This window comes from Xiphophorus couchianus, chromosome 10, assembly GCF_001444195.1.
Source record: "Xiphophorus couchianus chromosome 10, X_couchianus-1.0, whole genome shotgun sequence".
Taxonomy (NCBI): domain Eukaryota; kingdom Metazoa; phylum Chordata; class Actinopteri; order Cyprinodontiformes; family Poeciliidae; genus Xiphophorus; species Xiphophorus couchianus.
The window spans coordinates 7,339,796-7,478,201 of NC_040237.1; the positions used below are offsets into that span (position 1 = coordinate 7,339,796).

The 138,406-nt window shown below is 38.2% G+C and overlaps 11 protein-coding genes across 19 annotated transcripts in view; 4 read left to right on the forward strand and 7 right to left on the reverse strand.

Moving 5' to 3' along the window:
- The first annotated feature begins 39,919 nt into the window (after positions 1-39,919).
- LOC114151718 (galanin receptor type 2) lies at positions 39,920-43,710 on the forward strand. The gene is made up of 2 exons (XM_028029077.1): positions 39,920-41,196; positions 42,952-43,710. The coding sequence occupies exons 1-2, from the start codon at positions 40,856-40,858 to the stop codon at positions 43,619-43,621; spliced, it is 1,011 nt and encodes a 336-aa protein (XP_027884878.1). The 5' UTR covers positions 39,920-40,855; the 3' UTR covers positions 43,622-43,710.
- Positions 43,711-49,456: 5,746 nt separating this feature from the next.
- Positions 49,457-65,726, reverse strand: exoc7 (exocyst complex component 7). Of its 7 annotated transcripts, none has more exons than XM_028029453.1 (21): positions 65,506-65,726; positions 65,288-65,353; positions 64,326-64,510; positions 64,147-64,252; positions 63,699-63,921; positions 61,550-61,717; positions 59,100-59,192; positions 57,294-57,362; positions 55,988-56,133; positions 55,097-55,249; positions 54,909-55,007; positions 54,735-54,797; positions 53,884-53,950; positions 52,608-52,646; positions 52,422-52,484; positions 52,224-52,344; positions 52,019-52,114; positions 51,874-51,937; positions 50,515-50,556; positions 50,293-50,426; positions 49,457-49,709 (listed from the first exon to the last, which is right to left on the reverse strand). In XM_028029453.1, the coding sequence occupies exons 1-21, from the start codon at positions 65,581-65,583 to the stop codon at positions 49,607-49,609; spliced, it is 2,178 nt and encodes a 725-aa protein (XP_027885254.1). In that variant the 5' UTR covers positions 65,584-65,726; the 3' UTR covers positions 49,457-49,606. The 7 variants fall into 7 exon arrangements, with proteins under 7 accessions (XP_027885254.1, XP_027885250.1, XP_027885248.1 ...); XM_028029449.1 differs by lacking the exon at positions 59,100-59,192 and adding an exon at positions 61,262-61,273 and having other exon boundaries at positions 65,506-65,725; XM_028029447.1 differs by lacking the exon at positions 57,294-57,362 and adding an exon at positions 61,262-61,273 and having other exon boundaries at positions 65,506-65,725.
- Positions 65,727-66,957: 1,231 nt separating this feature from the next.
- On the reverse strand, positions 66,958-72,635 carry tvp23b (trans-golgi network vesicle protein 23 homolog B (S. cerevisiae)). Its single transcript, XM_028029454.1, has 7 exons — positions 72,537-72,635; positions 71,467-71,540; positions 70,371-70,515; positions 69,385-69,474; positions 69,086-69,211; positions 67,515-67,643; positions 66,958-67,431 (listed from the first exon to the last, which is right to left on the reverse strand). Exons 1-7 carry the CDS (start codon positions 72,546-72,548, stop codon positions 67,405-67,407), a joined length of 603 nt encoding a protein of 200 aa, XP_027885255.1. The 5' UTR covers positions 72,549-72,635; the 3' UTR covers positions 66,958-67,404.
- Positions 72,636-74,805: 2,170 nt separating this feature from the next.
- On the reverse strand, positions 74,806-81,196 carry trim16 (tripartite motif containing 16). The gene is made up of 6 exons (XM_028030063.1): positions 80,366-81,196; positions 78,416-78,511; positions 77,910-78,143; positions 76,744-76,915; positions 76,407-76,502; positions 74,806-75,792 (listed from the first exon to the last, which is right to left on the reverse strand). Exons 1-6 carry the CDS (start codon positions 81,110-81,112, stop codon positions 75,194-75,196), a joined length of 1,944 nt encoding a protein of 647 aa, XP_027885864.1. The 5' UTR covers positions 81,113-81,196; the 3' UTR covers positions 74,806-75,193.
- Positions 81,197-82,788: 1,592 nt separating this feature from the next.
- On the reverse strand, positions 82,789-102,156 carry fads6 (fatty acid desaturase 6). 2 transcript variants are annotated; one of them, XM_028030083.1, is made up of 7 exons: positions 102,033-102,156; positions 93,080-93,891; positions 89,622-89,788; positions 87,877-88,057; positions 87,528-87,715; positions 84,678-84,857; positions 84,322-84,471 (listed from the first exon to the last, which is right to left on the reverse strand). In XM_028030083.1, exons 2-7 carry the CDS (start codon positions 93,333-93,335, stop codon positions 84,322-84,324), a joined length of 1,122 nt encoding a protein of 373 aa, XP_027885884.1. In that variant the 5' UTR covers positions 93,336-93,891; positions 102,033-102,156. The 2 variants fall into 2 exon arrangements, with proteins under 2 accessions (XP_027885885.1, XP_027885884.1); XM_028030084.1 differs by lacking the exon at positions 102,033-102,156 and having other exon boundaries at positions 82,789-84,471; positions 93,080-93,335.
- On the reverse strand, positions 94,295-102,033 carry ush1gb (Usher syndrome 1Gb (autosomal recessive)). The gene is made up of 3 exons (XM_028030082.1): positions 101,142-102,033; positions 97,239-97,686; positions 94,295-96,056 (listed from the first exon to the last, which is right to left on the reverse strand). Exons 1-3 carry the CDS (start codon positions 101,303-101,305, stop codon positions 95,235-95,237), a joined length of 1,434 nt encoding a protein of 477 aa, XP_027885883.1. The 5' UTR covers positions 101,306-102,033; the 3' UTR covers positions 94,295-95,234.
- A 1,078-nt stretch (positions 102,157-103,234) lies between the features above and the next one.
- On the reverse strand, positions 103,235-114,968 carry hid1b (HID1 domain containing b). The gene is made up of 19 exons (XM_028030081.1): positions 114,830-114,968; positions 113,757-113,906; positions 112,238-112,408; positions 110,746-110,868; positions 108,122-108,228; positions 107,622-107,738; positions 106,923-107,151; positions 106,568-106,624; positions 106,340-106,480; positions 106,120-106,210; positions 105,868-106,019; positions 105,517-105,595; positions 105,282-105,446; positions 104,981-105,205; positions 104,142-104,290; positions 103,990-104,070; positions 103,811-103,902; positions 103,474-103,632; positions 103,235-103,388 (listed from the first exon to the last, which is right to left on the reverse strand). The coding sequence occupies exons 1-19, from the start codon at positions 114,956-114,958 to the stop codon at positions 103,325-103,327; spliced, it is 2,481 nt and encodes an 826-aa protein (XP_027885882.1). The 5' UTR covers positions 114,959-114,968; the 3' UTR covers positions 103,235-103,324.
- A 10,527-nt stretch (positions 114,969-125,495) lies between these two features.
- Positions 125,496-130,142, forward strand: plaub (plasminogen activator, urokinase b). Its single transcript, XM_028030246.1, has 11 exons — positions 125,496-125,637; positions 125,714-125,777; positions 125,849-125,953; positions 126,023-126,182; positions 127,630-127,727; positions 127,928-127,969; positions 128,065-128,263; positions 128,336-128,487; positions 128,618-128,758; positions 129,168-129,316; positions 129,404-130,142. Exons 1-11 carry the CDS (start codon positions 125,530-125,532, stop codon positions 129,596-129,598), a joined length of 1,413 nt encoding a protein of 470 aa, XP_027886047.1. The 5' UTR covers positions 125,496-125,529; the 3' UTR covers positions 129,599-130,142.
- A 2,391-nt stretch (positions 130,143-132,533) lies between these two features.
- On the forward strand, positions 132,534-133,942 carry LOC114152305 (bryoporin-like). Its single transcript, XM_028030146.1, has 3 exons — positions 132,534-132,667; positions 132,851-132,976; positions 133,385-133,942. The coding sequence occupies exons 2-3, from the start codon at positions 132,873-132,875 to the stop codon at positions 133,812-133,814; spliced, it is 534 nt and encodes a 177-aa protein (XP_027885947.1). The 5' UTR covers positions 132,534-132,667; positions 132,851-132,872; the 3' UTR covers positions 133,815-133,942.
- A 342-nt stretch (positions 133,943-134,284) lies between these two features.
- Positions 134,285-135,287, forward strand: LOC114152304 (DELTA-actitoxin-Ate1a-like). The gene is made up of 3 exons (XM_028030145.1): positions 134,285-134,434; positions 134,527-134,652; positions 134,739-135,287. The coding sequence occupies exons 2-3, from the start codon at positions 134,549-134,551 to the stop codon at positions 135,187-135,189; spliced, it is 555 nt and encodes a 184-aa protein (XP_027885946.1). The 5' UTR covers positions 134,285-134,434; positions 134,527-134,548; the 3' UTR covers positions 135,190-135,287.
- Positions 135,288-135,864: 577 nt separating this feature from the next.
- Positions 135,865-138,406, reverse strand: part of LOC114152303 (endonuclease domain-containing 1 protein-like) — a 3,412-nt gene continuing 870 nt past the window's right edge. For both annotated transcript variants that reach the window (XM_028030143.1, XM_028030142.1), the window contains exon 3: positions 135,865-137,049. In XM_028030143.1, the coding sequence (XP_027885944.1) occupies positions 136,441-137,049 (609 nt within the window). In that variant the 3' untranslated portion in view covers positions 135,865-136,440. The remainder of the gene's footprint in view (positions 137,050-138,406) is intronic.

Below are 138,406 nucleotides of genomic sequence, written 5' to 3' on the forward strand. Positions count from 1 at the left end.
TGTTATGTACTTTAATATGTACTTTTGACATCTGACTTATTCTGAGATGCTCAGTTGTAGAGAGCATAATCGCTTTAATGGTGGATAAAACTGCTATATAGCTGAACAGAAATGAGAATGCTATAAGCTCAACTTTTATAAGTACAAGTCAAAGATATTGCAGGTGAAACACATCCTGGAAAATGCGGTGCGTACACTTAGCTATAGGAAGTCCGTTTAAATGCATGGGAGATAAAAAACATTTTTGGTTGTTTTGTTCCCCAGGATGATCCAAGAGAGAGCATTAAATGGTGTCACAGGACAGGAGGTGGTAATCAAGCTGTTTATTGTCACAGGTGTGGCAGAGAGTGTAATGCTGCTGAGGATGTAGGCCCAGCTGGAGAAACTAGCAGTGTTCAGTGTTCCTGAACTTTAAGGCCACTTGCATGATCAATTGGACATTTGACCACTTCACCATGACAGCTTGATGGAAAAAGTCATGAAACTAATCCCCTGGTCTGCTGCTGCAGAAATATTTACATCAATTTCCTAAAGGTCCTTAAGCAACGCTAACGTAGACAAACCAATTAAGTACAAATCAATACTTTAATATTTCAAGTAAGAAAACGGTAGCTCTGTTATTATTATTTTTTATTATAAATCTAGGTTAAATTAATAAATGGAACAAAAATGAAAGAAATACAACATGTGCTTGATGCATCTCACATACTGCCCATGTGTAATGATGGGCTGTTCCTTTGATCTGAAGTATATTCTACTTTTTGTTTTATAATGCTGTCTCTGCAAGTCTTCACCCATAAAAACATGTTTAGCGGCGTTAGACTGTATTATGTGGTTGGGATTTCATGTTCATTCAGCATTTCCCTTAATTCCGAAGCAACTAAAAAACAGATCTGTCGGATTAGGAGTATTAAATGGCCACAAACAAGGGTTTCTTAAATTGTCACTTTTATATTTAATTTCAGATGTGGTTACAGATTTACAACCCCGCTTCACCATTCATCTAACTTTGTGCTACAGTTAAGGTAATTTGCTGTATAGTTCATGTCCTCTCTATGTCTTTCTTTTTACGTCTTCCAAACTATCTGACAAACTTTTTCATGGCAACTTATAATACAAGAACACAGCAGACTTACAACAGTCTGAATATTAGCACTTTGTCATACTGCTACCTTAAGCGCGTCAAAGGGATTCATGATAAATTCAGGAGCTACATGTTACACACATAAATCATCAAATCTTTCTAGTTTACCAAGCACTTAATCTAGATTCTACACTTAATTATGATTTCTCATAAGGTCCCAGGACTCAGTAGTTCTGGTTTTAGTTTGGCTTTTTGTGATGTATCAATGAGGAGGACCTAAGGGTGCAATCAGCAACCCTGGCATCAGTACACGATTCTCCTCTCTGAGGCCTTAAAAGAGAGATCAATCTGTAATAACAATCAAACCAAACATTTCATGGCGTTCTTTTAAATATTACATGTTGTAAACAGACAAAACCAAAATTACCTGGAAACAACATGAGCGTAATACAATGTTTGTCTTGTGTGCCATTTTTACTTTTGTTTTTGGATCTAGCTGTTTTAAACTGCCTCTAAGAAGTTTGGTGCGACACTTTCTACCCCAACGGCTTTTAGTGTGATTGCAGTTTATATAGCCGGTTATAGCTCAGCTTTATGTGACGGATGTGAATATTTCCTACAAACTGCTTGTGGTCAGGTCATGGCACCAGTGTCAGCTCTGCCTTGTTAGAAGGCAGCTCCAGGCAGAGAAATCAGTCAGTACAGGACCTTGGCAACGCGTGGCGTTAGGTGCACTCAGTACACTCTCCCAGACTGCACTGACGTCCCACCATGCGCTCATGCCCATAACTCAACCGCGGCCAAACCAGCTCATTAGTGAAACAATCCTCACCCTGGTTTGTGTGTGTATGTCTGGACAAGCAAATGAGAGTGTAAAGGGTGAGATTTCACGTTGTTCTGGAAGAATTGTCATCACAAGCTCAGAATGCATTATATTGTTATAATATCTCTCTTATTCCAACTACCTGTAACATTTTCCGATTTGCTAATATTTTCCATGATATTTTCCCACATTCACTCAATCACTCCCAACACATTATCCACGCATTATCCAGTCTTTGCTTGCACAATATTTATTCATGGCACAAAGTATTCCAAATGAGTGCCCTCATAATGTGGTTGTTAATGTAAGAGCAGGTTTAAAGACAGGTTTATGAATGTGTCTTTATGCAAGCAACACCTGACCTGTGAAGACTATAATGAGGATTGTTACCAGTTGAGAGAGATCTCTGGCAGTGTACTATTCTTCACTTGCTATCTGAAGTTGTGCTTAACATAGTGTTTATATACATAGACGTTGCAGCTCCAACATTGTGTGACAAAGTGCTCTCTATTGATCAAATGACTGAGGATGAGAAATGTGGAAGGTACATCAAAATATATAGATAAGGTGTTCAGCGCCTTGCATTCATACACATTGAACTTTCTCCCGTACTGCCATGCTGCACCTCCAAATTTCTGAATGTATAGTGAAAAATAAAATAAAATACAAAAGAGTGCATAACTATAAAGTGAAAGGAAAATTATACATGTTTTTTTTTTTAAATACTTTGCAAATAAAAATCGTTGTGGTGTGCATTTGTATCCATCCCCCCAAAAAGCTACCAATCTTTCAGCTTATGTCTCTACCATAAGCTGGCTCCCATTGCTGGAGCCAGAATTTTTTTTCCCCATTCTTCTTTGCAAAGAAAGTCAAAATCCCTTAACTTAGTGAGCATCTATGAATGTTTTTACTGTCAGTTTTCTCTGCTGAAGAAGAGCATCAGCGTATAATGCTCCCACCACGGAGAGGATGTGTCTACATTGCTTGGCATTATTGGTTTTAAATCACATGTAGTGCTTTGCCAAAAAGTAAACATTTTGATCTATTTTGAACAGAATACAGATGCACATCATGCCTTTCTGGTTTTTATTTGTAAATAAAAGTTTGAAAAACCATTTATCTAGAATGTCACAATTGTGTACAGCTTTGTGTTTGCAATAGAAAAAAAAAAGTAAGTTATGGTAAATAAGTTTGTGATTGGAACATAAAGAATTGGTGGAAATGATAACCTGTTCAAAGCACTGTGCATATTAGTACAACAGCATGTTTTCAGAATTGATTCCTAGATCTTTAGAGCAATGATTCAGCTTCTTGATGTGTCTTAATTATTTCCTTATTCTTCTTTGGATGTGGGAGGTAAAACAGTCAAGCTTTTCCAGGTCCTCGGTTATTAATCTTCTGCAATAAATACCAAAGTAAAGGAAAATCAAGTCATAACAAGGGGAAAGTTAAATTTTCTTGTCCTTTAGGGAATTTACTGCTATGACTTTGACCAAACTGTAAATCTTGCCCCCCCCCAGAGGGAAGCAAAGGAGGGTTGCAGGGAAGAAAGTGAGCGGCGCTTGTTATGTTGCGTTTCTTGTTAGGCCACAGACACTTTATGGTGTGAAGTAATAGTTCACAAGGGTGCATTTTAATTGAATCCTTTCCTTCTGCTGCAGCTAAATAGCATTTTCAAAGATTATAAATGCTACGGTGTATAAATCAATTCAGCTTTGTCTTTCTCACACAGACTCTGCAGGGCTGGACTCAATTATTCGGCCTAGAGGGTCTGATTTTGATTGTTGAATAAGCAAATGAGACATGACATGGAAAAACATATCCTTTTTATATGAACCTGTAACTCCTTTAAGTGTGAGCTTTGTCTGCCTCGCTAATGTGATGTATTTTTAGAGAAACTGATACAACCTCTAGTTTCTTTTTTATTTTGTTTGATCACTCGCTCTCAGTCTCTCCTTCTTCATTGTTATGTATTTTTTGGCATGAGCAGAGCTGAACAGCAAATACTTCGCTCATGTAGTCACTAGACAAATAAAAGCCCTCTAACAAAACAATAAAATGAAATCTGCTCATGGTTCGGCTTCGATTTGTTTCATTGATTTGCTAGGACAACCATTTCTTAGCACATTTAAATGGATTTACAGCTGTCTGAAAACCCAGTCATTAGAGGTGTATTCAAAGGAAATGTTTTAGAGGGTAAAAAATATAAATTTTTGCTTGCCCAAATAATGGATACGTGTTGTCCCACTTGATTTCAATCGATCATCAGATTGTAGGCAGCGAGATCCAGATATCAAAAGTCCTTCTTTCAGAGATGAACTCTCAAAACCGGAAAAGATGAAGAGATGTTTGGATTTAGAATCAGATGTCAGTCATTGCAGGAGACACAGCAAGATTTTCTCTAATAATTGGAGATATGGTTTAACATTTGCCGCACTATTCTTTTAGTCTGAAAGATGTGTTACAATGGCTGATAATCACAGTGTGAACTGACTTTGAGCTGACATTGGTAGAAACTCCCTTTGTAAAAACTTGTTACCTTTCTGGTCTTATATACCCGATGAAGATCCTTAAGTAGCCATGCCAACAATTAACTAAGGCACGTGTTGGAAATGTCTGATATTTTCTGACCAGCGGATCTCGAACTTCAGATTCAGCCAGGATAACACTATGGTCACTGCTAGGTTCAGGGGCAGGGCAGTAAGCATTGCTAGGAAGTTCAGAAAGCGATGGAAGTGTGCCAGCATCCTGAGAGAGCTGACACGGAGAAAACTAAAGTCTGAAAAGAAGATTTCGGTTTCCTGGTTTCTGGCAGTATTGTGTTGTCCTCTCTTTCTCTCTGACACAGAGATGATGGATTTAAACCATGTATGTCCTGCGACACCTTTTCAGAAGTATTAATGTTGTACATCCTCTTGATTTTGTTTCCAATGAACAGAGATGCTGGTGGATGGGCTGATGCTGGGAGCTGGCCAGACAGAACAAAACTTGTGGTTTTCCGTTCGCATGAAGTGGAGCTGGTCCACATTCTGCTGGGTAAAAATAATGAAAGGCTGACCGGGACAGAGTGCAGGGAAGATGCAGAGGTGAGGGAAAGGAAGGAAGCAGGAAGAGGAAGAGACTAGAAGTATTCAAAGAAAGGTCTTTGAGGTGATTAAAAAAAAGCCAGACATACACTGTGACATGACAGTAGAGGATACTGAGTGAAATAAGAGGTGCTGAAGAGATTGTGCTTATGGCATTAAATTTAATATTCACAGTACGCTCTCTAAAGAAACGGCTTTGATTGTTTTTGTGTGTTTTATTTCAGCTATACATCAAAATCAAACAGGAGTGAACTGAAGTTCACTTATATGAAGGAGACATTAGAGCAAGAACACAAAATTAATTTTAGGTAATTAATAAAACTGTGGTAGAGACAAAAGATCCCAAAATTGGATGCCAATTAAACATAGCAAGAAAAACAAAACAACTATAAAATATAAATATAACACAAAAACAGTAGCAAAAAAAACACTCAACATCACTTTTGTCTTGTTTTCAAGCTTGTGTTGTTTTATTCATCACACAAGTCTGATCTTTCATCTTAGTAAAATCCCATACTTTAGCTGCATTGCAGTGTTCAAAGCCTGTGACAAAAGTAGCAGCCGGTATTCTGGACTATGATTACAATGATGGTATGCAAATGCAGAGGGCAATAATATATTCATAGAGGACTGCATATACGTTGGGTTATTTTGGGTCACATAACAAAGAAATCAAACTGTTCCAAACAGAAATTGTGAGCATTGCTTGATGACACCAACAAAACAACATCATGTGCAAAATTCAAAAATGCAACTTCACTCAACTGACATGTTCCTCTCTGTGACAATCTGACACTTACAGATGCAGTTCCTGAACACCACAAATGGTTTCAGCACCGAGGTGCAATCCTGGAAGAGTACAACCCACTGGGAGTGCAACTCTTGCGTTGGTAATACAAGGACAGGGTAGTCCTTGCTCTCCGTACTCTGAGGGAAAACTGTCATAAGGCTCTTTCAGAACACATGTGGACCGGTCAACCAAACTAACATGAGCCAATCACCAGTTCTGCAAGTAGATAGATCTGCTCCAAATGTCTACAGGCTGAATGAAAGTCAAACCAATCCTCATAAATCTGATACTGGACAGAGCCTCGTTTTCCAATAATCCTGAGTAACTCCAGTGCTCTGGGGCTGGTGACCTGTAACCTTTTGCTGTGTCTCTGGTCAAACACACCTGAATCAAATAGGCTAATTAGCTCTGGACCCAAGCCCTAGAGTAAGCTAACCCAGGTCACTTCTTAAAAACTTGGACTCTACCACTGCTGTGCAGGTGTTGTGCTCCCCACTCGCACACAGTAAGGAGGTGTAGTGCGTTTTATGTTGTGTTGGCATCAAGTTATTTAAATTCCATATGACAGAGTCATGTATAAATATAACTCTGACCTCCACTGATGGGTCATGTAATAATGTGCACCTGCACAGTTCAGTTCAGGTGCAACAGGTTGAAACCTCATCTGCCTTCATGGTCCTTTGTGGTCACAATCCTCCTCCTACAGAGCTGGGCCACACTCTGCATAGTTTCCATTCACTCATTCACTTACATTTACAAAAACAATTAAATTGCATGTTCTTAAGGGGTTCAAAATGGCCCTAAAGTTTTCATGCTGGAGCCTGCTGTCTAATCTCATCTGGTTAGGCCACTAATTGTTAAAAGAACAAATAGTGCAGTTCCTTTTGCCACAGAGGCCACTGTGGCAAAAGCGAGTTCCAGTGTTGTATAGTAACGAAGTAAAAATACTTCACTACTTTACTTAAGTATATTTTGGAGTACTTCATACTTTCCTGGAGTATGAAAATTTTTGATGACTTTCACTTTTACTTCACTATATTTCCGAACTTAATTGCGTACTTTTACTCCGATACATTTTCAATGTGTGGTTTAGTTACTCGTTACAAAAAAGCGAGAGAGAGAAACAAAGTGTTTTGATCCACCTACTGATTAGCAAGTAGCAAGCAGGCTACCGAGCAAAGTCCGTAGCCTGCTTGCCTGGGCTTGTTCATCACCACCAATAGGATACACCTTCTTCTTCTTCTTTTCTATTATGGCGGATCACAAGCAACTTTAAGGTGCATACCGCCACCTACTGCACATGAGTGTGTAGAAGCATTACTTCACATCTATTAAATTCTATTTTTTAATTTTGTATTCTTAAGATAAATAAACAATGCTTTCCTTAATTTGTGAATATCTGTTATGTTTCCTTCATTTCCTAATATACCTTTAAGATTCCATTCATGCCTATTTCTAACTATTCTCTTTAATTCTTCCCTTTCGAGTTCATTTGACTTACAGTTCATCAATATGTGTTCTACATTTTCTTTCTCTCCACATCTTTCACATTTATCATTATTTTTCCTCCCTATTGTATAAAGCATGTCATTTAAGTAGGTATGACCTACTCTTAATCTACTAATTATTATTTCTTCTCTTCTGTTTCGTTCATTAATGCTTCGAATTTGAACTGACTTTTGTACTTCATATAATCTTCTTCCTTTCTTATCTTCATTCCACATTTTTTGCCATTTCTTGATTTCTTTACTTTTAATTAGGATACACCTGTTTCGCTTCTCCCATTAAACACAAAGCAAATCTCGCAATCAGTAGCAGTCACATGGAAATTCTATCTTACAAAAACTCCCCGTCCAACTTGAAGAAACACATCGAGGTAACGTCTTATGAAATGGTTATAATCCTCCTGTTTCAGTAACTATAGCTTGGTCACTAGACACTACTGTATTGTGAAACGTTGACCATAAATGAACTTTGTTTGGCATTGTTTCAGTTCCATACGTGGTGTATTTAGCTTAGGCCTAATGTTGACTGTAGCAGGCTACCTAGACTTCTCTGTTCAAGGGGGGACAGAAGCCATAGCGATAGCAATTTAGACTAAATTTAACGAATATAGGAAAGGCATGCAAGTTCAAAACCAGGTTTACAGATGCCAATAAGCTGCATTTCACTCCCAATTCTTTTTTTCTTTTGCATAATGACCAGTTGTGTGCACCACCTACTGACTGTAGCATTGACTGATTCACTGATTTGTGAAGTAGAGTAATCGTAACAGCTCTTTTTCTTCATGTTGGCCGCATTTTCTGTACTATTTATTTTTCTCATTTTCAGCACTGACCTTACTTGAAGGAAAAACTTAAGGCTTACAAAAACTTTGTATTTTCTGTCCTGGAGGGTTTACTAAGAAGCTGGTTCAGTTGTAAAGCAGGTTAAGTTAACCTTGTGCTATAGGTAAAGCACCTAATTTTCTTAACTAAATGATGCCTGCAGGTATATCTATTAGCAGGTTTAATTTTGCCTGCACTTGGTTGGGTACATTATTTTAAGTGTATTTGACAAGTTTACCAAAATATAAAAAATGTCATTCAAACTGCATTTGCTTTGTTTTACTTTTTACTTGTACTTTTCATTACATTACTTGAGTACATCCATTTTTACAGTAATTTCCATACTTAAGTACAAGACGTTTCAGATACTTTAAGACTTTAACTCAAGTAACATTTCAGTCAGTGACTTCGACTTTTACCAAAGTCATATTTTGGAGAGGTACTTGTACTTTTACTTGACTCTGAGATTTCAGTACTTTATACAACACTGGCGAGTTCCAAGATGCTATGAGCAAGAAATCCTTGTCAGATATTGTTTCAGGATGATGAGAAAGTATGTTTCTCTGTTTTTACTGCAAATCTTTTCTTTTTTTTTTCGCTAGATTTAAGGAGTGATTACAAAGTCGAGTGTTTACAAACTGCTGTTATGTCCCTTCTTTATAATGTGCAGATGTCACCGCCGAGGAAAGGGTTGCCTGTAGAGCATCGTGGTGCAGTTTGAGAACTGGCTATGCTGCAAATCTGACTCTCTCACAAATACCTGCAGTCATTGGGAAGGCATTAGGAAGTGATGTGTTCATTCTTTCCAAACAGAGATGATGCACTCGTCTGGTATGGACTGTTGCATTTGGTGGGCTGCCTCAGCCAAACCTTTTTAGAGGGGAGAAAGGGACACTTCTGCTACTAGTTAGCATACATCTGTGGCTCCGGCGGACAAGGGCCGAGGCTCACAAGCTGCAGACCCGGCAGATTAATGTTGAAAAATGAAAGGCAGCAGTCACTTACAGACACTCTGCAGCAACAAAAAAAAAAGCTGCCAAGGCAATCCTCCAGGCCGTCACTGCCATGTGTTCTCCATTTATGCCACACATTAGTGAGCAGAGGTATCAGTGGTTGTGAAGTGCTTAACCCAACAAACCTGGCTCCGGCCGGCATTCCTGCGCATGTGTAAATGTGTTCTCACTGACGGTGGTTTCATTCTCCAGCTCAACACATGGGAAAAGACAGCTACTTTACCCACAAATATTTGTCTGTCTCCACTAAGTGTCTTGTTTTGAGGAGGACGGTTTTCATTTTAGATTTGTTTTACTTCTCTAGCATCATCCAGCACCAACATCGCAGTGTGCTGCTCCCTGTCATCTTCTCATCTTCTCACCTTCTCGCGTGTCTTTGTTTGTACTCAAACATACAAAACTCCTCAAAGTTGCACGCAGACGGACGGCTCGCAGATGTCACCCCGCTTTCATTAAACACACTGACACATTTGACTCCTCCGCTGTGAGTGTGTGTGGGGGTGTGTGTGTGTGTGTATGTGACCACACAACCAGTTCAGTGGGAAAAGCTGATCAAAACCAGATGTCCCTGCATGCACATAGACATACTATCTTATTCTGTCTTTCCTGCTCTCACGTATGGAAATTCGTTCTTCCTCACATCTGTAATAATGTCCATCGATGTTTATTTCCATTTCTGTTTCTCCTGAGAGCACTTTGGTGAACTCCAGTTTGGGTTTTGTATCATTCCCAGCTTTGAAACCTGCAAATGCTTCATCTGTCAGAAATTTCACTTTGATAGCGTGAGATTTCCTAGAGCACCTGCAACGAACATTTCAGGCTCTGTAAATCAGTGTGTGTGCTTTGTGCAATGGACGTTTCTTTTTCTTTTTGCAGATGCTTCTTGTCTTGTGGTGTGCAGCAATGGAAAGCGCTGCACACGAACTGCCTGCTGGGAACTAGTTAGCCATAGACATTAATTACATTGCAGACGGCATGTTAAAAGCCCCAAAAACTCTTGTTAAAACTGAATTAAAGCAACTGCTCTCTGCTTCTGAAGATAACAAGAACACTGGGGGAGGGAAAAAAACACTTGCTGCACCCGAGATGTTTCAAACTAAAGTCTGTTTCCAGACGGAACTCCATTTTGATTGGCAAGAAACTTGTTTTATCTTTTATTATGAACAGACTCCTTACAGTTGAAATAGGTTCTCATGAAACGAAGCCACAGCCTTGCTCATGTTTCTTTATATAAATCAAATTTGTTGGAAAAATTGAGAAGAAAAAGTTAAAATGGAAAAAGGCAAAGGGCAAAAGCTGTCAATGGTGCGACTGCAAAACAAGAACCCAAACAAGCTGCAACTACAACTCTAACCACATAGATTTTAGGTTTTGATTTCCGATTTTTCCTCCAGCACGGCTTGCCAGCGTTCATCCCATCCTTACTGGAACACATGGCCATTGCCTCTTTGTACGACTAAAGTACTTGCCATTTGTTCATAGTTGAAACCATTTATTTAGATTCTCTGTATAAAAAAACACATAACATTTTATTCCTCAGTGCCTAAGATTAAATCAGACAAAGGTTTCATATTCTAGATTTAATATCACATCATGGTTTCTATTTGCTAAATCCCAGAATAATGATCAGATATGTTTTTTGATCATCGTTTTTTTTTTTTAATCTTTCTTCAAATTCAGTCATTTACTTGTGTTTACTTAGTATTGGGTAGCACTGACTTTTAAACAGAATGACTCGGTATCCTTACATAATTATGCTTCTCACATCAGTTTGGTGGAATTCTGCCGGTTCTTCCTGACAGAACTGATATAACTGAATTTGGTTTGTGTGCTGCCTTGTACCCACACGCCTTCAGCTTCGCCCTAAAATTTTCTATGACACTGGAATTAGGTCTTTGTGATGGCGACTCCAAAACATTGGCTTAGTCATTAGGTCCATTTGGAATACATTTTTCTTATACGCTCTTCTTGGTTTTCTCCACACACGGTGCTGTGCATTTAGCTCAGACATTTCCACTCTGATCTTAACGTGTTCTAGTCTTATGTATCAAGCTAGTTGCGGCTTTTTGTCGTTTTTCGATATCGCTTGACACATTTACTTATTTTTAAGTTGAGTTCCATTTTTACACTGTTCGAATGAGTTCTGTTATACTTTTAAAGACAAAAGAAAATCGGTGTCATTCATTTCTCACAAAATCACAATAACATAAACATGATCCATTAACATTTGATCCATAAACATGGTCCATTAACATTTGCAGCCTGTGATTTGTTCAAAATGGTTCCCATCCTTCACTCAAATACATTCGTTCAAGTTGTATTTTTCTTGATTTTAACAGTTAGGTACTTAGCAGGGACTTCCAGTGGACTTCCTCCTGTCTTTGTCAGATGAATTCTTGTTTTACCTTTGGCTAAACTTAAGTGTTTTTGCATTTTGCATTGCATTACATTTTTAGACTCCAACTTTTTAAAATCAGGGATGGGTCGCTTTAGGGAGTGGATGATCTGGAGGAATGTTTTCAACATCCCAACACACATAAGAATTGTGGGGGAAAAGCTCCAAACCCCATTCTGGCCTATTAAATCTCATCACAATTTTCGACTGCATCATTACCAATCTGCAAGCCGACTCAGAATAATCTGCAGCAATGGATGGTCATGAACTGCTTTTTTTTTTCAAAGTGATTTCCCAAACACAAGCTTAAACTGCTGATAATGATGATGATGGCACTGCGGTTTGCTGATTCATGCAGCACTCGTCCTCTCTATAAACCCAACATGTAGGACTGAAATTAGGTAAAGAGGTCCTTGGTGTGCACTTTTTAGGAAAGCACTGAGTATATTTGATGTTGTCAACAATTGAGTTCAAACCAGAATATTCTCGGTACTACATATTCCAGGATTTATGAAGTAGCTTACGGTTGTAGGAGAGTATTTGATGGAGCAACACATAGAAATGGATAATTATTTGGAAGCAGCCAAGAGGGCCTTTGATTATGTTCACTGAATAACCTGCAGAGATCCATAAGTCAGGTAGAATGATCTGTATAAAGGACAACTTTTAGCCATGAACTTTACAAATTTGTCCTATTTTGAAGAAAAGAAAGATATTGTAAATCCTGTTCGTTTGCCATAAGCTATAGAAAACACATTAAACATGTCAAAGTTGACAGTTTTTGGTCAGATAAGACAAAAACTGACTTTCTTTGTTGACATTCACACAAAACACTGTGTGGAGAAAAAAATACATTGCACATCACCCTTAATTAATTAATCAATAGTGAAACATAGTAGTGGCAGCATCATGCTATAGGGGTGCTTTTCTACAGCAGGGACAGGGCTGTTGGTGAGATGTATGAGAAGATGGGGGGAGCTAGATATAGGGAAATACTGGAAGAAAACTTGTCAGAGGCTACAAAAGACTTGAGACTGAAGGAGAGGTTCGTCCTCTGTCAGATCTATGACCTCAAACTTATAGTTAGAGATTCAATTGAATGGCTCAAATCAAAGCGTGTGCATGTGTTTGGTCCAGACTTAAGCCCATTTAGGAGTCCGTTGAAAAACTTAAGAGGCTTCTGGGCTTCAGGTGATTTGAAATGAAGAATGGTTAAAAATCTTATTCTGTAGTGATGTTTAAAGCTGGTACAGATGAATTCCAGAAGTAGGGCCTGAATGAAAATGCATGCTACACTATTCAGAAAGCAGATCTTGTATCACAATTCTAGACTACTTTATCTTTACCTAACACAAAAATATAAGTTTTAAAATTTATGGTTGTAGCATGATAAAATGTGGAGAAATTCTGTTGCCAATAGATAATATGCCCAATTTTTGAAAATTATAAATAATTTCACTGAAATCCAGTCCAGAACTGTATTCTGAGGTAATAATCCTGAGGAAAACTGTAGCCACTCAAACTCTCACTGCCAGCTAAGCAAGGTGGGTGGCATCAACTAACTCACTTTCACATAAAACAAAACAAACAACAACAAAAAATCTAACTCACCTGCTCATTTGTTACCTAGCAACAGCCTGTTGAATAACTTGCACAGCAGCAGTTTCTGATTTTGCCACCGTGCCTCATTACTGCTTAAAAATTAAAAAAAAACAGTGGCGTGGAGTGAAGGGAGAAAATGAGAATAACAGCTTGAGAGAAAATTTTGCGTCAAAAAAAGACAGGTCACGTCACCAGTTTGGCAATATATCAGATATTTAAAACAAAAAACTAATCAATAATTATTAATATCAACCGATATGAAATCCTTGTATTGTAGTAAATTTTTCTACATGATCGTCCAGCAATAGGCTATAAACAATGTTGCAAGGAAGTTCAAAATGATAAACCTGGGCAGGGGAAAAACCTGCCTCTTGACTTTATGTGTTTTAGGAAGACACTGAGACAAAGGCACAGGCACAGCATTAAAATAAACTGTGTTTATTTTAGCCACACTGTATTGGATATAGAATAATTTGAGATTTGAATATTTATGTTTTTACTGATTTTCAGAACAATCAAACTGATATAATCCAGTTTGATTGTTCTGAATGAAACCACCTGACTCATTAAGGACAGAAAAATGTGTTTGTGGTGCAAAGTGTTGACTTGTTTGTGTGACGCTCCAGCTCAACTGTGAAGCCACATTCCAGGGAGCGGCCTGGTTTTATTTTGAACGTTTATAAGCAACCTGATTGAGAACAGAAAGTAAACGGATGAGGGACATTGTGTCCTGCCATGCATGTTGCATTTGTCACAGTGTTATTACATGCTTCTGCCTAGAATAATCTCGAGAAGGTCTTTGATGTCCCGATCCTGTATTTTCATGGACTGTTATGGCTGGTCTGCGGAAGCCACTCTGTGGGGAAAGTCTCTGGGTAAATACAGTGAATCACAACCACATTCAACAGAAAAAAGAAATTCCTTGAATCTGTTTCTAAAATTAATTGGGGAAACCTATTTTGGTTGTGACTTGAAAGAGATAAGACTCTTGGGTCTGTCAAGAAATTATTACTGTGCTTGTAAGTGTGCTTTTGGTGCATCTTTGAGTGTCTGTTGTCATGTGGGAAACTTTCTGAATCTGTATATCATTAGAAAGAGTTTTATTTTCCTTACATTTACCTGATTTTGTCACAGTTTCACAAGTCTCTTTTTAAAACCTGCAGTCTTTTTTCCCTGAAAGTTACATATGAACTGAGTGGTGAAATAGGCAAGCAGGTAAAATTGTTAAAATGGAGTTTAATCATTAAAAACTTTACCAGCAGGCAAACTTCTCACCTGCAATCCAAGTCTGGCTTCTCAGTTTTAAAAGTATTTCAGATCAGACTGACTGGTAAACCACAGACATTGCAAAACCATGTTGTGGAAAAACTCAAACTGCAAAACAGATTTTGGTTTTATCCCAGTTGAGTCATCTGGAAGTGGAATTAAAGGGGAATTTCTTTCATTGTTTTCCATAAAGTTGACATTAGAACTGCAGCTATGACGTAAACGTGTATTTTGCTTAAAATCTTCACATCTAAATCAATCACATAGTTGTGGTAACAACTACGTGATCATGATCGATACGTAACAGAATCAACCCTGGGATGCTAGCGGTAGAATCTCTGAGGAAGGGTTCAAGCACCTTGTTTAACTTGTGCTATAAAGAATTAAGGAAGTTCTGAAGGCAAACGGTGGTCCAACCCAAATCTTGCAAGTTGTTTGTCTTTTAAATTACCTTTTTGGTAACATTACTGTTGAGCTGGTTCCACATACAGTGCTGTTAAAAACGTTTTTGTCCATTGAAAGATTTCCCCTGGTTTTGTTTTTTCATCACACTTAAATGTTTTCGTTCATCAAAAAAGTTTACTATCCAAAAATATAAAATTGGTTAAATGCCAAGTGCAATTTTTAAATATTTTTTACTGAAAAAAGTTATCTTAATCAGTCTTGCTTTATGTGAAAAAGCCTAAAAATTAAGAACTCTTTGGCTCGCTTCACTGAACAACAGTTTTGTTAGACATAATAGACTAAGAGTCTTTAATGTTGGTCCATTTTTTTTTTCACAGAAGTATTTCGAAAAAGAATGACTTGTTTAAAGTTCAGGACTTTGACTTGGCTATAGCCAAAGAACTCTCTCATCGATTCTACTTTTCCCCAGTTTAATTTTTTTTTTTAATTATTGGCACTGAACTTACCTGATGCAATTGAGGTTTGCAATGCTCTAGATGTTGTTCTGGGTTATTTTGTGACTTCCTGGCTGAGACGTAGGTGCAGTGTTGAAGTAATTTTGTAACACTCCTGAAAAGGTTTTCTTACCACTTCATGTTTTCTCTATTTGTTGATTCAGACTGCATGATGTATGTAGTTTTTGATACTGGAATAAGCTTAATTATCTTTTTAATAGGACAATAAATTAAATATAATCATGTTTTCTTCTCACCAATAGAGGATGATTAAGTCCACAAGAGTTATACAAATTAAAGCGTATCAAATAATTTCCTTTTTACTTCCCAACACAATATTGACCAATTTCTAGATTTAGTTTATAGGTAACAGATGATAAAAGGAGAAACAACATAGTTTCATAATCGCAAAACTTACTTTTTTATGGACATTTTTTAGATGTGAGCATGATTCATTAGCCGCAGCCCCAGTGAAAGAAAAACTGACCTCTGCATGACCTGACGTCTGCATGCAAACAGCTCCGTTTCTCACCCCAAACATAATTCCACTCAGCTGAATGCTGTCACTGGGAAACTTGGCTAAAAATAACTCCAGAGAGATAAATCGGTGTTGTGATTAAATCAAGATGAGTCTGGATATTTGGGGACGTCTTCAGCTGTCCACTTTTAATCAATGAAATCACAACAAACCGCAGTGTGAGTGTGTGGAACGGCTCCGGAGTGAACTTTCCGACCTCCATCTAACGTTATTTTCCATAACCCAGTCTCATTTGATCAGAATAATTTCAGCCCCTTTTCCCATGTTTTCTGTTTGGAGATCTGGCCTGCCTCGTTGACCACTACAATTACTCCAAGTGTGTTGTTGAGAATGTATTGGAAAAGCTTTGGGAGGGAAAGATGAAAGCATGACAGAGAAGCATAAATGGATGATTCTCTTGTTGCCTGGGACAATACAACAAATGCCTGGAAAAATATTGTTTATCCTCAAGGACCATTTTTCCCCCCTCATTCTCAAAAGGTGTTAAACTTTGGATTTCCTGGTAGGAGAGATGTTTGGGAAGCGGGCTTGGAGAAGGGGCTGTTTTTCCGTTTAGCTATCACACCTGATTTATGTGAGATTTTCCTGGAAGATTTTGCCACTGCTGCCGTCTGAGTCTACCCACGCAGTAAGGCTGGACTCCAGGGTGGCCTGGCCCCCCCTAATCACACACCGGACAAACACTGTGGAGTGATCAGAGGCTGCGGGAATGCATTTCTAGATAATAGCATAAGTGCAACAGGAAATGGTTATGATAAAATAATAATAATACATTTACAAAACACTGTAGCTGGAATGTTGATGATGAACTTAAGAGTTGGCCGCTGCCTGTATGTACTCTGGCTATGAAGGTGGTGTCTGGGTCTTTGTAAAACCGTTGGTGCCAATGATCTCATTATGCAGATTTGAATGATTGCCTATTGTCTGCAAGAGATGTTAGGGAGATGATCATAAAAAAGGAAATTTACTGGCCTGTGTTCAGCAGCAGAAGCTTTCTGATTTCTCTTTGTGACATTTGTTCTCACTACTTCATGCCCCCTTACAATTTTTAAGTATTTCTATCATGATCATTACTTCTACTGTCATATTTAGTATTTTGAATGCTCTCTCTGCACACCAGTCTTTTTTCTTACACTTGAAGGCTGAACAACATACAAAAGTTAGGCAACATCTCTACTGCTGCATTGCCTAACATTGAGGATATTCTGTTGTGCAAAGGAGATTTTTGGTTGGGGAGATCTGTTTCTTGGGTTCCCTTCTGATCATAATTGTCTTACTGTTCAGTCCCATCAATTTACAGCAGGTTCATTTGTTTTGTCAGGCAGTCACAGAGAGCTGCCATGGGCTTTGGCTAGAAGGCCTCGATCATTTCCAAGCCTGGTCCAAGCCTTTAAACTTAAAACTCCATTTAGGATGAATGATGTGATGAATGCTGCTTCCTCTTTTTCTCCAAAATTGTTCAGCCTCAGCATTGGGTGAGTCTGCACTCATGTTTCTGACCCGCCACTGAGAGTAGATTTTAGTTGGTGCTCTGTTGGGATTTTCTCACCGTGTGACATTAAATGAGACTAGATCCTCCTTTTCTTGGTTTTATTTCAGCCTCAACATCCTTCTTTTACTGCAACTTAGTGTGAAACTCCTGGCTGCATTCAGGATGGCAGGTATGAGAGAGGGGAGACACATCCAGTGTAAATATATGGATGTTTTTCTATCTGTACAATTTACAGAAAGAAAGAATGCTAAGTGGGTTAAATCTCTTTGCTCGTATACTCTTGGGTCTGTATTCTCTGGTTTTAACTCGACCTTTGCATAGGTGGGTGGTCTGAAATACAATGCCAGATGGGATTGCCAAAAATATTTCTGATATGTGCCATTTTAACACATGAATATGCTTTGATATAATGCATTTATTTTAGGTCTGGCTGAATGTACAGTATATGGTAATTTCCATTGTAGAAGGTGAACCACTGACTAAGACACAAACACATTTTCTTTAAGGATTACTCTGTATGCACCTCTTGCTGAAGAAAAGCGCTCAAACAGCACATTGCTGGCCACCCGTTTGCAGTTTGCCTTCATATTGCTATCGCAAACTGGACTTCTTATTGCTTTCTTTTAACAAGAGCTTTTGTGAAGTTCTACTGAGATTAAACTAGTAGGTTAAACAAGTGGGCTCTATGTACTACTTAAGCTTTGAAAATTTTTTTAGAGACATCAAAGAATAAGGGACTGAATCTGTTATCCATTTATTGTCTCAACTTTCTGTTCCATGCAGGGTTGTGAAGGGCTTAGCGCCTACCCTCAGCAATCATTTGACAAGAGGCACGGCATACCCCAAATAGGACAACTGTGTCATATTTTTAGATAACTTCCTGATTCACACCAAGATTCAGAAGCAGGACTCTGAATGAAAAGGCAAAGGACCATGGATTTCAACCAGTACTACCTGCACCCCTTTCCATATTAGACTATTTTTGTTTGTTTAAAAGAAATATTTATGACTTCCCATCCCTTTCACAATTATGCTCTCAAATCCCAATGAAATGCATTGCAGCTTGGCATAATGTAAATAAGTTTGAGGGTACGAATACTTTTTATATTTTCTAAGTTTTGAATAATGTATACAAACCATGACTGAAGATAAGTGAACAACCAAACCTTTTTCTAACCTCTGATTTGATGCTCTGATGAAGAGTTTGATCCTGGCATCACAAGAAAAAAAAAACATTTTAAAGTTTTCTAGATAGGAATCAAATGTTAACTGTGATGCATGTACTTATTAACAAGTCGCCTTTGAGAACATAAATGTATAAGTAATATTAAGGTCCATTGTTGCAGTGCAGAGGCACAGCATACTTTTGGGTGTTTTCTCTCTTGGTTTCCCAACAACACTCACCAACAAAGGAAGCAGTTACAGTGACTCAAAAGGTTAGTACTAGCCTTATAACCGTTTAGGAAATTTAAAAGAAAAAAAAAGCTAACTCAGATTCCCAGCCATCTGATTGGTGCACAACAGCAGTGCATGCTGGGAAGCCCCGAGTATTCCATTGTCGCAATAGATGAGTCGATTCCTGAACACCATGACCTCATTCACTCCCTGGGAGATATGAGCTGAAAGGCAGGCTGCTGAAACTCACCTTACAGAGAACAACGTGCAATAGTTACTAATGAGATCATAAATAAAATTGAAATGAACACATTCTTTGATATGATGGGTGTTCTAGTGTTTGCCATTGTCTTCCCTAGACAGTGTGAAGACTGGCTGATTAGGCCGGCTCCCGGACAAAACGCAGATCATTTCCAAGCTTTTAAAGTTCATCAATACTGCCAACGTGGTCGCCCGCCAGTTAAAGAGTTGAAGCCAATGAGGAGCTAAACAGACTGACCTGGAGCTTCTCTGAATGGGATGCAGCACAGCTGTCTGGAAATTGAGGTGAGTGGTGTTTACTGGCTACAGAGCACAATTGCTTTTGGCTGTAGGGTTTGGGTCATTGACCTGCTGTGCCATCTCCTATAGGATGAATCTGATCAGGGGCTCTGTGACATCCTGGGACAAGCATAGCATGTGCTACTCAGGGCACGTGTTTGTAGAATAAGCACCTTTTGCACAGACATATGGCACATGGCATATGTCTTTGTGGTATGTGCGACTAAAGTCAGAACTGGTAAAGCTGCAGATTACCAAGATTACAAACACTCAGCCATGTAAAGGCTCAGGCTCTCATTTCCAACTTAAATTGAGATTGTGATTTCATTCAACAGAAAAGCATGTTTTTAAATGTCTCTATTTTGTCACATTTTCTATCAAAATTAAGACTGGAGTATGAGATCATTAATCACCCTATTTGGACTGAGCTGCATATGTGAGAGAAATGAGCTCCTCCACGTTCTCCCATTGCTGCTATTGTCATCTGCAGACAATTGTCAAAAACAAACAATCAGTCTAGAGGAAGGTCATAGCTCTGTCACTCAGTGGTGCTCAATGTGCTAATGGTGGAGAAACGGCTTACAGTCACAAAGAAAATCCTCTATCTGGCATCATCGTGACCATGATAACTAGCTTTAGCATTCGTGGGGGACTCTACTGTCATTAAGATGCTGAAGCGTAGGACAGAGTGGGGGGCAAGTTAAGGTGAAGGTGATTGATAGCACTAAGGAACTCATTGTTTCAGTATTTAAATTGTTATTTATTTATTTATTTATTGCAGTTTTCTTGAAGTTTCTCAAAGGTTGTTGGAACCTGAATGCTGTGTCTCCATGTTTTTTTTTTTATTCTGGATATGAAAAGTAAACTTGACCTAGAAGACCTGATCGATCTGGAAAATGATACAACAGATCATTAATGTGTTTTGAAGCTACGTCATTCAGTGATTTATAAATTAATAAAAATATTTCAACGTTTTTTCTTGGAATTAAATACATTTTTGATTGATATGGTCATTGTGGCGTCTTAGCAAGCCTAAATCATTACCCATCCACCACCTTGCTTAGCAGTTGGAATGGGATGAATTTCTCCTACTTCTGGAGTTGCTCTGGCCTTTTGATCATCTGGCATTAAACATAATTTCCCTCCCAATTCACAATTATGCATGACTTTGTGTTGGTCTAATGAATGCATTGATGTTTTGCCGCTGTGCCATGAAAGAGTTTAAGAGATGTGAATACTTTTGCAAGAGACTGTTCAGAAGTTCGAAATGCAGGTCAGATGGTAAGTTTCCACTGCAGACGTTGAGGCTTTATACCTTTATAAACTTTTACAAACTGGTTTATTTGTGGCATGGGGCCTTCACTGTTAAACAGTAAGTGCGAGCAGCCTGTGAGCCACAGATAAAGGTTAAAATGTAAGAGTGTTAAAAAGCATTTCTGTTTCAGATTCACTGCAACTTCAGCCTGGCCGATGCTCTCCACCCCACCTGCCGAGCTGTTTTCAATAAACGATGAAGATGTGAAAGAGTCGAGTCGTCCGAAGCAGCTCTGAGGTATCATAAACACGATTCCTGTTGACTCAGAGTAAACGACACGCAGCAGTAGTGGAAAATGCTGCCCTTGTTTTCCTGATCGAAATAGGAAATCAACCTGTGACCTTGAGCAGTGGAGGGAAAGAAAATAAAGATGAGCAGAAGACAAAGAACGCAAATAAACAAAGCCACAACTGTAGTAACAGTGACATGTGACCTCAGATGTTACAACATCGCCACACAGAGCTGTTCTCAGCCTTTAAAGGTGTTGTGGAAACCTTTTTAGCTCTTTTACAGGGTGGACTGACAAAATAAGATCGACCTTTTGGTTTTTTAAGTCAAGAATAGCTTCAGCTCATCACACTTTGGGTGGATTTGTCTTTATCTGTCATACTAATACGGTGTAATGGAGATAATTAGTGGAAAGAAAAACAAAGGCTGCAGATTTGATTTGGAAACAGTTCCAATAGCCTGACTGAGTTCTTCGTTTTGTTTGGAGAGCTCTTCTCTATCTGAGCTGAAGCTCTAAGAATGAAGGATTGTATTCTCTGAGCAGATTGTTTCAACCCAATAAGACAAACCTGTGGTTTGTGATGTTTGGCTGCTTGTAAAAGCAGAAACTGAGGTCCAACTCCTGGATTAATAATTATTTTTGTGCTAAACTTAGAAGTTTCATACATCAAACAAAGTGACCATCACTATTATCAATGTGCTGAGTTATTGCTGTTGGCAGGTTGAAGTTTTGAAAGGAAACATTGGCTCAAACATCATAAACATCGTTTGACTGAAATTTACTCCAGTTAGGTAATGATTGTCTGTAAAAGAGCGTCGCACAAGCTCATCAAGAAAGTAATTTCACATAAATTTGAATATTCTATTTTATTACTGCTGCAGATTTATCGCAACGTTGCTTTTGCTTTGCCCAGTCAGTCATCTTTCTACAAAAAAGAGGAAAACTTTCAAAATAGCTCCCAAACTTTCTAGGAATGAACATTCTAGGGAAAGTAACTCAGAGATTTTAAAATTTTTTAGATGACCAGTACGCGAGTGAAATGTCCTGCCCAAAAAAAACAGAGAGAGACAGATGAAGCAAAATGTCAACCTACTGGTTAAAGACAGACTCCTCCCACCATTGCCACTGTTGCTCCATAATAAAATAAAAAACCTTGCATCCTCATCTCAGAGTGTGTCTTCATCACCTTGTTAAATGTTGAAGTTCATGATAGAAAATTTAAAAAGTTTGACCAAGTTTGGAATTTTTGAAAGGGTTGAAAGAAAAGGTATCTGCTCACTAAAAAGAATTGAAGCCCTACAACTAAAGGACTTTGCAGTCCTGTTCATTAGAATAGAATACGCGCTTCAACGAGACTTGCTTGTCAGATAGAAAATACATTTGAAATAAACCTTTTGGCAGGTGATAAACACATTTTTCATTTTTTTTTTTTTATTAGTTTTTGATCTGATGTATGACTAATCTTCCAAGAAATTAATTGGTGGTTTTTCGTAGGTTGTAAGGGAAAATCATCATAATTGAATATAAAACAGCCTTCTTTGTGTAATTAATCCAAATAATTTGTTTTACCTAGTGAAATGAGTTACTGAAGTGAGGATGATTTTTTCCATAATATTCTAATTTACTGAATATGACTGTACATGCTCAGTGAGAACAGAGAAATTTGTTCTCTTTTTCAGAACTACAAAATTTCAGTGACACCATTCTGTCCTTGTATCTTGTTCTTGACACATTTGAGGTAGAGCTTGTTCTGTTTGCACTGTTTGAGAAATATTAGTAAAGAATTTGAAGTGAACCCTAAACTGCAGGGACTTTCAAGGAGTACAGCAATAGAGTCCTTATGGAGCAGGAAATGTTCTGGCCCGAAAGAAATGTGTAAACTTTTTTGCCACCTTGAGAAAAATAATACATTTCTCTGTTCCTGAACAATATGTTATGTCATGTATGCACAGCGGCATCAAAATTAACCAGAAGTCATGAAGAAGAGATATTTAGTGATAATACCTCAACATGTTATACTAATTGTTAATTGTTATAGAGGGGTCATGATATGGGCTGATATGTTATGATATGGGCTTCCCTTTATAAAAGTATGACAGCATGACTTATGTTTGCAAGGTTACATCTGACTGAACCACAAGACTTTGAGAACAACTTCCTTTGGGTGGTTGTGACCAGTGTGGGAATGTTTGGCCATAATGGACACCACATCAGTTCAACCGTTGTCAAGCATAGTATTGGAGGACTGGTGATTTTGGTCTATTTAAGAGTCAGGACCTTTGTATCTTACATTCTTTAACTTGACCATGAGTATTTCTGTACAACAACATATTCTAGAATCAAAACAGGGTCCAGCAGGGGTCAAAACATGGCAGCAAATCTAAAAAAAGAATGGCTGTAAAACAAGAAAAGGCCAACAAATGACTGACATGAGGTTAAATGAATGTGAATATGACAACTTCTAGGCAGGGTTTTTCTTTAGCAACATATAGCAATGTTTATAGTGGCCATGTGTTTTCCGTAAAAGGCAAAAAACATGGGCTCTTCTGTTAAACATAAACTAAATATATTTAAAAATATTATTTTAAATTGCTTTAGAATAAACTAAAGCAATTCATCTTGACAGAGCCAAGCATATAAAAGAGTCTCATGATAGTTAATATGTAATACTCGTGTATATATATTCAGGTCCTTGTTATCAGCTTTTATCTTTATGAGTCTGTAAATACGGCAAAGCTTTGAAATTGGCCGAATTTCTTTGCAGACTTGATATATGGCTTCCTCCATGAGTTAAAACATAGTTTTATGCAGATAAATCACAGTAATCAACTGTTATTCATTAACTGACCGCGCTTGTTGCGATCACCTCATCTGTTTTGGAGACATATGAACTGCAGAGCGCCAACACGGAGAAGCAGAAAGTCTGTTACAAGCAGCCAGAGCTCTTATTAGATGAGTTTAATGGGGAGAACAGACTGTAAGAAGCTGGAAGACTTTAACTCCTGGTAGCTTTGACTTCACATGTTGTTTGGATATGTGACTGACAAGTTTCAGCTGATCAGTAAGCTAAGAGTACTTTCTAACTACTGTCTCACTTTTTATAGTTAGATTATCAGTCTGTTGTCTCTTTATGACTCAATATTCTCAGTGTTTTTTTAGATATGTGCTCATGAAATTGAGCTAAATTCTCCATCATAACAGTGGGAATGGACTTGGACTTTGATGTGATTTTTTTTTTTCTTTCACAGATTTATTAGAAGTGACTCAGATTTTCCTTCTTGTGTGAGATATCTGCAGGAGGGTGGTCTATGAGTTGTGTAATTCCAGTTGATTGGTGAAAACGTTCCATGGCACCCACCCAGGTGTATCAATCCTACCATTCAAACATTTCATTAGAAGTCCTCTCAGCAAGAGCAAAACAAGATGTTCTGCACATCTCAGGTGACGTCCCTTCACTGGTCCGGTCACATGAGTGGGACGACCCCTTCAGCGACGACAGATAAAACAATCAACGACCATTTGGAGACTGCTGGCCAAGAGTGACTAGCAATACTGGGACCGGACTCAGAGCTCAGCTGTGAGGGTCGCAACCTCTCCGGTCCGGGGAGTGGTGAGAGTCAGCGCCGGGGGCCCAATCCATTTCTCTGGCCCCCTCTCTTCATGGGCTGTTATCAAGCCTCAGGGTAGGCAACTGTATCAACACAATCTGAGGCTTCATGTGGCCAAGTTCAACCGGACCCCTCTGAGTGGTCACCGAAGCCAACAGTGCGCATGGAGTAAATACGGAGAAGAACAGCAGAAGTTGAATAATTCTCGCACTCGGGGAGCAGCTTTTCAGGGTTGTGGATGGAGTTCATAAATGGTGGAAAGAATGCTTCAAATCCAGGCAGCGTAGCCCTGCACATGTGCACACATGGGGGTTTTTGGCATTAGTTCAAATACAATTTAACATGATTAAATTAACTTGATGTATTAAATATACAGATTGAAATGTGCTCATTTTGTTGTTTATTCACTTTCAACACCTGCAACTAAAAAGCAAAACAAGTCGAGCTTAAAGTGAAGACAATTTTAAGATGACTCAGATCCGATTTGAAGCCAAAACCTAATGACATCATCATACAACACCTTTGTGTTGTGACTCATTTTGCACACTCCAAATAAAAAGAGTAATGCCTAAGAAATGCAGGAGCTGAAGCAAAGTGCTTCACGTAGATGTTGTCAGAAAGTTCTTAAAAATAACATATTGTCAGTATTTTAGTTTGGGATCATTGTCCTGTTGATGACAGCAGTTGAACAAATTGTCTCACATTTTACTATAGTATACTTTGGTATACAGAGAAGTTCATGGTGGATTCATTAATTGCATACGGGGCCAAGTCATGGGACTGCAAAACAAGCTATAGGATGACCTCCTCCACCACAGTGCTTGATAGCCAGCATGTGTTTGCTCTGGCATTGTGTCTTTGGTATTCTGCAAACATGCATTTTGTCCTAGCATCTCTTCTTTGCTTCCATTTATCTAAAGACATTGTTCTAGATGTCTTGTGGTTCATTCAGATGCATTTTTGCAAATCTAACTCACACACAGCGAAATGCTAAAACTCCTTAAATTGGTGTCGCCTGGCTGCTTTCTACTCTTCTAAATCATTTAATGGAGTAAGGTTCTTCTTCATTTTTTTCACGCAGAGATCTTTGGCTTAAGCTGTGCTCATTTCATTGTTTTTAGTGCTACACACAGAGCAAAACAGTGTTGTGTTTTCAAGGAACTCCAAATATCTATATATCCATCTGATTTATCACCCCAAGAATGCTCCTTTGTTCAAGCATGTCTGTTTTTGAAACATGGTCAGCAAGTCATAGTGTTTCTGTTGTAGCACAAGTGCCATGTTGGCTTTTAGTTAATACAATCATAGTGACACAACACACTTCATGTGTACTGTGGCAACACACCGATGAACATCCACCTCTGGTCACCTTGAATTGTACATGTACTTTACTCACAGTCACTGTCTATTGGAAGACTAATTTGTGCCAAAGGTTGAATATTTCCACACAGAGTTCATTTGTGATGATACACAACAAGACGCTGCCGCCTATGTAGGCTGGTGTTTTTTCTTCAAATGTTCATTATAGCCAAACTCTTCTTGAGTTTGAGTGCAAATTGTAATCTGTCTGTTTTTAATGCATTATGGAGTAACAATTCCTTATACTTTCCATCCATATGTATCTCCGTACAATGGAATGGTAGAGCAGGATTATCGCAGGTTCTCGGCTCAAATCCCACTCCCTCCCTTCCTGAGGATGATCGAAGGGTTGCGTCAAGAACAGCATCCGGTATAAAAACTGCTGCCAAGTCTGTGCACACGCAGCTGCGGAGTGGGGGAGGCGGGCGTGCTGTAGCTACCCCATGGAGGGAAGTTCCAAAAGAACAAGATATACAGTATAATGGACCTGATAGGTGAATTACCCTTCAATGAATCTTCATCTTTATCACAGGTTTTCATCTAATACCTCATTGATGCTAATCCTGTCTTCTGTCTGAACTTACTATCTGTGGGATTTTTTAAAATAATTGAGCTAATAAAACGGGAACATAGTATATTAGTAGTAGTACATAGTATATTTCTGATATGATGCTAATAACAAGGTGCAAGAAGGTGTTCTAATATTGGTCATTTACGAAGTTGCCCCTTGAGTTGAGAAGCCTTTTTCTATGTGTGATCAGTTTACCTCTGTAGTTTAGAGTCACCGGTGCTACTTCTCCAAAACAGTTGAAACAGGAATAGTCCCTTTTAGGTTTAACTGATTTGCAATGGAGTCTAAGGCCTGTCGTGACCTCAGGATGTAAAACAAGACTTTCAGCTGAGGTTTTGGCCAATTCTGAGGTTCCCGTGCAACCGTTTGCTAATGACCTGAACAGCTGTGAGCTCTGGAGAAAATGTGTTGAATAACAGTACCTCACAGGCCAAAAGACCCCAGAAACATTCTCGTCTAAGTATTTTATTTCTTATGATCTCAGACAAAGGCTTGTTTTGCTCTTTCAAGGCTTTTCTACATGCGATGGCTCAAATCCTCTGCTTATTTTATGACTTCCCATTCTCCTGTCTTGGACATGACAGACACCTGGCCAGAGCTCAGATATTTGTTTGGCAGCAGTTCACAGACATAACATTTACACACACTTCAATATTTCCAGCATTAGCATGATTAAGACAACACCCTGAATAAGAAACTCATGAAAACTATATATTCTGTTCATACTGACCTGGCAGGAGCTATACAAGCATTTGAGAAAATCAGTTCAGGGTGGTGCAGAAATACATGTCAGTCTTGGTTACATACAGTAACCCATTTATGGAGAATTCAGGAACATTTTCATACTTTTTTCCAAATATGAATTTTTTAACCTTTTTTCCACATGCTACAATCAAACATTTTCTCATAAATTTGTTCAGCTATTGAGGTGCTTGGGTGAGTTTTTGAGTCAAAGTGCAGGTTGGAAGTGGTTTGTGGATGGAAAACCAACCTGTCAAAACTTCACAGAGGCTGCAGTACTACTAATGTTTCAGGTCAAACCTCAGCTTTGTGCAAAAATAGATGCAACAACTTACCACAGAGAGGTTTGGGGGTAAATTCTGGAACATTTTACTTAAGAGTGGAAACATGACTGGTTGTTTAGGTAACCCACACAAACAGCTTTAACAAAATAGTGTTTTACCTTCACTGTCAAAGAAGGTCCATACTTTGATGATGACAGTGTATGGGGATTTTTCTGCATTTATTTGATGCTGACAGTTTTGAGAAAACACATGAGCAGCTGGGCACTGATCTTCAGATGAAGACCTTTATCAGAAATTGTCTTTCATAAGACTAATTAAATGTGACCACAATCAGATTTCCATGTGAACCGTTTTACACAGGACTCGCATGTCTAGAAGAAGAACTTAGATGTCACACAGCAGTACACTGTTTACGGGAGTAATAATGGATGTCATCATCTGTGGATTGATTTTAAAGTTGTTCACCAATAGGAATATTGTTACAAGATCATAACAAGATGAAGGAAACTATGGCAATAAAAAGAAAGCACAACTAATAGCAATGGTCTTTTGTGGAGCATTGGCTGAAACTTTAGTAGAAAAGTTTGTTTGGATAAATAATTCAAACCAGGAGTGAAGGGATTGTGGTGTGATGTGCTTTACTGACAAATTTCTTTCATAATTTTCAGAATTATAATTTTCAGCCATTGTTTATGTTCGTTTTTGCCACATCTAGCTTTCTTTGTTGCAGAATTATGATGCATGGTTCACATTAGTGACATAAAAGCTGGATAAAGTGAAACATGACTGCAGGCGCTTTGAAAACTATTTGATAAAAAAACAATTTCGCACAAAATGTGAAAGCGGTACAAACCATATTTGTTGGGGTGGATGAAAAGATTGGAATCGGCCCGTTGAGACAGCCATGACAAATTTGGCTATGGGTTGCTTAGGGGCAAAAATGACTTGGTCTCATTTGCATGCTGTGTGAATGTAGCCCAAGACACATCCATTTTTTTGCTCCTTATCATGCCATCAGAAGATTCAGAAGGCCTTACTATGGTCCAGAACTTGTTGTGTCACCCCTCGGTGGACCTGATTGTCTTGATCTGGTGTCTATCTCCAGCAGTCATGGAACGAGAGACAGGGTACACCCTGGACAAGTCAACAGTCCATCTTTATGCAGTTTGTGCCAATATCTGATTCCTACTGAATTTGCCTCAGCTGTCAAAATCAGATATTGCGGACTGAAAAATAGTCTACATTATTTCTGTTTTCTGTTATTCAAGTTTCATTCTGTACATCTAAGCTTATTTTCAGTGGAGCCACATTTGGCATAATAAAACCCACCTCTGACCCTGACTGACCTAATTACTCCAATATAGCTGCTGCTTTTTTAGCCTGTTCTTTTGTGTGACTTGCTGACTTCCTGAGTTTTCAAAGTGAATTCTCTGAATGAAGGCTTGAAAAAACTAAATGGAAGAAAAGGTAAAAAAATAAAGTGCACGTCTCCGACTTTCTGTTTTGATGCCTTCAGACTAAAACATGTTTCTTTTAGACAGACTGTGTGAGCAAAGAGTCTTTTCTTCATCAGTCTACAACTTCATGTTTCTTGCTGCTCATGTGCATGTCTTTTGTCGCTGACATGGATCTTTGATCTTTAATGAGGGGAAAAATCTTACTTCAGTTTAGGTCCCGCATTCTGAAAAAAACAGGAAAGATAAAATGACAACACTGGGTCAGGCTGAGATTTAGGGTAAAAACAGGTGTATTACCAAGTTGTTTGGTAAACAGTGAGATCCAATCTGATGCCACTTCCTATCCTGCTGGCTGTTTGAGGGTAAATACCACCATGTGGTTCTGCAGAATGGAGCGGCACTGCTGCAGGGAGCGTAACGCAAGCACTCCGATTGATCGATGGCCCTCACTGACTCTGTCATCTCTTCTCATTGTGAAGAAATCCAAACAGTCAAACACCCAGTGTTTTGGGGTTTTTACACCGCCAGTCCTGAATTTGCAGATGTGTGAGCTGTGAGCGCCCGCTTGCATGCAAAATGACATAACATTGACGACACATGCTCTTACGTCCCGTTCCAGTGTTTAGGAGTGCTTTTCACTGAAGTAGATTACCCTAATTTTCCATGCTGCTCATCCTGTTGATGTATTACCTAATTCAACTTGTTTAATGTATTTAATCACTGACTTAAGTCTGATTCCACTTTGTATTTTTTAGGGCAACTTGTGCTTGAAATGCACTTTGAAGTTGAGCTGAGTTTTTTTTTTCTTTTTTTCCCCTCAATGTACCTTTCAGATATGGAACACAAATTGCTCAAAAAATGAATTACTTAAAGAGCGTGTTTCTTAGGTCCAATCAGTGAAAGCAAATATGGAGTGTTATTTGTATTTATTTTAGGTTAAAATGTTTTCTTTTTCTTTCAAGGCTGACCCATGTAGCCTTGAGGAGGATGAGAAAGAAGCCCAACATGATGCTCCATCCCTACATACAATACGTATGAAGAGAAACGTGTGTAAACATTGAAAAATCCTGTATGTTAACAGAAAAACATTTTCTCACTGAAGTCTCTCTTTGAATTCAAAATTTATGACTGAAACATAAAATTTAATAGAGCCACAATGGACAGCCAGGCTTCACAAATCGGTTTGGGATAATTGGTTATGTTTCCCATCAAAGCCTGTTCGACTGATTCATCTCGAGGTCACCGAGTTCAGCACAACACCTGATTCTCATCACTCCCGCCCTGTTAAAATATAAGAAAAACACTTTAGCTCAACATCAACTTCTCTCCGAATTTAAAATATTTGTGACTAGTTAGAAACGGCGTCAGAGACTGCTGTCACACCGATTAGATGAAAAAAAGTAGACACCCTTTAACATGCGTACGAAAAGATGAGTAGAATTAGATGTCGCAGAGCTCAATATGCTGAGGTTCTCTTTGGTAATGAGGAGGATGGATAGTATCAGAAACGGCTACATCAGAAGGACAGCTCATGTTAAATGTTTTAGAGATAAAGTCAGAGAGGCCAGAATGAGAATGAATACACAGGCTTGTGTGCTGTGTTGAGGCTGTGTGAGTGTTGTTTTTCTGCCTTATTCCTTCTCAGGGTGTGACTGGCAGGTGAAGCCTCCTGCTGGTGATCATTAGACATAATCAAGGAGTGGTATTTAAAGGACCAGATTTCCTGAGGCAGATGCCACATGGAAAAATGATCTAAAGCATTTAGGATACCAATAATTTTGGAGATTCTAACTGACCTGAAACAAGAAAACTTTAATGCAATTTGATGTCAGCCCAGGAAAAAAAAAATGGTTATTTGTTATGTCAGACAGTGTAGTTTCTTCTGCCTCAAACTGTAAAATAGAAAGCAATATTCATACTATGGAGTTTCTATTCCCTAATATATCTCAGTGACCATTTTTCCTGTTTTTCCTTTGAATGCATGGGGAAAATCAGGGCGAGCAGTGGTGAGCAGCACACAGATAGACTAAGCACAATTAGGGGCTTGCATTCCTTTCGTTTTTCTATAAATACCCTGCAAATTTCCGTTCTGCGATTCTCATTAAATCAGTGGAAAATCTGCCCACTTTGCGTGGAACTGAGGGCCCCTTGCTTTTTTTTTTCTCCATGGCCTCCAACAGGGCACAAACTGGGTGGCAGCACTTGAGACTGCCCTGCAGGAAAAGATAGTAACCCCTTTTAGCAACAATACAGACCACAGAGTGAAAATAAAACAAGAATAAAATGGAAATAAATCAATCAAATACAAATATCTAAATCCCGTGAAGACAATCATCTTATGGAATAAAAGTGCTTCTGCAGAACTTAGTCTCTGCGTTAATGGATAAGTCAGCAACTTACATCTCAATGAGAATTTTAAATCATTGACTGCAGTTTTCAAATCTTTTAGTCATTGAGGACTCTATTGATTTGGGATTTGACGTTAACATTCAGACATTGCAACTGGGTTCCTCAAGCATTTTTTCTTCTTCATTTTTCACCAAAAAATATTTTCAGGACACTTTGTTTCCATAAAAAGAGTCACTTAGTGTCACATATCTTTGAAAATAAATAAGCTGTTAAGATGTCGTTGGCATCATCTAAGGTGTATTTTAATTGTGAATTGTTGCTGGAGGTTTCAGTACTAGCTTGTTCAGAAACATGAGAGAACTAGGACAACTCCATCAGATATTCAGTTCTGAATTAAGATATGTTTATAGATGACTAGTCTTGTTTATTTATTATTTTATATCTAGTAAAAAGAATATGCTTTGGATGCACTTAAATGCAGAGTCTACAATTTTCAAACAATACCTACCTGAGACCAGCAGAAAACACTGCCCAGTAGGTACTTTTACAATGCACTTACCATGCATATTGACTTACAATCATGATAAATATCATATTTCACTTAAATAATAAAATCGTTTTCACTGGCTAATAGACAATAGATGCCTTTGTTCTTCTCATTTCAGTATTAAGCTTAAAATCTGGCATATAGTTGAGGGAGGAAGTTCAGATAACTGGATTGTCAGAGTTCTGGTAAAACATTATGGTTTGTGTCATTTTTCAACCAAAAGGTATTCACAGGCTGGAAGTATTTTTATGGGCCAGGCAACCGAGACGTCTGACTCGGGTCAGTCCGTCTCCTGAATCTGGAGACATATGGACACAATAACACATGCACACAACAAACAGCTGATAGCACATCATCAAACCATCAAGCTGGAGAGCAAAATGGAAGTTGTGGATATGAGACGGTAATAATGCGAAAAGGAGACGGATGGATCCGCCCCGGTGATATGAGGTTTAGCGCATTTTTCTGACGTCAACGCTCAACGGCGCTGCTCCTCAGCAGGTCTTGTGGTTTCCGAGTTTGAGAGAGACGGTGCAGAGTCCACACGAAATCCCCATCTGAGAAAATCTCTTTCCCGCTTCCTCACTTCTGGCTGTCCTCTGTGTGGCTGCACTGAACTTTCCTCAAACTTTATCCCACGAGAGGAGTTTTGTAACAGTTCCCCTCTTTTTGCATTGATGTGAACTGGTTGTTCAGGATGATGGAGAAACTAAAACAGTGACAGGATCTCTGATAAAAGAAATATAATGCCGAATATACAGTATATTAAAAGAAGCTATTATTGAACTGACAAAGCTACTGCTAATGATCGGCAGGAAGGCTCTTTCTAATTAAGTTTTGCTTTTGGTACAATATTCTGCAAAAGAATCCGTAACACTGTTAAAGCTGAAGGAATTTTTTTAGATTGTTTTTTAACAATTAAAATCTAAAAAGTTTACCACGTATTTTTATCCAACAACCATTTCTTGGATGCCTCTAGATAAATTAGGTAACTGTAGACTGGATTGTCTGGTACTGAGGTAAACTGGTTAAGATGTTATTTGACTGACTGGGACTAATTCATGTCATTGGATAATTTAAAATCATAGCAAGCAAATATCACATGTAGGTTACCTCAAGGCTTTATTCTGGAACTGCATTTATTCAAAATATATGATCCCAATAGCTTAGATTATGGAGTGCAATATGTATGCCACTGACATTTAACTACATGTTTTTCTGTCACCGTGTCATTGTTTTAAGTAGCTTCTTGTTTTAGCCAGACACTGCTCCCGAATTTATTTCTTAGTTAAACATGTCAGTATCTGTGAGATTCAATAGATGCTAAAATTTCAGTTAATGAAAAGCAATTTAAAGAAACTGAGGTAACTGCAGTTGCTCATGCTTCCTGTATGAGGACATCTTGATCATTAGGCCTCCATTTTCCCAAATCCAACCTTTGCCTGGGGATTTCTGTGTAGTAACAGTGTTTGCATCATCTTCACTTCAATCTATCAAAGTTTCTTTGTCAGATGAAGCAGCGTTCTTGAGGTATGACAGCACTGCTGGCTCATTATCCAATGTGCTGAATGCGGGGTTTTTTTCCTTTTCTCTTTTTACTTCCAAAAGGATCCCATAGATGTACGCAGGCATTCAGACTTGAATAACAGGTCTCTAGTGCTGTAAATGCTCCAAAATCGCAGCAGTGTAATTTCAGTCTTCCCAAATGTCAGCCTCAGGTGCAAAGAAAGTGACACAATGTGAGCGAGTGAGTTTTTTTTCTCTGGGTTCTGACGGGGAAACGTGTGTGAGGTAGCAGAGAAGTCTATTGATTTAAGAAGCATTCGTCACACTACAGCACAACTGGCTCGTTTTTATCAGGTTAAACCCTAAAATCAGTCAGATTTAGGTTTAAAACCCCTTCCTGTCCTGAAGACAGCGGTGTCCTCATGAACCCATTGACTTGCATATAAGTGTTTCCAGGGCTAAAGCTAAGGGAACCTCTGAAAAAAAAAACATTTCAAAACTTTTAAAGAGCAAACATAAAACTTTGCATGTTGATATTGTTGGAAAATCGTATAAAAAAAAGCCACATAGTTTTCAACATAAAGAGAAAAATTGAACTGGAAATGGCTAAACCATGCATTTGGTTTTGTATCTGCATTTTAAAACATTAGTTGGTTCTTTTTCATTTATAGCCCAAATTATTAAGAGCCGTTGTGAAGATGCCAGGAAGCCACTTGCCATTTTCACAAAATCTTTTCTTTAAATTTCATTGGAAATTTTTATTAGATTACCGGTAATTCTGTCCTAATTGGTATGCTATGAGAGTTGCAACATTATCATTTTAGTAGTTTGTTAAAACTAAGATGAACATACCCAGAAAGCTTTCATGAACTTAATCTGACTTGTCCTTGTTGTATCTGCCCCAATGACCTCTGGAGACATGCATCCTACAAGGACAAGTGGGTTCAGTTTTCACAGAAAAACCAAAGTTGGTGATCTTTCTGGTGATTAACCATTAGACTCTTTACATCCACATGTTTTCTTGCGAAGTAATAATAAAAAGTTAATTTTTTAAGGTGATTTGTGTCGGTCATTCATCCAAAATCCAAATGAAGGCCCTTGAAGATTTTGGTTTTATGTGACAAAATGTAAAAAAAAAAAAAACAGTTCTAGCAGTATGAATACTTCTGGATTGCACTGTTTATATTTAGTGTATTATCAACCTTTTTAGTCGGTTTTCAAACATTTTTCATCTTTTTGTCTCTCTGCTCCGACGCACGTAGCTGTGATGGCGATGCAGATTGTTGCAGTTGTGTTTCCAGTCCAGCTGCTGAGCGCTGACACCAGACTGCCCGTCCAGACAGAGTCGGCTGGCGGCTGAAGCTGCTACCGCCTGTTTTTATGAGACTCTGCTGCTGTTCAGCTCCAGTCTGCTAGAATCATTTTGGTGTATTGTTACCAACAGTGTGCATGTGTTGTGCATGTCTCTGCTGTTGCATTCAAGTAGCAAAAAAGGGGGGGAAAAAAGGTCTCAAAGGCCTTATAGATTACAGTTTTTAATGGGATGACATCTGGCTGACTCCGAGCGCCCGCAAGACTCGGAAGTCGAATCATTTAAATCATATCTGAATGATTTCTTCATTAAGTATGGCACTGTGATTGATTTCTTTATTTTCCAGAGAGGTTGTTTGTGATCCGTTCAGTTGATGTGATCCGTGTTTGTGATCCCGGAGACATTCAAAATGAGAGGAAAATGTGACATCATGAGGCACACCATAACTCAGTTTGTGGTTGGACATGTTTTTCAGTAGTTACAGAAGCTGGAGTCGCGTGTGCCGGCCTCCTTTATGAATCATCGGTGTTTGTTTTCTGTTGTACAATTTCTGTTTTGGTAGATGAATTTTGGTTTGTTTTGTGTTTTTTTTCCTTTCTGTTTTGTTTCCGCTTGTGCCAGATTCTGTGGTTTTCTCATGACGAAAGTCCACGCCGCGCAGCCTTCTCCGGAACGGGGGCGAATACACTTGGCCACCGTGTCCTTGAGTTTCCACCGCATAACAACAATGTTTCAATTTGTCTAATCGCGGGTATTTAGGCTAAGTAAACTATCACTCTTCAGGATTTCATCTGCAGCCACAACCCAGTCATGCAGACCTCTTATTCAAACCATTTGTGTGCGGTCGAGAGTGGGAGTAGGGAGATGACAGGGGGATTGGATAACTCAAGGAGAAAGTCTGGGATGCAGAGAGTGAGAGGTCGTGGCAAGAAGCTGGAAACCACACGCAGCTTGCGTGATTGTGGTTCACTCACAGCTTTTTCCCTGCTTTTCCTTTCTAACGTCCTCTCCCAGATCAGTGAAGCACCTGCAGGTTTTGACTTTTTGACCTCAGAGCTCTGCTGCAGACACTCTCATCTTCTGATGTGATTTCATCTTAGCGGACAGGTTTGACCTGCAAACAGCTGGATGGTTGGAGATAGCTTTGAGTTTTTTTTTCTTTTGGCTAAGCTTCAGGATCTTAATGCTACAGTTAAGGACAGTAAACTTTGAGGGTGTTGCAAGTTTCCTACTCGTGTGCATGTCAAAATTTCATAATGTTGCAGACTTATTTTGATTCCTTCGCAGTTGTTTTTATCCCATTTTTAAAGTGCAAATACAAAGTTAACTGTGAACTGTTGAAGATATTTCTATAGTGAGATTGAAGATGAAACATCCAATGCAAAAAACAGGAATGAAAGACGGTGGGTCATTCACAATAAATTGGCACAAAAAAAGTGATTTCAGTAAAATCAAACATACATTCTAATTGATAGTTATCACAAAGAGTTCAAGTTCAGTTGATTATTCAAATTGTCTTAAAAGTTTCCATCTAAGGAAACCCAGCAGATTGCAACAAGTTATTAACAGCATGCGTTGTGTCGTTGACGTCATAGAAATCCCTCATGTATGCAGCGACAGTGGAGAGGAAAAACTGATCTTTAACAGACAGAAACATCTAGCAGAACTGGGCTCAGCACGAGCAATAATCTTCCACGACCAACTGGTAGTTTGGGAAGACCCATGGATGGATGGACGGAGAGATGGACAGACGGATGTGGGGTTTTCTTCTCAGAATTTTTTTCATGTAGAAATTCAGATTGTGTAGGAACCTTGTTAACAACCTTTCCATTGTCCTGGTGAAAATAAGTCTTGCATAGCTTTAATTCTCCATTTATTTACATCCTGTTGAAATAGCCAGATAATGGTGAAGATTATTTATTCTAATTAAAAACTCAATTCTATGACAAATTAATTTAGGAAACAGGGTTTTTGTTTTGTCCTTTTTTTTTTTTACAGCTTCCTGGATTTCATCAGTTTTAGGCTTCCATATTTCTTTATTGTCCTTTACAATTTTAATTTAGCACATTTTTTCCATTATTGAAGCATAAAACATTATTGGGGTGTGGTCTCACGTTCAGTGTAAGAAAATGAGCTCCATCACCAGCAGTACCTTTTATTCCTGAGGTCATGGCACTGCTCACCGAGCCCAAATCCTCCACCTCGGCTTCCTGCATCGATTTAGGATCATAACCGGCCTCATAAAAGTTTGAGAGGGAACACAAGAGCCAAAACTCTGTCCCAGCCAGCAAGTTTTAATGGTACGAGTTCATAATGAAACACTCCTCTCCCAAAGCGCTGACGTTATCCAGTGGACACACACTCATTTTAAAAGCTATTTATAAAGTGTGGGGCCATCAGCGAAACAAGGCAGTGTGTGTGCGTGAGATCACAGGAGGTTTATCAGCATTTTTTTTTTTTTACACTCTGGTGTTTGGTCGTTTTAGCCACTCAGGCCCCAGATGTTTTGAGGTCAACACTTCTTGACCCGCCTCCTTGGAAGTGTCGACACTTGTGGTTTGGAGTCGTGCTTGATGAGGGAATCATGAAGTGCGAGCTGTAGCCTGTAGGAAAGACACATCAAACACCGTCACTGTTCATGTTCTCATGCTTTGGTGATTAGTTCTAACAGCTCCCTGCAAGTTAACCTTTCTTTTTCTTCTGCTGCACAGTGGTGACATTTCCACTTCCCTGGAGAAGCTGCAGGTAATGGTGCATTCAGTCCGTCCATGATCTTGATTCCTGGTCAGAGCCCATTGCCTCCACCTGCTGCCCCACGCACGCTAATGATTTCTTCAGATGAAGGTTCAAATACTCCCACATGTGGTCACTTCCAATCTGCAGCGTCTGCTTCACAGTCTCACCCAGCAGGCTGCTTTCAGCATTCCTAAACTGCAAGCCAATCTGCACCAATTATGTCATTTCCTTCCCTGGGGGCTAGTCACAGAAGGTAACATGACTCAGGTTAGATCTTATTCCTCTGAGTGATTTACATCCTGCTACAGAGGAATCACAAAAAGCCTTTGAATGGTGTAAAACCACACAGTGATGAACAATGCGATTCACAAAATGTTATAACAATTGCAAACTGGTCCAAGCTTTTATCAGGTTACATTTGTTTGCATTTCTTTATGGCGAAAACTCTGTAACTTTACGCTGCAGGCCCAACGCACGGACGAACCCAGTGACTCAATGAACCTCAGACGGGCTGCTGATGCTGCTGCTGCTCATGTTCAGGTTTGAGGATGCTGAGATGGGAATGAACTCTGAGTACCATCAGATGACATGCACTCAAACACCTGGCGGTTGGAACAGTTTAAAGCCCACCAGTGTGAGCTACTGCTGCCACCTGCTGATCACTAGCTGATTAACAGGGAGCCGTGGCTTAAATGAACAGTTTATGAATGAAACAGTTCCCTGCTGTGCTGTCTATATGAACAAGCCAGACGTTTGGTGTGCAGCTTTCAACTGCAATGTATAATTTATTCTTTCATTCCTCGCTGAGTGAGAGATGCAGCGATTTGATCAAATTATAACTTGCATAAAGAGTTATGTTAAAACACGAATGAATGCCACAAAGTAAAACACAACATGTAGAATGAAAGGAGATAGTGGATACTCTACTGGAAGAAACCAACTTTCCAGTTGACTGTTTCATGTTTTTCAGCAACTCTAGAATCTTCCTGTAGCTTCAAGTTACAAATCATGTAGATTCCTAAAAAGGCTGAAATTACATTTAGTGTTATTTATTATTTTTTTTTAATCTATCAAAATTCTATATAGAGAGAAATTGATGGATTAACTCATGAACCACCACGATTATTAACAGTCTTTACAGATTGTTAGTTTCGGAGGATTTACTTCAAAAATGGCATAGTGATTAGAGCTTCTTACAAGTTGTCCTAATAAATAAAATTGAGTTCTACTTTTTTTTTAACTATAAAAAAACAGGTAAATATAGTCAGCAGTTTGGCTGCTCAGCCACCAGCAGCTGCACTTCAGCAGCTGGTTGTCTGTTTCTGAAATGTTTCCATCCAAAAGACCCACTATGACCTAATTTCTTTACAGAAAACCAACACATATAGATGAGGACACAGTAACCCAAAACAGCTGCTCAAATGGAAACAACCTAAAACAACCTAAAGTTGTGCAGCTGCTTTTTTTTTAACACCAGAAGGAAGCGTCTGCCTCAACCCCTCTGTTTCCTCCTCTGAGAGTCTGAATTAGTCTGACGAAACATCATGGTAGTCCCATTAAAGAGTTTCTGTGATGTTAGTAAACTAAAACTCCACTCATGAGTATTGGCAGCTCTGCACAATGAGCTCATCACATTTCTTCACTGAAGAATGATTCACTTTTTCACTCACAACTACAAGAGGCATAGGAACAGAACCTGGTTCCTTGTAATGCTTCACTTCAGTTCAGTTTATTAAAATAAAAGGTGTATGTTAAATTAATCCTATCAGTTAACCTCCAGCACATCATTCACATTCCATCCAAAATCAAATGGCAAGACAAAATATTTTATTGTTTAATTTTATTACCCGCGTGTTGCCGTTTGTTTCACTGAAACAGTTTTAGATCACTGATTTAAATTACTAATTAGTCTGCATTCTTCACTTCAGTGTATCTGCTTTAATATCAAACATTTATTGAGCTTCATTAACTTCCCTAACATGAAAAGCCTTCAGGCAACTATAAAACTAACCTGCAAATCTCATTTTAATTAACTATGCAAACACGATTATTTACAATTCAAGAGGTGGACGAAATAAATATTTTTAAGTCTGTGATAGTGAGTTCAAAAGGGGGATAAAGTGCGTCAGTGAAATTGTTGTTTTTGTCATACTACCCATTTTTAGATGACTTTTAGTAATCAGGTAAACCTTCCAAAAAACGCTGGCCCTATATGTGAGAACGTATTTGAAGGAACACAAATACCATCAGGCATTTGCAATGAGCCTTTTAACATCGCTGTGAATTTTGGCCAACTTTTGTGTGCAGATTTATTTTACTTCCATTACATTGGAGAGTTTTCAAGCATGAATAGCCTATTTCAGGTCATGCCACAGCACCTCTGTTTAAATACAGATATTGATTTACTGACTTTTGATGATCTGAAACATTTCAGTTTCATAAAAAGACAAATTTAGAGCATTTATTTTAGGGACAAATGGGTTTTCAAAGTTCTTTACGCTGCAAGTTTTTAGACTGATAAATGTCCAAAGGGGCATCAAGGAGGCATCATGCAAACCTCCGTCAAACGCCTTTAATTTGTATGCATTTAATTTTCAAATTGCACTCCAAATAATTTGTTTCTGTGCCCTTTTATTGTTTTGTTTTGTTTTTTTGTTGTTTTTGTTCTCAACCCTAAAAAATAATGACAACTCTAAATTTTACAAGACTTCATTTCTATTTTAATTCTTTGAACTTGAATACTTGTGACATTCAGACCTGAGAGGAAAGAGAAAGTTAAAAAATACCACATTTTTAAGAGTAATGTTACAACTGTGAAACCTGTGATAACATGCCATTAAGGATATATTTCTTGATTTTTATTTTGTTTTATCACAGATCACTTTTCTGGTGATGTAGAAAGTCTTTGACTCAGAAAAATGTAAACTCTGATAAATTTTCTCTTTTTTGTAAATATGTATGGTTAGTGCGTTTCAGTTTATTTTAATAAAAATTGGTTAAATAATCGTTTTTTAAAAAACAATGTGTTCTCAGTTCTGATTTTACTCCATCTTCCTTATTTTATTTCTTTTTTTTTTTTCTAAATAATTTTGTCTTTACCTAATGTTTGTGCAGAGATGCAATTTGTCCACAAGAGGGCAGGATTACCTCATTTATTAATTCAGGCTGGAGCCGCAGATTTCTCTGTTTTCTTCATAGCAAAACCTGCTCATTGTAGACAACTTCTTTGAGTAAAGTGACTAATTAACATTAATTTTAGTTGGTATAACATCATATCTGTCTTCTCAATATTATTTTAGACATATTTGTATTTTCTACGCGCTTTTCTTTAAATAAAACCCATTTCCTGTTTGTTTGAGCAGTGTCTGACTGTACTTGATTTTTTCATTCGCCGCAACTGTTCAGACATCTTCAGTTTGGGAACATCAGAAGATGGGAGCCTCTCTCTCTGCGGCATACGGCATATCGTAGCTAAATCCACTCGGATCTGTGGTCTGGGTGCAGTGCGTAATGAGCTGTGCGCCTCCAGGAGCCGCGCGTCGACGCTGCTGTGCGCAAACCAAACCAACTGAACCAAAATAGTAGAGAAACATGAATCTGTCCTCCACGAACTCCTCTGCGTGGAAAGCGGAGTCCGTGCTGATTTCGGTGGGATTTTCTCTCATCTTTCTGCTTGGCATCGCGGGGAACTCTCTGGTCCTTGCAGTTCTTTGTCGCAACGGACAGATGAGCACCAAGACCACCAACATGTTCATCTTCAGTCTGGGGGTGGCCGACCTCTGCTTCATTGTTTTCTGCGTGCCGTTCCAAGCGACCATCTACACCCTGGATCAGTGGGTCTTTGGTCCGGTGCTTTGCAGAGTCGTGCACTTCATCATCTTCCTCACCATGTACGCCAGCATCTTCACACTGACCGCCGTTTCCCTGGACAGGTGCGCAACTCGTATCACATTTTTCACATTCTTGTAAATGTTAGGTTTTAACGAGTTAGTTAAAACTCGTTAAAACTTGGATCTGTTTTAGTTTTAGTACATGTCAGATAAAAAATAAATTAAATTAAATTAAATAAAACGTAATAACGTGCATACGTCCAGATAACTACAAAGTTAAGTAAAGTAGCATTGAAGGACATCCATCCATCCATCCATCCATCCATTTTCTGTTCACCCTTGTCCCTAATGGGGTCGGGAGGGTTGCTGGCGCCTATCTCCAGCTACGTTCCGGGCGAGAGGCGGGGTACACCCTGGACAGGTCGCCAGTCTGTCGCAGGGCAGCATTGAAGGACAATGCAATAAAAATGCGATCTTAAACTATCTACTGCCAACTCTCAATCGCCGTCACGCTCAGTTGTACTCCCGGTATTCAGCTCAGCATTCCCACAGCATCAGATAACCTTCGCTTCCTGCGTGAGAGCTGGCATCAAACAGGGAAATGTTCAAAGTCTTCAGGTCAGAGATGCCAAAGTCAGCTGGGATGGAGAAGCAGAACATCAGAGGGCCTGGAAATAATAAAACCAAATTGCAGTCTAAGAATAAAAATGTGAAAGTTTTCCGTTGTTAATCATCAGTAAAAGTTTGTGCTTTCAGTATGTCAGACATGAAAGTTCATTTCAAAAAGCTCCGAAAGAAATTTTGATATCTGGCATTCTGAGGAATCTTTTTATTTTTATTTATTTATTTACTTTGCTTGACAAATTGACAAATTATGAAAAACAAACAAAATCCAAAGACGACGATCACCTTTGTTCTTTTGTGTGTACAGCTTTAAAACAACGTTATCCTTAAGAACAAACCTTGATTTTAAAGGTCTGTCATAATTCGTTTTTTATCAGTGTGAAAGGAAGCCCATCCAAAGAGCTTTAGTTCATGCAAAAGTCTAGCCTGATAAAAACCAGCCCCTTACTGCACTTTGTTTCGAGGTGCTGTCAGCGAGATTTGAATCGAACGGAATAGCGCTGGATGCAATGGCGAGGCTAAATGTCTCTTTTAGCTTACTGTTTATGTGTTATCTCTGGTTGAAATAATATATTTTAAGGGTTTTATTGCAACTGTAGCTTGAAACTGTGTTTAAGTGTTATACGATTTTTAATGACAATATTGAATCCCCTTTTGTAATAATTTTCTAAATAAAATCTTTAAACTTTTAAACTTTTATTTTTGAAGAATATGGCTTTATTTTCTAAACAGCAACACAATTTCTTTTTTTATTTCCATCTGATGTAGACCAACCTAATCTTTTTTTATGAGATTTAGTCACTACGATTGGGATTTTATTTTATTTTTAAGACTGCCTGTAATTTTATTTATGTTTTTCATATTTGAGACATTTGTTTTCAATTGGTACTACATAAATAAAGTGAACTGAACTGAATTATAGTTTTATTTAATTCCTTACTACTTGGTGGAAATGGCTCATTGGAACTTTGAAATGATTCAACATAAGACTGACTCTGTTCCTCCCAACCAGATGGCTAATTGTGAGATCTACTTCAGTTTAATAAGAAATGCTTAATATTTGTGGTCGTGTGTTAGCCAGAGGCATTGTACGTCACATCTGATCTGGCTCCAGCAGCTCGGACTTGGTCACTTTTTATTGACCCAATGGTTTCTGAGAACAACACAAACTTTTACCTCTCAACCAACTTAGTCATTCCTCCATTTCAGAAGTTCTTTCTTCTGTTTCTACAGGTATTTAGCCATATGTTACCCACTTCGCTCCCGGCAGATGAGGACTCCAAAGAACGCCCTGATCTCCATCTGCCTGGTTTGGTCTTTGGCTTTGGTTTTCTCCACACCATACCTTAGCTACTTCTCTCAGATGGACCTTGATGGCACCTTGCTGTGTATTCCTGCCTGGGAGCCCAGACCTCGCTTCATAATGGACTTGTGGACCTTCATCTTTGGATACCTCATCCCCGTCCTGGTGCTCAGCCTCACATACGCTCGCACCATTCGCTACCTGTGGACCAGCGTAGATCCTGTCAAAGACAAGTCAGAGTCAAGGCGTTCCAAGCGGAAAGTCACCAAAATGATCCTGATTGTGGCTGCTCTATTCTGTCTCTGCTGGCTCCCTCATCACCTCGTCATCCTCTGCATGTGGTTCGGACAATTCCCCCTCAACCACACAACATACGCCCTACGCATCCTCTCCCATTTGGTGGCCTACGCCAACTCTTGCCTCAATCCCATCGTCTACGCACTCGTCTCCAAGCATTTCCGCAAAGGTTTCCAGAAGGTCTTCAGCTGCTCGAGGACGAGGAGGGAGGAGAACAGGGTGCACGTCATCCAGGCAGTGAACACAGTCAGCAATATTGAGACGAGACCCTCAGAGGAAGAAGCTGCTTCCACTGCAACCTGACAGAAGAGAAACTCTGAGAAACGTCTCTTAAAAATGATAAATTCTGTAAATATTATTGATTTTGCTGCTATTAATAATTGGTAAAAAAACAAAAGTGAAAAAGGAACTTTGAAGAACAGATGCGGACTGTTTTTATTTATTATTGTTGTTAAAATTATTCTCTGTGTTGGCATAACCTTAGGTGTTAGACTAAAGGCTAAAAGGTTGTTCCTACCCAAATGTAGTTTTATCCATTTGATAAACACCAGCCTCATGCAGGTATAGATTCTCAGTCACACAGGGCATGACAGTCCTCAGTACTTAAGAAGGTAATTGGACTTCTTTCTTGCTTCTGTTTAATCTCTCATCCTTGTTTCGAACTGATGAAGCCTTTAGTTTCTGTTGTGATTTTTTCTTTTGATTCTACACACACTGGCTGTGTCTATTTTCTAAGCAGTATGATGGAAAATTACCATGCTGATATTCTTGTGCATAAATATTTGAAAAGACAAATGTGGCACATTCAGGTACCTGGAAATTGTACCTAAAGACAGTTTATTATTTTAGAATGATTGTCTTTTGACACAGTGTGTGTAAATATCTGGTTTCAACTACTGTATATATAACAGGGTCCATAAGATGTAGAGTATTTGTGATGGAATGCCCATATCTTTTTATGTATTGCTCCAATCTTGTGAAATATTAGGGACACTACTGGTAAATGAGGCTGTGCAAAGTATTAATAGCAGATGTGTTGATAAATTAAATGTTTGATTTTTCAAAACTTTTCAGTAAAAAATTGAAGTCTTTTTACACATACTTAAAAGTAATACAAGTTTTCAAGTTCTGAGCCCAATAACTAAGACATACAGTTATAATATTCCTTTATTTAATCAGGTAAACCCCGTTGAGATCTAGATCTCATTTTCAAGAGGGACCTGAGCAAAAATTTGCAATACATAGCAACCTGGTTACAAGATAAAAACAATTAATACATATGCACAAGTATAAAACAATAAAAACAATTTAAAAACAATGACACTGTTTCATAAATCTTGTCGCCTATCTAATACAGTCACATTTCCAGACCTCTGCGGTGCATAAACAGAGGAGTCACCCCCTGCTGCCCAGTGTAGTGCAGATCTAATAGAAATTTACTCTGACAGTTTTCTGAGAGCCTAAAATATCTGAAAATGGTGATTACTGTGAAACATCTCACTGTGACTTAAATATAGGAAACAAACTACATCTCTCTAAGCATATTATGCATCATCAATGTGGGGAATAAAACACATATTAGCACACACATACACAGCCACTCAGTGTTTCCTTCACCTGCACTTGGGCTTTAAATATTTGTAATCTAAGCAGTCACGCTGAGCCTCTCTGTGAGTCATGTGTTCAATTGGTCAATGCTAGAAACAGGATACTCTGATGGTTGTAACTGAGTAACTGATCGGTAAAAATAAACATGCAATAATTCTCTGATTGTGGTCAGAAATCCTGACATTCACTGCTGGTCCAGTCTCCTGAACATCAAAGCAGTTCTAAGTATAAATATTGCCAATATGGACCAGCTTTCACTACTGACTGACCAATAAACTACGTATTGCATTTCATCCATCTGTCATCTATTCCTGGTAATGCTTTTCTATCTTGAGAGAATTTAGATGCGTTTGACATCAGGAGGGTCGATGGTAGATGTATGCGGCGTTGGAATGTAACCATAACGTTATGTAATTGGACAGATTTCCTTATATGTTCATGTCCGAACATCTGCTGTGATCAGCCTGTTGCGAGCGGGCCTCTAAAGCTGACTGATTGTAAAATGTCTGCATGATATTGCTGCTGTTATTAGTGTTCCTGCTTGCTCCTAAAAACTGATGGAACAATAAAATGCTAGAGCAATATGTGAAAGTTATGCAACAGGAAATCAGAAAAGTATTTAACAATAAAAGACGCCTTATTCTTTAGCTGATCATCTATTTTAGGCCAGGGTTTCATTTTTCAGCTCTTTAGGAATCATTTTATTGAAGCAAAAATTGTATTTTCCATCTGTGTTATTGTTCTGATTTTCTAATAATTAGATCATGCCCAAAAGGGGTTTGTTGTTTTTCATGTGGTGTTTTAACCATAAAGCCTTGACTAACGCACTAAATGTTCAGACGTAAACCTGAGTTTACCTAAGAAGAGAATTTTGAACATGAAATTGTAAAGGAACAGGGTTTTTATTACGTTCAGGTGGAACAACCGAAGAGGAGAAACCATAATCCGGACCTCTGTGTGGTGGTCTGGAGAGCATCAATGGATAAAATTAGAAACAAATCATGTTATGTGTAAATGTGTTTTTTATTTCAGACTTGTGGCCCTTAATTGGCTCCTGTTTGGCGGAGACTCAGAATAAGATTTATGTGTTTATTTAATGTTTAACTTTATCAATTTTTATATTACAACTTTAAAAATACATGTTTTGTTGAACTAATGGAGATAATATAGTTGTGTTCAATACAACAGTGTTGGGTTTTATTCCTCTTCATAGAAGCTACACCTGACTTTGTGTTAACCACTTCATCTCCTGATCTACGGAGCCAATAACTTTATCTTCTCTTATTAAAAATTGTAAACCTGGACCCATTTCTGTTTTAAGTCAAGCAATTGTATCCACTGCTACCACTAACTGTACGTACTCTGTTTTTCATCCTAGACAAAGTACTAATTTATTTGCATTTCTTTCCTAGATAAAGCCTCCAGAAGAACATACACTCTTTTTTAAATAAATAGATGTTGGAATTAGGTTTAGAAGGCGGGTTAGAAGGACCCTACCCAAACTCTTGTCGGCGTTAGGGTTAAAGTCTTTGGATTTGAATTAGAAAAGTGTTGGATTTAAGGTTAAATTTGGAACTCTCAGTGCTAGTTGGCCGACGTTTTTTTTTTCTGAAGACTGAGCATATTTCAAGCAAAAACTTGAAGAGTGATTTTAGGAAATCTATATGAAAAATCTGAAATAAACAGAAGTACTGTAGTTGAATGATACGTCAAAGTTTTTAAGTCTGAATGGCATTTCTTGCTGAAAGCACATGGAAGCATTTAGTTGTGAAAGAGCATAAAGTTTCTAGCAGAATTGGTCAGAAATTATGGGTTCCATTCATTTCAATGAGGCCCACGATGATCACAAATGCTGAATATTACATAAACCGTAGAAAATGGCAATACTAAAAGGTAAAGTTCTAAATCAGACTTCAATGCTACAACATCCTGGCTTTTTGAAATTATTTATTTTTTTGTAAAAAAACTTTGTTTTAAATTGTCTTCTGAGTCTTCTTTTGTGTAATAGAAATCTTTATTTTTTGTTTGTTTGAATTTAATCCATCTCTCCAGTCTAAAATTGTAACAAATTCTAAGGCAGTGACTCCTCACATGCTTTTTACTAATCCTTGCCTAAGAAGATAAAAGAAAATGTCTTAACAACCCAGTTCTCCTTTTAAACAACACATGCTGGGAGATGTACAAATAAAAACTTCACCTATTCAAAAGCCCTAATCTGTCCCTGATTTCTTTGAATTTTCCATCCTAGCTCTCAGACTTTATTATGTTTTTATGAATTTAATATACATTTTCCTCTAAAGACTGCTTGAAGAGATTACAAGAAAGAATCAGGACAGCTGTACCAGCTGCAGATGGTTTTCTCTCATCTGCTGTTCTGTGGATGTTTTGATCTGTTTAAACTGCTTTTGCTGGTTAAAAAGGCAGCCTTACAGCACTGTGAAAGTCCTGAGGATCATCAATGATTATGACAAACGTAAGACAGGCCTCGCTGTTATTTTTGGTCTGCAGTGATTTTCAGACTCTCCCACCGAGGCCATTTTCCCCCCAATCTCTTTCTTGTTGTTAAATTATGAACACTGACCTTAGTCAAGGTAAATGAGGTCTGCACCACTTTAGAGACTCCTGGATACATCTTCCACAGATGTTTGGTAAGCCAGACACTGTTGGGGAGATTTGTCAGTTTCACATGTTCTCTATTCACAAATAATGACTTTCATTTTTGTTCATTTGTGTCCAAAAGCCTTAGAAAAAGGTTTTCTAACTCTTTCCAGACATGTTGCTTTTTGTAGATCTTTTAGCCCAAGTGCTACATTGTCAGACAGGTACTTAATTATACAGTTCATTAGTAATCAGACCTAATTAAAATGAATCAAATAAATTCTTAATCAGAGTTTTTGTAATCTCTTTATGGGTTAATTAGTTTCTCACATAGCTACTGGTTGGGCGTCTTTTCTCTCAACAAAATAAAATTATCATTGAACACTGCTTTTTTTTTTTACACTTTTCTTTTACTCAAATTATATATTTTTTAAGAATAGCATTTGTTTTAGAAATAAGAAAATGAAGATGCATTTTCCACGCATCATATTTATTCCTATGGTGTAGTCACTGTATTTTCCAGCTGAAGGCAACAGTGATGTTCGGACTAAATTATGCTATTTAGAGAAAGACTTGATCTTTTGTTCCACTGTCTTCACCTTTTAATGAAACCCTGACAGGAAAGAACCAAGCAACCGGAATCGATCAACATTGCTTTGTCGCTATGGAAACCAGCCGATTCCAAGGTGGTCTAGTTGTCTTGGTGATAAGAGGCAACAACTTCACCCTTCGCTGTGACCCACAGGATGATTTCAATGCCATGGGGAGACAAAAACAGCTCAGTAGACTTTACAGCTCCAGGGCTGCATCAGTGTCGTCATCACCTGGAGGACACATTCAGCAAAACGTTCAGTTCACTGCCGAACAAGGATCTTTAGGAGCCAAATGTGTTATGCCTCATTTACTCATTTACTCTAAATTTGGCACTTTTTAAACCCCTCTGTCAATCTGTAAGCTTGAAATCTTACTCCGTCACCTCTGTGACGAAAATAATGTTCAGCACATTTTTAAAGCTGAAGCTCACCTTGAGTTGGGCACACCGTAAATGAGGACTGCAGATTTTGAAAATTGTAAGTAAACAGTTGTGTGGATCTTTGAGAAAAAATTTCCGAACAATTATCTTAAATGTTAATGCTGATAAACGACTGTAAACTCTTTGAACATATGAAGAGAAGCGATTTTTGATTTATGGCACAAAGGCATGCTGGATATGGACCTGATCTGACTTGAACACCAGCTGTTGATGAATCTCAACAGTCGCCATGTGGTGCCCTAGCACCACTGGCAGTCACACAGCCCTCAGGATGCTCCTGCCACTACCATGCTTTGAAAGTGGAACAGCATGCTTGTGTTTAAAAGCCTCTCTTTGAATCATCCAAGCTTATAGTACATCTCTGCGCTGAGGTCAAACACTTTTTCTTTTCTGGTCATAAAATAGTTAAGCTGAAGACATTTAGCTTGTCCATGTGTCCAGATTCAAATTTCAGTCAAATTTGAAGAAGTTAATAGAGCAGATGTGTAGTCAGGTAATACTAAAGAAAAGGCACTTTTATTTTTAAACTTAAAATCTTCTCTGCACTGAACATTAACAATGAGTTTTATAAATATGATTTAATTGTGTAAATCCAATTTGGTCTGTGAGAAATTATTCTTTAAACAAGCAAATCTTAAACTTCTACAAACTTATTCTGGTCCGTTTAGTGGAAAACACACCAACGAGTGTGTTGGCGCCACACACAGCTGTGGAACTGAACACAGGGTCTGAACGTCTTCCTGTATGCAGCCTCTTCATCTCATTAGGGGGCGATCTCTCTGTGGGGTTTCTCTAATTGTTGAATGTTCATTAAGTGGCAGCATCTGGATGTTTTCCATCATCTGTCTCCATATTCGTTTGTTTTAATTATCTGTAATGAACATAATTAGACAAACTAATAAAGCAGGATGATTTAGTGTTTATTAATCAGAAACTTGACATTAGAGAGGCAAAGTTAGATAAATATATGATAGAAAACATTCAGATGCAGAAAGGGAGGAGGTGGTGTGCAGAGAGCGTGTTTCTGGATGAGGGAGACGAGCTGGACATCAGGCTGACGTGTCGAAAAGCTTCTCGATCATCTCCTCCACCTCCTCTGGCCGATACTTGTGATACTTCTCAGGGTTCTTAGTGAAGGAGATGTTGGCACACCTGCAGGTGAAACCAAAGGAGTGAAACATTTTCTGCCATAAAGAACCGATTCAGGAATCTTAACACTATGCTGTGGCACACTGTTTGAAGTCCATCATTCAGAAAACAGCTGCAAATGCATGAGTTGATGCAATGTCAGGGAAATCACAGAAACTTAGAAGTTCCATATCAGACTCTGTAGGCCATAATCCTCATCATCATTTTAGGAGAAAACTAAATGCAGTTCTTTGACACAAACAACTACAACCAACAGTCTGAAGGTCCTGCAATGGCCCAGTCAAAGTGTAGACCTTTCTACCTGACTGAAATATTATGGTGGGGTCTGAAAAGATTTAGCCTGGCTGCTGTGAGACGTTGTAAATGAGAGTGGGGGAAACAAACCCTTCCCTGATAAAGTCAGATAAAATGTGGCTACTGAGAGATAGTGGGCCTAAAGCTGGCTCTGCAAAGAGAGGACTGTTTTCCTATACTTAGCGCTTCTATTTAGGAACATGACAATTAAGTTTCTCTTAGTTTTCTGAATTTAAACAGATCACGTCCCCATATCAAGATTACCAGGGGAGATAAAATGGATGTGTCTCACCTCTGCACGAAGGCTCTGTAAGCATGTGAGACGATTTTCCTCTGGGACTGTCGGATGTAGTCTCTCTGCTCCTTATCTGGAATGGCCCAGCCTTTCTGGATCTTGCACAGCTCCTCCAAGCCATCATTGAACCCCTGAGAGAGACACACAGATGACAACTGCAGTTAAAAAATCTGCTTTAATATGTTCACAACAAAGGCTTGTATTTTCTTTGTGGCTCACCTTAAATTTGTCTTTAATCACCTGTCGTTCTTTGTCTTTCAGCTAAAAGAGAAAAACAAGTTCAACCAACATCAACATTACATATAAATTACATATTACATATTACATACACATTACATATTTTGTAGCTTTACATATAAAGCTACAAAAATTCACTCCAAAAGTTTCAGCTTGACAGTAAACTCCTTGTGTGTTTTTTCTACTTGCCACTGTAGCACAAGTATCACATTTGTACTAGGATTTTTGTTTCTGTGAAATTCCTTTCCATATATCTAGCTATGGAGGTTTCACTATCTCTATCATCAGTTTCCTCTTCCTTCAGGATGCAGGGGAGTCAAAACTCATCCTCTACCTCCATTTCCCTCATCACTAACGATAATGCTTAGTTGAGCATATTTTTAAACAACCTAAATTTTATATACTGCATGTAAACTCCAGCTTTAAAACCACACGTTGTAGTGTCCTAGCAACCAGCAGAACCTGGGCGCAATGTGGAGGTGTGTGCGCTCCTCCTCAGCTGCACATTTTTGTCAGGCAGAAAACACAGCTGATTCCCATTTCTGTTCGTGTGGTGCCTGAATGTGTAGTAGGACTTAATGATTTAGAGAACAGAGATTACTGATTGTAGCAGAGGCACCGTCGCATGAGGCCAGGATGGTAGTCCACCTTTAAATCGTCAAACAGCATAAGGAACATATCAACGCTATCAGGGTTGATGTAAGTTTTGGTAATTAGATTTTCTCATCAAAAACAAACGAGAAACAAGCAGGATATTTTTGGTTGTTTTAGTGACATATTAAACTGAAATATTTGTTTTTAAGTTTTAATCAGATAAGCAGAAATTCAAAAAATTATTTTTCTTCTCATATCCAAAATAATAAAAACCTAAAACCAACAGCAAAGAGAATTTTTTAATACTGTTTCTTGTATGACCTTGTCCAACTTGATTTGTTTTGTGGTGAGAAGACAACAGATTAATAGCACCTACAGTCACAATTTACATTGTGCAGGAATGTAAAACAAAATTATTTTTGCCTGTGATTTTCTTTAAAATTTCAAAACCAAGTTAAGATTTATACTCAACCACTTTTGACGACTAGAAACTCAATTTAAATTGAGGTTTTTTAAAAAGCTAATCAAGTAAAAACTTGTTCTTTTTGTCTTTTATTGAACAAGAAGAGCAAAAAGGAAATGAGGATTATGGATGGCACTGTTTGCAACGAGGCTGAGAGTTATTTCCGTCCCATCACATCGATGTGCTGTTTCAGTTGCTGTTGGAAACTGTGTTGAACTTTCAATACTACAGATCACACAAATGCTTTGAACTGTGTTCTGAGCGACAGATTATGAAGGCCTGACCTTGGCACCTGGTTGGAAAATAGGCATGTTCTTGTCTGTCAGGTGCTCCAAAACCTTCAGCCAGCTGCAGCAGAAAGAAACAACTTGAGCAGAAAGTTAAAAATGTACTAAATGTTCTTGAGTTTTCCATGAAACTGTAACTTACCTGCGCTGATAAATATCGATCTGCTGCTTGATCAGCTCTCTGTAAGAACTCTCTGCCTTCCTCTGAGTGACCGTGACCAGCTGGATCAGCTCGGACCTGCAGCCATCCAAAATAACATGGACAAACATCAACATCTCAGTGGTGAAATGAAGTGCAAAGTGTCTGACAAATGAGGCAGCGAAAGAAAGACAGGAAACACGCTGACTTCTCCAGCGACTTGAGGATATAGTTGTAGTTGTTGTGCAGGAAAATGGCGCTGAGAGCCGAGTCCTCGTAAACTTTGGATTTACTGAGCAGGTTCAACTGCAGGTTTCCTAAAACTTTACCTGAAGAAAAACAGAGGATGATTACGAGTCGGCACAAGAAGAGCTGTCACACTAAACAGGCGAAAGTGTGTCCTTACAGATGTACGAACTCAGGAGCCGTTTGTTGAAGTCTGAGGTGGAGCTGCTCGCTGTACTCGTCTCTGGAAAAACAGCGGAAATATTTAACCGATGGGTTTAGAGCTAAATGATCCCACACAAATAAGAAAAGTAAGAGTAAAGACAGAAAACATCAAGCCTACACACACGGACAGTCTCCGGCTTACCTCGGGGGTCTAAAGGGATATTGTAAGTGTCCCCCAGAACTACAAAGGCCGAGGCCAGGCAAAAAGAGAAGAGACAGAAAAAGAGGCAGGAGCAACAAGGTTAGAAGAGATTTGTTAGAGCAGAAAAGGCAAACAGCCGTCAGCCAGGCAGTGAGGGTTTAAAGAGGAACATTCCCACCGTTTTATCAGAGATTTATGAGGCAGGCGCACACAGTAGCACAAAAACAAGCAGAAACTGGGAAACCGGCCTGTTAACCAGACTGTTGAACTGGTTTCACATTTAATCACAGAACAGGTGTTTGGAGAATGATGTCGCCCCTCTGGTTTCTGTTTGGTTAAGAACTCTTAATCTTTGTGAGGTTAGCTCCGAAACACACTGAAAAGGTCAGATGTATTAAGCTAATATGTTGAATGTGTGTGATGAGTTAAAACATCCCAGTCAAAGAGGACAGACCTCTAGTTTATATTTAGTCAGATGCTACACTTAAACTGCCTTAGCTGAGGAACTCAAGAAAATAAAAAAAATATTCACTGACAAACAACAAAGCTAAAATGTTTTTACAAATAACTCAACATCAGTATTCTAACTTAATTTTGAATGGATGTAAAAAAATATTTTTAATACCCTTAAAAAAAGCATTGTATAAAATGTATTCTATTGTTAAAATTTTAAAAAGTTGCATAATGATAAAATATTTTATTTAGTGTAAAGTGCTTTGAGTGGTCAATATGACTAGGAAAGCATGTGTGAAACCATAATGTGAGACAGAGTTAAAAATATGGAAATTAAATAAAAGCAACAAAAAATACATAAATCTATATAAAAAAAACATTTTCAAGAAAATTGTGTGAAGGAAAAAAACAAAATAAAATAAAGATTAACAGAAATGTTTTTAAAATAAATTTAAATTAACTAATTGCTCTAAAGCGCCACATAAGGAAGTTACATGTTGGAATTTAAAGAAAGCTTAACATCCTATTAACTTAAGATTTAAGAACTACATATTAAGGGTAATATAAATAAATATATAAACAATTTAATATTTCATTTAAAATAAGCAAGGTTGGAAGAAGTATTGCAGACAGATGCAACTATAACTCCTTTTTAGTCTTACTGGCTACATTTACAGGCTGTCGTTCAGAGTGATTTATTAAGAACAGACTCATAGGTGAAACACATCAGTATCCAAACACTGTCCAGCAGAGGGGTCAGTTGTTTCAGCAAAGCAGAAAGATGAAAGACAGTTAGTTGTCCGTGTCGTCATAGTGACGGTACCTTGGGAGGCCAACATGGCTCCGGCCGTCTCATGAAAGTCGAGCAGCTGCTGCAGAAACAGGATGGCCTGCAGAGGAGAAGAAGAGCACCAGCACAGCTTTATGAACCAGTGATGAAAAATGTTTGTCAGAAAACTAGCATCCGCAGTCACATCGTTACGGAAGATTACCGTAATTTCAGGACAATAAGTCAATTGTTTCCACACGCTTTGATGACTGCCGCTGAAACAATGATGCTGCTAATGTAATGATGTTACCAAGCTAACGAGCTACATGCCCAGGGCGAATTTGCCTCAAAACAAAAGTACAAGTGAGAATGACCATGAAAGAGAGAGTAAGAAAATGTGTGACTATGTCATTTTTATGTTGCTTAATTCCAACACTGAAAAGGCTTCACTGGTCTTAGAGCGCAGGATGAAGATAAAGATGAAGATAGCGATCTATGACTGTTCCTGTTTTTTTTAAGCAGCTGTGTTACAGGAACTGTTAGGAAAATGTATTTACCGTACATATTTCATTAAAAGTAAAAAAATAAATATTTCTGTAAAATGCCTTGTGTTAAAATGTGGACACCTACGACTTATACATATACAATTTTATTTTATTTTTAAATTTAGTGATGTAACTTATATTCAGGTTCACCGAACGGTCCAGAAATTATGCTACAATGATTTCTGTGTAACAACAATTTAATGAATCTCATTCTGACACCAGTGTCTAATCACTACAACTTGTTGCTAAAATTTTAAAATTTGAACAAAAATCTGTTAAGAGCTTCTGGCTCAGTTAGAATGAACAGGTCAGATATGCAACAATTCGATCTGTACTGGAAAAAAAAAAGTCACTACTCACGTTGCTGGTCAGTTCGTGGACTGTTCCATCTTTGGGCATGTTGTACTCTTTATCAGGATCATTCTGTTGTTAGAAAACAAGAAAGGAGAGCGAGTAAAGATTGGTCAATCAGTCAATCAGTCAATCAATCAATCAGGGATTGCTGATTAAATGGAAATAATCTGATCGTCGTGCCTTAATGCTGTCTGCGAACTCTTCCAGAGCTTTGGCTCCGATTGTCTCCATGGAGGTGATGAGAGTGGGCAGCTTGTTCTTGGTGCTTGCAGCCGTACCCTGCACACACAGGGTGTACAATTATTCGAACTCAAGAAACACATTATTTTCCTTCAGCGTCGGAACGACGGGGCTAAAACGGCTCCAACCTGCAGCGTTGAGTCAAACTCGGACTTGTTCATCTTCAGGTGTCTGAGGATGGGGAAAATGGTCAGGACGGCTGAGTAGTCGTGGCGCATGATGGCCCGGCGAGCCGCAGACACAATGTTGTCTCCCTCCAGCATGAGGTTGTCCAGCGCCTCCTGTGGACAGATGAGAGAAAAACCGGCGGGACGTTACTGACTCCCCTCAACAGTAAAATGTATCGCAATCCAATGCAGTGGAAACCCACCTTTTCACAGTTCAGTATTTGTGAATTCACAAATTCACAGATTTTTCTGTGGAATGTAGCTAGAATTATTCACGCAAAATTTGCCTATTAGCGATTTTCTCACATAGAAAAAAAATATTTGAAAGAAAATGCAGCTTGGAAAGCTGAAATACAGAAGCACAATGCTATTTGATACACTACTGCCATTTGCAAAGCAGCCATTCGTTTTCCTTTGCACTGATTGGCTGACCCCCAAGAGTAGTAGTGCGAAGACGGTTTCCTCTGTGTGTCTTAATGCAAACTGAGGCATATTGTGTGTTTGAACTGTTAAAACAAGTAGCTGTCAGTGTTTTTAGAGGGGGTCTCAAGTATTCACAGATTTCATTTGGTTGTGGTCCTTAAACAGAGCGAATACAACTGTAAATAAATTATTGACAAAATAGGTATTTATATGTCATAATGTAAATATAATTGTAGTAAGCATATTAACTAAAAATATTCAATGCAAAATGATAAATATAAACCAATTTACAATTATGTATTTTTTTCAGATTTCCTGTTCTGCAGTCACTAATATGTTTTTCTGCTTCTTAGTTTCATTTCAGTGCTCTGATTTCACTTTTAAGAAACCAAACCTGCAATAAAAAGATCAAATCTCAGCGTCTCTGACCTGAATCAGGGAGTCGAATGTCTTCTTCTGGTGGTGCTCAGGGATGATTTCTGTCAGAAGGGCATACTCACTCTGAGCCAGCTTAACGAAGGCACTGATACAGTGGATGTACGAGTCGATCTCGATGTCCAGGACATCGTCTTTCCCTGAGAGGTGAAACACAACAGTTCTAGTAAAATGTCTGGTTTACAATACTGAACATTTTAGCTGCCCCTTTTTACTTTATGTTTTTCTCCCATACATTAAAAATTCTGATTTCTGCAGGTCTTTGATAAATTATTGGACTTTGGCTACTTTTCATTCATTTTAAGTCTGTGACATTTCACCAGTTTTAGAAAAATTTTCTTTTTGTTATAGTATCAGCTACCTTACTCTTACCGATAAATTATGCATGTACATATACTGTATATACATAAATATATACAGTATATATATGGTCTGTTCCTATTATTTTAGCTGGGTGATTTTAACTCCAGAAAAATAATTAAGAGCCATAAAAAGAAAAAAAGACTCATGAAAACTTTAAAATGCCCCCAGAAAAAAATTAATCAGTTCTAATGAGATAACATAACGATGTTTATGATAGCAAAAAAAAAATGTTTAGTGTTATTATTATGAACACTCATTTTGGTAGTAGTTTTATTACCACACAAAATAAGCATAGTCTTACACAACATTTATTACTTTAATCCATATTTTTACAATTTGGTAATTGTTATGATATTGCTTTTATTTTGGATTTGCATACAATTTATGTTATCATTATAAATATTATTATACAAACAGCCATTAAATGATGACCTGAATTTGTCTGCACTGTATTATAATAAGTTAGTTATAAGTATATCATTAAAACGGAATCTGGAAATATAAAGTGGACGAATTTGAACTTGACTGGATTCTATATAATTAGATAGGCAAGTGTAATTATTAAGGCTGCACTGTTGTACATGATGCAACATTTGTCTTTTAAACAAACTTTGAGATATTTGTGCATTTTTTTCTACTTCTGTTTTTGCCATCATAGAATACTATACCCTGTAATACCAGCTGATACACTAAAAAGAAAAGTTGGAGAATTGTTGCTCCACAATGGAACATGTCTGCCCTTTTGGAAGAAAAATATAAAGACATGAGGGATTGATCTGGATTTACACAATTACAGGAAGCGGTCTGTGTTGAGGTATAGTGACAATAAGTGTTGCATCTGCAGGCTGAAACAATTCAAAATAAAAACAGAACAATAATATTTAATCCGAGGTCCACCTGTTTTTCTTTCTTTTCCCCGCTTTTTCTCATAACTCACCTGTGGTGGCCCCGTGCTTCTCGTTCAGGGCGTCAGAGTGGAGTTTGACCCGCAAGTCATTATCGTAACCTGGTGGGTGGGGACGGGACAGCAGGAAGACTGGTCAAAACCACCTGGGCTCTGACCAGACTGAGGGGGAAGGGGGAGACAAACCTGACCCTGGATCAGCTGTTCCGACCACCACCAAGCACCAGCACCAGACCAGAAAAGAAGCAAGGGAGACCCACTGAAGGCTAGGGTGGGGGAAGGGGGGCCCACAGGTTTATGTTGTCTAAATCAATGAGTGTGTGAAGCTACAAGACAGAAACAGGCTTCAAGTTTCACAACAGCTTTAGATTGGTCTCACCTTTTAAAAACCACATCCTGGCACACGTTTCCACTGCAGGTTATCGCTACTCTGGAAAAACCGCACTGTCTCACATTAAAGTAAAATATATTTTCAGATGAGCTCTTTTGTTTGTTTCACCTCTTTAGGCCACAGTCGTTTGGGATTATTTTAATTCTGCACAATAATATTAAAAATAATTTATACCTGTTACAACAATGTTCTAATATTTTAATGTTATTAAAAACCTTCTGAATAGCTGATGGCTTTATTATATTGAAATCTAAGGTATTGTAAAGATGAATGACAACCAGTAATGTTTCTAATGCAAGATCAAACTGAAATTAGAAGCAGTACAAAAATTTTGGTATTAATAATAAAACACCAGTTATGAAGTTCTGTAAATTAGTGGAATTATGTAAAAAATAAAATAAAACAATGACTGAAAGTTTAATTAAAGATGGGGCCACATGTAGAAAAGATGAACATCTGTCTAAATTGGGAAAAGGTGAATTTCTATGAATAGAAGAATGAAATAGATTTGGGGGTATTAAACTGTATTGTTGTGGCCTCTTACCAAACTTAAAACCTCATATCGCCATTATTGGTACAAGATTTACAAATAATTTATAATAAGGCAGTGTGAAGTTACAGTAAGGCTTTCTCTGGCAGCTGCTCCAGCCTCAACAAAAAGCATTTGTCTATCCATTTCCAACCCAAATGTGCTCTGACAGGCGGGGCTTTAGTGATCAATCTAGACTTCCTGCCACAAAAAGTCATTAATTATTCATATCAGGAGGAAATGGTGACTGCATGACAAAGGGGTTGCTGTTAATAGATTTTTTCTTTAAAGAATCAGGTTATACAGTCTAACGGATCTCAAAAAAAGCTTACATTTTAGACAGTCTAGCCACCAGTCAAAAACAACCAAGCAGAAAAAAATAAAATAAATGATAGCATTAAATCTTTTATGGTGAAAAAGTAAACTATTTATAATTAAATACACTACATTAATGTGCCTGCGAGTGTCTCACAACATGCTTGCTTCTCCAGTACTAGGTTTAAAGTGGCAGAAGTCCCATATGACTGCTACTGGCAGCCTGGTTAGGAAAGAGAGGAATTCAGTAAAATAAAATATGTAATGGAGCAAATGAAGAGTGCAGCAAAGTATGACTGCATTCTTAATAAAGGAGAATATTAAAATCCACAGCAATCTAGGAACATTCAAACAGATTGTGAAGGTCATGGAGACCACAAGACATTCATTCATTAAAATTTCCTGAAAATATTTTGACATTCAAGTCTGTGCTAAGCTGATAGGCTTCTTAACAGTGGAAACGTGTTTCTGGGTGGAACCTGATTATTCTTCAATCAAACATGACTAATTAAGACCTTCAGAGCTTTTGTGACAGGCCTGTTTTTCTGTGACTGAAACAGCTGCAGGAGGAAAACAGAGCGAAGAGAAGACCAGGGTGCTTTACCTTCCAAAGGAGTGAGGTTAGAACCCCCCTTTTTCCCATCCAGCCCATGCTGTGAGTACTGTTTCAGAAGGTTCTGGGCCTTGCGAATGGTCCCTGGTCCCATAGACAAACAGAAAGAGTCCAGAGGAGTGGGGCGGAGGAGGCAGCGAGGTCCAGACAGCCAAGAAACACGAGAAGGGAGAAGAAGAAAAGATAGGAGAGCTAGGAAGTGAGTGTGGAAAAGCAGACAGCACATCCCTCCACCACAAGACAGCCAGCAGAGGTATCTATGGAGGGGTGGGAGCAGTCCACCACCACAGCTACACAACAGGACAACCAGGTAAAAGACAAACTAAAGCACTGACAGGACAGCTGTGCTGAAACACACAGCGCCAGGGTCATGGAAGAGAATACACAGGTTAGGTACACAGCCTTCATAATTAATACAGTCAGCATCATTATTATTACTGATAAAAAAAAAAAGAAAGTCTAAAGATACACAGATGAAACATGTTCAACAGGTTTTAGAATTAAACGTGATGTGTTGGCTTGAGTTAGTGAGCGTGTGGCACATTTACAAAACAAACCGTACAGAGCTGGGGTGGTTAGAACATCAGCATACACAGAGCATACACACATGCAACAAACACAGAGACAAGGTCGCAGCGTCGCAGCCATGTCCAACAACACGCCGACTTCAACCTCAGCTCAGTCTACATCACCGGCGACAGAACACACACTACGAGTCTCCGCACAGAACAACACTCTTGCTTGTACGGAAAAGCTCTGAACCAATGTTTAAGGTTTTAATCTTGACTGGCCATAGAACATAGTGTCATTTTAAAGTATATACTGTATATGTACTTTATATATATATATATATATATATATTAAATATGACAAAAGAAATTGCTTTGCGATTGGGTCTCCGTCTCTTTAAAATCTCCTGCTCTTTCCAAAACTCCGCCTTCAGGACCTCATCGCAGCATCGCTTTTAGCAACATTCTTACCAGAATTGCACTGAGAACTAAGTAGACTCAAACTTTTGATGCCTCCCCTATAAATGCGTTGCTCTAATGTTTAATACACTCATGTAAGTCAACTAAGAAAAGGCTAAGAAAAGAGCCAGTAGTGGACATATTTTTTACAGCAAGGTTAAGTAATGTAATATAAATTTCATCGCCACAGACATTCAGTGACGACGGCAGCTGCAGATGAGATTTCAACCAAGTCTTCTTCCCATTACTTGTGATTCATTTATGGAGTTACATTGAAAAGATAAGCAAAATTACTCCAAAGCTGTAATGAACCGAGAATTGTGGCTGCAAAAGTATCTTGCCGATGGCCTACAACTCATTACTTCCACCTCTAGGCAGTTTTGCAAACAGCAGCACACTTCAATGACATTTCAAATACTCAGAAACCAAAACTCATCTCTGCCTCATTACAGAAACATAATGAACATTGAAAGCAGAGAAAACTTAATCTAACAAATGTTTAAACCGGTAAAAGAAAGGTTACCAATTCATACGTATGAATGAATTTGTCCTTGTTCCAAAATGGTTAATAAATGTTTTATTTAGTTTTCATGTCTTTTTGTTCCCCTAGCATTAATTAGAAGGACAAACTGGTTATCAGTCACACTGCGCAGTGAATGAATCCCCTCCAAAGCCCGGTTTTTCCAATTATCTGCACACATTGTGTGACAAATCAGTTAAGCTGTTTGTCGGCAGCAAGCTGCTCTAGTCACAAACCACCACATCACTGAGTCTACACAGCCTTCAGTTTCAGGGCATCAGCAGAGATAATTACATAAATGTTCCGTTTTCTTTTCTGCAAAAGTGTTTCTGTCAGAACACAGAACACCAAGAATTTGACGAAGGTGTACGAACTGAGATGGGGCTTATGAGGTCGTCTGTGCGGAACAGCAACAATCCGCAGCACAGCGCTTATTATTTTTAATCAGTTCCACCTTCAGAGTGGCAGACTCGCGCCATTACTGTCGCTTCATGCTGGACCTCGCCGTGAAACTGAAGGCCAACACGCTGAAGCTAACCGACTACATCTGATCAAACACTGAACCTCGAAACATAAACCCTAACAGAGTCTCTCCTCCTGCTCTGACACGTGGCACCAAACGGACACAAGCAAGCACAACACACACACGGAAGCATTGTGTTTACCTGGGATGTAGACTGTCATCACAATACAGGGATTAGGGAGGAGGAAAGGATGAAGGATGGTTAGAGCATTTAAAGAAAAAAAATAATCACACCATGTGGTGAGGAATGATTTAAAAGAGATGGAGAATAATGTGGCTGGATGGTAACCAACAAAGACTGAATGCAAGCGTCATTATTCACAGATTCGGACGTGTTTGTTATATTAATCTGTAAGACAGAAGCTGTGGTTGCCGAATGAAGAGGAACGTTAACAGATTATGTTTGGAAGCAGGTCCGTCTGTTGCTGACCTGGTCTTTTGGGAGCCTTTTTGGTAGGCGTGTCCTTGCGTTTGGTTTGGACTGCCGGTGAGTACAGGATACCAGAGGAGGCACTGTTCTTGCGGAAATGATCCTTCAGGCCTTTGATGGAGCGATCCAGCTGGCTGGATCGGATCTGGAAGTAGACGTTCATGAAATCTGCAGAAAAAGAACATTTTCAAGATTATGCCATGACTTAAGAAAAAATCTCTCAGTCTTTACTTACTTTTAGGAGATTAAGAAATTAAGCAAACAACTCTAATTGGTTCATCTCCAATTCAAAATTATAACCTCTGATAAGGAACCTGCAGCACATTTCTTCCTCTATGGGTCATGTTTGGGTCAAAGCTTACACAAATGCGTTTGGATGTGTTATGTAATCAGCAGGTCAGGCTGTTAGGTTTTCATTTTTTAGACGATTCCTAGATTAAAGGTTGTTTTTTTTCCCCACCACAAAACAATTACAAGTGATCAAGAACAAAGCAAATGAACATTATTGACAAAGATAAGTCTTTCAAAACAACATTTTTAATAGTGTTTTGTGTCGGATGGTGAAAATGCCCATCCTTACCATATATGGAAAATGATATAGCAAAATAAAACAGACCTTTATACAAACAGAGATATTACCATCCACAAGGAAAACTTTTTTTTCCCACTTTGACTGTTTTTTTAATGAAAAATGACAAATCCTTGTGCTACCAACCTTCGTGTGAAGATTAAACAGCAGCTTGAATATAAACCAACTAACTGATCAGTATCTGTCACGTCTCCTGCGCCTGAAGCAACACTCCGCCACTCCCAGTGTCTACTCCAGATTCAGCTCACAGAGCAGCTACAAATCCATGTAAATAAATATGCTACAAGTATACCTGCAAATATAAATAATCTGTGATTTTATCCTCAATCGGGAACATTACGTAGGAATGGACAGAGAGATTAGGTTTAACAGTTTGTGCTCCAACCTGTTTAGCTCACTTAATGTTATCTATTAACGTCATTAACACTCTTATTAAAAAAATGAGAAAACTGAAGGACAATAAATGCTCTCATCCAGTTCTTGTTAAATTAGTAGTCATAAAAGACAGAGTGATCAAATGTTCAATTATAAATAATACTGAAGTCTCTAACCATAAAGGTACCATTTAAATTCAATTCTTCCCTAAAGACCTAGAAATAACTTATTTTATCTCGCATAACAACCACAATTACTATAATTGGCAAACCGTACCAACTGCCAGGCGGCAGCTTATCATTTGGCTGCTCAGTCAGCTCAATCTTTCCAATTTTGTGGCTGATAAAACAATTCATGCGTACAGGCAAAAGCATTCACATCCTCTTAATCGCTCCTGGCCTGTCTCCAAAATAAATTCATGAAGTATCCAGATTAGTTCTGCTAACTGCTTGACTTTTAGCAGAAAATCATTATGCTGCTTCGGAAACAGCTGAGCTCTCCTGTTAATGCTACACTGCCCCCTGATGGCAACTTTAGGTGGGCTACTTCTGTTTTCCCTGTAACATATTTGTTCATTTGTCTTCAGCTGCTGGCTGTTTAACTGACTTCAAAATCTTATTTTTAGAAGAACTTCATGAGGTAACTCCTGCTGAGAACACATACAACAGCAAGGCTTGTTGGATAAAGTCTTCTAACGAAATTGAATTAAACCCTTAACCTTTAATAACTTTACCTTCCAATCATGTGGATTGTAATAAATCTGTTAGAGCACAAAACAGGAACACATTTTTGTATGTTATGACACATATTTTGATGAATGTTGTAATGAAACACAGGAGCTAAATATAGTTTGATCCCGACCCGCCTCCTTGCTGATCATCAGTCAAGAAAATGAAACTTCTCTGCATCTCTTGAACAAGAAGCACATTAGAAAGGTCCAAATTGGCTCTAATTTATTTGCATTACAGCTCCACATTCAATGAGAGATGTTCATTTATAAGATCTCATACAACGCATTTATATTAAAGGAAAGAAAACATTATGTAATCTTAGCTGTATTATGTTAGAATGAGAGAACAGCTGAATAAATCTTCTAAAGGATTAAATCTAATTTAAGAAGAAGTTGGGAGACCTGGGGTGGAAGTGATATAAAAACAGCAGACAAACTAAGACAAACCGCCGTACCCTGGTTGCGTCCGTATTCCACCAGCCAGCCGGAAATACAGATGATGTCCTGCAGTACGGCTTCAGGCAGGTGTTCCAGGACCACCTCCTCCTGCAGCTCTATGTCTTCGTCCACACTGATGGCGTCCAAGATCAGAATGGGGGGAACGGGTTTACTGTAGCGGGTCAAGAGGCTCCGGAACTCCGCCTCCAGCAGCTCTTTCCCTTTCTCAAAGCGAGCTTTCTGAAGAGAAAAAAAAAAAGACCAATCAGGGCGATTTAAAAGGAAATGAACACAGAGGTCAGAGGTCTTAACATTTTTCCCCACATTTATTTTTTCAAACCAAATCAAATCTTCCCAGACTTTTGAAGACTGTGTGGGATTTGTGCGATGGGTATGATTCAGACTGTTGAACTGATAAAAAAAGAAAAACAAAAACAACAATCACAGATTTCAGAAGATAGTTACCACTGTGTTAAGTTCCGGGCTGTCGGGGTTGTTGTCCTGAAAGTATTCCACAGCTTTCTGGATCCTTGCAATGCAGGCGAGGTATTCATCCAGTCTGCCTGAAGGTCTGAGAAAAAGCAAGTACATGATATCCCAGTAACTGCTTACAGCAGAATTTAAAAGGTGGAGCTAATCCTTACCCCTCTCTGATTATCCTGTCGGTATCTTTGGCCACGTGGTAGTAGCTGATGACATGGTCCAAGCAGGACAGCGTTTTGTCCACATTCTCCTGCAGCCTCTGCAGGTTCTCCGTCTGCTTGTGGACCGGGATGATGGAGTTCTCCAGCTGCATCAGCCGACTCTCAAATGAAGACAGGATGGAAACCTTACAAAACAAGAACAACAGAACAAGTCAAAAACAGATCTTCAACTGAAGCTTATGTGTATAAAAAAATGGAGCTAACATACAGCACGCATACAGGAACCCATGATACAGATGTGTAAAACGGTCATGAAATGTCTTATTTTATTGCAGTAGCATGATTTCAAACTTTGGACCACTGAGAAACAATCCAGTCGCCTTTCTTCTTAATTTAGGTAAAGTAATTCTGGTTTACCTCCAGTTCAGGATTGGCTAAACACATGGCAGGAGATAGTTCTTGCCCATATCCTGGGTGTGTGACCATATCGTACCAATATTGTACTTTTTCTATATTCTGTGCATTTATTAGTCACTGCTGACTTGTTTAACAGTTTGGTTAGCTTCAGTTGTTTTTAAAGTGCTCTATGAATGAACTTTAACTTGACTTAACTTATTAATCTCCCCCATATATGAAAAACAAACAAGAGCTATGCTTAATCTCTTAAGGCTGCTTGCTAACCGTTTTCTTTCACCGGTTTGTCTTCAGCACAACCTTTCATTAATATGTTTGGATAGACCTCTCTGCAAAGATGTTTTATTTAAATTCTTTCTTCGTTTAAATGTTTACATATAAGTAAATCCAATTCTAATAAACCAAACTCAGAGACCGAAAATAAAATAATAATCCTTCCAATATAGCAAAAGCAAGATCGGGGTATTATTGTTAATAATATTAGTAGCAGTACTTAGTAGAAGTAGCAGTCTCTTATGTTTTGGACAGCAGTAAACAGATCTTCTCACCATGCCTTTGGTCAGCTGATCGCTCTTCTCCAGGTTCTCCCGGATGAATGACAGCGTCTCCTGTTCCTGTAAAATCCCCACAGTAAATAATCCCGTCTTCACACATTAACAGACACCACTACTTTATAGTTTACAGTCTGTATGTATTTAAACATCCTGTTTGTTAGCTAAACCGTGAATTTAGCACAGATCTCATCTTCCTGTCCAGCCAAACTGACCTGCTTCAGTTTCTCCTCGGTCTCTCGCTTCCTGGCGGACGCATCCTCAGTAGGAATCATCCTGGATGTAATTCCCATCAAAGGACGGTCTCCAGAGGAAGAACAACTAATTCTCTGGACTGTTTAAATCATAAAAACAACAAACCAAAGCTGCTGTTCCTAGGAGCTAAAGGAAGCTACTATAAGCTAGGTTGGTTAGCCGTTGTAGAAAAGTCTGAACTTCCGGTGGTTTCAGAATAAAATAATAATTTAACTTAAAAGAAGCATTTTCCGTACGATTCTGGAGCACATTAACTAAAAGAAAAAAAAAAAAGTTATCCATCAATTTGGACTTGAACATGTTTTCCATTTCTTACTGCCATGACTGATCAAAAGAGACATACCTTGGCCTTAGACGTTTCCTAAGACTGCAGTAAAGCTAGCCCGAACACGATATTCACATGCGCGACTGCACAAGACATTTTTTCCCACTAAGTTGCCGTACGTTTTGTTGAAAAACTTTCAGAAGTATTATTTATCCAAGTTAGCACAGCAACCTAGGAAAAAAAATAAAAACATACTGTTTTGATGATCATTCCTTGATGTGATATTCTTTACAGTTTAATAATTTGTTAGTTTCCTGCAACTATGTTGATTCGAGCTTTTATTTTGAAACGTAAATTTACTGACTTCCTATCGAGATGTGTTCTGTCTTTTGCGTACCCCAGACGTAATATACTAAAATAGACGCCAGAGGGCGTTGTTTTATTAAATATTAAAGCCATTATATACCCATGAGTAGAAAACTAAGTCAAGGTTTCACAACGTAATTCAAACCAGGCGGAGTCATATGCATTTTAATGCAAACAATGAGTATTTGCATATGGAACGTTAAACTAAAAACGCAAAAAAGAAAGTACACCCTCACTGAAAATACACATGAGAACCTAATAAAAAATGATATGATCTCCATTAGGTTGATTATTTAAATCTAACGTTAAGTGTAGAAAAACACCCTGTGGTTTAAATGGCATTAGATTGTGAAGAAAAACATTCATCTTTGAAACATTCACCTTTGATGCTTCCATGAGGTAAGAAGTAGCAGACAGGTGTTGCTGTTGACCCTTTTAAGAACCACGCTGGATCATCAAAATGATAATCAAACACACAGCAAAAATAAATAATTGAAAAAGAAAAGAGACCAGGTGTTACAGTGGCCCAGTCAAAGCACAGACGTCAACATAAATGAGATGCTGTGGTGGTACCTTTAAAGTGCTGGACCATAAAAAAGAAGCAAAGCTGCAGACCTTGTGTGTTTTTGTATCATACATATTCAATTTAAATTTTAGGGTTTAGAACATTCAATGACAGTTTTTTTTTTTATTCTTTCCTGACATGCACACACCTGAACTAAAAGCAGGTTTACTTCCGTTTCTGGATAATAAATTAGCATAAATAAAAACAAGAAACTAGTCAGAAAAAAAGTCCCAAATGCATTTACACAAAATATTCCACATAGTTTGTTTTACTTACATATTTACAAGGAATACGTTACACAGCCTGTTGTGCAAGAAAACTTCTTTACAAAGCATCTGAAAAGATGTTCAAAGTTGCATTAAATTATTGAAAAAAAGAAATGAAAACACAAACTAAAGATATATTTATGAGACTACAGCACAAACTAGTCAGGTTAACATTGCAGGCTTTTGTCACTCATGTCTGAGATGTTAGTAAAGAGTGCTTATTGCGCAGGTTGAGTTACTGGAAAACAGCAACCAAAACCTCTGAATAAAACATGAAAATAACTCAGAGGATTTGAACATTAAATTAAAAACAAAACCAATGTCTTTAGTCCATGTGGGAAACATTCCTGTCTCTACTTATTCTACCAGATTAGGAAAATTGCAGATGTGCAAAACTCTATGATTCCTCTTCTTTAGACAGCGTCTGTGGATGACAAAAATATCAGTGCTACTTTAGAAAAACAAGAGAAAGAAAATCTTCAGTCATTTGATCTGAAGTCCCCTCACCTGTTTCAGGAACTGTCGGCCAAAATAATTAGTGGCCATGTTCTTTAGGCTGGTCTTTGCTCCCACTTTACACCGCACATATCCGTACAGGTTAGCTCCTTGCAGCACCAAACCCATGATCACTACAGGCTGAAGAAGAATACAGTACTGTCACTAATGGTTTAATAGTGTTAATATCCACATTATTTCTTCCTTTGAGAATAAAAAATGTATCAAAATATTGCAACTTGTACTTTATACAGTGATCATTTTGTACAGTGTAGGTCAGAGGTTTGCATTCACTCATAATGGACATGAAAGTCATTAATTATGGGTTTTAAATGATTTACTTGTAGTTGACTTTTTCAGGTTGGAATGATAACTTAACTGAAATTAAAAAATGAAATAAAATTTGGTTCGTATGTTGTATGTTTCAGTTCAATCCAAGTTTTCTCTCAATAACAAGTTCAGAACTGTAGCTGCAGATTCAAATATATATGTTCGCTCCCAGTAATATTTAGTTACATAATCCTTAAGTTGCACTGATACTTCAAATACACACGTTCCTTAGCCATCAACAAGCTTCTGGCATCATTCTGGATGAATAATGGACCTCTCTCCTTTGCAAAATTCTAACAAACTAGGTGGTTTTAAGACACAGATCAAATTTAAATATCAGTTCATAAAATTTAAAGTTGAAGTGTTATTATCCATTTGATGAGTACATCTGAACTGTTCTTGGAAGTTTCTCATGTTGGAACAACCAATTATGTAAAAGTTTAACGATCTAGTTGAGTCCACCGCAGACCAACCATCAACCTGCCTGTGATGTTCTGGAAACCAACATTTCACACAGAGATATTTTAACACAGTAAAAGAGACTGACATCACTGTTTCATTGGCTTCAAGTTTAAGACCAGTATGAACTGACAACTTTCCAGAGTGTTTCCTGAATATTCTGACCCAAAAGTGTCAAACTCCAGTCCTTGAGGGTCTGGTGTCCTGCAACCTTTAGATGCAGGATATCTAAAAGTACTGCATCGATGACCCCTCTACCAATTTCCTTTCATCCTACGGAGACAGTTTAGGTCAAGTTGTTAAAAGCATGGACACAGTTTGGTGTTCCAACGGGATAATGAACTCAAAACACATTCCCAAACTGGTTTTGGGAGGCCTTTATTAAACCTCCTGAATGGCATCTCTAAAACCCTGACCTCAAGCTTATTGAAAAGGTCTACACTATTATTAAATGCCACAAAACCAACTATATTTTGGGTGGATTTAAATGAGCTCTACCAATTGTGATTAAAAAGAGTGGTGGTCAAATATCAAGCCAAAATTCATTCAGGACCTGGTCTGTAGTAATCAAAACATGATGTGGTTGAGATGCAACTTGCTGACGGACATTTATCCAAATATTAGTAGGTCTGTACAAAAAAACACACTTAAGAATTGCAGTTGGGGGTTATTTAATAATTCCATTCCAAAAATAATGGCTTCAATGAATCATAAAGGCTAAAAATTACTATGACATTCATACTTGATGGGTGGATCTTTGAACGGATCTGTATATACTCCATGAAGCAACTTACCATCCATTTAATCTTAAATGAAAATAGTGTGCTAAAGGCGAAGATTCCCCAGATGACCGGGCAAACTATCAGTCCAAGCCAGAAAATTCGGGACTCTGAATCCGACGCTTGCTGCTTCCCAGTACCCTGAAGGAAACAGGATATTCTCACAGTTACACCATCTGTGAATACCATAAAGGTCACTGACAGTAAACGGATGCATTTATCAAACTCATGTAGCCCCAGATGTCAGCATCATGAGAGGTTAAAGGCCTGGAAGTGAATTGGGTAAAACAGCAGAAAGAAGAGAAACCTCATACCTTCCGCGACTCAAACACCCAGCGGCTTTTCCCGTCATCATCCACCTGATTCCACCACCGCAGACCAACCATCAACCTGCCTGTGATGTTCTGGAAACCAACATTTCACACAGAGATATTTTAACACAGTAAAAGAGAAAACACACTCTTCTGTTGGTGTGTCTCCACTGCTATATTAACTTTGAAGCTGAACTTCTTGACGTAACTTTAGTCTTTTTTTTAGAAATCTAACTCTCTAGAAACGAAGAAAACTCTTATCAAAGTGAATCTAAGCCTTTCTTTGTGACTGATAGTTTATCATTCTTAATTCTTGTTTTCAGTTCTACAATTACAAGCAAAATAATTCATTAATCACAACTGATGATTTAGGTTGAAACTCAGGTGAGATATAAAAACTTCATTCTCTTTTGATACTACAGATAAAAAGCATGCTTGGCTACAGCAGTGGAATGCAGCCCTCATTACAACAATGCAAATCCTACAACTCTGTCAAAATATCTGCTGAAAATAAGACCCATGATATCAAAGACAATTAGAAACCTTAACCCATTTCAGGCATGTCCTGCTTTCTATTTTGCCAAGGATAAAGTACATATAAATACATATATACTGTACATACTAAACAAGTCTAACATGCTACTTAATCTCCCTTTATGAACAATAAAGTACTTTTGAATTGAACTGCAGCCATCACATTAGTGGACAGCCATGCACGGCAACTATTTTGGTTCAGCTTAGCATAGATATCAACCCAATTATTTATAATTTTTGACAATTTAACAAATGCTCATTTTCTCTAATTTGAAAGAAGAGATTTGTCACCAAGCTATTTATTCAAAGCCTCTGTGCAAAGTGAAGCATAAACATAAGCGTTTCTGACATCTAGACCATACAGAGGGGAGCTTTTATCCTCATTGATCGCAGACACAGAACACTTTATTTAACTACTTTAAAGTATAACCATAGGACAGTAAAAGAATGCCCACCTTTACAGTCCAGAAGTCACAGGAGAGCAGAAGGATGATTGTGACCATGGAGGCGATGAAACTGCCGCTGACGAGCTCACAGAGCAGGTAGACAAGCGTAGCGCTGACTCTGAAGAAGAGGTGGAAAAAGGATGCCACAGGATGCCTGCCACAGATTTATAGAACGATTAGAGCATCATTTAAAATCTACTCACTCCACCCATTATTACTGTCAGTTACAAAAGACGATTATTTGTTTTGGAAAAAAAATCAAGATAATAATCTAGACAAGACATGGCTAAAAGCTATTTTATTTCTAAGCTCAATAATGTGACCATGTAGGTAAAATTATCGATAACCTAACAACAAAGATGTAGAAGTGGAATTCAGCAAGCCAGAGTGTCTGCAGAGAAAACTCAAAGCAATACAGTCTATAAAAATGTAGGATAATACTTTTGCAGATATAAAAAATGACAGAAGCAGAAGGTGGTATTCGTGAGTGAGTGATCTGTTTAGAAATCAGCTGAAAGAAAAGCCACACTAGAACCATCACTAGACATTAAGGAGAAGCAGTCATTGTTGTGCAACACTTTTTCTTCAACCGAGGCCAGGAAAGAATCATTTTTGATGATGGTTAATACAGAAAAAGATCCACGATCCATCCTGAAAAGCTGAGCTGCTATGTAAGAAATGAATTCTAACTGACAGTTCGTGACTCAAAGAGTCAAGATGTAAATGACACAAAAAAATTGTTCTCCTGTTTATGACAAGTTTTCTTCTTCTTCTTGATACAGAAAAAAAATCTAATCTCTAACAACTATTTTATTACACTTCATAAGCTCTGTGTAAGTAAACCAGAATGATCACCTGTTTGATAAATTACCATAAGTAGGGTGGAATATGTCTTTATTCTTCTACTCCATTAAAAACAACAGCTCAGTAGAAATAAAACTGTCAGTTATTTTATTTATTATTTTGGTCTCCATAAAACGGTAAACATCAGACTCATTTGCCTGAATGCTCTATAAATTGAAATTAGAAAACTGTGACAATATTTGCTAGGTACACTCAAAAACGCACACAGAAAGCTAATCCCATCAGGACTCAGTAAACTTACTTGATGTTCTTCTTTGACCTTTTCCCTGTGTCCTCCTCGGCATCAAACAGAGACACGTCTTCATCGTTGGTATCCTGAGGGATCAATAAGGAAGAGGCCTTATCCTCAGAGGCACAGAGTTGATTCTAAATAAAACTCAGACGTGTCCATATGGACTGATCAGAGGTCACAAGAGTTTGAGTGAAAGCCCTGTTGGTGCTGTACCTTTAACACACATGGTTGAACTTTCTGCTGCATGTAACAGCAACTAAAGTTTTAGCCTTGTGTTGAAAAAAGGACAGAAATCAACAGTTACATTTATCATCTTATTAAGTGAGTTTTCTGTAAATACTCCTGCAGAGGGATACAGTATACAGCTAGAGTAAATAATAACTTTGATCCGTAAAATCTGAAAAATACTGATCAAAACTACTTTAGATACAAAGAAACCGGAGGGAATCCAAGATTTTTGCAAAAAAACGGCTTCAATGTTGTAAATTAGCTTTACAATTAGCAAAGCCCTTTAATAAAAACACGACGTGCCAGTTTCCTAACGTAACGTTCTGCTTTTAAGCGAATGATGGCAATATTGGAGGTTTTAACAGCATTTTTATGCTTCCGTTAACCGCAATTTAAAATAGAGAACAAATACGCTTTAGTATGCAAGTCGTTTAGGAGAATGTAATATAATAATATTATAGGTAATATAGGAGAATGTTGTTTTTTTTATTTGTTGGCAGAAAATGTGAAGCTAAGGTTAGCCACCTTTAGCTGAAATACAGTCTAGTTTCAAGAAATTACTAAACATTAACGTCGAATACATTATAAAGCATGCAGACGAAAAGAACGCAACTGATGGACTTAATACAAACTACAAGCAAATGTTGATTACAGACAAATGTTTTCGGAACTTAACATGTAGCTGCTGTGTTTAAGCATGCTAACACTATTAGCAAGTTAACTGTTCGCCTTCACTGGAAATAAGAAAAAAAAAACTTTCATCAACAGTTTTCTTCACAACATCATAGAAACAGCATAAGCTGTGTGATATGTCTAAATTTAAATAAAATAAATGAGTATTTTCCACTTACTCCTGTTAGCATGATGAAGTTTAGCTCAATCTTCCTGGTTACATACTCTGTGACACGTCACATTACGCGACGCGTTAGTCACGTGACTGACGCCACTACGTCTTCTTCTTCTTCTTCTTTTCCTTTTTTATGGCGGTTGGCAAACAACTTTTAGATGTGCATTACCGCCATCTACTGGAATGGAGTGTGGATCGGGACGCTAACTATATACACCCCCCTCAAAACAAAACAAAACAATAAAATAAAAAAATAAAAAATGAAAATAAAAATAATAATAATAATAAAATAACAACACTTAAATCTTTTCTATCAATTTTGTTTTCTTAAGATAATTAATTAAATAACTTATATCTTTAGAATTAGAAATTTTTCCCAAAATATCTTGTAAATTTAACTGTAATTTATTTTCTTGTAACCGGCAAACTAATTTCCTTCTCTCAACAGAATATTTGGTACAGAACAACAAAACATGTTTTACTGTCTCTTCTTGACCACAAAAATCACAACTTCCAGTTCGATGCTTTCCTATTTTAAATAAATTACTGTTTAACCTTGTATGTCCAAAACGCAACCTAGATATAACTGTTTCCTCTTTTCTATTTCGTCCCGTTCTCCTCATTGCACCAACTTTTCTTTGAATACTGTACATCCATCTACCAGTTCTATCTTCCTCCCACTGTCTCTGCCATCTTTCCTTAACCTTTTGTTTAATAATAGATTTGATTTCTTCTCTACTAAATGGAACTAATATATCAATATCACTATATTTTGAAGCTTGTTTTGCATATTTATCAGCCAACTCATTCCCTCTTATTCCTATATGTGATGGTATCCATGTAAATATAACTAATAACCCCATTGCTTAAATTCTATATGTCATTAACTGAATTTCTAATAAAAGATCCGGTCTACTATTAGCATGATTATTTTTTAATGAATATAAAGAAGAACTTGAATCAGAGCATACTATGCTTCTTAATGGACGGACTTCCTCAATCCATCCTAAAGCTAAAATAATTCCCATCATCTCTCCAGTATAAACTGATACTCCATCAGTAATTCTTTTACATTTTTTAACTTTGAATTCTGGAACAATGAAAGATACCCCATTACTGCTATTTGAGTTTTTAGACGCATCTGTAAAAACTTGGACATATCCATAGTACTTACTGTCTAAATATGATTGAACCAAATATGGATCTGAAATGTTTTCTCCTTTCCTTTTCTCCAACAAAGTTAAATCAACAACATTATTATGAAATAGAGACGGATAAACTGGTGAAAGAGGAACTGTTTGACTAATGTTTATATCAGATAAACCAAAATCTTTTATAACATTTTCTATCTCCCATCCAAAAGAATTTAATTTCTTCTTTTCTTTTTCCCAACTAGATTTTAAAATGTCTTGACATGGAGGATTTCCATCATGGCCCTTTAAATTACACCAATAATTGGACTTTAACTGTAAAGACGCCACTACGTCAGTACGGTGGTTATAATATGAGGCGAAACCCCTTTGTGGAATGTATTCTGCATATAAAGTCAAAATCGGGTAAATTATTTGTTAATAATTAATTAACAATTAGTAATAAATAGTGTTTTTCTTTCTGACTGATAATTTCCCTGTCCTCCCATCTGTACAACACAAAACCGATTTCGACAGGACTCACTGTGATTAGTAATAGCTTTTAATAAGCTACTAAGTTTACAATTTCATTTTACAGTAGATGCAAGCTATAAAAAAGCAACATACTGCGTGAAAGGCATGTGCAACAGAAAACCTCCTCTTATGAACTATTAGAATGACTGTTTCTGTTCACTTCACTACTTCACAGCAAGACTGAAATTGATGCTATAACTTAGAAAATATTCTATATGTTAAAAATTAGTATTACATACCATTTTAAAAGAAGAAAAATATTTATTTTAGCAATGAATGTCAGATTGACATCAATCTGACATTCATTTGTGATGTTAATGGTGCATCTGTAGCTGCACTGCAGTTGGCCAGCATGCTTTTGATGATGCAGCTACAGAAATTTGGAGAGGTAGAGAATAAAAATCAGAAACGGCCTGGAGCAAGACAAAGTATACGAGAAAGAGAGAAACAAGTGGAACAGTGAAGCTACAATGAGTACATGTACTGAAGATGAATGAGTTTGAATGAATGAGAAGAAAACGAGGGCAAAGTGGTGTGGATGGAGATGAGTAGGATGATGACTAAGGATGATTTGTGACAGAAGAACTAAAAGGAAGGTTTACAACATGGTAGTGATAACCGCTGTGGTGTATTGTATCAAAGTGGCAAAGCTGAGATGGTTCAGACCAGTTTTTGTCATGTTAGTGGAACATGATGTGAAGCAAGGTTCATTTATAGATATAAACACGTCAAGCTAAAAAACTGATCTCTGTAAACAAAGACTTACTTTATTACAAACGGATAAACACATTCTTATTTCCATGCAGAACAGTAACAAAAAAAAGTTACAAAAATTTTCAGTAACAGTAGTCCCAAAGCCACAAATATAATTCATAAGCACAGGAACATTGATTTTTCAACTAAGCAAACAGGTCAAACATGTCCAAAGTTTCCACATTTCAATTTTTCAGATGTAATCATGTAACAGTTCAGTTTTTTAAGCTCTTATTGTTTAGGATTATGAAACAAAGGGTCCATGTTCTGGTGAAGTAGGGGGAGAGGGGCTTTTCAGCGGTAACGGTTCCCCAGGAGCCACCAGAACTACAATATTCTCTTTCTTGGGCAGGAAGAAAGCTGGATAAAGTGGCTCTAGAAACTGGGCCTGATACTGGTGAAGGAGTGTCATGGTATTGTCCACCCCATAGAAAGAAAGAAGGCCTTGCGAATAGTCAACGTAAACACCAATTCGAGTGAACCTCTCCACGTTCAGTGGTGTCTCCTCGTCGCTGTGCCATGCTGAGTAGGTTCGCCCGTTCCACTGGAGACACCAAGAGAACTTGTTTCCTGTAATGCAGCTGCTGCTCTCATCCCCCTTCCGGTCAATGCTCTTGTATGTGACCCCGACATGTGTGCCTTCACCACTAAGATCGGCCTCAAAGTAGTGGCGACCTACATAGAAGCTTTCAGCAGCCAGGACCTGCCGATGGTTCTCAAAGCGTTCAGGAACATCGGGATAAGGATGCTGCCAGGGCGTGGTGTTGGTCACCTTCTTGTTCTCCTCAGTCAGGCGGAGGAACTTGTGGGCCGTGTTAGCATCGAAACTTACTTGAGCGGCATCTAGAAAGAAATATTTAACAAGTTAGCTGTGTTGCAAAATAATTGAGAAAAAGGTGCTCACAGAACAGAGCTTGCACTCTTGGGTAAATTCATGGACAATTTGTGTGTACAAAATATGTGCAAGGCAGAGTTTACAAGTCCTACCAGTTCTCAAAGTACACACAAATGGAGATCTGTCCTCCCAAAATATTCAACCAATCTACACCACCATCAACAGTTATAAAAGTTTGAATGACAGATTAAAAGGTACAACTAGCTTACCACAGTCTGATCAAGCACATATTTTGTGCTTTAAAATGATATTAAAGATAAAAAGGTTCTTAAATATTTGTCCATTCATTTTTCATTATACTTGCATGGCTAGTGGGGGCTGGTCCCCTAAAGTGCAAGACATTATGTACATTCTGGAAAGATTGCCAGATCATCCCAGGGACACACAGGAAAGATCACCGAAGCTGTACACACTTACACTGAAGGACAATTTGGAGTAGTCAATTCTAAATTGAATGTTATTGGACAGTGGAGAGAGAGCTGGATTTTGGATAAAGTGAATTTCTTAATGCTAATGTGGTGTATGTAATCATAACTATGTACTCTGACTAAATGTCACTTACACTGGAGAAAGTCAGTACGGGTCTGTGGGTCTGGTTTGGATACGTCATGCTTGGCTGCAGTATTCGTTTGAACTGTTATCTTTATTCCTATTTCATCTGAAACAGAACAAAAACAAAACAATCCATTTAAGCAAGTATTCAAAGCCTCCCTGCTGCTGAAGATGTTCTTATTTAAATAACATAAAAAACCAGTGACCGAGTTGTCATGCATCTTGCACTCAAGCATGCACCAAGGCATTCCTTAGCTAGAAATTCTTTGCATGTGTGAACATGCACAAGCAACCACAGAAACATCTGATTGGACTGTTTCTCTGGTGTTAACTTTAGGTTTACTCACCATTGTTGCATTTTTCCTTGACCTTCTGAATGTATGTAGAGACCAGCATGTCGCAAAGATTGCTTGTGGACTCCTGGATCACCTGACTGAAGGAGTCCAAACGATCCTCCAGGCCAACATAGATACCAGATAGAGAATTATCAGTGGCTTCTTTCTTCCACTCAGCATATTCCTGAGAAACAAAGAGCATTTCAGAAATGAAAAAGGCCTTCAGATGTTGAGGACTTCTGTCTTCAAGGTTTCAACCATGAAGATTAGATAACTAAAGCAGGAATTTGAAGACTATAATGAAAAATTTTGTGTAAATATCCCCCAAAATTTAAAATGATTCCTGTTGACTTAAAAGGCCAATTCACTCTGACAGATTAAAGCAATCCTCAAAATATTTCAAGGTACATGGTCAAATTTTTGTAAGGTTTAAGATTTATTTTTGTTCATCTTAAGCACATTGCCCAATCATACAGGAAAACCTGTCTGTCTTGGTGGTGTGCTGTATGTATAAAAATTGTATTCAACTGAAGTTGAATACAATTTGCTTATTCCACCTTGCCGTCCTTTTTTGTCATTTAAAATGCTGCCATCTAACTCCCTGTAGCACCTAGCTGTGCTACAGTGCCAACTCTACCTTTTCTGTTAAGAGAAACTATAACCAGGGATTCAGCAACCGCTATATGTCTTCTATAACTGACATCTTCTACAATAATGACAACATTTTTATTAGCATGTGTGTTCTACAGTGTGATGTTCTTTGCTGCCGTTTATGCAAAATTTTTGTTAGGTTAAATTAAATGTCCTTCTGGTACCTTGCTTAGAGTGTGTCGTGGTTCATGAAGAAATTACTACTCAGTTCATTTTAATTGATATTGCTAATGAATAATTGTTATTTGAGTAACTCTACACAATTCAATCAATTATCCACTTTGGCTACGCGCTAATTCAGGGAGAGTAATTCCTGAAGTCTGAAATTAATGTAGTCTGTGGGTTTTGTAGATGGAAAACTCAAATTAGAATGACAAACCGATGGCACCGTTTTATAAATGGGATCAAATTGGAACAAAAGTAGTTGATTTTGAATCTGTCTATATGATTGGATTTACAATCTTTTTCTGTAGGCCTTCATGAATCGGATTTATTATTATTATTTTTATAAAAGTGCTTGACCTTACCTGCAGGAAATCTACATCATTTTTATTTTTGGACAGCTTCTCCGTTTGGGCTTGAGCTTTTTTCAGCTCTGTGCACCTCTGCTCCAGGTGAACCTGGATGCCATCAGCTTGCTTCAGCGCCTGGCTCTCCTCAGCCGCCAAGATCTCAGTCACCTCCTTCTTGGCCATCTCCACCATCACTTGAAGCTCCTGGAACTGGCTCTCGATCACAGATCGTACTTTTGTCACTGATTGCTGTGAAATATAACATGCCGAGAATGCAGTGAAGCAACACGGTGATGTGACATACCTACCCAACCGCAGAAGACAAATATTTGTTACCTCACTACCGTACGACTACCACAGCATTACTCTTACCTCACAGAGAAACCTGTTTTTCCAGAGTGGCTTCGAAACTTTTACACCAAAAATATCTGCTTCCCCCATATATTTAACAAACTATTGTGACATGTTTTCGTCATACACCCTGTGAATCATTTTACAGATTAGTCACCTCTTATATTTACCTCGATAGAAACTCTGTTGTCTTGGAGTTTGTTGATGGCATTGTCTCCTGCCGTAACCACCTTCACCATCTGTGTCTGTTTCTCCCTCAGCTCTTTCTGTGATCATAAAAAGGAAAACAGAGATGTGAACAAGTCTCATTGAAATCATGTCACAAGCAATCATACTGAAAATATTCAGACGTAAACATGTAGACATTTCATTCTGGTTTTCTCCATTCTGTTGCGGTGTAACGTCATATACCATCTCTTTAATACACACTTCTTTCAAAACTTTCATTCATTGCCAATCTAGCAAGACAGGTCGAAATTCCTCAGGCAGATCCAGACGACTCGGAGGAGATCATGTTACTCCGAGATTCATCTCCAATAAGATTCAGACCCCGAGGGAAACATTAATCTCAGTTTCTTTTCTTGAGTAGGCATGCCCTTATAGGTCAAAGACATATTAAAAGAGTGCAGAAATTCATTGCCTGTGGAATTTGTTCGGAAAAAGGGGTTCCAACACAGGAATGGCATGGCAGTGACACTGCAGGCGGAAGTCTGAAAGAGTTCTGATGAGTTTATTAAATTTGTTTTTAGTCCTGATTTGAGGAACACAGAAGTTCCAACAAGCAGACAGTTAATATTACATTTAGTTCTTTAAATTTAGGTTAAAAGGTAAAAAATGTCTCTAACATTATAGGGACATCAAATCACACATTTGTATTCTGTAGGTCAGCTATCAAATATTTATATTTTGGGGAAAAGATAAGTGTTGTGAAATCCATCACCCCCCCAACATCACTACTTATTGTCATTGTATAATTCCGATCTCGCTTCTATCGTCATCCTCAGGTGTGGGTGTGGTGAAGGGGAGTTTAAGGCCAACCGCAGAGCCTGCTCCCAGTATGAATCACCCAAAAAGCTACAGAATGGAGATGCCGCAGAAATCACCTACCCCAGAAGATGAAGCTTCTCACCTTAATCTATTCTGCTAATACAGGAATGTCATCAGAGGCCCATATGCAAGATCTTATTTTTAAATATCATATGGCCATCGGTGAGGGTGGACTAATATATTGAAGCTTTACCTTTCAGCTGTTTGTTTAGAGGAATTTCCCAGGCCAACTTGACTCTGGGAAGCAATTATAGACTTTAAAATGAGAGGACCAGAGGAAACGTCATACCTTGCCTAGAAAAATGAAACCAAGGGCCCCTCCTGGAGCCTGATCTGGATAAAGGGGTTTCAAGTCCTTGGATTTCTTCTGGTTGTGCGCAAGAAAACAACAAGGAGTCTCTTTCATGTGACTCTACCCCCTACAGAGAGACTTTAAGATATGGTGTGGGAGGCGAGGTTGTGCAGATTTCAGGCATCTTACTCTGGTAACAATCCATGCAGAATATTGAGAATAAAAAGTGTCTATTTTCTTATCTACTGTTAACTGTATCATCAGTTTTCTTCCCATTTCGCAAACAGGAAATGTAATTGTTTTCTCTTCCTTTACAGCTAATAAACAGCTTGAGAATTTGCAACACCGCCATGTGAGAATAGCAGGTGTCTCTCTAGGAATCTGACTTAAGCTGAGGGTCGGACATAGAGATATCTTATGGCCTTAATAGCAGACACTGAGATAGGATTACTGTTGTGATTAGAACAAGTGTTCCCTGATGAATGGGGAAGTTTAGAAACAGCTGAGAAGTTAAATTCTACTTCTTCTTTACAGTGAAATGTTTTAAAGAATTTTTCAGTTCCTGTATTCAAGTTTTCATTTTATTTCTCGAACTACAATGAAAAATCCAACACACTAAAATACAACAAAGCATGTTCGTTTTTTTTTTTTTTGTTTTTTTTATCAATTGGAATGAGTCCATTTAAACTGCCATAGTTTATTGAGAATTGATTTTTAAAGTTATGGAAAATTTCATCTTAATTTAGTAACAAATCCTGGGGATTTAAAAATAGTTACTTGCCTCTATCTGTCTCCGAGCCTCCTCTACAGGGACTGTCTTGTGGCCTCTATGCTCCTCTTTTAAACAGTCTTGACAGATGCAGCAGGAATCAGCACAGCAGAAGAGCTCCAAGGGCCACTTGTGACTCTCACAGGTACGCCGCTCAATGTCCCTGAGCGGCTCCACCAACCTGTGGTTCTGAAACTTTGGGTTCTCCAGGTGAGGCCGGAGGTGGGCCTCGCAGTAGGACACCATACAGGTGAGACAGGACTTCAAGGCCCTGCAGGGGGTTTCAATGCAGGAGTCACACACCACATCATTGGGACCCAATGGCTCCTCCTTTGCTTCCTCTGGTTCTGGTCCCTGGTCTGTCTGTGGCTCTGGCTTTGTCTCACCCTCTACTGAGGCTTTGGGATCCTCAGACTCCATCAGCTCTCCTTGTACTTTTACTTCCTCCACAGTCTTTGGGTCTTGACTTTGTTCTTTTTTGGTTTTCTCAGGAGAAGCAGCAGCTGTTCCATTTTGCTTAGGCCCATTGTCAGGAGCTGGTTTGACAGCAGTACTCTGAATGCACTTTGAACATCCTTTAGTTTTGTCTCCTTGACAGGAAACGCAGACGGAGTGACCACAAGCTGTGGGCTTACATTCGCTCACTTCACCTGAGCAGACGTCGCACAGGTTCTGCTGTTTGGGAGCAGGAGCTGCTTCCACCGCTGCTGGTTCTGCCATGTCTCTTCCTGCCTGGTTCTCTCCCCACCCTCTGAACATAACAGGCTGAGCTGCTTTTATCAGCTCTCAGTTACCCGTACAAAATAAAGAGAATGAAAACCACACCTTCATTCAGGGCTCATAGTTTCAGTCTAAAAGAAACCTCGCATGCAAATTTACACCCACAGCCTTCCCCTTCTTCAGTGGGTGGAGCTCACAAACCAGCCACAGAAACTCCAGAATATTTGAGAGCTTCTTTTAGCTTTGAAGAAAAAGATCACTGTTGTGGCACATAAAATAAAAACCTTGGACTTTTATCAAAGGCTGTGGTCAAATTGACTAGGGACTTATGACATTGTTCAACTAAAAAATGCGACTGCCATGATGCACAATGTTTCAGGGCCTGCTGAGGAATTTACCACCTTTAACAGATGTCTGCTGCTTAAGAATCAAGAGTGCAAATACTGAGTCTCTCAGGAATTTGAGTTGATCTGTGCTGCCACCAAGTGTCCAGCAGTGGTGTAGCCAGGATTTTTCCCAAGTCAATTACTGATCTAAAACCATAGTCTCATAATGAACAAGTTCATGTTAATTTGTGAATTTTTATCCAGAGGAAATAAATGTGACTGAGAGATGACATAATTGTGTTTGTGAACTGCTTTGTGTTCACTTGTGTAATTGCTGTTCAACAGCCTCCAGGTGTCCTGCGGGTGTGAAACGTGTCCCTGCTCCAACACAGCTGACTCAAATCACTGAATCAGCTCCTGAAAGACACCGTTGACTTTTACTGTGAATTAAACTGAACTGATTCCCTTTTGAAGTGCTCTTGTAAGTTGTCCTATTTTCAAAAATGGTCTGAAAGAATATGGTGGAAAATGTTGCTATAAGGTGTGACTTTAACAATCTGATTGTCATGTTATGCTATGTCTTTATTCTATTTCTGAAAGTTTATATATATATATATATATATATATATATATATATATATATATAGTTCAGACCATGTGGATACACCAAAACCTGACCTCTGACAACTTCTGACAATTTCAGCTTTTAATTTGATAAGCAAAAGAAAAATAAGCTATAAGTAACAAAATGTCCTAAAGTTGTGCTCTTGTCTTTTTTTTCTTGTCTGTTGCCCAAAAGCTGAGATCTGGACTCAGTCTATTGTTGGGTGCTCCTGCAGTATGCATGTAGGACCTCAAACAGAGGCACAAGTCTATATAGGCTTTCAGTGTTAGATAAGAGTAAAGGAATGCAACAGCTTGGCGCTGTGGCACACCCCCAGCAAGAAGCAGCAGTTACATGATAACATGGCTTTTTGCTATTGTCATGTAACAGCAAGAACAATAAATGTTTGGTTGGTTCTTAAGAAATATTCATATAGCAATGTTTAATCACATTTTTATCTCTTATCTCACTTCAGTGAAATATTCTTTAAGCCATGCATCTACCAGTCAGTATTGCTCCAAGGAAAGCTTTCTTTCAGCTGTGAGATGTATGAGGGGTTTCTTGTATGTATCAGCCAGTTTCAAGTCAGCTCACCACATCTCAATGAGATCAGGACTCAGGCTTTGACTAGGCCCAGAATAAGGAAGACTTTTGACCTGAGGTTTTCTTGAGACATTTCTTAACATCTTGCGGTCTGCTCCAAGAGTTAGCTTGCTTATTTCATTTTTGCTTTTCATGTTCAACTAAGTTTTACTCAGTGAGAAGTGAAAAGAAGTGAACAAGGATAGAGACAGAAATGAAGCTTTTAATTTATCACATTTAAATCCAAAGATAAAAGGCCTAATTACAGATGACCAAACAAAGCAAGAACTTATTAAAGTCATGGAAATTGTGCAAACAAACGCCACACAGCATAACAGACAAAGAGACTAAATCATGGCAATACTATGCACCATGTCAAGCATCTGCAGAATTGGATTATAACTTTTAAGTTTTAGCATATGACTGGTTAACAGCCTGAGTTTAAGGCTTAATCCTCTGAAATAAGGTTCCATGATCTCACATTCCAGGATTTTTTACAAAAGGTTTGTGCTTTAAAGATTTAAAGGATAAAGAGAGATGGGATTAACTTGTTTCAACAGAATGTGTGGTGGCTAAAAAAAATAGATGTAGCCACTATTTCTGGAGGTGGAGTCCGATAACATAAGAATTTTGAATGAAATAAATCAAATGACTTGCCAATAATGTAATAACGTTTTGGATTATATAACATAACATTTGTCCAATATTGTAAGAAAATATTAATGACATGGCAATAAAAAATCTTTGACATGTAGCACAAGAAAGCCAGAATGTAAACCATAACTTTCAGATTGTAAGACAACTAACTACTCAATCTACTGAGCCACAGTTAGCCATCATCAAGGATACACATTTTGCAGTGATCCTTACCTAAAATATTGCTGTAAGGCACAACCTGATGATTACCTTTAGTACAACATTTTTAATTAGAATATTATTTGCAAATACTTTTATTTATGAAAGAATGCTAAATTATTTGCAAAAAAGTATATTTGTTAGTTAGATTCAGGATGAACCCATGCAGTTATTGCATTTTTTCTTATGGTTCACCGTGATACCATAACAACTTATTATACTATGGGCAGAATGTTGCATTATTGGCTCCAAAATAATATTACATCACTGGCCACTTTGCCAAACTCGTTATATTCTACTTAACATTAGCAAAATGAATATTCTATTGGGGGTATTATGTCTTTGACCATCATAGCACTGGTGCATGCCTTTAAACAAGGCAAAAGAGAACAATTTGATACCTGATTTGTACTTTTGGACACAGAAACCTAGCCCGTTTACACCATGCCAACTCTTTATGCAGGAGTCTTCCATCATTACGTAGTAAATAAAGATTCACCACCTTTAGCAGCTTTGTCAAAGTGGAAATGTGATTTCCTAACTTCAGCTGAGGTAGTAGACAGTACATGTTTGAGGTAAGTCAGGATAATGATGGACAGAATCTTTATAACACAGAAACCAAGTTGAAACATAAGTGTTAGAGCGATGCTGCTGATTAGAGAAAATGTTTAGGGTTAAATCTTGGTGTCTTTGATTAAATCAACAGCTAAACTGTAACTCTTAAAGTCTGTTAGTGTTTTAAAAACTTCTCATAATTTAAGCTATCTACAGTACATATTCTTTTAATACCTTTCTTGTGTTATAAAGGCTGTTTTAATCAGCACAATATAAGCTGAAACATGTCATTAGTCCTAAGTAAAGATGACATCATCCTCCTTTAGTCATTGCACTCCCACCAGCTCTGTGATGGGTGGAGCGAACACCATCAACTCCTGGTATTTGGTAAAGAACAGGTGAAGACGGGACAGGTAGGTGTCCTCCTGGTAAGGAAGCTTCTTTTCAGTCAGGTACTTGGACACAACAGGCTTTACCTGAACAGAATGAAGCAAGACAGGGGTTATGCATGATCACAGGATCATAAAACTCCTCAGTATGCCAAACATTTCTACAGTCATATGTGAGGCCATCTGTGAGACAGCTGAAGCTTGCCCCAAATCGGAGCATTAACAGGACAATGATTCCAAACAGCAGTAATGGTGAGAAAAAAAATGGCGTGAGGCAGTAATGGTAACTCCACCTTTAAACACATGTTGTCTGACAGAAAGGGGAAGAGGTGGTGTTCTATATGGCAGCTGATCAGAGAGTGTCCAAACGTCCAATCAAGCATAGGGTTGCGGGGCAGGTTCAGAACTCCGTGGGTCATCTGGTAAATCCTTTTCGGCCGTTTTGTTGGAGAGAACATTGGTAGCCCAATGTGCTGCAACAAGACATGTTTTTTTAATTACATTTCAGGTTAATATGATACAACCACTTTGTATTTTGAGCTGCATCTGATCAATGGAGCAGGTGTTTTGACCTGATGACTGTCTAGTTGGGTGTTTGCTTAAAATTATACTTATTTTTACCTCTTAATCACTACATGTTACCAGGTAAATTTTTAAAATGATTACAAAATTTATGACTTTGAACAATTTGAGATGGTTTTGTATTGTTAGCCTTTAACCCTCCCACAGTCTTAGCACAATGCTCAAGATGTGCCTTGCAGATGTCATGGTCAGAAAGTGTGGAAATAGGAGCATGGGGGGATTGGAAGGGCGGGTGTCCCATCAGACAGTGAGTTCCTAAAACCACAGAAAAAAACCCTCATAAAAGCGCATAGGACTGAGCACTGGGTAAAAAGCTTGTGATTTAGAATGGACCTCATCTCTTAAGTCTGTGAAAGGGTTAAACTTTACTATGCATGGAATGTTTGGCTGTTCCACTCCATTAAAAATAAGAGGTAAAAATTAGGTTAAGTGTTTAAACAAATTGGAATTACCTACAAATGGTGCCAGACTTAAGGATATGAACCCCAATTAAACGAGACATTTTTTGATTGTGCAGAACTACAAGGAACACAAAGTCAATGCCTCAAAGTGACTTTCTTCTGCTTACTGGAAAAATTAATTATGTAAAGACCCAGTTTAAAAATTACATGCAGTCATGATGTCTATAATTTTAGGATTTCACTTTTAAAGAGTGGAACAATTTTACAAACATCCTCTGTGGTTTATAAAACAAACAACAGGGTGCACAAGATTGAATTTATTGCGCAATTTCTCTAATCCACAGGGTCCACAGATGGGAAAGAAAATTCCTGTAGTTCTTTAACTTGCATCTGAAACTGTGGTCTATCCTTTCAGGTGTGTCACTGTTTAAATTTACTCAAAAGAGGGACAAGTAAATTGATCCTGGAGCTGTGGAGATCGTGCAAATAAATTCTGTGAATTCCAACATATTTTTGTTGCTTGTTTTAAGATTTTACTTATTGACCGAAAAATATAAGATTTACAGAATACATTCAGTACAATCTCAGTATGATGAACCCAGTAAAATCAGAGGTCAACCTCAGCCGAACAGCTTTGAACCCAGGGTGGTGGGAGGTGAGGTGAAACCAGCCAACAACAGCATCCACAGACCCAGGAGACGCTGGAGAGAGGGTCTCCAGTCTGACCTCTGAGTTAGAACAAACATCTGAAACCTGCGTTCTCTAATCCACCTTCACACCCTTTGTTCTGAACAATGTACAATGACCTGGATCATTTCTTGGAAAATCATGCCTGGATTGTTCTTGTTATCCCTTTAGTTCTCTGACTGCAACACAATACTGGTGTCTATTAGTTTCCCACAGAGCCTGTAATAAAAAGTTCCCTGGTGAATTTTTGGCATGAAATGAAAAGAAGCTGGTTTGTGAGTGGAGTATTTTTTCTAAATGGCACACTTAAGTCAAAAACTAAAAAATAATAAATAAAAATGAACAAGTTGACATAGTTTGAAACAAAAATGTCCATAAACATGTAGACAGAACATGTAAAAAAAAAAAACAATTAACTCTGTTGACAAACATTGTATTATAATGTAGTTTATTCAAATATGATTTTACCCTAAAATATTACTAAATAATTACTCTTGTGTAGCTTTGATGTATTTCCAATGCAGCTGTTCATTTTTATTCATTTTTGAGTTATCCTTTATTACTTTAAAGAAAAATTTAAATGGTTAATTTACTGGTCAGGTGTTAAATCTGTGGTCTTTCTTCTTGTTATCCCTCAAGGTTCTGAATTAGGGTCTAATTTTTTGGTCCAATTTATACATGTAATATAGGTCAGAATTTGAAAGGTGTCTATCTCTATTTTCATACTGATGATACACATTTCATGTCATGCAAAAATTGTTCCAGTTGATTTTCTGTTGTTTGCAGAAAATCAACTGGGCAACTGGGCAAATTGTTCAGTAAAATTTGTTCCTTCTCAAACAGCTAAATCCTGAAAATATTTACTAGCGGTATAATATTTTCATACAAACCTTATTTTAAGTCCCTCTTAAAAAAAAATATTTAAAAACGGCAACATAAGAGCTATGGTTCTAGAAATTAGTAATTTTTTTATTCAACAGTAAAAGGACAATGTAGCAGTTGCCTTCTTACTGTAATTTATATCAACACTCCTCACTGTGATTTATAAATTAATAACTTGGTTGCTATCTCTGTAGCAAATCCCTAAATGTTAATCTAACAAAGCACCTGCATGTTCCATTTGGACCTTTTTTTTAACTGTTCCTCTAATATGTACACAACTTGAGAAAAAAAGCATTTTTTTACTGACTCTTTTACTTAATACAAACTACAGCTGGATTTGAAGTTTTGCAACTCAATTCAGCAAAAGGACACTTAAAATATGTATGTTGTTTCCGATTTCATTGATTACTCATTTTTGACACCTTTTCTTATTTGGTCGTTTCAGTCAATTTGTTTTATGCATTGTATGGATTTTTATCTGTTTTAAAAATGTTTTCTCATATGTTAGTTTTGAAACCAGTCTTTCTTAAAAGAAGACAATTTGTCTCCATACGATTTGCATGTATGGAAATGCAGGCACTGTGTTGTCACCTGGAAAATGTTGACATGGATGTACGGAATGGAGAACATGGCTCTGCACACCAGCATGCATAACAAGGCTCCGGGCATCGACCTGAACCCGGACACGTTTATGAGGAGCCAATACTGTGAATACAGGCCCAATGCAATCATCAGGACCGTCCGGACCACCATGCCTAAAGAATTTCCTTTAAGATGAGCTGAAAACAAATATATCACTCAAATTAAATTAACACTGATGAGAGAGACATGTAGGACACCAAAGAGTTAGAAAACTATCTCAACTTTATGCTGGTAGTCATTTTAGTAACTCTACAAATGAACCTACAGTGAAAAAAAACCAACAAAACAACTTTCTAACCTAGAGCAACAAGTGGAGTGATGACCGGCACAGATAGGGGGGCCATGAACAAGTAGATAATGCGAGGCAGAAAGGGAATCTTCCAGACGCTGGAGTCGCCGAGTCCAATGATGTTGGTGTGGGCGTGATGCATCTTAATGTGGCCATGTATGCCTGCTTGGGCTGAGAATGAGCCACAGATCTGAGCAGACCAAAAAAATTAATAAAATAAAAAACAGACGTTAAAACTACACATATCTCAGTCAATGCACACGTGTTTAGGCAGAGATTGGATACAAACTATGAATCGATTATATTTTTTGTTTACATTTTGAGGTATCTGGTCAAAGGTTAAGAGAGAAGGCAATGATACAAATGTTTTGCTTATGAAATACCACCATATTTAATAAATATCCATGTTTAATTAGGCAAGGTCAGTGAACTGAGTTTCTGGATGCTCAGGTTATTTGAGGTTACTGAATGGTTTAAGCAAAAACATGTTCTGCTTTGCAGCACAGAAAGATAACATGTTTAAATCTCAACTGGAACTTATTTTGCTCTTTCTGTGGTTGTGAGGGTTTTTGCCAAGTTTTTGTTATGGTTACTGGAGTAATGAGTGCATCTAGGATAGTGTGATACAAGTTCAGTCCATTTACCTCTGAAACTAGATATTTATATGCATTGGTAAAAGTTCAGCTAGAATGACTAAAATTAATTATAGTTGCTAAATGGCAGGATAATGAGAGATATAGTGTTTGTTTTAAATTTTCTTTGAAATCAGATGTTTTCCAATTTCCATACTGTTTAACCAATTACCTTTTTATACTGTATGACTTTTTTTGTCAAAGGCTTTAGCTATTTTTCTATGACGTTCTCCCAGTAGTTTGACAGCACTTTGGTCCATTCCTTCTAAAGGAACTGGTGTGAAATTGGTCAGGTTTATAGGCCATCTCGTTCATACACTTTAGAAAATCTAACAATTTTTTAGGGCTTTGTGATGGTCACTCCAAAAATATTGATGTCATTGAGTAATAGTTGAATTATAACTTTGGTAATGTTTAAACTATAGCCCTGGTATTAAACATGTTTTTTATTCAACTGAGTAAAGTAAAAAGTTATAAAAACAAATTGATATTGAGGTAGCATTCTGAGCTCAACTGAACACTTAATCAATCATACGTGTGTCTTCTGAGCTTCCTAAAAGTCAAACTGAATAAAGAACAATCATTGCAGACAGTTACTGATATTCCAGTTTGTCCATCCATCCATCCATTGACTGTTCACCCTTGTCCCTAATGGGGTCGGGAGGGTTGCTGGTGCCCATCTCCAGCTACGTTCCAGGCGGGAGGCGGGGTTCACCCTGGACAGGTCGCCAGTCTGTCGCAGTATTCCAGTTTGTGGTTTAATGAAAAATGATCAAAAAGCTTTTGATTTCTGTACCAACTTTAAAGCAATTTTTAAATGCTAAATTTCAGATGGAAAGCTTTTCATATTTTTGGAACTGACCAATCAGGAGCTGGTGGGCCTTTGAGAGGGTTTTATGGAAGCATGTCTCTGTCAGGAAGAACATGATTGTGTGAAAAGCATAGACAAAGAAAAACATAAATAAGGCCCTTCACATAAGATATTAACTTATAGTTGATATTTTTTTACTCTCACCTTTTTAGCATTAGCTTTGCCAAAGAAGTGAGAGTAAGAATATCCAGCACAAGTTATTTTTGTTTTAAATTTTGATATGGTAGCAGATTGTTTTGTATTCTGCATACCTCGATGAAGAAGATGGCCCAGAACTTTGCCCAGGTGTGCGACTCACAGAGTGCCCCGTGACTGGCCAGATGTGTCCCTTTGACGGTGATGACGGCATGAGCCAAGCCCATCAACAGCATCCCCAAGGTAAACCACAGCAGCTGAGACGAGCCTAGCAGCAGGAAGGCTGGAAGACAGATAACAGGAGATAATTGTGTCTATAGAATTGTTTTTACATTAACTTAAAACTCTTGACTCTCTGTTTCTTAACATTGCTTTAAACTGGATTTTAATAAAATATTTTTATCCCTGCTGTGCCACATTAGTTTTATAGTTTCTGTACTAAAAGGCTGAAACAGCTTCTAATAGATAGGCTAAATACCTAAACAAGAAGGACAAAAGAAAAAAAAATGACGGTCAGTCTTAGTCTTTGTTCTGGTAGTTTTCTAACAAGCCTAAGAGCTCAACCTCAGACACCAGAGGCCTCAGCTAGAATGTCAAATGTTAAAGTTTGTGATAGGATGATTAGAAAAAGCCTGAACAAGTGTGGATTGTTCAGAAGGGCTGAAGGAGAAAGCCTCTTCTCTCCTAAGAGAACATGGCAGCATGGTTTAGGTTTGCAAATATGCATCTGAATGAACCAAGCTGAGATCTGGCCCAAACTGGGCCATCAACAGGACAATGATCCCAAACACCGCAAAAAATCCTCAACAGAATGGCTGAAAAAGAAATGAAGCCAGGTGCATCAAGAGTCCAGTCAAAGTACAGAGCTGACTCAAACGCTGTGGGAGTCCTGTAAAGAAACAAATGTTTAAAAACTAACAAACTCAACTAACTAAAGTTGGATAAAGAAATCGGTCCTGACTGATTAAACTTTAAAATTAAAATATGTTGTCTTTAGCTTCATAAATTAACATATAGTAGCTTCCAAAAGTATTCATATCCATTGAACCTTTCCATATTTTGTCATATTACAATCACAAATATAAATATATTTTATTGGACGTAATATGAAAGACCAAAATATAAAGTGGTATACAATTGAGAAGTAGAAAAAAGATATACATGATTCAAAACAGTTTTTTTATAAATAAAAAACTGAAAAGTGCAGTGTGTACCTTTCAGTTTCTCCCAGTGCAACCAATTGCCCTCAGAAGTTGCATGATAATTGTTAAATAGAGTCAGTCTGTGTGTAATCTAATCTCTGTACAAATACAGCTGCTCTGTGACAGCTTGAGAGGTTGGTTAAGAGAATATTGGAGAGCAAACAGCATCATGAAATCAGGAACACAGCAGACACAGCAGGTAAGGAATAACATTGTGGGAAAGTTTAAAGACCCCTTAGGTTATAAAAAGAATGACCAAGCTTTGAACTTCTCACTGAACACTGCTCAATCCATCGTCCGGAAATGGAAAGAGTTCAGGTACCTACCAAGACAAGGCTGTCCACCTAAACTTAAAGGCTGAACAAGGAGAGCACTGATCAGAGATGGAGCCCAGAGGCCCATGGTGACTCTGGATGAAAAGCAGAGAAGCTCTGCTAAAACTACGGCAAGTCGCCTGCGCCACATCTAGATGCCTAAATGAAATGAATTGTTACTAAGCGATTGGCAGATAACATCAGCAAGAAATTAATCAGGTGTATCAAATGGGTCTGTGTGCATATATGGTAAGAGATTTGACAGTACATTCTGGATGTTATGTGATTCACTTTTTTAGTCAAGTACCTGGTAGTACATATGCTTTAATTAAGCCAATTCTGATATATGATAACCTCAACCATGGCAGTACTCCAAAACTTTGTGAAGTTTGCTGTGTCAAAGCATAAATCTTAACAGCAGCCTGCCAAAAAGACACAATCGTTTCTAATTGCTTTACTGAAATCACTGCAGATGTAACATCATTCAGTCCAAAAATAATATTGTTCAATAGGCAGAAAAAAGTTCCAACAAGATTATTGTCAAATAATAGATAAGAACTTAACACAAAGTAGAAGATCAACTGAAAGATGATGAATCACAAAGGTCATCCAGTGGGTCTTTGCTGTCAGATTCTGTTAATCTGCTCCAGCTAGCTTTTTTTAAGTTCTCAATCTTCCCCTTTTGTTCTCCACTTGCCCTGTACCCCCATTTTGTTAACTAATAACTACAGAAACCAGAAACAAAAAGGGGAAAAAATCTGCTAAAGTCTAAATAAAAGCTTTAAATAAGTTATAGAAAACTTGAAGAACAAATAATCAAGTTTCAGTTTAAGGATATATTTTTTTTCCTTACTTAGTAACAAAATCTAAAGAAGTGGTGGACAGTTAGGAGCATCTCCAGCTTGAGGTAAATTAGCAAGCAGATCTGGTAAAATGAAACCTTATTCGTCACCAGAGACAGCAGGGCTCCTCGTATCTGACACCTTTCATCACATACAACATTCCTTACATCACTTCATATGTAGATTAAAGGTCATTCTTTAATTTAAATGTAAATTTACACATCTCCATTATGTAGGAAGATTCAGCAGCTCATTATGTGCATGAAGTAAAAAGAATATTAGTGGTTTGTTTTTTATTTCGTTTGATCTAAAATCCAGACTGCAGTGTGTGCTCTCGATCATATATACACACAGTCACATGGGGTTGTTAAACTTCATTAATGTCTCTGGCCCCTACAAATTCTAAATCCATAAACTTGTGCTAATCAGCTTGGTTTCAGATTTCAGACCCCACTGTTTCAGATAAAAGTAGAATGATGCACAATTTACAAATTCTTTTACAAATTAGAAAATATTTTAGTGTATTCATTTCAGTTTATTTAGTTAGTGTCAAATTGCAACACGTCATCTTAAGGCAATTTACAAAAAATGGCAAGGTCTCTAACAGCCTTACACATTTATGGCAAAAATAGTTCAAGGTAAGTCAGCTTGGATGGAGGACTGGACTTTAACTAAGCCATTTTAACATTTGCTCCTACAGCTTTCCCCCCATTGATTGTCCTACATTTAACTCCGACCATCATCCATTTAATTCCTACCAGCTTCCTCACAGCATGATTCTGCCATCATCATGTTTCGCTGTGGAAATGCTGTGTTCAGGGGTTGTACAGTGATCATTTCCTGGTCTCATATGACTTGATCACCTGCTCCCATAGATGACTATTGGTAAACATGTCCTGCCAAAAGATTTCTTCCACCTGAACTATAGATCATCGTTGATCCTCCAGTCACTTGTCTGCTGTGTACCTTGATCATACTAGTTCTGTTTATTCATAAATGTTCTCCAGCAACCCTCTGATGGCATACCAGATCAGCTGGATTTATATTGAAATTTGTGTTGACCATACAATTGTAATGAAACATATTAAATCTTTTATAGTTTTTATGTCATTTGTCAACATTTTGAACACAATGAGTCATTTTAGTCAGTTTAAAATGTTTCGATACCTCAGATTGCTATCTCTTATGATTAGAGATGTGTTAAGTTATTCCTTACCAGGTACTAGGCACAGGAATGCTGCAGTCAGGATGCTGCAGTCCACTCCCCTCTTCTCCCACCAGCTGCTCTCTTTCATCACCTTCTGCACCAGCCTGGTCAGCTCCATCATCAGAGACTCTTTCCCCACATCCTCTTCTCCTCCTCTATTTGTCAGCTCTGAAAGCACTCCGCTTCTCAGTTTTAGCACACCACCCCATCCTCGGTCATTCTGGATTTCTGGAATTTCTCGGCATTCATCCTGTACACTCTGCATGCTGAAGACCGGCTCAGGACAGAGTCACAGTCTCCCCCTGAGAGCAGCCGGAGCCAAACGCTGCAACACTGAACGCAAAGTCCACTGAGGAAAGTCAACACTGACAACAAACTCCCTGTTGGTGAGGATCACTGTCAGAGAAGCCCGACCCCCTTCCTGTAGCTGTTCTGGATCCTCCCATCCCACCTTTTTTGTATGTCATTCCTCCTCCTCGCCTTGACTTTGAATCTAATGAGGCACTGGCTGAAGATTTAACAGGATGGATTCAGAAATCCTACAGAAAAAAAATGCATCTGCTTCAGTTCCCCCTCTCTGGTGTCTCATGCATTCTGCATGACGCTCTCCCCTTCGTTGTTTCTCTGCCTTTGTGTGCTCTCCTCTTCCCCCTCCCCTCTGCTGCTGTAACCTTGGCAAACATCCTGGGAAAGGCGAAGGCTGAGCAACAGCGTCCACTTCTGTTTTTTTCAAAGTAGGAAGATAGCTTTTTCTTTTAGAAGTTCATTCACATTAATCTGCATTCCTCTGGAATCTGAATGATTGGATAAACAGGATCTGACTTGGAAAGGGGAAAAAATATGTGGAAATTAGAATTGTCCTTGTATTTTTCTAAATTGAATTGTATTTTTCAGGCTGGGTTCAGCAACAATACAAAAATGTTGGAGAAGTGTTACAAAACTGTGAGGTCCAAGAAAAGGGAATGATGTGCTAAATAAAATCATAAAAACAATACCTAAAATGACAAAATAGCTAAGTGCAACAAAGAAGAGGGAGAAAAAAACATAAAATATCAGAACAGCTTACTAATGCTAATAAATAAAAAAAAAAAAGAGTGGAAAATGGCTTCTAAGAAAAAAGTTAAAAACACAGAAAATTCTACCCCAAAAGGGGAGGTACTGAGAACCACAATTACATAAATCTAACAAAATTTAAGACAAGTTGAATTTCAACAGCCTTAATGCATTCATGCCAATGTATGAGTACAACAAGCTCACAATGAACTCTTTTACTTTATTTTAATAAAAGATATAATGTTTGTGTGAACATTTTCAGGCAGTTATTACAAAAAAATTAAAATGATCATACATGCAGGGTCATGCCCTCTGGTGCAGATACATCCAGAACTGAAAGGTGATGCGACATGCAGCAACCTGAAACTGCAGCTTTATCTTACGCAAACTCACGTAACTTAGTCCTGACACCACATCGTCTTACTGTTACCACCATGTCTGCAGCAGTCTCAGATTAGTGTCTATCACAAACATACAGTATGGTCAATAATGTACATATGCCAAACAAAAATATTTTGTTTTAAAGTACAATATTTGAATTAAGATTTTTTCTTCAATGGAGCAATAGAGATGTACAGTAACAATAAAGCAGAATTTATTGGAGGTGAATCAATAGAAACTTACCTGTTTGTGGAAAAATGTTAAAACCAAAACCTGTATCTTATTGTAAAATTTATAATTAGTTTTATTTAGTTTGTTAATATTTGTGTGTAGACTCATAATATGGAGACAGATTTAGATTTATGTAAATCTGTCTTATTCAAATAAACTATGTTCTTGACAATTCTTATCTAGGAGAACCTACAGCATGAAATTGAGTGCAGTTACAGATGGTAGCCACAAGATGGTGGCAATGATTTTTTGGAGATAAACAAACCCAAACCAGTGATGGAACCGTTAAAGGGCCATAATCGAGTTTGTTGACATGCTTTACCTTTGATGATTTTGAATTGGAACCAAAAAGTACCATTTCCTGCTGATTAGTGATTAAAATGATCAAAGACAATACATGTTCTGTTTTGCCCCATGATATTAGCCAAAGTCTGTCATGAATCTATCTGCTGGGAATGAAGATGTAAGATGATACTCCCGCTATAAAACAGATAAAGTCTCAAAGCGCAGAGTCCTCAATAGCTTCTGGTTCTTCGAGAACATCGAGACGCCTCTTGCAGGCATCTAGCATCTTTTTTCTAGGGCCTAATGGGATATGAATGCTACTGAGGTCCTGATCTGAACATAGCAACAGTGCTTCCAAGTCAATCTTCTCCCGACTGAGCATCGGCAAGAATTCACTCAGGCCCTGAGAGGCAAGAAAAGTTTCCAGAGGGTTATTCTCTGGCTCCATATCCTCATCCAACCCGATGTCAACCTCTTCCCAAGGTAATTCTTGCAGGTTCCTCTCCTGTAGGCTAAATGCGCTGCCAATACTGTCTTCATCAAAGCTAGGAGAGCACTGAGGCAGGCGTCCACGCAGACGGACATTAGGTGCTCGACCAACAGGTTCACTTCCTACAACACTTCCTTCATCTCGTCCTCCAATCCCGAACATGCCACCTGTCATATAGTTCCTTCTAAACACCATGGTGCCAAGCCCAGGTCGTGTGAAAAGGGAGTCCCGCCCAGAGTCTGCACTGATTTCTGAATAAGCAGCTTCATAGAGGCCTGGGTCACTCATGGCACGAGAAACTGTGTCAACATCGTCATAATTTTCCCGGGGGAACATGTCCCGGATGTTGAGACGGGCCCGCTCTTTGGGGTTGGCATAGGTGCCTTGTTTGAGGAACATGACGTCGCTACCAAGCTGCAAGCCAGTGAGTGAGCGGATACTCTTTCTCCCATCTTCGTAGATTTTGAACGTTCCATCAACCTGCTTCTTCTTTTCCAGTTTCTTCTGAATCTTGGCCTTGCCCTTGGCTGTTGAATGCAGCGTAGCCTGGAAATAAAACCAGCTTGCTTAAAACAAAATTTAAGGTCTTAAAACAAAAACAAACATAGGCACATTTTTCAAAATAACTTTTGTTTTCAAAAATACCAATAAAAAGTCTACCAATAGAAAACACTGTTGACAAAGACCTCAAAGACTCCACTTCACAACCTCTGATGTTTATTTTTACACTTCAATCTGACAATGGAAGAATACAGAAAGTATGTCTGGCCATTAGATGGCAGAAGCTTTTGTTTATGCTCAGGTTATTTACTACCACAATAGACCAGATGAGGACCCAACCCATCTATCTTCTGATCCATTGTGCCATCACAAGATATTATCTATCCATTTTATGTCTTTTGCTTATCCAAGGACAAGATTCCTCACATTCTTTCTAAAAAATCCCCCCAGTGAGTTTTTAGCCTGCTCGGAGATGTGCTGAGAAAACCTCCGATACGAGATATCCAGTTGACATCCTGACCACACATCTAAACACTTTTGATGCAGAGGAGTAGCCATTCTACTATAAGCTTGCTTCTATTGTTGGAGCTCCTTACTGTGTCTGTAAGGCTGAGTCCACACAAGAGCAGAGCAGAGTAGGGCATAGATTACTACATGCAAGGCCTCATTTCATTTTACCATCCTCCTACTATATTACTGTTGAACACCACATCAAGTACTTCCCTAAATCCACAAAACACAGTCTGGACAACCATACTACAATGATTTCCTCATCAACTCTATAAGGGTAAGTATCTGTTCCTCTGTCCAATGACCAGAGCAAAACTTACACTGCTGTTTTTGATTGAGGATCAATGTTTGACAATCATTCGGAGCCTCCTTTCCAACACCCTTGGGTAAGCTTTCTGCCCCTTTTCCTTACTCCTCTGGTTCAAAACTTAGCACTTCCTTAACTATTTAATCAACAACTAACCTTACCAGGAGAGTTTAGAGTAAAATGTTAAAGATGAAACTAACCAGTCAAAAACAACCAGTTTCTATGCTTAAACAAAACCTTGGGTTTGTGGGCTAAGTCTTCATCAAGTTCTTAAATTCGGTGTCATGTAGTAACAATGCATAGTACATAGTAAAAAAAATTGTTATAATCTCAATTTTTCTCATAAAAACCATTATTGGCATATAGAAGACATATAATATAATGCTTGTTTACATCTGACTCATAACCACCTGTGAATATGGCATGTTGGAGGTGACTGTGTTGAACTTGGGGCTTAGCGTGCTGCTGCTGGTGTAGCTGGAGAAGCTAATAGCATCCAGGTTATCCAGAGCCACTGACTCCTTCATGAACTTCCTCTCCATGCGCTCCCGGTGCCTCATTTGGAGCTTCTCACAGTCTTTGATGCGACGCTCCGCAGCCCGAAATGCTCGGTCCTTCAGCTTACTGACCAGCTTTGGGTTAAGGGTGATCTGCTTGGAGGCGGTGGAGTCCAGATATCGAACACAATCCATGTGGCCCTTGGCAGCTGCCATGTCCAGAGGTGTGTGATAGTCATTGTCCAGACACCAAAGGTTGGCACCGAAAGCTACCAGGAAGGAGAGCGAACTCAGGTGGCCGTTGGCAGCTGCCAGGTGGAGCGGCGTGTTCCCCCAGATGTCACATTTGTCTGGATCACCTCTAAGAAACAGGAGAGGAGATGTCTAATTAAATTCATTGAACTGATTCTAATGCTAATTTTAAAGGTTTTCTTTTCGGCTGTAAACACTGGGAGATTTCTTGTAGAAAAGGCAAGAATCTACTTTAACTGTGAGTGTGAGTTAATTTAGTCAGCTAGGAGAGGATTTTTTCTTCAAATTAATTAGATATCTACAAATGATCATTAAGAGGATCAGAACTGGCTAAAATAAACTAACACTTGTTCCTTGATTAACTTCATTTTAAAGGTAGAATAGAATAGAATAGAACAGAAACAGTATTTATCTTCTCACAAGAGTAAATTCTAATTTTAAAATAATTAGAGGTAGTCGGGCAAACTGATTTTCATAAAAATCCAGTTTTTTCTCCTTCCTCCTGATATTAATGAATTATAAGTAGTAGCCTCAATATGCAGTACATTCCCCCAGGTGTTACTGTATCGTTATCAAGAACATAAACAGGAGCATTCAGCTGCAGCAGCGACAAACTTTCTTTCTTTTTTTCCCTCCTCTTACACGTCAAGTCCATGATTAATAATTGAAGCTCTGCAGGTTAAACATGACAGAGGTGACGTTGCATTATTCATCCCACACACCCAAAGTCTTTTTTTCACACACGAACATGCAGTCACCACAACAGGGCCATCGGCCTCATCAGCATCACCTCTGACTTTATTTTCAGCCTGTGACCCTGATGGACCATTTTAAAGTTCTTCGTTCTGCTGTTGGTTTAAAAGCTGTAATGCAGATCCAGTTGCAATGGCGGGAAATGTATCACTGTAGTAACATGCAACAGGAATCACACCTACGTAGCTCAGACAGTAATCTGATAACATGTAGCTCTAGTTTAGAGGTGATAAAGCAGAGATAAACAACAAAAAACAAATTTGTTTTCTTGAAACATGAAAATATGTGGCTGCTGTCAAGAGCAATTGTTCTCAGAAAGCTGACTGTGAGACTTTATTCGTAAGTCATTAAAAATCATTTAATGCAACTCGAGTTGTTTTTGGCACTCATTTTTCCTTTAATCCCAAGAAAAATATGGGATATGAAATGCAACAGAATAGTTTAGGTGTTTGCTTGTTATTATTCTAAGTGTAATTAAATGTAATTAAAATGATTGAACCTCTAAAACTTAAACACCATTGCCATATACAGAGTGAGAATATCACGTATGTTACAGTGGAGTGTGACCGTCTCTAATTGTAAACAGAGGACAATTGTTTTCTTGCCAAAAACACTTTTCTAACCAAAATATATGTAGCTGTTTATTCACAACACAAGAGAACTGGGCAAGCTTTTCAGATTTCCTCAGAGATTCTCCAATACAGAAAAATATTTCTGTAATAAATATTATTTTGCCATGACAATGACTGTGGTGGAGTCTGTGTTGTTTGTTGGCAAATAGTTTCTCAGGTAAGAAAATATGTTGCTGTACCATTGTGCTTAATTTTTATGTACCAATACAAAATGTATTTTGATATTCACCAATTGTGTTATAAAATTAAACCAGTGTTGGACCTTCAGCCACGATAGACTAATTACAGGAGCTGGCATAACTATTGATTCATCAATGCACTGCATTAACCCACTTTGGTCCGATCAGCAGGAAGACGAATTGTTTCAGGAAGGAAATTCTGCATGTCATTTGGAGATCATGTGCCCATGAATATGCTTTCTTTCATCCGTCAATCATGAGGGAAACATCAGGGAGGACATTACATAATCTGAATAATCTGAATTATTGTGCTGCCTCCTCATTATTAATACTTAGAATTGTTAAAACGGAGCGGGCCTTAGTATCATCTGCTTCTTTAAGGGGTATTTTTCCTTTATTTCTAGACACTAAGCTAGATAAAACTACCCTAAAAGCATCCTGAAATGTCCCCTTCCTTAAAGGTAATGGTAGCTAAGCTAAATGTAGCTCAGGGGTCCAGCATTTTCAAAACATAGCTTTTCCCTGCAGGTGTGCTCAGTCATAGAAAACACTGGGGCTCACTGTGGTGCTTTGGACTTAAAATAGATTGTTTAAGACAGCAAAACATTAGATTCTTTATGTTAATTTAAGTCACCTTTCTGGTATTCCAAATGATCAAATTATCCATCACAGCAGTGAGTGATAAATATTTTGACTTAAGACATGTATACAATCATCATGAACTACAAGCTTGAAGACATAAACAATATGACACTTTCCCTTTGGATTCTATGACTTTCAGTGTGCACATGCTACTATGTAAATGTAAATTAAAATACAAGAGATGAAGCTGAAGGGCTGCACAGTGGCGCAGTTGGTAGCACTGTTGCCTTGTAGCAAGGCGGTTTCCCAGCCCAGGGTCTTTCTGCATGGAGTTTGCATGTTCTCCCTGTGAATGCGTGGGTTCTCTCTGGGTACTCCGGTCTATAATATAAAATCCCAGTAACATAAAGTAAACACTGAGATTTAATTGCAAGGCGACAAAAGATGGAAAAGTTAACGGCATATAAATATTTTTCCAGGGCCCTACACATTTAGCAGTGTTAAAGTTTTTCATCAACAAATTCAAATTGTTTCTCTTTTAATACATATGTATCTACTGTACATTCTTTGTAAATATGTTGTTTCTTGGCTTAAAGTAGATTCTATTGGGCAAAAATAAATAAATGAAAATTTGGAAACATGGCTGAATAGACATTCTAACTGTAGTATAAAAACAAAGAAGATTCTTTGCTATATTGAAAAGTTGGCCACTGTAGTAAAAAAGCAACTATACAAATCTTCCAGGAATTCCTGTGTTATTGACACATTCATTGCAACAATTTGTCAATCTCTGTGACCATTCCAAGAGTCGGCTGTCCTTGGCATCACTGCATGCCCTATAAACCTGCAATCAGCTGCACGATAAAGGGCACCCAGATTGTTTCATTCTGCTTCAACAGATAACAAGGAGCCACTTTGATCAGCATCCTGCTTTGATTGTAGCTTGGAAACCTCAGTAGATATTGATCCTAAAACATTTCCTGCATCTCAACATAGACATTAAGCCAAACACAATGGATTTTTAGATCATTTTTAATCTAGTTGAGTGAAATTATTACTGATGGCTTCTGGATATGATTTAGAGTGCTGGCCTGCAGACCAGGCTGGTCTGTTCTAAAATTGATCATAACTGAACATGAAGCTGTCACAGTGTGCATTCACTTGTTTAACCTGACCTTTCTATGTAGTGGGGCTGTAAAACCTTCTATATGTCCCTCCACTGATTAAACTGTGGAAGGAAGTAACATTTATTCTAAATATTTTATTTCTTATCAATTTTGTTTTATCAATAATAATAATAATAACTCGATTTTAAACCAGACCTTGATTTGGTTAAATATAGTTCTTATTTTACGTTTCAAACTCTATAACATATTTATTTATAAACAAACAATAAAGATTTTTTTTTACGGACTCACCCTCTGCCAACGATGAGCCGGAGAGCCTCCAGGTTGCCGTGGTAAGCGGCCCATAAGGTCGGCGTCATCCCATCTTCGTCCGGGGCGTTCAGCTCCTTCCGAGTGGCTTCCTTCAGGATGTCCAGGTAGCCGTCCCGGGCCGCCCGGTGGTACCGGTCATTCATAGCGGCCTTGGCTTAATTCCAGCTCCAGTCCATAACCTTTTAGTCCCTTTGAAGAGCTGACTTCTTGGTTCTGTCCGGGACGCTGTTGATTCTGCGGCCTGCAGAGCCCAATGCTGGGCAGCTGGTTGCTTAGAGACGTCGGCCTGCTGCAAGTCAGGAATGGGCGGAGTTGTCTCCACGTAAAGACGCGCCCCGCTTCACGTATAGGTCGAACCTGGAGCATCCTTCAGTTTTGAAGATAATTTCGAATCCCGACAAGTTAAATTTCAGCATCCTCTTTAATGTTATTGTTTTTATATAGATGTTTTTAGTTACAACCCGCACAACTTTTAAGTGTTGGTGAGGTGTACAATGATCAAATATTAAAATCAAAAACAGCCCGACTGCTCGAATTATCTTTTCTTGTTCCAATAACAAGAAATAGAACAAGGACAAACACACCTTCCTTTCCTACCGTTTGACATTGAAACAGATTAAACAATAAATGTTGGAATGAGACATTTTTGGATGTTACCTTTACATTTGACGTACATTTCCTTAGAATTCTTTGGTAGAATTACCTTTCAAATGATATGATTTGGGCCAAACAGGTTGCCGCCTGATGCACACGACTTTTCAGTTCTGACCATGTATTTTCTTTTAGGCCAGTGAGATTCTTTAAAAAAAATAGTTGAAAGTCTGATTCAGTCGCATGCAGTCATATTCAGTAGGTTCTCAAACATTTTACTTTATATCCCTTGCTTGTCAGAAATCGCCTTGTTGGGGTCACCAGGGGGTCACTGTCCTCACAACACGTCATTAGCTACACGTTAGCGAACAACTAGTAAAAGGTTTCCACAAAAAACTTGATTTTTATAAGCTGGAGGGGAAAAAATACATTATTAGCTAATGCACTCACCTTGCTACATTCAAAATGTTTTTGTAACTGAAAATATAACAAAAGAAAAAATGCATCACTCCTCTTAAATCCACATTCAAAGATGCACACTGCTCTACATTTTATCAGCCAAAAAAAAAAAAAAAAACAACAGGCGCTTTACAAACACATAAATACTTACAAAGACGAAAGTTTTCCAAGGTACGTACAAATCGTATAAACGTTTACTGCCTCCCCAACTGCCTAAATTCTTGTTGCCAAGGTTACTGAAGAATAATACGTCAGATATTGTTTACTCGTAAGAGCGCTCACTCGGTCACGTTTCTACAAAGATACGAAGATTGTAGTACAGATGTCCTACTCGGATCAAATTCCAAAACCCAAATTTAAAAAAATATATATTCTTAATAGTCACACAATTACAAACGTATTTTCACTATAAACTAATTTATAGTATATTTGACCGAATGCCCTCACAGTAACACATCCAGTAGGTACAGAAATTATTTTTCCATTTTAGTTTGACTGACTGTAGCAAACTGATTCAGAAAGTAGGCAGCTCAAACTTATGCATTTTATCCGTTCTTCATACTTTTTATTATTTCCAAGGGTATCATTTGGTAAATAAAGTTTAGCCAGGTCCACCCACTCTGAGCCAATAATTTTTCCCGCTTTCATATACAAATATTTAAATTTGATTTGTTTTTAAAGCTGCAGATTATTTGTATTACTACAATTATGTACAGTTCCATTTTAAATTTTTAAGAAATAAGCATTTTTATTTATTTTTAAAGGACAAACATATCTTTGACAATTTGAGTTAGACTTTATCTAGCTGCAGCATAAATCTTTGCTACAGCTGTGTTTTACTGTGTGTACTAAAACGTCTGTAGCGCATTCCAATTGGCTCTTAAATCAAGTATTTAAGTGAATGAAGAACACTTTTAGGTGTGTACGGGGAAGATATTTCTAAGTACTTTTGATGAGTTAAGAACATTATATTCAACCAATGATTTCATGTTGGATTTAATGCATAATGAAGAACTTTCAGGGCATGTTTAGAGAATCTTTATTTTTTTGAGTATGTTGGTCAAAGAACGTCTGGCAGAAGCGTGTTATTGAGATCAACTCCAACAGCTCCTTTAAATCCTCTGAATCTCAAAAAGCCTTATGTCCGTATCGTACCAGATTGGAGGATCCACATTCCTTCAAAGAACAAAAGGAAGAGTGAAAAAAACTGTTTCAGCAGCCAAACTGAAATCCACTGTGAATCTACATCCAGTATGTTTACCGTAGGTAGATGACTCCCCACATGTAGGTCCGGAACCACATGGCAGTGCCAGAGTTGGCCTGGTACTTCCTGATCAGGATGGGGTGAGGGACTGGGAGGAGGCCCACCAGCGTGCCGTGTTGCAGGAACCTCAAAATCTCTGACTCATCTGTTAAACCCCTGAAGATAAATCAAAATCTCCTCATTTGATCCAGCTCTAAACAATCAGAACATCTCAGATTTAAGAATCCAGTTCCCAAAATATCAACTTTTTGCTTATTTGTAACTTACAGCAATCTCTTGTAAATCAGTTAAACTATTAAATCCATTTGGCTTCTAATTAAAACTTTTCTCCTACTTGTCGATGCAGATCTTCTCCACCTGAGGGACCAAGACTTGCAGAAGCCGCATGATGGTTTGCAGAGGAAGTCTAGATTTCCATGACAACATCTAACAGGAACAGGTAAATAAAGCATAAAATCTCATAATAAAAACCAACAGGCAGCAGAAATAAGCATAGAAAAAACCTTCTCTCACCCAGTCTGAATTAGCGGTCCAGGCGACAGTAGATGAGACGCTTGACATTCGACTTCTTGATGTCTGTGACCTTGTGAAGACCTGATGACAGGATGAAACAGTGAGAAAGCAGAAAAATAAACAGAGTGCGAGCAGCGAGGTATCTGCTGTACCTCGTGGTCTCTTTCTGAGTTGGACTCCGTGTCGCTGGCTCCATTGATGGCACCACGGTGAGGTGGTGTTGCCGGAGAGCTTGAACGAGGCAAGGCAATCATTGTTCCATCTTCGCTTACCTGAGATTTCTCCGTAATCTTATCAATTCCTGAAACAACATGAGCTGTTACTTCCTGCTGAGAGAAAAAAAAGGATGCCTGACTGGAAATCTGTGGCCTGACTTGAAAATGGAAGTTCTCCATCAAATCTGACTAGTATTTTGAAGAATTTTGCAAAGAAGAGGGTACAAACATTTCAGTAGATATGTAAAGTTTGTAGAAGACATACACAAATGGCCTTGAAGATGTGATTGCAGAGTTTCTACATAACCTCGGGGGTTCTAAATAAACACAAGCCACACTTTTCAGACACACAAAAAAAGTTTAACACCCATGTCTCACTAATCTTACAATGTTCACTTTAATTTGTTGCTTCTAGTGCTCTAACTTACCTCTTTCTGTTCATATTACGGTACTTTAAAATTTGTCCATTCTTTCACAATTTTTTTCAGACTCAAGTTGGCATGGTCATATTTTAATTTACACTTTTATGGTTGGTTTATAATTTTGTTCATTTCAGATTACAGGTCCCAGCATAGCAGTTTTAAGCTTTCCATTATAAATTTCTTTGGCGTTTTCTTGTCTTTAAATAAATTTCTGTTACTGGAGCTTTTCTTTGTTTTGTTACCATTTTATTTCACCTTCTCATTTATCAAAGTTGCAAAAAAAAAGAAAAACAAAAGAGTATTTTAGAACTTACTAACTTATTATCTATTTATTCTTGGCAGTTTCTTCCCTACCTGGAGTGGCCTCTAAGGTGGCTTTGAGTGTCCCGGGCTCAGCAGGTGCAGCAGGTCTGGAACTCTCCATGGACTCGACATCTGTGGAGTTTAGGCGGGAGATCCCAGACTTCTTCTTCTTCTTCTGCAAAGTTTTCTGAATGGATCCCTCATCCGTGGGGAGGTTGGCTAGCTGGTGGAAAACGTTCCTCTTACGAATAATGGCATACACCAGGTTGAAGTTACCTGTGGGGAAGGTTTCAGACATCAAAAGGGAGCCCCAAATGCAGCTACACTCACAAGATCCCATTGTTGTTCTAACCATCAAACTGATACTGGATGATGTTGTTGAAGACCTCCAGCAGGAAGAAGACCAGGTTGTGGTTCTGAGGTGCAGATAGGAGGTACCAGGGCATGGAGAAGGCCTCCAGCAGGTGGAGCAACTTGTTGGCAGCCACCATTGACAGGCTCTTTAGGTAGGGTGAAACTGCAGAGGTAGAAAATGTGCTTACATCAACTCTCCACTAAGAGGCAGCATTGTCTACAGGCATACTTACTGTTTACAATTATGGTGAGCAGGCAATCAAACAGAGGATGGAGACGCTGGTGTCCACAGGTAATTATTTTGTGAAAAATCTGAACAAGAAGGGACATAAATATGACTCTTGGTAATACTGAGAGCATATTATAATCTAAAGCTGGAAAATACAAAAAAATAATAATAATAATTTGTAGAATCTGCCAGTTTGTGTTCAGCTTCAGTAAGCTTTTCAGATTTGAAAAGAAAACCAACCTTTTAAGCATTTTCTTATATTTTCTGTTTTAATGTTGTGAAATATTTGTAAAGCACAGGTTGATAAGCTTTAGCAGACTGATAATCTCTTAGTCAAGTAAAGTAGGTCTCTAACCACTATGAGCAGGTCAGCGTGGGTTCCTGTAAAAACAGAAATGTCCATGGGGACCCGGAGCGTGTACGGTTTATTCAGTCGAACACCAAAGTTTCTCTCTCCGCTCAGCAGCAGCAGGATGAACACGCCAATGTGCATGAGGCCCACCCGAGCTGCACACAAACATGAAGGGCTTTTAGACGTTTGTGCGGTTTACCCATGTCTGTGTACAGAGATGTTTTTTTTGCTCAGATGTCACAGAAAGTGTCTCACACTGATCTGCTCTGGCATCGTTCAGGTAGAACAGGATGGGAACCAGCATCTCCAAGACGTCGCTGCTCTTTAGAACGAAGAACAGGAATTTCTGCAACATGCAGAAACAGTCATGTTAGTGAGTTAAAGACAAGTGCTCTGTTAGGTTATACTAAGACATAATAAGTTACACTATGAAAAAGGAAAAGAACACAATTTAAAAATGCAAGAAGCCTCGCACTTTGTTAAAATCGCAGCACTTCCAGAACAGAATTAGCAGCTCCTGGTGGAAATGGATCTTCTTGGTGGATCGTGGAAGGTACGTCTGGATCAGAGGGTTGTTGAGCAGCTGAGCAAAACCTCGTAGGACAAAACTCAAATCCTGTTGAACCAATACAGAGAATATGCTAAAACTTCCAATCAGAAATGTTCTATTTGTGGATAAAATTGAAGGTTTACAGTTTGGTACCTCCTCCCTGTGGATCCTCGAGAGGTAATTCACAAAGAGGTTGTCAGGTCCAGCTGGCTGTATATTAAAACAAAAGTATATTAAAAAATTTTAATTCTTCATTTCAACTTATATACTTATTTACATGATTTTCTGTTTGACTTATGTTAAATGTTTTGAGAGATTGACCATGCACTTGCAGAAATAGGTAAGATTAGGAACTAAAATTAAATTAGTTAAGTAATATTTATTTTTTTTAGCTGTGTTGATACTTCTTTAATGTACCTTTAACAAGTTTCTTTCACATTGTTTGCTGTATAGGATAGAGTGTAACTTTTTCCAGCAAAATGGCAACAATAACATTTATCCATGATACCTCTAATTCCTCAGGTGGATTGGACGAGGAGGAGTCCAGCGCCTGGAGGGCAGCGCTCACAGCTGACCCAGTCTCGTGCTCTAGGGTGACAATCAGGACCTGTAGTGCCTGCTCCACTAGCTGCTCTCGGTAGTCTGAGAACAGCAGATGGTTGTACGGGATACCGTATCCCACTGGGTCGTAGGAACAGACCACGTTCAACAGGGATGTGAAGAGCGGCAAGGCATGTCTGAAGCAATGGCACACAGATAATCCTGTTTTTTATAACAGAGTATCTATAAACTGAAGAGGTTTAGAGATGGAAACTGTAAATAATACAAGACCAAGATAAGTAGTTTTTGGATACAGGAGAAAAACGGTGAAGGTTCTGAAGTGAAAATCTCAGCCTCTGGACCTTAACATTATTAAGCCAATTTGGGGATATCTTAAACATGCAGTTCATGCAAGAAGAGCTAAGAATATAAAGGAACTGAAAGACATTTTCCAAGAGGAATTGAAAGTTCTTTGCATTTTTACACTTTAAAATGCTTACTGTTTTCACTGCACCTGCAAAAATAATCCATAATCCACTAGGACAAAATAACAAAAGCAATCAGTCTTCTTCTGGACTGCAGTCAAAATAAAATAAATGGTAAATGCTCAAAAAGCACAGATTTAGACATAGACTATCTTGATGTGGCTTTTTTTAGCCATGCCAACCTGTTTTCTGCAGAACAGAAGAAGGAGACCCAGGGGTTAAGCACTTGGCTGTCAGACAAAGGAGAAAGATACATGGCTTCAGAGAAGCAAGTGAGAAGCAGCTTCAGCAGCTCTGTCCTGCAAACACACAATGAATCTAGCATCAAAACAACAGCAGTCAAAAAAATCATAAAGTGGGAAAAAGCAATATTAATTAAATAACACGTTACTAAACTCAATAAATCCCTGTAGTGGTGAGCAATGTAGCAGATTTATATGGAAGCAATCAGTTTAATGGTAAAGGACTGTTAATAATCTCTAAACTGATTTATTACAAATTGCCCTCACCTTACTTATTAGTTTATACTGACTGTGTGGGTTCATCTTACCCAAATTATCACAAAGCAAAGTTTTAGTGTCTTATTTCTCCCCCCCCACCCCACCCCCAGTTTAAAGTAAAATATGTTCATCACCTTTTTAGGAAAGCAGCTAAACAGGTAAAATCCAGCTTGCAGTCTCACCTGTTCAGGTCATGGATGTAATTCAGGGGAGGCGACTGAGCAAAGCCCACCCCGGCCTCCCAGATGTACTCACAGCTATCTATGGATCGCATTTCCTCTGAGGCATCCTAAAGCAAAACAAGAGTTTAAAAACATTATAGTTTGAGATACTGTATATACTGAATTAATATGTGGAGGATGATTCTCTACCAAAGGTACAATGTTACTTGTGACGTCATGCTCAGTCATAATGTTAAACTGTGGTATGAACCAGCACAGAGCACAACATGAAATATTCCTTATTGTTAAAAGCAAAAAATAAAGAAGGTCTAAAAAGGTTCTGCATTTGAACACTTGGACCATGTTAATAATGGTTAATCAGCAAGCAGAACGAGCCGAGTACTCTGCTGACATTATCTGGCTTTGACACCTCGGCACAGATAACTGCAGCTTTAAGAATAGAAGTGATGAGGTGTTTCTGTAAGTTATCTGACAAAAGGGCACACAGCCGCATGCTGTATTAAACTTCTCCAGTGGCATAACCGAAATACGGGGTCCAATAAGTGAAACCTAAAAAACAATAAAGCTGCTAGTAATAAAGCTCCAATAATACTTGTCAATGCAGCAGATTTGGAAAGGAAGATCTGAAAATGTTCTAAGTTACATGAATATGTCTAAACATTATAAATTAGTTACTTCAAACATGTTTTTTTTAATAGAAAGCAAAATCAAACAAACAACATTTAGAAGAAAATATTTTACTATTTTACATAACATGTGGGAGGGAGTAGTCATTTATTAAATCCTACCCCATCACAATATGGATGGGGTCTATTGGATATGGATCTATTAACTATAGATAAAGTTCTATAGTTAATCGAACTATATTGAAGTTCTATTAACATCGATATAGTTAATAGAATAATGTCAATTTTTGTTAAAGAAATGTAAAGTAGAATATTTCAACACATCAAAAATTTGCGGAAAATAAATTTTATATTTAATTTCTAACTACCGGTGACCCTCAAAATTTCACTATAATTAAAAAAAACCCACATTCTTAGACATTCAATTATATAAAAATTCTATTATACCAACTCCCACATTGACATGCCAAAATTGGACAAATATCAGCACAGAGCCATGGATACAAAAGTTGACTATAAAAGAGACAATGGCCCTAAAAATCTCTCTGTATGAAAACAAAAACATTAAATAAAAAATAAATACTAAATTAAAACTAAGTTAATTTATACCAAAAACAAAAAAGCAACGGCCTGACCAAAAACAAAAAAAGCAACGACCTGACACATGACCTTAAATTGAGTTGATTCAATTCATTTAGATGTCCAGAATGGCAACATTTAAGCTGATATACCTCTAAAGGAACTGCCTTGTTAGAATTATATTCTCGTTTATTTTCAGGTAAAATATTAATCCAACACTTCACCAACTCAAACCACATTTTTTTATATAGGTGTTATTTCTTTTCCATTTCCTTCCATGTTGAATCCATAAACAAAACATTTTCTACTCCAATTGCATATCGGTTTATTTCCTTTGATGGTTTAGTATTATTGATAAATAATACAGATAGATAACCACAACAAGGTACAATTTTGACCAAAAGTGTGTATCTAAAGTTAGTGTAATTTTAAGACTAAATATTAGACCTTTTTATACTGATAGTGGTTCTGATCCCCCACGCAATCAAACTGACTCTTATAAAATGACACCTGATCAAACTGAAATATCTACGTATGACATAACCTTCTGCTGATAGATAACATTATTTATCAACCCTGAGGTACCAGACAGAAGCTGGCTAAAAAGGTGACCAAAGTCCAAACCAAATGTTTAAACACTTGGCTTGAATCCTTGAGAAATCTTGACCAAGACCACTTTTCAAGAAATTAGATGAGGGTTTGAACACTGGAAGGCAAATAAGACAATGAATCCAATTTAAGTAGAGTTTTTTTTTTTTTTGTCCAGAAAAAAAAATCTGACCTCCAGGTGGACAAACACTGACGGAAAAGTGAAAACCTTATTTGCTCCCCCCAGCTTCTTTCCAACTATTCTTCATGCTTGATTGGCCACAGAGGCAGGTGGGAATAAACACTGACCACTTCCTCTGATGGCAGCACAGATCACCTCCCCAGTCTCTAAAATGTTTGCAGAGCTCAGTTAAGACGAGTCCACCCAGCTCAAGTACGGCCACTCCTGCCTCCCTCTGCGCCATGGAGTCACTCATTAACTCCAGCAAACTGCCTGAGAGGTTTGCATGAAGGAGATAACGGCACAGACTTGTACCACCAGAAGGTTAAGAAAACAAGACCTGAAACCTTTCATTAGAGAAAATGCTGACTAGCTCTGTTTTCCTACCTTTTGCAGTACGTTTTATAGGAATGATGTGCTTTAATTAATTATCAAAGAGTTCAGGACAACATGTCAGATTATTTTATTTCTGTGTGTGCAAGTTAAATGTTAAATTTGTCCATCACACAAGTTTGGAGCAACAGACGTACCAGCCTTAATTGGACACAGCACAGTAACACACTTAATGTTACCAAGGACTTAAAAGAATGTTCAACTCTACATTAATTGGTAATGACCAGCTATAAATGTTCTTCTTTCAACTCACTGACCGGGTTGTTCTTCTTGTGACTCTGGACGGTGAAATCTGGACAGAAGAGCAGGTCAGCAATGGTGAGCAGCAAGGATTCAGCCAGCGGCCGAGCTTCGTTTTCATCAGCACCTTCGTCCAAACTCTGCAACATGAATGCATCATTTGAAAACAAATCTCCCAGGTTTTACAAACCAAGAAATGTGCTGGTGACTGAACAATTTTCATCTTTTTTCCCTCTGACTGGTCAGAAGCCATAGAATCATACGTTTTTCTGATCAGTGAATGCGCCATACTCAAGACAAAATCACTCTTTGGTGTGGTTGTGTTTGCAGAGTGAAGAGGACTCAGCTGTATCGGACAAAAAAAGCTTGCAACCTCCTCTGAACTCTCAGTTACCATGTGCTACGTACTGGGAATCCTCAGAATCCTTTTGAAATCCAATATGGCTGCCATAAATGTTGGTGACAGCTGCAGTGATGAACTGCTGCTTGATCCCAAGCACACAGCAATGTACAAACTATATTTTATACACATAAAATACAGATGAATGCATTTTAGTTTTTATTGCTAATATCAGGAACCATTGCTTGTTGCTGCATTGAGTACCACAACAAGCAAATCCTAGAAGTCACTCCAATGGCAACTACTTAGAAAAAAAATAAGAATTAGGAATATTTGTAACAAAAAATAATTATGGTTTACTGACCAATTAAAGAATATTTTATTCTCACTCATCTTTTACTCCTTGTATTTACAAATCACCATCCCAAAATGTAGCTTCACACTCACCAGGCAAACATTTTATTTAAGGTTTAATTGGTTTTGTTTCTTGAAAATAAAGACTTTTTCTGCATAACTGAATTCATTACAAAGAGCCCATCAGCTGTTTTCACCTGCAGCAGCCCTCTTTCTCCTCAGTCCCATACTTTCAATAACAGACATTCAATCCCTCCTTAACTCAACCATTGGTGGGTAGGCAGCGGGAGATACAATATGGGCAGTGTTTGCACCATGGTCCCCAGTCGACAAGGTAACCAGAGACTCAGCAGCAGGTGGGCTGAGAGGAGAAGAAGAGAGTCCAGCTTTGGATGGAGACCTTTGCATCCACTTTAGCAGTGGTTTTATCTTACACTGCAGAATCTGCTCTGAAAATCAAAGAGCAGCAACTTTTCAAGTCAGAGAAGATTATTGTGGCTAAAGCAATCAAAGGGCTACAAACTGTGCGATGGAACGATAGCTAATAGGTTGAACACTCCTGTCTGCAGACAGAACAAATTTCTCCGGCAGCAGCTTCCACAGATTACATACCAAAAATTAACTATATGCACCTACGTAACTTGAAAATGTCTTTGCAGTTTCAATGAAAGATGTATTTAAGGTTATTAAAGCTAAAATATTCAGAAAATGTTATTTAGCTCTTCCTTCAACTTGAGTATAACTGATAAACCTTTAAAGAGTCCAAAGAAAGATAAACTGTCAGAGTGTCAGCTCTCTCAGGCTACGTGTCGTACCCCAGACTTTTTTGTGCCAGGAATGGTGGACCAGAAGAAGCCCCTCCAGTCAGCATCCTCAAAAATGTACGGCAGGATCCGGGTGAGAAGGCGGGTGCAGTTCAGTACGATCTGACGCTCCTTCTCCGAGGGGCAGCCAGAGTTGGCACACTGAACCAGCCTCTCCACTGCCTGGGAACAAACCATGTCAAACATGTAAATTAAACTATAAAGTCCTCTATTGGAAGAGTCAAATTAAGTCATTTTATTAAAAAGAGGGCAAAAAGATGATTGTAATAGAAAAACAGAAACTATTTTTTAAAAAGAAATAGAGAACATGAATGCAATTTTGACCTAGTATATGTTAAATAATCATGGATTCTTCGAAACAAGCTAAGGTTTGGAAAAAAAAAGACTTCTTAGATCGTTATCTGTATTTTTCTAATTTTATTCATAACTTGTTTTGTTGATTAGCGAGTGGCTTCTCCTCCTCCCATCTGTTCTTTTTTTTTGCTCTTTTAGACTGACCTTTTGTACTCAGAGTGTGGGAATAACAAACACCTGCATTCCTTTGTTTCTGACTGTATCCAGGATGAACAAAACAAGCAGTCAAGTAAAACACGGAAATCCTTGCTGTCTGTAGGAACTAACTTGTAAACCTGTGTTTTAGTGACTAATTAATTTATTACAAAACTCAATGCCTTATTTTCAGTCTGAGTCTCTGAGAAGGCAGAGAAGATTTTCATTTTATTGCAGATTTACATCGAGCAAAAGGTGTTTAGATGTAGACCTCATCCTTCAGCCTCAGCCAGGGGTCAAATATTTCAGTGGGAAGATCAGATTAGAGGTTGGATGATTAACAAGGGAGAGTTGGCTGCAGTGTCTGCAGATGTGATCGTGCAAAAGGGGCATCAGATTCACAACAAACCAACTAAGCTATTGGTTTTAATAGCTTTTGGTCTTTTAATACTGTTGCTCTGTTAAATAGCATAAGAAACAACATGCTTTGTAATTACAAATACAGTATTTACATTTTAGTGGAGCAGACTCTTAAATTAGAGTGCTTGTCTGATAGACTGCATTTCTCATCTCCCATAGTTACTGGAAGATTTAAATGTTAAGAAAGTCTTAAAATGAATCACTATCAAGACGTGGTGAACACGTTGTTCACACAGTTTTTGCAGCAGTGCTCCTCCAGCAGCAAGTTTTAGAGATTTTTCTACCTCCTGTAAGTTTTTCACTTTGTATGTTGAGAATAGGAATTTTTGCTCTCATTAAACCTTGTTTGTCACAGTTGGAGGTGTTTTAAACATTTGAAATGATAATTTTACAAAGTAAAAAATTAGGTATTAAGTATTTTCAGGAAGTCATTTTTTGACTTCTGAAGATTAACAGTGAAAGGACCACTTGTCTTTCCCATTTTGAAGAAAGAAACCCATTCCATTAAATGTTTGAGAAACAGAAATTCACTTAAATCTAACCATGCGATATTACTAAACATGATCCAAATAAGACACTCATTCTGAGGAGGACAGGTTACCTTGTAGCACAGGGTTGCTAGGTTGGATGGAGACTCCTCTCTCACAGCTCGGATTTCTGCTGCGGGCACCAGAGCAAAAACGTCCTGGACGGCGATGGAACACTCGGCCCAGAATTGATCCCAGAACACATTGTCTGTGGCTTCAACAGGCTGCAGAACAGGAAACATTGTAAAGTCTTTGTGTACCCAAATTTTCATTTTCATAAAAATGTTCACCAGCTTTGCAGCAGCAATCCTGCAGACATGTTTATTCACAAAACTGGTACCATTAAATAAAAACACACTTATAAACCCAGTTAGATTGAAGTAATTTTCACTCAACTAAGACGTTTGTTTCTGACAAAACATTGAAAAAGTCCTGCTAGTATTGCAGCAATAAAAACTATTATTAGAATCCATAACCAAGCATGTTTTCACTGGTACTTTAATTATTTAATTTAAGAGAGATCCACAATTTTGTTATTGAAGAGTCTGGGGGGCAGGTTGAAACATACCAATTAAAAATAGGATATACCGCTATACTTTTTTTATGTGTATGACTGGGTTAATTTCTAAGTGAAATGTTTTGGAAATGTGCAAAAACCAGATGATAAATAAACTTTAACAGATAACAGCAATTAGGATGATCTTAAATGATATTTCCATGAAGTAATGACCAAAACGTTGATTTAATTTTTTCTCAGGTTTACATTCTACCATAAAATACGAAATGGCCAGGATACAATTTCTGTAGACCTTAGCTAATCCAGTCCCCAGGCAAACACATTTTCATATATTAAAGTAGCATTAAACAAACAATTGATGCAAAACTGACAGAATGATGGTTTTTCTTCGGGAAAACAGAGCAAATAATAAAATCGTAATTGCGCCTTGTCTTAACTTCCTGTCCTTATTTCAAATCTAAAAGTGTAGTTACTAAGAGTTTGTTTTCACTCCACTTATTATAATCTGACCTGCACCTGACGCTACCATCTGGCACACCAACTTTTATCATCGCAAACAAATATCGTTCAGAATTCCATTTTTATCCTTCCACGTTCAAGAGCTTTATTACGAAGAAAACAGACACAGACCTGAGTTTTGGTCGTAAGCTGGATCACCGCTTTCCTAAAGTGAAGCTTAGTGTCAGCGTTTCCCATTTTTTTCGGTTTCCAACAGCCGCGTCCTCCTACCTGCGGATCCTGCTGATAATTTCCCCTCATCTCAACTCAGAGCGCAGCGCAGCTGGTGCGTTCATGAAAACTCGGATAATTTCACCTTCAGAAAAGTGTCAATCTTTTAGACTGTTAATAATAATAATAATAATAATAATAATAATAATAATAATAATAATAATAATAATAATAAACAAGTAGTTGCTTTGTAAAAAAAAAAGGGTGGGATTTGTGTTGGAACCATCAGGCTGAAACCCTGTTTTTTTCTATTTTTTCTAAATATATTCACTGAATTGATAATAAACCGCTGTTGCTTCAATGACAGACCTAAATCAAATGTATTATTTTGTTGGGATAATTCTGACTGTCCCTGAAAGCAGCACATGCTGAGCAGGATCCAAATGAGCAAACTTCCGGGATACTTCATGTACATATTTATCTTCCCGTGTTACCATGTGACTCTCCTGGTAAACTCGCTACAGATAAGATTCACGTCATGATTATCTATATAATCACTGCCTGCACGATCATCTCTGAATGTAACAATACAGAGAGATTTTTTCCCCCTCTCCTTGTCAGTTTAAGTGCAAGTGAATAAATTTATGACGTGGCCGCTAGATGGCACCATAAAGTCACCAAGCAGTACAGTTAGTAGAGGGAATCAGCAAAGAAAAAAACACAAAAAACACTGATGTCCAGCCCCCTGTATATAATTGATGCATTTATGACTTTTTAATGTTTTCATGACGTAAAGCACTTTGAACTGCATTGTTGCTGAAATCTGCTATACATATAAACTTGATAGGTTGACATTGTAACCTACAAGTTCTGACTTTTGATCTATAAATACAACAATACACTTTGGTTTAGCAACACACTTTATGTGTTGAAGTAACTATTGTATTTTTAATACAAGCATAATTCTATAGAAAGGGAGTAAGTAAATATTTTCCATGCTTTTCTAAAACAACACTTGCAGATATTGATCCAGACTCCCAATCAATTTGCAATTAAAATTTAAATTGTTAAATTGTTCAGTAGATTTTGACCAAAATCTACTTTGGTCAGTAGATTTTGATCAAAGCTGAAGAAAAGAAAAGCTTTTCTTCAAAGCTGAAGAAAAGCTTTGCCACAGCATGACGCTGCCACTACCATGTTTTGTCATGAGATTGGTGTGTAATCCACCACACATAGCGTTTTGATTGTCAACCAAAAGGCTTAATTTTAGTCACTTCTTATCAGATGACCTTTTTCCACATGTTGGCTGTGTCCCTCTGTATGGCTTATAGAATGCTGCAAATTAGACTTTCTGTGGATTGCATCAATATTTATCATATAAGTATTAATAATTCTGATTAATTATTTATACAATTTTCCTTAGTTGAATTGGGGCACCATCCCTAAGCATGACGAAGGAATGAATTTAAGACTACCGGACAGTAGAAAACTCCTCATACAACAAGGAATGATCTCAAACAAGCCTGTATTCAATTAAATCTGAGAATTTACAAACAAAGCAGCCAAATTTTACAGTCAAAATATTCCATCAATAACTTCTACCTCCAGCTACCTACATACAATCTACAAAGGAAAAGACTTGAATAAGTAAAGGATGAAATCAGATGAATAAAAAAAAACATGATAAGCAAAATGGAATACTTAAACATAACTTCAACTGATTAACTACTGTAATTAAGAACAAGAAAGAATCAGCATGAACCACAATGCAGCTAAATCACAGCCTATCACAGATCAATGTGACCTCCTATGACTTTTACTGCAGAAGGTGAGTTTTAGCAATTAACTAAGGAATGCGGTCCAATATGCGACTAAGTGGATGCCCAGAAGGACTAAGAGCATGACTGTTAAACTGTTAGATTAAATCAGCTAAACTGTGGATCTATGTAGCTTCACCAGCATCCCCACATCCTTTCTTGCTCCTTTTATGATTAGAGCATAAAGCTTGGCTCTCTGGGCAAACATCCCAAGCAGTGCTCCATTCCTCACTCCCCTGCAATCCACTCCCAAGCAGAAATTGTTGATAGGGGATGGGCAGGTGGTTGATTGGAGGACCAAAGAAGACATTGGTGTCTCATGCCACCCCCCACAAAATGTCGCCCATATCAGAAACCACTAAGTACTGTTTTTATCTGGCCTACCATGTCTTGGTAGGTTTCTAGTTGTGTAGCACTCATTACATTTTCAGATGATGGACTGAACAGTACTTTTTGGGTTGGTTTATTACCCAGCTATGTTTTAAACTTCTCCATAACTTCACCCCTGATCTGTCCGCTGCATTCGTTAGTCTGCATGATGCTGTTTGTTCACTAATGTTCTCTAAAAACCCTCTGAGGCCTTCAAATAATGTTTGGATGTTGAAGGAGTTACAGTGGTTACAGTTTATTTATAAGCCTCAAGAGTAAAAGGGAACTGAGATAAATGCCGGACACACCTTTCAGTGTTTTTTTTTTTTTTAAATATGTTGAAAACTCAGGTTTTTCTCCCAAATCACAGTCAGATTGTGTTAGGTGTGGTTCTATTTTTTTTTTTTTTTTAATTCAGTGCGTTTTTAATTCATTTTCCACCTCTTCCTCTCCAGAATCAAACATCACAGCTATTTTACAACCATCAAAGAACTTTAAGGTGACTCATTAACTGAATGTCCACAACATCTTTTAGATTTTCTTTATGCTAAATATTTTATTAGTAAGGCATTTTTGCAAGGGTCAGTACAGCTTAATTCAGTAGCAGAAATAATCAAATAAGTAAAATCAATCATCTAGTCTATCTTTCCCTACTGCTGACACTGAGAACTAAAAAAGGGAACCTTTGAGAGAGACGGACGGAGTTTGGCGTTTCGAACCCCAGACCTGGCTTGATGATGAAGAAGGTGTGGCAGCAGGAGGAAGATGTTGATCGGCGAAGGCCAGGATCTCCGCAGGTCCGATGAGCTTCTTCTCCGCATGGATGCTGAGGTCACACAGGACTTGGTGCTGGCAGGAAAAAAGGCACTAGTTCTTCTTCCTTGTCTTTGTCTTCATCTTTGTCTTTGGGGTCAGAACCCAGCCGATGAGAGAAGTGCGATTCGAAGCCACAGGTTGTGGGCCAGACGGGTTGGTCTCCATGTGCAGGACAGTCTCCGGCTCCGTGGCCCCGGCTCTTCTTCAGCTGCAGAGTTCTTTGTCCATCTCGATCTTGGCTCGAAGCTGCCCGGAGGATCCAACGAAAGGTTCCTCTTTTGCACCCACCTTATATAGGGTTCATCTGTCTGCTTAGACAGATGATCTCATATCCGTCACTGTCTTAAGAGACATCATGTCATGATGTCTGTGCCAATGTCTCAGGGCTGCTCAACCTCCTGTTTCCATATAAGGTGCTGATCATCTCTGCTCTCCTGTTAGTTCCCCTTTTTCCCTTCCTGTCACCTTTCACCTACCATCTACCTCCAACATATCAGTGATGTTTAATTGCAGTTTTATAACCTTTTACACCATTTCAAGTTTAATGTCAAAATCACATTTATATCACATTTATTTTCTTTAGCTTCTCTGATTTAGCATTCATTTATAATTTTATAACTATAACTTATTAATTATATTTATTATAATCTTAATGTGAGTTATTACAGATGTTTTTCTGAAAAGAAACCAAGAATAATACATGATTCTAATTATTTACTACTAAAGTTACAGTTACTTGTTTTTCTTGTAAGTGTTCTCACAAATGTAAGTGTAAGTATTATTACAATTAAACCAATATTAATATAAGTATTTTACTTTGAATCTTATCCAATTACTAATAATGTTTAGATTTCATTCTTTAAAACTTTCATGCTTTAAACTAAGAAATAGTCTCAGCTATTTTTATAAATCTGCAGGCTGGAAACTTCCTCTTTTTCCAGGAAACCTGCTTTTCCTGTTTAATGACTCTCTCTGACTGACTATGATTTCTTATGATTAGATAGAAAAAAGTAGAATTAAAGCAAAGTTTGCATGAGACAAAAACAACACACACAACTAGATTTATTTTATTGACACTTAAGTCTAATGTTGGGCCTTGATGTCACTTGAGTGATTCATTTTAAAGATAACTTTATTTATTATTACTGTTAAACTAACTTTATTGACACTTAAGTCTACTGCTGGGCCTTGATGTCACTTGAGTGATTCATTTTAAAGATAACTTTATTTATTATTACTGTTAAACTAAAATCTCCAGCATGGGGAAGTGGGATGAGCTCGGATTTTCTTGACACCCCCTCCACGAGGTCAGACCTTTCACATGCTGGGAGTCCATCACCCTCCTGCAGTTCGCCGTCCTCATCCACTAGAAAGAGAAGAGGTTCGTCTGGGATGTGAAGATGCAGATTCTTCATCCTCAGTTTTCACAGAGGGCTCGGTGTAGTCATCAAAACTCCACTTCTCTTGACACCCCCTCTTTGGAGTTTTGATTTCCCCCATGAGGTGATGAATGTCGAAGAAAACTTGGATCGCTCTGATTCTTCTACAGGAACCTTCGCTGGATGAACTGTCGGTTCTTCAGGATGTGGAATGGTTCTTTAGGGAAGATGGGCTGAGACAGAAGGCCTCAAAAAAAAAACTTTTCTGGCTGTTCAGCAGAGCAAAGCAAAAAGCATAAGCATCATGACGCTTTATCCGTAATCATGATCCTATTCCATAGCTGGGGTCGTTAAGGGGTACTGGAGTTGTCAGAGGCATCAGGAATTGTCCAATTAAAAAACTGCAGTCTTTGGACCCGTTCATCAAAACTTACAGCCAGGTTGAAGTGTGATGAAGGTGGAAAAAACACAAAAACAAAACAGTTCCTTCTGTGGATGCAATCCATCGTGTGGGACACAATTAAGTCCTCCGGTTGCTTGTAGGCTTGTAAAATAAGCTTCTGATGCCATGCATTGAGGGGTGAATTCAGCTTGCGTTTGGTTTGATAACACACATAGACTGTAAAACATTTGAGCCGTCTTCAATTGTTTCTACTATCTTCTATTTGTTAAGTCAAATAGATTCAGCAAGTTTTAGATTTTAAATCTAAATGTGTGAGTCCATTAAAGATAAATTTAATCGTAAGTTGTTTTAAGCATTTATTCATTCTGCAATCCTCTAAGAGTCGAATAAACTAGAGTTCCTAGGTCATCAAAAAAAAAAAAAAAAACCCTGTTCATACTAGATGTTTCTGAGCAGAATTCATTGTGATGTACAAAAAATTTTTTCAGATCAGAAATTTTATTAATGCAATTTGAAACAAAAATCTAAATAATTCTAAAGTAAAATAGGCATTTACTTTAACTCAATATTGTGAATGAAACTAACAGAGAAATGTCTGCTCCTTTACTAGGTGACAATAGTTTTCTCCCTCCTATTGTGAAATAACTATTTTGTTTAAATTTAAGGCATTAAGTAAAACGCAGAATTCAAGACAAAAAAATTCTAGATAACTTGTCTCTTGTTGTTAAATCAACTTCATAAACTAACTTCTGAGATAAAACCAAAACAATTTTGTGGACTTGAACTACATTTTCAAGGCAGCAGGTGGACTCTCATTTTCAAATTAAACCACCTTCAAATGTTTCACAGTGTACAAGTGGCATCTTCTTTTCTTTAAAAAACAGATTTCCATCCATACCTTCCAGGTGTTGGGTCTGACTTCAATGCCTTGTTACAGAATTGATCTTGGTGATTTTCTATGACGCCGCTTCTTCCTCACGACTTCAGCCCCTTTTCCAGTTTAATCCATCAGGTTGTGACAGGAGTTCTTCTTTAGCATAGTCCAATTTCTTCACGGCCCTCCCAGTCCAAAGCCTTGAAGTTGTTCTTTGAACGGCAACCTTCCCGTAATAGTGGCCAGTCTAATGTAGGATGGCATGGTGCTTGATTCTCTGGCCATCTTCCCGTAATGTTCTGGTTCGCTGTAGCTAAGAACTGGCTTGAGCACTGCTTCCTCATGGACCCCTTTCTTCATCAGTAGTACTGTGTTGAAGTTCAGTACTTACTTCACAAAATCTTGGGCGTTGAATCTCAGCTTGATCCCCGTAGCTGCAGGCCGATCTTGAGCTTTAATCCAAACTCTCTGCCCTGTTTTCAGTGACACTTCAAGCTGCAACTTCCCTTTTCCTTCCTAAGCAAAAAGGAGAAGTGTCTTCGCCTCCCTGCTTTCTGTGACGTGAACGGAGTTCCTCTGCAGGGGAAGACCTGCTCTTCTAGCAGTTGTCACTGTGTCCATCAGCACCAAGAGGTACTTCTCACCTCTCTTTCCTGTTGTCCCCATTGGCTCTGCTACATCCATGCAGACTGAACCCCATGGGACTGTGCTCTTGATGAACAAAGCTTCCATCCGCTGCCCTCGGCGACCTGCGTTGTATTGACCACACACTTCACAGTCCCTCAGCACGCGTTGGACTTGTTTCACTGGGATCCAAAGATCTTGCTCCTCCAGCTCCTTACGGGTAGGTCGCACGCCTGCATGTCCAAGGGCCTCATGCACGCTCCGCACGACCTCGACCACGTACTCTTCTGGGACCTCCCGTCCTCTGGGAGTACTGTCCCACTTCTCGGTACCGACAAAGACGATCTTCCTTTGTTGGACATAACAGTCCACTTCATCATTCCCACGCCAATGAGCTCCCTCATGCGTGTGTGCTCTTTGATGCTCAACTTCTATCTCCAACTGCATTTTTAGCTCAGCAATCTTTTTCCACAAATCTTTGTGTGCCACGGGCTTGCCCTTTGCAGTCTCGAAACCATTTTCTTCCCAAATGGCCAAGTCCTCTCTAAGGGCCTGAGCACAGTAGTAACTGTCAGTTACTAACCTGGCACTCTTGATTTTCCTTTTCACCAGCTCCAGCAATCCTTCCAGTACTGCCGTTACTTCTCCGGCTTGAGCACTACCGGGAGCTTTTCCTTTCTGACGGCATTTCTCTCTGGCATCCTGCTTCAGAATAAATCCCCAGTATGCCGACTGGTCGGACCCCTTTCTGGATCCATCGGTGTAGATTGTCCATTCCGGTTGTTCTGGCTTCTCAGATGTCTCTTGCGGTCGTTTCTTACTGGTGGGTTGTGCTGGCCCAATTTCAAGCTCCGGGTCCAGCAGGATGTCTTTAACCATGTCTGCGTCTGTGTGATGATGTCAGCTGCTGGTGTTTGTTCCTCTGTTGCCGGATGTCTTCTCGATGGCTGCAGTGGAGGACGCGGTGTGCTTCCTCATCCATCGTCGGCTGATGACACCTTTCTCCGTCTCCTCTGCATGGTTGCTGGCTGGTCTGGTCAGCATTACATCACGAACCACTCCAGCAAGAGTGAGCCAGCTTTCCTTTGTCAGGGGTTGATGTTTCAGTTCCTCATTCTTGGAACCAACTTCCCCACTTGCTTCAGGTCTGAGTCACAGTAGCTGTGTAGAAGCTGATGCAGTTCTGTTGAGGTCTCCTCCTTTTCCAAACGATCTGGACGGCCGGCTTCCTCCGGTTTCTTCCCCAGATTTTCCTCCTCGAAGTGATCATCCATCACTCCGTCTCTCTGTCGGTTCAAGTTGTCTATCCCCCAAAGCCTCTCTTTAGCCTTCGAGCAGGGATGGGTCTAGACTATGTTGGCTACTAGCTTCACTGTCTGGATCCGGTCATTTATCCTCAGTAGGAGCCTTCCCGCACCTGTATGCCATACAGTTACTGCAAGGGTTGTGACTGACGGCCTTATCAGTCACCATTAACTCTATTCCTTAAGAGTTAACAAGCCAAGTGAGCTATTCAGATCCTCACATCTGTTTTTACTAACTTGGCCATAGGGCCCTCCTACTCCGTTGGACTGGGCCCCACGTTGGGCGCCACTTGTTGTTGCGCAACACCCCCCCCCCTCCTTTCTGTCTCTACTCTCTCACTCTCGTACTTCCTCTTCTGAGAGGGGAGATGTGCTACCAGCTCTCCGTCTAACGGGTCCGTTGAGTTTCCTAAATCTGCTGGGATTTACCCTGTCCAGAACTGAAGTAAACTCTGTTTAAGCTGGTTTCGAGAAACGATTCGCCTGGTTATCTGACGGCCTACATCCAGGTGTCCCACCCTTCTTCCCCCTGTGAATTAGCCAGACTGAGCAGCCTACAGCCAACTAGTTTCACAGAGCACACCTGTTAACGGTCGCTCGTTCTCTATTTTACAACTTGCATTTGTTATTGAACCAGGTAGGTTTTAGTGACTCGGGCGAGTCCCAAGGATGAGGTTTTAAATATGGGCTACCAGCAACCTAAAAACATTTTCCACCTCTTCCTCTCCAGAATCAAACATCACAGCTATTTTACAACCATCAAAGAACTTTAAGGTGACTCATTAACTGAATGTCCACAACATCTTTTAGATTTTCTTTATGCTAAATATTTTATTAGTAAGGCATTTTTGCAAGGGTCAGTACAGCTTAATTCAGTAGCAGAAATAATCAAATAAGTAAAATCAATCATCTAGTCTATCTTTCCCTACTGCTGACACTGAGAACTAAAAAAGGGAACCTTTGAGAGAGACGGACGGAGTTTGGCGTTTCGAACCCCAGACCTGGCTTGATGATGAAGAAGGTGTGGCAGCAGGAGGAAGATGTTGATCGGCGAAGGCCAGGATCTCCGCAGGTCCGATGAGCTTCTTCTCCGCATGGATGCTGAGGTCACACAGGACTTGGTGCTGGCAGGAAAAAAGGCACTAGTTCTTCTTCCTTGTCTTTGTCTTCATCTTTGTCTTTGGGGTCAGAACCCAGCCGATGAGAGAAGTGCGATTCGAAGCCACAGGTTGTGGGCCAGACGGGTTGGTCTCCATGTGCAGGACAGTCTCCGGCTCCGTGGCCCCGGCTCTTCTTCAGCTGCAGAGTTCTTTGTCCATCTCGATCTTGGCTCGAAGCTGCCCGGAGGATCCAACGAAAGGTTCCTCTTTTGCACCCACCTTATATAGGGTTCATCTGTCTGCTTAGACAGATGATCTCATATCCGTCACTGTCTTAAGAGACATCATGTCATGATGTCTGTGCCAATGTCTCAGGGCTGCTCAACCTCCTGTTTCCATATAAGGTGCTGATCATCTCTGCTCTCCTGTTAGTTCCCCTTTTTCCCTTCCTGTCACCTTTCACCTACCATCTACCTCCAACATATCAGTGATGTTTAATTGCAGTTTTATAACCTTTTACACCATTTCAAGTTTAATGTCAAAATCACATTTATATCACATTTATTTTCTTTAGCTTCTCTGATTTAGCATTCATTTATAATTTTATAACTATAACTTATTAATTATATTTATTATAATCTTAATGTGAGTTATTACAGATGTTTTTCTGAAAAGAAACCAAGAATAATACATGATTCTAATTATTTACTACTAAAGTTACAGTTACTTGTTTTTCTTGTAAGTGTTCTCACAAATGTAAGTGTAAGTATTATTACAATTAAACCAATATTAATATAAGTATTTTACTTTGAATCTTATCCAATTACTAATAATGTTTAGATTTCATTCTTTAAAACTTTCATGCTTTAAACTAAGAAATAGTCTCAGCTATTTTTATAAATCTGCAGGCTGGAAACTTCCTCTTTTTCCAGGAAACCTGCTTTTCCTGTTTAATGACTCTCTCTGACTGACTATGATTTCTTATGATTAGATAGAAAAAAGTAGAATTAAAGCAAAGTTTGCATGAGACAAAAACAACACACACAACTAGATTTATTTTATTGACACTTAAGTCTAATGTTGGGCCTTGATGTCACTTGAGTGATTCATTTTAAAGATAACTTTATTTATTATTACTGTTAAACTAACTTTATTGACACTTAAGTCTACTGCTGGGCCTTGATGTCACTTGAGTGATTCATTTTAAAGATAACTTTATTTATTATTACTGTTAAACTAAAATCTCCAGCATGGGGAAGTGGGATGAGCTCGGATTTTCTTGACACATTACGGTTTGTAATTGTAAGTTGTAACCAGACAAAATGTGGAAGAGGAAAGGGGGTGAATAATTATGCAATATTTTGTAACTATATTGGGTTATGAGTGTGACTGATATTAAATATATATTTAATGGTCTCACACATTCACTTCTTTCACGTCAACTACACTAATACTGCTTAACAAAGCAGCACTAAGATATCTTCATCAATCCCTCTCTGATTGTAATCTCTGTCAGTGGACGGATAGTACACACCCATTGCAGAAGACCAAAACTATTTATTTCTAATGTAGTCATTAGAAGTGTACAGAGTAGTCACAGTTACCTAACATATTGCTTGTACATTGCGTAAAAACCTACATTCAGTAGACTAGTAGACCATAATGAATAAAATACTTTGTGATTTTCTAATTGCCAACCTATTTTCATATAATCCATAATTTGTTCATTAGTCATTTAAACAGATGCTGGATTGTTTCAGTCATAATATAGTAATTAATATATATTTTGAGAAGAAACTATGTGGGTGAACTCTGGTGACTAATTCAAAAACCTTGTAAACTGTGATTTCTTCACCAGAAAACCTAGTGGGCCAGCCAGCTGTTTAACAGCTGTCAGCCAATCAGAGTTCAGTCTCTTTCAGGCATAAAACAGAGAAAACCAAAGTCCCACACAAAACCTTCTGCAAGAACACACATGCAGAGTCTGTTTGGATTTCACCCACTGCACTCAAGAACCATGATAAACACAAGGAGTCCAGGTGTTTTCTTAAGCTTGCTGATAGCCCTTCCTTTAGCTGAAGTGGTAAGGACATTTTTAACTTATCTGAAGTCAAATTTTACTTGTCTTTTCGGTATTGACTGATTAATAATATTTTCAGGGCCAGTCGAGGCATGGAAGAAGAAGAAACATTGGTGCTTTCCTGCCTTCTTCTGACAGTTCCAGTAAATAGATCCTTTATTAAGATTTCTTGATTTTGCTTCCTGAGCATTAAGTGTGTCATTTCATCTTGTAGATGGGATCTGTCTCAACGGTGGGATGTCTGTCCCTTCATTGGTCACCGGTGAACACTTGTTTTGTAAGTGCCCTGATGGTTTTTCTGGGAGACACTGTGAAACAGGTGAGAAGCTGATTTTTCAAGCTAAACTTCAGTGATGCCAGTTCACATTTTAATCACTTGTGTCTGTAGTTATAGCGAAAGGTGACAGCTGCTATGAAGGGATCGGGTTAAACTACAAAGGGACTGTTTCAAAATCAGTCAGTGGAAAAACATGCAAGATCTGGGATTTACACACCAGGGATCGTTACCTGTCCTCAGACCTTCACTCTGGAAGACACAACTACTGCAGGTGGTCTATGGCTTGAATGTTAAACATCTGTCTCTATTCTCATACAAATAACAAAACAATTAATATCTTACAAGGAAATAGTGTGCTACTGGTCTTTGTAATGCATTTAGTCATACATCTAACAAAAAGGAAGGATTGTCATGATTCACTGAATCACTTTCGGTAGAATATAGGTCAAACACAGCAGTTTAACTGAATGCTTGTTGTTACATACCTGACTTTACTTGCAACATTTAATGTTTTAGTCCAGTTCACATATTTAGCACTAATTAATAATAAATGTCATGTCAAGAAGACGCCTCACAAAACAAACAGAGTCAGGTCATATCCTGAAATATACTGTTTGATTTAATAAAATTAATGCAATCCAATGATACAGATTTAAATTCACTTAGATCCAGTTTGGTCCTATATAATAACACAAAGCAAATCAGTTGTGTTTGTAATGCCGGGTGGTAAAAAGTTTATCTATCTTTGGAAATTAGGTCAATTGCAGTGAAACAATATGAATTTGCAGCAATCCCTTCTCTAGAGCAAGTATCAGGTGAGAGTGGATGTTTGGATTAGGCTTTATGGATAAATGTATTTGTATATACCTGATTAATACATCTGCGTAACATCACCGCAATAATGGAACACAATTTTATCAAGTAGAGGCATGTATAATTTGGAGAATTTGCAGTGCTCCACATACCTCACTGGGATTAGTGTTAACATGAATAAACTGGAATTTGTCAGACAAAAATGATCTAAACCAGCCAGATGCCTTAATCCAAGAGCCCTAAGAACAATGTTAGTGAATGTAGAGTAGGTCAAAATCAGAATGGTTGTAAACCAATACCTGCTCTTAGTTACTTTTAATAATTGTAATTCTATTTCCCATAGATGTTTTGTAGATTTTGCATCAGAATAACAACACACTTTTGTATGTAAGTTCCAAATTTTGCATTTATGTCAACTAAGTTGTATATTGGTCTTTAACCAATTTTTTAATTAACATGTAGTGGTATTACTCAGTTTCAGCCTGGTTTAATTTTAATTTGTAAATATATTATTGTCATTACTTTAGTAACTCAAATGATCAACTATCAACTCATGAGTCTTTCGAAAGACTAACTTTCTATCTATTGCCAATTTTATGGCAATTACTGGTTTATTGTATGAAATAGTTTACTCACCCAATAACTGCTTTAGGCTGACAAATCTGTTGCATGTTACTGTGATTATATTGAAGTGCTAATTACTTTCTGAACTTCCATGAGAGGGAGGCCAAACTCCACTTTACTTGACATATTCAATAAGAACTTAGAAACTTCCTGAGAAGATCTTAGCATCCAAATACTTACTGAGGATGCATACGTTTTCACATGGCCTTTTCAGTCAAATTGTCAATTTTATGCCAAAGATATTTATTGTTTGTTGGTTCTTGACAGTGTTTTTCTTTCAGAAATATTCAGTACAGACTACGCCCATGGTGTAACGTTCAAAAAAACCACCAGCTAGTCCAGGAATATTGTGATATCCCACATTGTGACGTCAAATCCTGTAAGTATGTTCTTCCTGAAATGAGAATATGTTTTTATTCACATGCATCAGATTTGATGTAGGTCTTGAATCTCTTAGACAAGTTCAGATTTTTTTTTCTAAGAAAGATTTGGAAAATATCTTAATAAATTAGGATGTTTCAGATATATATAAGGTGCATGGTCCAAAAGTTTGAAAAAAAAATCTTTTCAATCTTACAGTCACACCTGCACCTTCAATTTCACCCACCATGCCGCAAGCATGTAAGCTCCTAATGCAAATGGTTTTTTTTTTGTTTTCTTTTTCTGGTCATGTATGTGTTTTCCAACAACAGTTTTGGATTTGGCTTCCTTCCCAGCTGCAGAGCTGACATGTGGCCAGCGGACTATACAAAGGCAGACAAAGATTGTGGGTGGAACAGTTTCTACTGTGGAATCTCACCCATGGATCGCTGCTATCTTCTGGCGTAGCAAATCGAATCAGAATGTTTTCCGCTGTGGGGGAAGTCTGATATCTGCCTGCTGGGTCATCACAGCTGCCCACTGCTTCCCTGAAGGGTAGGAAAGTTACTATAAACAGAGCCGGTGCCAAGAAATTACAGATTTTTTTGTTGTATGTTTGTGTGTTAGCTCTCAGATGAGGCATCAACGCTTCTCTGTCACGCTGGGAAAAAATGCGATCAACGAGAGTGACCCAACAGTGGAGCAAACCTTCAGAGTGGAGCAAATCTTCATCCATGAACAATTTAACAACACTGATCAAAGCTATAACAATGACATTGGTATGAATGGATCTATTTGCTACAAAAACCTCCTAAAGAAAAACAGCCAACAACATAAATTCTAACTTACCTAAAGAAAGCTTGCCATCTTAAATACAACAAACTGTCTTTTTTTGCTGATTTCTCTCAGCTTTGATGAAGTTGGTGGCCAATCATGGAAAGTGTGCTGAAGAGACTAACTCGGTAAAGACTGTCTGCCTCCCACCGCCTCTGCAAAGCCTCCCGCCAGGGATCACCTGCGAGATTGCTGGATATGGGAAGGAGAAATCTGGTGAAGAGAGTTTGATATACCTTGTTCTTCTACGTGTAAAGACTAACTGTTGCGAGGCTGTCAGAACAGCCATGGAAAAACAATCTTTGCTTTTTCTTCTTGAAAAGTCAATCAGCACTTGATTGGTTGGTCATCTTGAGTCTAATCACCTCTATAACAACAGGCATTTTGTCATTCTCATCAGTATCAGTATCTCAATAGTATGACCTCAGGAACATTTAAAAAAAATTTTTTTTAAAGCAACTGCATCCTTGAATGAACTTAATATTTCTTCGGATTGTGTTGATAGTCATGGAAATGCTATTTTTTGGATGGCTGCATGTTAAAACAAAGATACAAGATTGATGTACTGTCGTAAAATTATACCGTTTTTATTGTGCAATGTCTTATCTGTTCCTTTACTTTGCAGGGTTATGGTATAATTCTCAGTACCTCAGGGAGGCTCAGGTGAACCTCCTCGCTGATGATGTGTGTCAACAGAAGGATTATTATGGAAATATGGTCAACAACAACATGTTTTGTGCTGCACGTCCCGACTGGAGCCAGGATGCCTGTGAGGTATTTGAGCGTGTCCATAGCTGACTTGAGAATTTCTCCCACACATGATGTTTGTTCCCATTAAAACTGTCTGCCTCTGTCTGACAGGGTGACTCAGGAGGACCACTGGTCTGCAAAGTCAACAACACTCTCTTCCTCTTTGGAATTATTAGCTGGGGAGACGGATGTGCAAAGGAAAATAAACCTGGTGTTTATACCAGAGTTACCAATTATAACAAATGGATAGAAGAAAAGACAAATCTGTCTACCATCACTACTGGAACCATGTTCCCTCAGAAATGATTTAAAGCTCAGGCCACAAATTATTTGGAGAATAACAAAGATTGTTATTGATAAAGCAAAATGACAACTGCTGGGGATTTCTGAGCTGTAAAACAACTTAAGCTGAACTACTTCATAAGCTTGACTGAAAGATATAGAAAATACTTTTGTGTTTCTGTTTATATTAATCAGTTTTTATTATTCCATCTAATCAGCACTTGTATGACTCAGTTCACTCAGTGTTGAGTGTTACTTTTCTCTGTCTTTTATATATTTCAGGTAAAATAGAAACAAAGCAAGAGCAAATTCTCTTCTGATACAGTATATGTGATAAAACGTGTTGGTGTTAACTTTTATACCTCTGATGAGGAATAAAAGTTGTGTATTTATTTTTTCTTAATTGTGCCTGTAATTTTGCTTCATGATATGATCTTCCTTTAAGCAAATACAATTTTTACACTGATAATTTGATGTTGTCTATGTCTGTAAATGAATCAGGGCACTGTAGCTTTAATAAAGTTGAATTGAAATTAAATGAGTTACTGCTTCTGTCTTCTTAAAAACAGAATGAAAGCAAAACATCTTTAGTGCCTTCATCAAGGAATCAGTGTTTGTTATTGTAATGATTCGTTACACAACTTTGCCACCCTGTGGTCAAAACGAAGCATAGCATGTTATCAAAGACTGACAAGAGTGATAGTGGCTTCACATTAAAACAGTCGTCAGGACATAGAGTGACAGCTGAATGTTGAGTGGGCCACCAGGCTTTACTTGCCCCCCCCCATCAGGCTAAGCATAATTTGTTTATTTATTAAATAATTTTCTCTACACCGGTAACAGTATTAAAGAGTCTCTTGGTTGGAAGCACAATGGCAAAATAGAATGGTTAGTTTGTAATAACAGGTGTATTTTTTTATTGGCCATCTTTACCAATCTACACACCAACAACTTCAGCAAATAAAGTGACACTTAAATAAGGATGAAACAACTGAAGTACAAAAAATTTGTATTTATTTATTCTTCCTTTTGTTAAGACTTTAAAGTTGATTTTTAGGTATTGTTAATAATATATTCCAATAGCATATTCTTAAATTTTATGTCATCTTTAGAAACGTATAATTATTGTAGGCTGCTGGATGACGGCCCCAGCACCTCTGCCACCGGACACAGCAAGTTATTATCTGGGGTAAACCGTGTTGTGTGATTCTTCAGCTAAATGCTCTCCAGTGCAAGAGGATGGTAACAGTCGAGGGTCACGACTCCCTTTGAACAGAACCAGAACCAGGATATAACCTTTTACCTTTTTTGAATTCAAGTAGAAAAATAGCACCACCAGATGGTGCTAAAGTTGTAACAAAATACACACAAAATGCCAGGACGTAATTACAGTTTGAGCAGAAGCCCACAATAAGAAACAACTTTAATCCAGTTGTTGGGAAAAAAAAATACTAATATTGCAGTAGTTTTGTGTCATATTAACAATTTCCTGGCAAATATTTAAGCTTCATCAGAATTATAATTTTCTATTGTATTTTATGTCTGTTATATGCAAATTATCCACAGGTTTGGTTGCTACACTTTATGTCTGTCACCAGGTTTAGCTGTTGTCACCTGTGTGTGCAGAATAGGTGGATACATTTCACATAAAGAAATTTAATGTATTCACACACTGTCATATATTTGGGTTTTATTTCCATCACATTGAGGTTTTATCGTTTGTTTGTTTTTACAGTTCTACTGTGTGTCTGTGAATTCCTGCTTGTAGTTTATTTGTCTCTATGTTTTTTTTGTTTTGTTTCTCTTTTTTTTGTCTTTTTGACCATTTTAAATCTCCTGTCCTCATTTCTGCCTAAATAAAATATTTATCTGATGCATTTCTTCTCTTAAAGGTTTGTTTTAAGTCATGGCTTTACTTCATATTGTGACATTCACAAATTTAGCTTCTTTTTATCTTGCTTTTGTCTGCGTGTTTTCTGTTAGCTTTTTTGCATCCCTCTGTGTCTTTTCCCTTTTAAAAGTATCCTGTATTTTTGTCTCTTTGTGCATGTGTTATTCCTGTTTGTGTATTTTTAAATATTTTTATGGAGATTTATGGTTTGTCTGGTTTTGTATTTTTCCATGTTTATTTTGCATCAGTTGTAATACATGTTTCTTCTGCTGCTTTGCTTTTCTAGTTATTTTGGATATACTTGTTATTTTCAAGACTCTCTATAGTTGTGGTGATTGCAGAGGAGCCTAAAAGTTTCCATGAGCTCAGAAAAAGTTTCAGAACAGGTTTGCTGGACAGATGAACTCATGAGTCCTTGCTGATCTCTAGATTTGGCAAACAGGGACAGGCTGCTGCACCCACCCAACATAATCAGTTCATACATTCAACGTTTTAAAAAAACTGTTGAAGTTTTCATGATTCATAATTTATGTATGCATTATGATTCATTTGTGATTAAACAAAGTTAATCCATGCGGGAAAGAACACACTGAAAACTAATATTCATCACCGTTGTTTGACGGTTATCCAGACAGACTCGTCTGAATGACTAGTCTAACTTTCTCACTGGATATTTTGGGTGGGGCTCAGACTATTTTGTTCAGTTGCTCCCATCCTTTGGGACAAACATTTTTACCTTTATTTTCTTAACATGGTAGAATTGTTGTTTCTAATGCTTTCCTTTCACAGTTATTTTTTTTTTTACAACAAATACTCTCCCATCTTTTAAAATTTTATTCCATCTGCATTAATCATAATAACACAGCATTTTGTCCACTTTAGTGACCTAACCTTTATTGCTTTATCTGTAATGTTTTGTTGCAAGATGTCCTGCAAGGCCCCAATGATTAAAGTGCATTCTTGTCCTTAACTTCTGCTGTTTTGCTTTTCTAGTTATTTTGGATATACCTGTTATTTTCAAGACTCCCCAGACGTAACACTGGGAGTAACATTCCTGGTGCTGCAGTGCAGGACTACAGAAACACACCTTGCCGCAGATGAGGTGTGTCTAAGTGGGTGTGACTTCAAGCTCGTCTCTAAACCAAGCTTGACTCTCTTTTCAGAGGACTCTCTGCCATCCCACGAGTGCCATATTACCTGAAGTAAGTGCTCTTATTTTGAAATATTTATTCTTTTTTTTTGTATCGTATTTATCAAACACTAAATATGCTCTTGTGGTAATACCTTGTGGAGTTTTTTGTGGCTCTTTGTGAATAACTTTCCGTAATGTATGGTGTCCTGGCTGCTCTCTGCTTCAGCTTCTCATCTGAATTGTTTCCTTGTAGTCGTTCCTGAGCAGCCACCACCATGCCTGAGACTGCAGAGTCCCACTCCGTGACCCTCACCACTAACCGTAACTGCACCATGGAGATCACCAACGTCAGTACTATTTACTGTCTCGTCAATCCAAAGTAAGAACCTCTGAAAGACGGCCAGTAGTTTCCTCCATGATCTGCATCTTAAATACAGTCAAACATTTGTTCATGGCTCATTGGAGGTCTCATTTCTTGGGTTTTTCAGCTTTTTTTTTTTCTTTTTGCAAGTTATTTTGCGTACCTGTTTTGTTTCAACTGTCTGTTGATTTACAAATCTGGGGTGTTTTCTCAGTTTTTCATATATTTGTGCATGTTTATTTTTTATTATCTATTTTTAATTAGTAAGTGAATTTGTGATTGTCTTGGGGGTGGGGGTGGGGGGGGTTATATTATGAAAATTTAGGATTTACCTTTCATTATTCAATTACATTCTTTGCTGGATTTCAATAGATTTTCTATTACTTTTGATGAAATGACTCATGACTTCTTTTCTATTCCTTTCAGGGTTCACATGGAGAGTGGCTTCCCATTCAGCCCCCCGCAGCCCACTGTGCGCACCACCAAGACAGAGGTGTGCTCCTTCACCAAGGACGACAACACAGCGTCAGGAGCCGTGGGCGTCCTGACCTACGAGCTGTTTAACATGCGTGACCAACGCTGCAGCGAGCTGATGGCCATCATGTTCTCTGTGCCTTTCGACTACAACCTCTACAAGAACTGGCTTGGCGTGGGCATCTTCGAGAACACGCGCGCCTGCGATAACAAGCTGTTCGACACAATGTACAAAGGCAAGGATTTCACCAACTTTTTGCGCCAAGAGGCCAATGGCTCCGGAGTGGTCTTCCAGGGCAAGAATCTGGACGTGAGGGCCTGCATGTCTGATAATGGAAAGGCGATCATCAAAGTTGAGCTGTATGACAAGATGGGCAGATGAACTATTTGCAATGCTGTCAAAATGAACAGGTCACATCATTTGAAAGCATTATAGTTGACATTCCTGATTGTTGATTCCTGTCATTATGAGTGCTTTAAAAAAATAAAAGTAAAAAATAATCTAATTCACTTCTTGTCTATTTTGCTTTGTTGGCAGTCCTTTTTTCTTTGACAAAAAATTGCTATTCAAATGCAAACTAATAAGTTAAAATCAGAAGCTGTGTGCAACACAGTCGTTTGACAGGATGACTGCAATGGATTATAAGATGATCACCATGGAAACAAACAAAATAAAAAATTGAAGTAAGACAAAAGAAACGGGTGTGGTTTTCTAGTCTGAGAGGGAGTCACTATGAGGCAAACTCAACAGTGTCATACCTTGCCAAGACAATACAGTTAAAACAAGAAAAACCACATTGAGCTACACCTATTTTCTGTGTGCATCGTTAGAAATACCTGATTAATGAAGTCTGAGACAGGGCGGAACACAGTTGGGAATCTGCTGTGGGTGGAGACATGGTGGGTTGTCTCACATTCCCCAGTAAGATTTACCTGAACACTAGAGTCTGGGATTCAAATACGACATCGCACAAGCGAGCAACACACCACTGGCACAGACAGGTAAGCCCTCTTTGCTTCTTAAACTTACTGAGAAGTAGTTTTTCTGGTTAGTGAATTGATTATTAGTAACTGCATGTCTGTTTGATCTGTAGTTAAACACTTGAAAACAAAACAATGAGTGAATCAGCAGAGGCTGTGGCTGCCAACCTCAAAAGCAGAAGAAATGTCACCATTGAGATCACCAACCTTAGCAACAATTACTGCCTTGTTAACCCCAAGTAAGTTCAAAATAGGTACAGTTAGCTTCCTACCCCTAAAGTAAAAAAAAAAACTGATTTTTTTAATGACTTTTGTTTCTGCAAAGGGTTTTCTTAGACAATGGCAGCGTCCACAGCCCTCCCCAGCCCACTGTTCGCCCACAGAAGACAGAAGTCTGCAACTTCTCCAAAGACTGCGGAAAAGCGACAGGTGCTGTAGGCGTGCTGACCTATGAGCTGTTTGGCCGATCAGCCAACAGTGCCAAAGAGATTATAGCAATAATGTTCTCTGTGCCATACGACTACAACATGTACAAAAACTGGGTGGCTGTGGGAATTTACAATGTGGGCAAAGAATGCAATGTGAACCTCTACAAAGAGATGTACTACAACAAGGAGCAGACAGGCTTTGTCCGGCAGGAGTCCAATGGCAGTGGGATCCTCTTTGAGGGCAGCAACGTGGACATCAGGGCCACCATGTCCCCCATGGGTAGGGCCATACTGAAGGTGGAAATCTGGGACAAGCTTTTCACCCAAATGGCACAGTGCACCAACTAATTATATTAAAAAAAAGTTCATGTTAGACATGGTCAGCTCTGTGTAAACCTGTGCTAATATTATACCTGTTCATGCAATAAAAGCATAACTACTCAAAGCATCAGTTGTATTTATTTCTGCCAAAGGGAGAAAGAAACAAACAAAATAAAATAAAATTTAACAGGTTTATTTCTGTCAACATAGTTCTCTCCTGCATATTTAAAAATGTATAAACAATCAAATAAACAAATACTTTCAATGTGAAAGTTCATTTTCTCCAGTTGTGTTTTTTTTTTTTTTTTTAAATAAAGACCTTTTAATAAGACAGTCTGAACAGTCTACTTGAAGGCAAATAATAATGTGCCATCAATCTGAATGTAATGCTGTTGTAGCTGCATCCAGACATGCCAACAAATGGTTGCATGATCATAATTTTAAAAAACGTGTAAATTTTGGGACTAAAACTACTTTTGTTTTGGTTTGGTGTATACAGTTTAAAAAATGGATGACTGTTCAAGGTCAGAATTTGTCATTTTAACACCAAATGCTTAAAAACAAAAAAATCATCCATTACTTCTTCAAATGTTTGCTACCTGTCTGTGACTAAATTACCCCTTTGTATTTCAAGAACAATAAAAAAGTCAGGATACCTCTGCTTTATAATTTCTTGTAAATAACACCTCAGTACTATCATACTGAACTTTGAGTGCTGCATGTTTATTTTGAGTGCAGCATCTGTGCCTCTCTTCCAAAAACAACCCCTCCACCCTCCCAAAAAAACAAACAAACTCATAATGTAGAAAAAAGGCTCACAGATAGTGAAGTGGACATTTTTTCTTTAAACAGAAAGTTTATTCATTCAACTATTCATTTTACCAGTAAGGAAATTATATATAAAAAAAATCTGAGTGAGAATGCCATCACACATACAGCTCCGCGACTCCATCTAGTGGTAAGTTTGCAGACGTCGTTTATAAGGTAGCAATTTTCTGTAAGAAAACAAAATGCAGCAAATTAAGCATCTGACAAGGAGCTGGGATGGTTGGATCATCCCAGCTCCTTGTCTGAAGGACTTTGTGGTGTCATTATAGGTGGAACCACAGTATCACAGGCAGTTGATGGAGATTCTGACACTCAGTTAACAGTGAGTTTAAGTTACAAGACAGAAAATGTCTCTTATTAACATTAGTTAATACGAGGCATATCAGTTTTAGGTCTTCAGTTAAATAAAATTCACATCAGAACAATCATTTTTACTAGCATGTAATCTGATTAACCACATTGTTCATTAAAAACACTGATGACTGTATTGAATCTGTCCTTCAGGTACATCTCAAGCGAGTCTAGAGACATCTGTTTCACATCATATCCCCTGTACTCTTTCTTAGCCGTCTTGTCTATTGGAACAATCTCCTCTGTGCTGTTGGGGTCATTGCGTCCAATAGCAGCGAAGGTCGGAAAGGCGTCTTTCAGTCTGTCAGGAATACTCTGGTTGTAATTTGGGCAGCAGTATGCAGACCAGAGGTATTCTGGCACTGCCACCCGATTCTTCATCCAGTGCTCTTCTTTCTGGTAGGGCATGATGCCTGTCACTATGTAGGCTTCTCCAAGGCAGTAGGTTGCCATGGTCTTGTTGACAGTAAGCTCTAGGACTTCCCAAGGTCCATCATTTGACCATCTCTTCTGAGGAACCACATTGGTGAGGGTGAATGTGGCAGACCGGCACTGGTAAGTCTGGTGATGAAGACTAGGGTTTAGGTGGCCACGAGAGAAGGTGGAGTTGATGTAGTCCAGGTTTACTGCTTGGCTCTCCACGATGTTCATGTCAACTGGTCCAGGCAAGAAGGGGACCATGTTGCCATCTGCTGAAGGGTAGGCTAACTGTTCATGAACCAAAAAGGGAAAAAATGTTTCAGAAAAATTACATGAATAAGACATATTTGAATGTGTAATTGAAATGTAAGTGACGCTGGATTTTCTTTATCTGCTTTACTCGCTGATAATCCATTTCTAGGAATTGATGGAGATGCTTCTACTCTTGCTTCTGTCTTTGCTTTGTATCATATGACTATGTCACACTTTCTGCAGCCCCATGGTAGATACACATTTGCTACTACCTCTAGAGATGGATTATGGGTGGGATGTTGATGGGTTAACTTCAACCCTCACATTCTTTGTCAGGCCCATTTTGATTGTGAGACAAAAAAAATATGCACAGATCCTTTCAGAGGTAACCATAAGATTGTTGGAAACACCAAGTTGATCAGTACAAATCCACAAATCACCCAATGAAACAAAATTCCAAATTTCTATGTTCAGTTTTGCAATTATGTCTGCATTTTTGCACTACTCACTGTGTCTTGATTGACTTATTCTCTGGTCTAAATCCAGCTTCTCAGAATGGTTGATATAAAACAACAGTTTAAAAAAAAGAGAAAAAGTTGACTGTTTTTTTACCATTCACTGACCCACAAAAAGTCCACTTTCCCTTTTTTAAAATCAGATTTTTCGTCTAGATGTACATAGTCAAAGAGGTACTTATTTGAACTTGTCTTTTTGTTATTTTATTATCCAAATGATTTAGCGATTCCAGAATCTTAATGTTTTTGTTAAAAAAAGGAAATGGCACCACACCAGGGTTTTTTTTTTTCTTTTGCTGATTAGGGTTTTTATATAAAGTATCAGTAACTCACTTGTCTGTTTTCTGTTTTATAATATTTGGAACAATAACTTTTATGTTTGGTAATAACCTCTGAGATTACCAAACCTCAAAATAATGTGTTATTTCACAACGTGAAAGTGTTATACCTGAAATTTTAAGAAAAAAACTAAAAGGAAGCTAATAAACTGAGAAAGGAAGCATTAATTTATTAAAAACTTAGGATCTTCAAAGGAAAGACTAGTAGCATTCTATGACAGAGTTTAGGGCCATTGTAGATAAAAGAACTAAACATTCAGTACAGCAGTTTAACAGACAAAAAAAATAGTACAGGGTTATTTGCATAAACTTGCTGACTGTGAAAACACGGATATCACTTCTCCTTTTCCAGATGTCTGTCCTATATTTCTTTAGATTCTGAAAAACACTGAAAATTATTAGCTAAGTGAACTAAAATTGGACCTTTAGAAACTAAAGAGAATTTTTTAGGCTTTTCAGATACGAGTTTTAAACTAGTAAACCAGGAGGCACCCGTTTCTCCTGTCAAAATCTTTGATACTTAGGGACACCACTTCTTGT

Excerpts from the sequence above, each read along its gene's own strand:
- fads6 (XM_028030084.1), bottom strand. The coding sequence starts at position 93,335 with ATGCAGAGTGTACAGGATGAATGCCGAGAAATTCCAGAAATCCAGAAT. Across the intron at positions 89,789-93,079 it reads ATTCCTGTGCCTAGTACCTG|CCTTCCTGCTGCTAGGCTCG; the intron begins GTAAGGAATAAC and ends TCTGTCTTCCAG. Across the intron at positions 84,858-87,527 it reads TCCATGTCAACATTTTCCAG|CACATTGGGCTACCAATGTT; the intron begins GTGACAACACAG and ends GTCTTGTTGCAG.
- tvp23b (XM_028029454.1), bottom strand. Across the intron at positions 67,644-69,085 it reads CATTTAAGATTAAATGGATG|CCTGTAGTGATCATGGGTTT; the intron begins GTAAGTTGCTTC and ends ATTCTTCTTCAG. Across the intron at positions 67,432-67,514 it reads GCCGACAGTTCCTGAAACAG|ACGCTGTCTAAAGAAGAGGA; the intron begins GTGAGGGGACTT and ends TGTCATCCACAG.
- ush1gb (XM_028030082.1), bottom strand. The coding sequence starts at position 101,305 with ATGAATGACCGGTACCACCGGGCGGCCCGGGACGGCTACCTGGACATC. Across the intron at positions 97,687-101,141 it reads CGGCTCATCGTTGGCAGAGG|AGGTGATCCAGACAAATGTG; the intron begins GTGAGTCCGTAA and ends CCTGTTTCTTAG. Across the intron at positions 96,057-97,238 it reads CCAACATGCCATATTCACAG|GCTACGCTGCATTCAACAGC; the intron begins GTGGTTATGAGT and ends TTTTATTTCCAG.
- hid1b (XM_028030081.1), bottom strand. The coding sequence starts at position 114,958 with ATGAGGGGAAATTATCAGCAGGATCCGCAGGTAGGAGGACGCGGCTGT. Across the intron at positions 110,869-112,237 it reads CTGGCACAAAAAAGTCTGGG|AGTTTGGACGAAGGTGCTGA; the intron begins GTACGACACGTA and ends TTCATGTTGCAG. Across the intron at positions 107,152-107,621 it reads TTCTGTTCTGCAGAAAACAG|ACATGCCTTGCCGCTCTTCA; the intron begins GTTGGCATGGCT and ends CCATTGCTTCAG.
- trim16 (XM_028030063.1), bottom strand. The coding sequence starts at position 81,112 with ATGTTCAGAGGGTGGGGAGAGAACCAGGCAGGAAGAGACATGGCAGAA. Across the intron at positions 78,512-80,365 it reads AGGCTCGGAGACAGATAGAG|AAAGAGCTGAGGGAGAAACA; the intron begins GCAAGTAACTAT and ends TTATGATCACAG. Across the intron at positions 75,793-76,406 it reads CCGTACTGACTTTCTCCAGT|ATGCCGCTCAAGTAAGTTTC; the intron begins GTAAGTGACATT and ends ATTTCTTTCTAG.
- LOC114152304 (XM_028030145.1), top strand. The coding sequence starts at position 134,549 with ATGAGTGAATCAGCAGAGGCTGTGGCTGCCAACCTCAAAAGCAGAAGA. Across the intron at positions 134,653-134,738 it reads TACTGCCTTGTTAACCCCAA|GGTTTTCTTAGACAATGGCA; the intron begins GTAAGTTCAAAA and ends GTTTCTGCAAAG.
- exoc7 (XM_028029453.1), bottom strand. The coding sequence starts at position 65,583 with ATGGGAATTACATCCAGGATGATTCCTACTGAGGATGCGTCCGCCAGG. Across the intron at positions 55,008-55,096 it reads AGTTTGACTCAACGCTGCAG|GGTACGGCTGCAAGCACCAA; the intron begins GTTGGAGCCGTT and ends CTGTGTGTGCAG. Across the intron at positions 50,427-50,514 it reads TGATTAAAGACAAATTTAAG|GGGTTCAATGATGGCTTGGA; the intron begins GTGAGCCACAAA and ends TGTCTCTCTCAG.
- LOC114151718 (XM_028029077.1), top strand. The coding sequence starts at position 40,856 with ATGAATCTGTCCTCCACGAACTCCTCTGCGTGGAAAGCGGAGTCCGTG. Across the intron at positions 41,197-42,951 it reads ACCGCCGTTTCCCTGGACAG|GTATTTAGCCATATGTTACC; the intron begins GTGCGCAACTCG and ends CTGTTTCTACAG.
- plaub (XM_028030246.1), top strand. The coding sequence starts at position 125,530 with ATGCAGAGTCTGTTTGGATTTCACCCACTGCACTCAAGAACCATGATA. Across the intron at positions 127,728-127,927 it reads ACATTGTGACGTCAAATCCT|TCACACCTGCACCTTCAATT; the intron begins GTAAGTATGTTC and ends TCAATCTTACAG. Across the intron at positions 129,317-129,403 it reads GGAGCCAGGATGCCTGTGAG|GGTGACTCAGGAGGACCACT; the intron begins GTATTTGAGCGT and ends TCTGTCTGACAG.
- LOC114152305 (XM_028030146.1), top strand. The coding sequence starts at position 132,873 with ATGCCTGAGACTGCAGAGTCCCACTCCGTGACCCTCACCACTAACCGT. Across the intron at positions 132,977-133,384 it reads TACTGTCTCGTCAATCCAAA|GGTTCACATGGAGAGTGGCT; the intron begins GTAAGAACCTCT and ends TATTCCTTTCAG.